Source organism: Pristis pectinata, chromosome 7 (assembly GCF_009764475.1).
Source record: "Pristis pectinata isolate sPriPec2 chromosome 7, sPriPec2.1.pri, whole genome shotgun sequence".
NCBI classification, from domain to species: domain Eukaryota; kingdom Metazoa; phylum Chordata; class Chondrichthyes; order Rhinopristiformes; family Pristidae; genus Pristis; species Pristis pectinata.
In genome coordinates, this window is record NC_067411.1 from 71,605,769 (window position 1) to 71,724,073 (window position 118,305).

At 40.6% G+C, this 118,305-nt stretch overlaps 1 protein-coding gene and 2 long non-coding RNA genes across 5 annotated transcripts; 2 read left to right on the forward strand and 1 right to left on the reverse strand.

The window, feature by feature from the left end:
- Positions 1 to 3,432: 3,432 nt before the first annotated feature.
- Positions 3,433 to 47,653, forward strand: hsd17b3 (hydroxysteroid (17-beta) dehydrogenase 3). 3 transcript variants are annotated; one of them, XM_052019177.1, is made up of 12 exons: positions 3,433 to 3,788; positions 6,882 to 6,928; positions 7,779 to 7,854; positions 10,028 to 10,135; positions 11,665 to 11,732; positions 14,844 to 14,888; positions 16,590 to 16,624; positions 18,901 to 18,982; positions 20,519 to 20,584; positions 36,593 to 36,739; positions 36,880 to 36,990; positions 44,631 to 46,727. In XM_052019177.1, the coding sequence occupies exons 1-11, from the start codon at positions 3,647 to 3,649 to the stop codon at positions 36,979 to 36,981; spliced, it is 918 nt and encodes a 305-aa protein (XP_051875137.1). In that variant the 5' UTR covers positions 3,433 to 3,646; the 3' UTR covers positions 36,982 to 36,990; positions 44,631 to 46,727. The 3 variants fall into 3 exon arrangements, with proteins under 3 accessions (XP_051875137.1, XP_051875138.1, XP_051875139.1); XM_052019178.1 differs by lacking the exon at positions 44,631 to 46,727 and adding an exon at positions 43,730 to 44,088; XM_052019179.1 differs by lacking the exons at positions 36,593 to 36,739; positions 36,880 to 36,990 and having other exon boundaries at positions 44,631 to 47,653.
- On the reverse strand, positions 7,275 to 56,239 carry LOC127572228 (uncharacterized). Its single transcript, XR_007956607.1, has 3 exons — positions 56,110 to 56,239; positions 50,688 to 50,833; positions 7,275 to 7,296 (listed from the first exon to the last, which is right to left on the reverse strand). It is a non-coding gene; the product is annotated as an uncharacterized LOC127572228 (long non-coding RNA).
- A 29,957-nt stretch (positions 56,240 to 86,196) lies between these two features.
- LOC127572229 (uncharacterized) lies at positions 86,197 to 105,212 on the forward strand. Its single transcript, XR_007956608.1, has 3 exons — positions 86,197 to 86,269; positions 93,163 to 93,211; positions 105,133 to 105,212. It is a non-coding gene; the product is annotated as an uncharacterized LOC127572229 (long non-coding RNA).
- The last annotated feature ends 13,093 nt before the right edge of the window (positions 105,213 to 118,305 follow it).

A 118,305-nucleotide genomic window follows, 5' to 3' on the forward strand; every position in this document is an offset into this window, starting at 1 on the left:
TCATTTTGAAAGCTCTTTATCAATTACCTTCTGAAATTCCATATCAAAAGTAACCATTGATATTTTCTTGTAGACTATTTTAGTCACTGATTCAAAAAATTTAAGCCAAACTTACTTTTCACAAAATCATGCTGATATTTTTCAGCCAGCTGAAAATCTTCAGGATGTTCAGTCCTTTATTTCACCCATAGTTTTCAACTCCAGTGATTTCCAAATAACAAATATTATCCTGGTCCACAATTCTCTGGTTCCTTTTCTCAAATTTCTTAAAAATTGTGTTTTGACCTGAGCAATTTTCCAATCTAATGGAATGATTCCCAAACCAAGAGATATTTATAAAATTATAGTTCTACAGTGTTCTTACAATAGACCTTGGTCTGTTCTACAAAGATAGTGAGTGGCACAATGCCATTAATTATATACTACCTCTATATGGGGAGATTATGCACTAGGAACTACGTTGTTAGTGAAAGTCCCTATATTCTTTCTGAGGCGATTCAGATATTGATGCCTCAGTGCCCTGTGAATAGAATGAAGACAGCATGCCTGCTGCCAGCCTACTGGTCAATGAAATGTACAATGTACTGGGTAGAGTCACCTACAATGGGAATATTGAAGGAGTTGAGCCTTCTGGTTGCATCTAATGCCTGGGGACTACTGGCAGTGGCAACCTGCCCAATGGGTAACCCGCCATATGCTCTCTCCATTGTCTCCACTTGTTCAAGAGGGGATAATATGTATTCACCACTCGTATAAGAAAGACCTCCCTTAGGTGGCAAAGTGTAGCAAAGCATGATATATAGTAAATAACAAAAACAGGTTGATGGATACTGCTGCTATAACTGGTGCAGCCAAAGGGGTTCAGTTGTTGGCCATATTTGGTTCTGGTGGGATCAGTTGGTATATTTCAGTATTAATGAACTAACTGAATCATAGATGCATAGCACAGAGTTGTGCAATAGAAACTTCCTCAATGTGACACAAAACAATGCTTGGAAGAAATTGGTGGAACCACTGGTAGCAATGGTGTTAGTAAAGGGTGGTGAGAAGATGGTTTGGTGAGAAGATGGTGTGGTTAGTGGGGAGGTGGTGTGGTCTGGTGAGGAGATGGTGTGGTCCGGTGGGGAGGTGGTGTGGTGAGGAGGTGGTGTGGTCTGGTGAGCAGGTGATGTGGTCTGGTGGGGAGGTGGTGTGGTGGGGAGGTGGGGTGGTCTGGTGGGGAGGTGGTGTGGTCTGTTGGGGAGGTGGTGTGATGAGGAGGTGGGGTGGGGAGGTGGTGTGGTTTGGTGGGGAGGTGGTGTGGTGAGGAGGTGGTGTGGCCTGGTGGGGAGGTGGTGTGGTCTGGTGGGGAGGTGGTGTGGTCTGGTGGGGAGGTGGTGTGGTCTGGTGAGGAGGTGGTGTGGTCTGGTGGGGGGGTGGTGTGGTCTGGTGGGGGGGTGGTGTGGTCTGGTGGGGAGGTGGTCTGGTGGGGAGGTGGTGTGGTGTGGAGGTGGTGTGGTCTGGTGAGGAGGTGGTGTGGTCTGGTGAAGAGGTGGTGTGGTCTGATGAGGAGGTGGTGTGGTCTGGTGGGGAGGTGTTGTGGTCTGGTGGGGAGGTGTTGTGGTCTGGTGGGGAGGTGGTGTGGTCTGGTGGGGAGGTGGTGTGGTCTGGTGAAGAGGTGGTGTGGTCTGGTGAGGAGGTGGTGTGGTCTGGTGAGGAGGTGGTGTGGTGAGGAGGTGGTGTGGTCTTGAGAATGTGTATAAGGTATAATGAAAGGTTAGGAGAGTAAAAGATTGTGAGCCATGAAAAGAGAATTTAAGGGTACATCACTGTAATAGACTGTTTGAAATAGCTGTGCTTCACTTTGTAATGCCTTGCTTCAGAGATTTTGCTTGCTTCAGCTAGTTTTCTTCAGCCTTGAGATATGATTATACAGTACAATCAGTTGTCTCAGCAAGTCTGCAGACTTGACTCTGGCAACACTAAACTCACCCTGACCCCATCATGAAAAACCTTATGTATACAAAGATAATTGGTTGAACAAGACGGTCTGGAAAGATTAAGGAACTATAGCTTTTGTAGAAATAGTAACTTTTTTAAGTAAATTCCTTTGTAACCAATCACGATGTAGAAAATAAGTGCCATGCTGCCTGACTAATGCATGATCATTCCTTGTATGGTAATTGTTTGCACCTCTGAAAAAGTATAAGAATGTATATAGATCAATGTATATCAGAGACCACATGGTCCAGGATGTAGGTGCTTGCCTTGGTGCTCTCTCCTCGGATCAAGTAATAAAGAGATTGAACGAGAACAGTGGCCTTTTGAGTCTTCTCTCTGACCGAATTCGACAGCCTGGTGGGGTGGTCTGGTGGGGAGGTGGGGTGGTGTGGTGGGGAGGTGGTGTGGTGGGGAGGTGGTGAGGTGAGGAGGTAGTGTGGTCTGGTGAGGAGCAGGGGTGGTCTGGTGGGGAAGTGGTGTGTTGAGGAGGTGGTGTGGCCTAGTGGGTAGGTGGTGTGGTGTGGAGGTGGGGTGGTCTGGTGGGGAGATGGTGTGATCTGGTGGGGAGGTGGTGTGGCGAGGAGGTAGTGTGGTCTGGTCAGGAGGTGTGTGGTCTGATGGGGAGGTAGTCTTGTGGGGAGGTGGTGTGGTGAGGAGGTGGTGTGGTCTGGTGGGGAGGTGGTGTGGTGGGGAGGTGGTGTGGTCTGATGGGGAGGTGGTGTGGTGAGGAGGTGGGGTGGTCTGGTGGGGAGGTGGTGTGGTCTGTTGGGGAGGTGGTGTGATGAGGAGGTGGGGTGGGGAGGTGGTGTGGTTTGGTGGGGAGGTGGTGTGGTCTGGTGGGGAGGTGGTGTGGTGAGGAGGTGGTGTGTTCTGGTGAGGAGGTGGTGTGGCCTGGTGGGGAGGTGGTGTGGTCTGGTGAGGAGTTGGTGTGGTTAGGAGGTGGTGTGGTCTGGTGAGGAGTTGGTGTGGTGAGGAGATGGTCTGGTGAGGAGGTGGTGTGGTCTGGTGAGGAGTTGGTGTGGTGAGGAGATGGTGTGGTCTGGTGTGGAGGTGGTGTGGTGTGGAGGTGGTGTGGTCTGGTGGGGAGGTGGTCTGGTGAGGAAGTGGTGTGGCCTGGTGGGGAGGTGGTCTGGTCTAGAGGGGAGGTTGTTTGGTCTGGTGAGGAGCTCAGTGGGTGTAAGAGAAGAAAGAAATAACCTGCTCTACCTGTTTTCTCTCCTCCTGAGCTGCCAAGTTCCTCCGGCATCCACCCCACCCCCCGGCACCCCGTCACCCTGCTTCCTTCCTCTCCTCCCATCACCCATTGGGTGCCCTTCCCCTACTATTCCCACCTCCCTACCCACCTGCCATATTTGGTTTGATGCTCCACCTTCTGCAGCCCCTGGTCACCTCTACCTGTCACTTCCTGCCTCTGTCTCTATTTCCATAGCCCCTCCTCCATCTGCCTATCACTCCTCCTCAGCTGCATCCACCTATCCAACCCTTCCTTCCACCTTCTTATACTCCATCCGAAACATCCGCTGTCTATTTCTCTTCACATGCTGTCTAGTTCCTCCCGCAGTTCGTTTTAATTAGCGCACAATAAGTTATCTGAGAAATTTCAACTGGGCTTGAACTCGTTTCATAATTGGTTGTGTGCCGCTGTTTTGTTATTGTTACTGGAAGGATGGAAGAGCTCTTGGTTGTGATCGGCATTTGGGTTATTTTAATATTTTTTCTGAGAGTAACGAAATGCCTTCGGTATTTTCTACTCACCCGGTGGTTTGGAGTACCGAACTCTTTCTTCACTTCCAAGGGGGAATGGGCAGGTAAGATCAGTGGAATTCTTTTCAGCAAATGTTTGTACTTGTTTTGTTGACGCATAGCTTTGCTGGATGGTTTACAACGTTTCTGAAATTTCTGTACTCCGTCAGCTGAGTTGTGTGAACTTTTGTAGTATTAGGAACTTCACCGGTTGCAGTTTGGACCAGGGTGGATTACAGCTGACATTGTCAGCAATCGTGTTTCTTGGCGGCACTGAATTTTAGGACAATATGGTCCCAAAATAGTGCATTCTTCTTCAGGGTGTAATGTGGAACTGTCCACAGCGGTGGGATTGGGATTGATAGCGTACTTGGGTTATTATACTACAGTAGACGTGGTAGAACACTTTTGTGGAGCTGGGAGCCACACAGTTCGAGATGAATAGCAAAAGGTGCCAGAGGGGAAACGTTCTGCAAATTGTTCAATAGACTGTTATCTCCGCGCACCGCATTGTTTTAGCTGGCTTGTTGATTCTGAAAACGTTTCCGTGTCGCGATGTTAGGTTACGTCCGTTTTAGGTTTCAGGTGCGTAGCTGGGATCACTGGTCTGCTAGGTGCCTCTCTACTTTCGTAGAGTGACTCCAGCCTTATCAAAGGGATTTCTTTACACATGGCACTCTCACCTGGGTCTGAGGTTGCGGATTGAAGTACTGTTGTAGAGCATTGCGCCGATAATCCAGGCAATGCAGGACAGAAACGGCAGGACGCTGAAGTATTCCTTCTCTGGTGACTGTGAAAGATCCCATGACACCCTGAACAAGAGCGTAACCGGATTAGTCTGCTGACCAATATTTATCCCTTAGCGCTTTGAAACACAAATGACCATTATTTTATTCTTGTTAATGGAAGCCGCTTGTATACAAATTGATTACTGCACTACACTTCAAAATAGAAGAATTTAGCTTGCTTTAAATTGCATTTGGATATCTGAGATTGAAATGTGCCGTACAAAAGAAAACCAAGCATAAAACTATTTCCAACTGGAGTTTAACCACCTTCCTGTGACGTTCAATGGAATGACCATCACCAAATCCACCACCATTAACATCCACTTTCTTGACTGACAGGGCAACAGGTGTGTGGGATACTGAATAGGAAATATATAATGATCCATCATTACCACTCCATCAAAATCTTAAACTCCCTGCCAGAAAGCAGTAGGGAAATACAATGACTGCAGAACTTCTTACCAACTGCTAAGGAGCGGCAATAAAACGCGGATTTTTATAAATGACTTGGATGTGGAAGGGTGGGTTAGTAAGTTTGCTGATGATACAAAGGTTGGTGGTGGTGTGGATAGTGTAGAAGGTTGCTGTGGATTACAACAGGGTATTGATAGAATGCAGAGCTGGACTGAGAAGTGGCAGATGGAGTTCAGCCCAGAAAAGTGTGAAGTGATACACTTCGGGAGATTGAATTTGAAGGCAGAATACAAGGTTAATGGCAGGACTCTTAGCAGTGTGGAGGAACAGAGGGATCTTGGGGCCACGTCCATAGATCCCTCAAGGTTGCCGTGCAGGTCGATAGGGTTGTTAAAAAGGCATATGGTGTGTTGGCCTTCATTAGTCGGGGTATTGAGTTCAAGAGCCGTGATGTAATGTTGCAGCTCTTTTGAACTCTGGTTAGACCACACTTGGAGTATTGTGTTCAGTTCTGGTCACCTCATTATAGGAAGGATGTGGAAGCTTTAGAGAGGGTGCAGAGGAGATTTACCAGGATGCTGCCTGGATTGGAGAGCATGTCTTATGAGGATAGGTTGAGTGAGCTAGGGCTTTTCTCTTCGGAGAGAAGGAGGATGAGAGGTGACTTGATAGAGGTGTACAAGTTGATAAGGGGCATAGATCGAGTGGACAGTCAGAGACTTTTTCCCAGGCGACAATGGCTAAAACAAGGGGACATAATTTTAAGATGATTGGAGGAAGATATAAGGGGGGATGTCAGGGGTAAGTTTTTTTACACAGAGAGTGGTGGGTGCGTGAAACGCACTGCCAACAGAGGTTGTGGGGGCAGATACATTAGGGACATTTAAGAGACTCTTAGCTAAACACATGAATGATAGAGAAATGGAGGGTTATGTGAGAGGCAGGGTTAGATAGAGCTTAGAACAGGATAAACTGTTGGCACAACATTGTCGGTCGAAGGGCCTGTACTGTATTGTAATGTTCTAAGTTGTCAATAATAAGCAAATCCCATGAAAACTATTTTACCTGACTTAACTCATTTATAAAAATATGCATTAACACATGCATAATCTATGCGTGACTTTATAACTAGATTTTGTACAATGCCAACACTTTTCTCACTATATAACAAGTTACAGAAATAATAAGTATAAACAATTCCAGTTCTGCTTGTTGACTCTGAAACCTCAGCATGGCAATGCAGCTTCAGAGAGATCAGCAGAAGTCCTCAAGAACTACCAGACTCCTAGAAAAACACATCACATTACATAACAAAACCAGCACACATTACAAATCTGTACATATTTCTGGTTACCTCAGGTTCCTGGGCCATTGAAAGCTGTGCTGCAGTGCTATTTTTTATTTCGTGCTGAATGCTCCACTTAGAGAAGTAAAAGATATGTACACCGTGTGTGACTAAATTGGGCAGAAAGGATCACATAAACCCCCAAAATCGACAGAGCAGAGCCAGGATACTAAGAAACTGTAAACACAGGGGCATTTCTATGTGGAAGAAAATTTCTATTGGGAGAATCCTTTAGTGAAAGGCTCCATCATAATTTTTTACAAAGTTCTTCAGCACCTAAATAATCAAAGCACTGAAAAAAACAAGCAGAAAATAAGGCAAAGCCATGTTTTACAAAGAAACTTCCAACCTCTTTAAATTAACTTCCTTCTGATCACACTGTCTCCAAATGCCTACTTTAGATAGGACTCCACAATATGCACACATGAATGTTAAGAATTAATGAAAGTCTCAGGTGAATGGTTCTTTTCTACATTAGTTCTGTCACTGTTGTTGTTTCCAAATTGTCAGTGATCAGTCAGTTTATTTGCTTTTTAGCACAAAAGTAGTTTCACAAAAGTGGTATTTAAGTTGACATACTGTACATGCCTTTTAATTATACTTGTTTTCAGTTGTCACTGGTTCAACAGATGGTATTGGAAAAGCATATGCATGTGAGGTAAGATGTTGCCATAAGATATTACATCTTCATTATGCACAAATTATAAGACTAATTCTTTATATTGTAAATTATATTGTAAATGTTTGTATTTTTCTTCTGATTCTGATTGCTCTCTAATTATAGTTGTGTGCAAAGATACTTCATTTTGAAAAAGAAAGTAAGTGCTCGGACTCAGGTCGGTTTAGGCCAGGTCTTCATAAGTAGATGCACCAAGGTTCAGTAGATTCTATTTTTCATAAGCAGTCCCTCGAGATCGAGGATGATTTGCTTTCAGAATCTGTACTATGAGCGATGGTCCAGTTCAATCTGGATAAACCACGTGAAATGTAACGGCTGATCAGGGCGATAATGGATTAGCTGGAAATCTGAAATAAAAACAGAAAATACAGCTTGATTATATCAGCCATTAAATTTGGAGGCGCTCATGTTGGACAGCTTTTTGTAGAGGGCTCCATTTATCTTCATTCCAGCCTGTTCCTTCAGTCTTGGCTAGTGATTCAAAAGGCCAGAGAAGCTGTTTAATGCTCTCCAGGAGCTTTCTGAATTGTTATTCCACAATTATTATGCTCCATTCTAATTTACTTGGAATTAGAATTCTATAAAATTTCCCTTGCATGCATTTTCCTCTTTCATCAGCAAGATGCTCCTAGGCCAATGAAAGTCTTGACCCTGTGAATAATTATTTCAGTGGAGATTTACTTCTGAATCCCAGCAGCATTGCTCTTTCAGACAGAATTTACATCACTTTTTATAAACCTATAACTGATAATTGTTAACAGAACTTTACTCATTTCTTTACAATACCTACAATACTGTGGAATGATTTTTTTTGTTCTCTCTGGAACAGTTGGCCAAGCGTGGTTTAAACATTGTACTCATAAGCAGGTCTAAGGAAAAGCTACAAAAGGTTGCAGATGAAATTGGTAAGATGTCTAATTTCTGTTTTTCAAATAAGTGTCAACGTTGGAAATTCCTTTGGCTTTTCTCTGTAACTTTGACAAATGAGTGACATACTCTGGTTAAACCATGTGAAAAGTTATGGCTGATTGGGACAATAATGAATTAATTGAAATTCAAAAACTGCAGATATTGGAAATCTGAAATAAAAACAGAAAAAGCAGGTAACACTCAGCAGGTCAGGTATCGTCTGTGGAAGGAGAAGTAGAGTTAACGTCCAAATTGAAGGCCCCTTTGTCCTTACATATTTAAAATAGTGAATTATTTTAAAGTACTTTAAAAACTATATTGTCTAGAATTCTGTGATTTATTTGGAGAGCGTTGAAATCTTTCACCTGTTAGTAGAAACATAATTTGAGGTCTTTTTGCTCCACTTTACTGATTCATGAGCAACTATGTTTGGGTTGCTCTCGATGAGCAGTGGACATAGCAAAAACAGCAGTGCCTGCAGGTGTTGGTATGGGCTCTCATAATGTTCTCAGTGTGCTTCTGGTATAGAACACGCCCTTCAGTGGGAAATTCACTCATCTGGAGTTGGGAAGTTGGATGAACAATTTGGTATGAATCTTGTTTGAAATGCCTGAAAGGAGAGGTTGACATCAGGAATAAAAAAGGCAACAGGTAGAACATTTGTCAAACTCACAGCAGGACCCACTTTATATTTGAATGTCTCTTGGGTAGAAAACCAATCATCAACTACTATGAAAGTGTTTCTCAAACCTTATCCAGCTTTCAACCACTTTAATATTCTCTGGAAATGGGTGCCTTTTGATTTGGAACTCCCACTGTTGGCAAGCTGGAATAGAAGCAGGCAGACCGAAATTGGGCTTAACATCAATTTGCATACATATACATTTATTGTTATATGCACAAGTACACATATGCACAGGTGCAATGAAAAACTTACTTGCAGCAGCATCACAGGCATGTAACATCAGATGCGCAACATTCATAAGAAAAACATAAATCCAACATAAATTCTACACAATTTTTACAAGAAGGAACACAATTAAAACAAAAAACTCTCCCGTCCCTCTGTCCCCTCCACATTCAATCTAAGCTTCCTTCCAGCCACTGACTAACCCTCAAATAATTTCTAGCATCATCCCAGACCCATCTTTGCCTTTTCAATTGCTTATGATGCTATATTTCTTTCTCATCCTGCCCTTACGTACAAACAGACATATCTTGTCTCCTATCTAGTATGGTCCAGTATTTGGAACAAAAAAAAATCACTGACGATATTGTTCCAGACTTCTGGCATTGCCACATCTTTGGGATGACACAGTGGATGATCCACACCATATTTTGGTCAGGCAAAAAAAACAGGAGATAATTGATCCACAGATCTTGAACTGGAGCACACCTGATGGAAGGGTACAAAATCTGGCAATGGAGCAGCTTCGACAGTGTTGCATATCACCAAGAAAGGAGAGGATGGAGTATAGACACAATAAATATGATCTAACATACACCTGAGGACTGACAAAAATTGATTTCAGCTTCAAATCTGTTCTGTAGCACAACCTGCACCCAACAATGGAATTTATAGCCTAACATCTTTTTATTCAGAAATCGCATCAAAGGAAATGTTTACCAATAGGAAGGTGTCTTGTAGCTGAGATGGGAGTTACCTTCATTGGAGATGATGGGAATTAATTGATTGTAATGATATAGAACAGAAGGAAGTATTTTTCTGAAAGTTAGCCAACAAGCTGGTTAGGTGGGTCTAATAGCATATTATATAAGAGAATATTTTGTTTTAGTGAAGGAAGCATTATCACAGGTGCACTTTAGTTGTGAGTCCATATGATGAACTGAATTTCCAAATTTGTAGATATATACCTGACACCAATTATACAATGAAAGCCATCAGACAGTGATGTCCATCACAAGCTTGCTCCCCTACCAGTATGAAGTATTTGAAAACAGACATTTATCACTGAGGCGCTGCTTGTCTGCCAACAGCTAACTTAAAATGTTAACAAATACCACTATGAATAATCCTGACAATGTAAAAGCAATCACACTGATGGAATTAAGTGATATGATAATGTCATGTTTAATAAAATTTGGTTGAGTTGAGAATGGTTTTTACCAGTACTTTCTTTCAATGATTTTTTAAAATCTTTTTGACAGAGCAAGACACAGGAAGAAATGTAAAAATAATTCAGGCAGACTTTACTAACACGGACATTTATCAACACATTGAGGAAAATTTGAGAGGCCTTGAAATTGGGATCCTGGGTAAGTTAAATCCATTTATTCTTTGACAGGATGATTCATTAGGTAACCCCTTTTTTTAGGATTGTGGGTGCTGATTCTGGTGTATAGTAGTACAAAATTGGCTTCATATTGTAAATTCATGTATGTTACTAGAATTGCAGTTATAGTTAAGAAGAGAGACTTGAGAAGTTTATACTTTTTTTTGAATGGAGGTAAGACGGTAAGAGTGACATGAGGAAGGTCATGAAAAATAAGAGATTAATGGTGAAATTTCTTCTTGTGTTCAGTGGTAGCACAGAAATTTAAGAGGACTACAATAAAGGTCAAATGGAAGTTGAGGTAAAATTTTTAGTGGGTGACAAGATAGCATAACCTTCTGACATCCATTTGCTGGGTTTATCAATGGTGAAGACCCTGGTGAGGATGAGCATTGCTGTGGCCATAGCAACTTTCATTTTCAGTAAAACCCAACACAATAAAATATGAGATTATGACTTGCTGGCATTGAAGCTGACTGATCTATCAGCCCAAAGGATGCTGTTAACCACCACAGCATCACACTAATTGATTGCCAATAATTGATGAGTTCTGCATAAACATTGCCTATTTCTGTCAGAGCTGGAGGATTTTGTGGGGACAGTGTTGATGTGTTTTTCCAGTGCCTTGTTATGCCTGCTGTAGGTAGTCCAAGTCTCAGAAGCATATAGAAGGACAGAGATCACTGCTGCCTTGTAGACCATGAACTTTGCTCCAGGTCTGAGGCCTTGACCTTAAAACCTTTTCCTCAATCAGCCAAAGACTGTGCTGGCACATTAATGGCAATAGTTAATTTCATCACTGATGCCTGCCTTTGCTGTGAGGTACATACTGCAGCTTAACTATTGATGTTCGAGTGATCTTGATTCTAGAGTGTCAGCACTGCAGGTTGAACAGTTTACCATGAGGTTTGAAGATTAGGAAATTTTATTCAAGTGAGGTGCATGCTGTGAAAGATTAAGAAAAGTGATGTGGCAATGATTCAGCTTTGTTTGACATGGGTCCACTGCGATTGACTCTATTGTAGACTGGTTGGTTAGTATCATGGCTTGCACAAAGTTTCTGTCCAAACTGAATTTGAATTTGTAAAGTACACAAAAATTTTTCAATTAGACTAGAGGGCTCAGGTTTAAGGTGAGAGGGGAGAAATTTAAAGGAGATCTGAGGGGTAAGTTTTCCACATAGAGGGTGGAGCTGCCAGTGGGAAGTAGTGGAGGCAGATACTATTACAACATTTAAAAGGCAGTTGGACAGGTACTTGGATAGGAAAGGTGTAGAGGGCTACAGATCTAATGTGGGAAAATGGCATAAATAGGCAGAGTGGTCGGCATAGACATGCTGGGCTGTAAGGGCCTGTTTTTCTGCTGTATGTTTCTATGATGATTCTATGATTAATTTAGGGAGGGTTCTGGTCATTATTTTGAAGTTGAATGGATCTCTAGATGTGTATACAAAATTGCGTTATCTGTATTCTGTTTATTTTAAAAGAAAATATTACTACTTTTTTCTTGCAGTAAATAATGTTGGAAAAATCCAAAATGAATACCCATGTCGATTTCTTGAAATGAGTGACATAGATAAGGTACATTACTATTTTATTCAATATACAGAGTATGACTGTTCATATTTTAGAGCAGAGTTTCTCTATTTCATACATTCATAATCACTGAATATGCCAATATATTATAGGTCAAATAGCAAAGGTAATTTGTGATCATCAAGTCAAGCTGCTTTGCTCAATTTGTGGAAAATGTTCCCACCAAAAAGTTTTTATAAAAGCCCTGAGGCTTGGGGAGGCTCCCTTTTTAATTTAATTTACCAAATTGGGCTTATTGATGGTTGACTTCTCTGAAAGGGACTCTTGGTTTTGAGTCATTATGGGTCAGCATATTTTAGAGTTCTAAGTACCTCACAGCTCCAGCACTCTTTATTTGATCTTGACCTCCAGTGCTATTGTGTAGAGTTTGCATTTTCCGCCTGTGATCCTGTGGGTTCCTACCAGATACTCCAGTTTCCTCGCACATCCCAAAACATGCTGCTTAATAGGTTAATTGGCTGCTATAAATTACCCCTAGTGTAGGTGGGTGGTAAGAAAATTAGGTGGGAAGTTGATGGGTATGTGTAGGAGAATAGGTTATATGGAAATAAAAGGGTGAATGGGATTGCTCTGAAAGCTGCCATAGATTTGATGGGCCAAATGGCCTCCTTCTATATCACTAGGAAATGCAATATGTGAGATTCCAAGCATGGATGTTGAAAGCCTGAAGTCTGACTGAGCTTGACAGTTGTCTCTGCTGAGTCTGACAGCAGAGCAAGTTGGGCTGAAGAGGGAGTGGAATCCATTATATCTGGTCCCCTACTTTACACCACACTCCCCATTCATTTAACCATTCAGGTATTCACTTGATTTATCTAATTTTATTTTAATAGAGTCATTTAGAATAGAAGAAGGTCCTTCGCCCCACTGACTCTACACAGGCCATTAAACACCCATTTATGTTAATCCTATGCTAATCCTATTTAGTTTTCCTGTATTCCCTTTATCTCCTTCCAGATTCTACCACTCACCTGCCCGCTAGGGGCAATTTACAGTAGCCAGTTGACCTATCAACTAGCACCTCTTTGGGATGTGGGAGGAAACTGGATCACCCGGAGAAAAACCATGGGATCACAGGGAAAACATGCAAACTCCACACAGACAGCACGCTAGGTCAGGATTAAACTGGGTCACTGGAACTGTGAAATAGCAGCTCTACCAGCTGCGCGATTGTGTCACCTAAGTTATTTGTTAGTGGTTTAAAATGATTTTAAGTTTTTAAAGATTTTTAAACTTCTTGAATCAGCTTCAAAGGCCTTTGAGTGTTCAGGGGCTCAGCATACAAGACTTGTTCACCACCTGGAGCCCAGCCATTCCATCACATGCTGGTGGGAACAGAGTCAGCTATTTCAGCCTCTGCGTCTAGAAAAACTAATGCAGGTTAATGGGGTTTGTGGGCAGCGAGGTTGGGCAGTGGGCTGGATGCAGGGAGGCTGCTTCATCTTCTAATATCTTACAAAACAGAAATTAAGTTAGTTAATCTGAAAATCAATTCCCAAAATATTTCTCTTCTAGGCAAAACATTATAAATTATTTGCCAAGCTTTGCCTTGACAACCTCATTGAACATTCTTCTCCCAGAAATACTCGTGAAGGCTTTATAGGTAAAAATACTGTAGTCTACAGGCCAGAAGGTTAGCAGATCAATCTCTAATATACTCATTGAGCTGATTTTAAACCCCAACGCAATACGGGGATACTAATAGTGGCCCCAAACCGTGGAGATTAAAAGTCACACCACACTGTATTGGTCGACCTTTGCAACAAACTGCACTTGGGTCTGTTTCTGGCAAGAACAGGAATGGGATTGAATGTGGTATCCTACATTGTAAAACTACCTTTTAATATTTTGGTTTGAATTTTTCCTTTTCAGGAGGGTTAAGGCAGGACTTCTTTATGCTTCCCATTCCCATGATCCATTTCCACACAATCCATTTTTGAGGGTTGGCCTCCTACTTTTGCGTGGTTGCCCACCTAGGCATACTCTCCCACCTTAATGTCCAGAATCCCAGTAAGGGTCCTGTGGTAATGCTGCGGTGAGGTGCCTGCAGAAGTGCCTGGAAATTCAAACTGCTATGAAAGGGTATTGAAGCATCCAGAAAACCCTTCCAGCAGTTTTGCTTTAAAAAAAAAGATTCTTGCTGAACTTACATCCATCCAGAAATTGCTAAGCGCTTGTCAAGAGGGAGAGGTCGTCAAGCACACATTGTCTTCCTCCAATATTTGCTTGCAGCAGCTTGCCAGCAATTGCAATCTGCCACCTCTCCTTCAAATTTGCTGGTAGTTGAGATAAAAGGCACCCCAAAATCCCCCAACATTAATAGGAGACAGGACAGTTTGGGGCCTGGAGTGTTGGCAGAGGCAGACGTGGCGATGGATAGAGGAAAATTCCTGGCAGCATGCCAGGGGAAGAATCTGTTGGTCTTCCCTCGCTCTCTTTCATTTCCCTCGGCCCAATTTCACCCCTTGCTTTCAGGATGGCATAAAGTGAATGAACTTTGAGGGAATGGAAGGGCACTGATGCCAGTGGTACCATGACTCAACAGATCTGGACTTTAAGGAGATAAGAGGAAAAAAGTCCTTGTTCAACACAATTTTGAAGTGGAGTAAATGGACAATATTACTAAAGTATTAAGATTTACTTCAAGCGTAAAACCTTAGATGTAAATTGATTTCTTTTCATGCTACTATCTAAATTCTTATGTGTTTAATAACAGTATTTTTTTAAAAGAAATATTCTTTGATAAAACTCTGAATGCTCTATCAGAGTTTTTACAACCACAATCATTACATTGATAATTGCTAAATTGAATTGTGCCCACCACCTGCAGAACTGCTGATTTCCTGCTTGGTGGCAGAACTGTATAACCTCCCTGTCTCCATTCCTCTGCTCACAGGCCATTATATTAAATAGTGTAATTTTGCCATAGAGAAGACTCCTTTCAAACCAGCTTTATATTATTACTAATTTTATACAGTATAGTTTTATGAGAACCCAATATCAGTTTTGCTGTATGGATGATTAAAACTTGTTTCAGGAATTATAATATTGCCATGTTATAGCACTTGGTAATTTTCTTTTGTCTTTGTACATTAGACCATCAATGATATGATTTCAGTTAATGTGGTATCTATGGTCAAGGTATGTGGTCTTCCACTGACAATTTTGTTTTTTAATAACTGAAGTTTGTGACTCTAAGAACAGTTGAAGTAGTACCTGAGCAATAGCATCATACAGCATAGAAACAGGTCCTTTGGTCATACCAGCCATCAAGTACCTATCTATTCCATTTCCATTTCCTAGCACTTGGCTTGTAGCATATAATGGGATTTTAAGTGCTCATCAAAATACTTGTTAAATTTTGTAAGATTCTCAAATGATGCGTTCCAAATTTCAACCATCCTCTGGGTGAAAAGATTCTTCTTCAAATCCCCTCTATATCTCCTATTCCTCACCTTAAATCTGTGCCCCCTGGTTATGGGCAACCCTGCGAAGGGAAAAGGCTTCTATCTACCCAATCTATCTATGCCCCTCATAATTTTATGTAACTCTATCAGGCCTCCCTCCCCCCCCCCCACAAGCCTTCTTCCTTTCAGAGAAAACAAATATAGCCTATCCAGTCTCTCTTCATAGTTGTTGAAATGTTCCCTCCCAGGTAACATCCTGGTAAATCTCCTCTGCAATGTCTCCATAAGAATTACATCTTATCTATATTGAGGTGACCTGAAGTACTTCAGCTGTGGCCTAATGAATGATTTATATAGTTGTACCATAAACTCCCTGCTCTTATATTCTATGCCCTGGGTTGTTGCCTTTGGAGATTCTTAGGATCTGTTGCTTTTATCCCATCTGGGCACCTGGACCATGAGGACCTTTGCAATCACTGGAGACCATACCCAATAACATGGTAGCTCAGGTAATGGAATATCATGGTGGCATGTAGAACAGCCCATCATGGCACAACAGAGCTTCTTCACCACTATAAGCTCAAACATTCTCTCTTCTCCCCCCTCCCATCGGGCAGAAGATACAAAAGCCTTAAAGCACGTACCACAGGGTTCGAGAACAGCTTCTATCCTGCTGTTATAAGACAATTGAATGGTCCCCTTGCACCTTATTGTCATCCTGCACAGCATTTTCTCTGTAACTGTGACACTTCATTCTGCATTCTGTTATTGTTTTCCCTTGTACTATCTTGATGCACTGTTGTAATGAAATGGTATGCATGGATGGCATGTAAAACAAAGTTTTTCACTGTACCTTGGTGCATGTGACAATAATGATCCAATTTACCAATTTATATTCTAAATTCCTAGCCATCACATATAGTTTTGTAATGAGGTATATGTTATGTATTTAATCATGACATAGACGGAGGCCAACTGGCCTATCAAGTCTATGCTGGCTTTCAGAACAGACCAATCACTCCCATTTCCCCGTTTATTTCCCTGTAACTGGTTCTGTCACACTGGTCCACTAACTCCCTCCTGATTCTCCTATCAGTCACCTGCTGTAGGAGAAATTTGCAGCAGGTCTTTATGACATAGGAGGAAACCTGAGTCCTCCCGGGGAAAACACTCAAAATCACAGGGAAAAGACACATTCTACAGAACTGGCACTGGACATCAAAAATGAACCTAGCCTGCTGAAGCTGCGAGGTAGCAGCACTACCCTGCAGCACCACTGCACTATTCATATTAATATACATTAGACATAACTTAATATTACTAGGACATACTTTTGTAGCTCAGTGATTCTTCAGTGAACAAAGGAGAAAGTTGCACTCTTTAAATTGGAAGCATGAAGTGTAACAATGTAGTCATATTTTGCTGTAATTTGTAGATGACTCAACTTGTCCTGCCGAAGATGAAAGAAAGGTAAGACCAAGACCTTTAATCATAATCCGAGGGGTCTAATTAATCAATAGCCGAAGTCCTTTGAGTTTGATGGGGCCAAATAAAGTCTTCAAAACTCTTCCCATTCCCCAAGCTGTGTTCAATCATTCCACCCATGCTCACTAACCTAGTTTGGAACCTTGTTTCAGTTATTAAAATTCACTCCATTGCTTTTATATCAGTCCATGGCCTCATCCTTCCTGACCTCTCTAACCTCATTCAGCTCTGTAATGCTCCGAGATAATTGTGCTTCTCCACTTTTGCTCTCTTGTTAATCGCTCCACTCTTGGTCAGCTGCCAAAGCTGTAAACTCTGGAGCTGCATCCCAAAACCTCTCCATCTCTCCTTCCTTCTTTAAGACACTACTTGAAAGCTATCTCTTTGTCCAGACCTTTGGTCAAAAGTCTCCTTATGTTATTCAAATGAACTTTGTTGAAATTACTTGAAATGTTACACTTTTGTATAAATGTAAGTAGTCGTTGCTACCATCTCTGGCAGTGGGATAGAATATAACTAGGGTTGATGATGGCGGATTCTGGGATGTTGACTAGAAGATATAATTCCTTATGAATATTGCTGACGTTTGACTAATTGACGGGAGAACTGTCATTAATTTTGAACAATATTATAGAGAATTGGACGGCTGGATGTGCCTTTGCCCTGTGTCTGAATGGGTTGCCCAGTTCAATGTTGGGTTGTTTTATGCTTGATGTATTTTGTCATAGACTTGGATATAACTGACTGTCTTTCCAAACCATTTGAGGGAGAAGAGTCAAACACATCGCCATGGGTCTCTAGATTTAATGGCCAGAACTGCACCAGTATTTTCCCAAAGTAAAATACTGCAGATGCAGAAAATTTGATGTAAAAATGGAGAACAGGTTGGAACTACTGAGCAGGTCAGGCACCATCGGAGGAGTGAATCTTTAGCTTAAGAATATACATTGAGAAACAAATATAAAACATGATAAAAGTTTGTGGTCACCTTGGCTGGAGTTATGATAAGCTTTTCAAGGTTTGTCAAGTGTTTTGGTGGAGCAGCACAAAATCCAAGGAGATTATCTTGTGGCATGATTAATTCTATGCCTCAGTTCATAGTTTGCTGCCTTCTGCGCTGGAAAGTGAACCCTGCATGGTAGATAAGAAATTGTGACCCAGTTGTGTTGTGTATTAAATTATTGGCCGTACATACAGTTTTATGGGTAGGATCCTGCTCAATCTGCCAGCTCCAAATACATTTACACCCCTGTACCAGACCCGTGGTTGCACTTCTCTTTCATGGCTTCAATCTTGATGCCTCAGTTCCATCTGCCTAATGAAACTAAGCAAGTTACAAGCAGTGACCAAGCCTCAAAGCATTAATTTTTGAGTCAGTACAAATAAAAGAATCAACTTGCTATTCACACTCACAGGTATGAATTGCTTCTGATAAGATTTTGTTCAGTGAAGCGTACGGTAGCTGTAATTTATTTTTTTACAAATTTTCCTGATCTGATATTATTGACCTAATTTGTTAACAATTACACTTCCAGTGCTGCTGTGGCATGGTTACTCCTGCCTGGCTAGCATTTGGCCAATATGTGCTGATGGTGCTGCATAATTATTTGAAGGATGGAACTCTGGAAAAAATCAGAACATTTCCCTTGTTCCACTTGAAGTGAGATCGGTGGTGCAACAAGCTGATACAATCTTGTTCTTTACATTGAATGTTGAAGAGAAATTCTTTATAGTCATAACAACCCACTGATCAAAAGGGCAGATTGTTCTGGCATGTTGTATTGCTGTCGCTTTCCGGCATGTGTGTGACGATATCACGCCCTTCATTGGTTAATTGGTTCCCTGTTCTCCCATGTTTTCTTCTACTATCTCACGCCAGCAAAGTGGTCAACTCCAAAGAGTCAATGGGTGTAGACATCTCATTTAAAGATTATGCCTAATTTCTCTAATCTGCAACTATGTGCATACACATGGAAGTTAAAATGTCCCAGGGAGATGGGTTGGGGATATAGATTGGAAAAAAAATGGGGAATAGTTACAACTTTGCTTCCAAAGGGAGGCTTCAAGAAGGTTTTTAATGGGAGAAAAAGAAAAAGAAATGGAGTGAAGGGAAGCAGGTATTTCCCCTCGATGGATGTTTGAAAAAATCCTTACAGCAGATAACTCATCTAACCTAATCCTTTTTATCTTTGGAAAGACAGTGAAAGATTCCTGTTAAAGTGCATTTAACCATTTTACATATAGAAATATTATACTTTCAGACAAAAGGGTTTGATCCTGAACATTTCATCTGGAATTGCTAATTTCCCGTCTCCTCTCTGCTGTTTGTACTCATCTACTAAGGTGCGTTTATCACTTTAACAAATGTAACTCTACATTTCCTTTTTTATTCAAAAACGTAGGTTGTTTTGTGCATTCCTCTGTTTAGAACCAGGGGTGACAATTCACAAGAAAATATTGAACGTGTAATTAAGGCTGAGCTTTCTGTAAAGCTGCTCCTGCTCTGTCCTAGTAACTTTATCACCGATGTGGCAGGATAAACAAATGTTCTATTGCTCATTCAGTCAAGTTATGGCAGTGGAGCAAAAGCAGCTCTGAAGAACTTAATGGTTTAAGCCCTGATTTGTAATTTTTTTGGTTCAGAAATAGACAGAAAGAGTAAGTGAAACTGAATGCAAAATTGGTCATTTGTTCCTGGTTTTAAGACAAATTCTTGTCCATTCTTTCAGTTCCTTTTAATGACACATTTGAATAAATTAAGTGCTAATTACACTCCCATTCCCTGCCATCCCAGCCACACAGTTCCCTGAAAGAGATGAGAATTTGGTAAAGTCATTCTGCATAGCTCCACTCTGAGCCCACTGGGTGATCAAAAGCAGCCCAGGAACGTAGTTAGGACAGCACGGATCAACATTACCTCTAAGGATACTAAGTCATCTCTGCTCTAGACAGGAACCAGTTCAGGTCCCTCTGGAAGACATGCTGACACCAACTCTGGATTTCAAAATCTGGGATCAGCACTGGGACCTCAGTGAGTGGACATGGAGCATAGGAACCTGGGCCCCAGTGAGTTGGGAGTACAGGAAGTCAGGAACCAGAGCCCCGGTGAGTCAAAAGGGAGCATGGGAACTGGGGCTACAGTGAATTAGATTGAAACTTGGGAGCCGGAAACGTGAATTGGAAGGGAGTATGGCAAACATTACCTTGTGAGCCAGATGCTGAATCATCAGGATTTCTGAATGGTCACATAGCGGATTATCAGAGTTTTTAGTAGTTTATAATCAGAGCTGGCCAAGGGTTTCTCACATGGAATTTTTATAATCATACCAGGATCATTACTGAAAATCAGATGTAGTATTTATCTACTGTTAGTTGTCTCACCAACACACTGTGTGAGGATATAATCTACAAGTGCCTCACCCATTGTCTCCATTACATTTAATAAAGGGAAAGTTGAAGTCTCTCTTAATATGAACTGGGCCAAGCATAAAATGATATCGAGCAATTTTAATGAGGATTGTAGCCTTTAAGCAAGTTATTTTCTCATCTTACTCATCATTTTCAGCTCAGTGGATAGTGAATTGAAGATACTATGAATCAGGTGAAAGGAGCTTCAGAAGTGTTAATGCATACTCCAGAAAACAATCATTATCTTTGCAGTAATGTTAATTTTAAAAAAACATGGTGTTATCAGGCTTGTGTCTTTTTCAGTCTTGTGAATTTTAAGCCTGAAATGTATAGAGGTGTACATATTGCAAATTGTTTGAGTTTTTAAAAAAAATTATAAGTTGAGATCTTTAAAATAGTTTTTTTGTTCCAAGTATTCTGGACAATTTAAAGTGTATAAATCTCTATTATTTTTACTAAATTATTTGCCAGATCTTTATCGAAAGATTTTCTAGAGGCTGTCAAGCAGAGTATGGATCAAAGGGTATTACCATACAGGTAAGGATAGATTATCCCTTTGGGAATGTTTTTAAAAATGGAAAAACATCAAATCTGTTCAGTGTATTTCTGCTTAATTTTCATTACATGAATTCTTAGCATTTTAATTTTGCAGGATTATAAATTCATGGTGTACTTTTCTTTGAAGCAGTTTGCTAGATATAGTCAAAGTAGCATGGTTCAGTGAAAATGCATTAATATATCAACTATATATCTCAGATGATTTCACGTAATTCCTCATAAGTAGGTTAGAACACAAAGGCCTGGAAACTCTCTTAAGCAGCTGAATGTTTATGCGCACAATGACTTGTAATTTAACACGGAAAACAATCACAGTAGGTGCTTCATATTACCTCTAGGTGCTTCATATACATTGAATACTTACCTACAGGGGCAGACAGACATGCATAGTAGCATCCAATGTATTTGGATGTTACTTCTTTTGCATTCAGTTACATGTGTTAAGAAACAGACCTTTGCAATGAATGCGAGACTTGCGTCAGTGAAACTCAGAGGGAACTCTCCTGACCAGGTCCAAGGCCATGGTACAAGCGAGTTCCCTTTAGGTAATGGACTTACCCCTTGTTGTTGGTCTACCTTAGGGCCCCCATCACCAGAGCTCAGTCTTCTCATGACTCTGACCCCACACTTCCATTACCACCATTGATTGAAACCCAAATTGCCCCAGCCCCTTCCCCTCAAACCACCATCCTCATGCCTTGACTCAAGGAAATTTCTCAATACTCACATTTTATCTCTACAGCTGACTTCCTAATTTATCTCAGTTGTCCTTTCCTTGGGCCTCTCACCACTGCCATTCCTTGCTTCTCTGTGACCTATGACACCTTACCTGTGAACCACCTGAATTCTTCACTTGTTCTGGTTTGCAAAGTATGTGAAGGAAAGACCCTTGTGTGTGTTTTCTGTGCAGGGCCTGTTCCATTGCACACAAGGACTGTTCTCATTGCTAGTTTTATAGAACTTCCCGCGTGCAAAGGAACTTCCAGCCCAGAAGCATGTAAGAAAAACAAAAGGCTATTTGGCTCAAGAAGCTTCTTTTGTACTATCTGTCTTAATAGCTTTACTGCTAAATTATTCCACATTTCTATTATTTACTTCAGCAAAAATGTGATTTTTTTTTTCATTTTCCCAATTATTTAATTTACATTTCTATCTGGATGTATCACAGCCTGGTATGGCAACTGGTCTGCCCAAGACCACAAGAAATCGTAGAGAGTTGTGAATGCAGCCCAGTCATTCATCCCCGGTGACTCCGTTTACACTTCCCGCTGCCTCAGGAAAGCAGCCAACATAATCAAGGACCCCTCCCACCCCTGTCATTCTCTCTTCTCCCCCCTCCCATCAGGCAGAAGATGCAAAAGCTTGAGAACATGTACCACCAGGCTCAAGTACAGCTTCTATCCCGCTGATATAAGACTTGAATGGACCTCATATACGATAAAGATCAGCTCTTGATCTCTCAATCTTCCTCATCAAGTCCCTTACACCTTATTTCTCTATCTGCACTGTACCTTCTCTCTAACTCTAACAGTATATTCTACATTCTGGTTTTTTCCTTTTTGTACTACCACAATGTAGTTATGTATGGAATGATCTGTCTGGATGGCATGTAAACAAAAGCTTTTCACTGTACCTCAGTACATGTGACAATAATAAACCAATTAGCACTTGAACCTCACCCTTAAAAGAATTTGCCTGTGTTGATTTAAAACTTGAAATCTTTAAAGGAACCATTTCAGTTTCTTCATTTCAAAGGTAAAATGGCAAATTTTTCTAACCCTTTCTAAATTAAATTTTAAATTTTATTTACAGTTTGGTAACAGGCCCTTCCAGCCCAACGAGTCCATGCCGCCCATTTTTTTAAACCCAATTAACCTACCCGTACGTCTTTGGAATGTGGGAGGAAACCGGAGCACCCGGAGGAAACCCACGTGAACGCAGGAGAACGTACAAACTCCTTACAGACAGCGACGGGAATCGAACCCCGATCGCTGGTGCTGTAATAGCATCGCGCTATACCTTGATCCTGATACCCCATTCTTTTTCAGGCATTTTATGGTAATTCTATGAAACTTACAGCAAACATTTGGGGGCCATAAGGGAAATTCACTCTTTAATTTTGTCAGCTGTATTTTCAAATTATTTTTCATAGAGTCATAGAGTTATACAGCACAGAAGCAGGTCCTTTGGCCTAACTTGTCCATGCTAATCAGGTTGTCTACTTGGGCTAGTCCCATTTGCCTGCGTTTTGTCCATAATACTCCAAACCTTTCCTATCCATGTGCCTGTCTAAATGTCTTTTAAACATTGTAAATGTACCCACCTCTACCACCTCCTCTGGTAGTTTGTTCTATTTACCTACCATTCTCTGTATGAAAAGGTTGCCCCTTAGGCCTGTTCTATATCCTTCCCCTCTCACCTTAAATCTATGCCCTCTAGTTTTAGGCTCCCCTACCCTGGGATAACCATTCACCTTTTCTATGCCCCTCATGATTTTATAAACTTCTATAAGGTCACCTCTCAATCCCCTATGCTCCAGGGATAAAAGACCCAGGCTAGCTGAAGCCTTCCAGTTCTAGTAACATCCTAGTGAATCTTTTCTGCACCCTTTCCAGTATAATGACATCCTTCCTTTACCCAGGGTGAGCAGAACTGCACACAGTGCTCCAAGTGCCATCTCACCAATGTCTTGTACAGCTGTAACCTGAAGAAGGATCCTGACCTGAAATGTTGACTGCCTGCTTTTGTCCATGGATGCTGCCCGGCCTGCTGAGTTCCTCCAGCATCATAGTGGGCATGAACATTGAATTCTCCCACTTTAAGTAATCCCTACCCCATTTCCCCAAACCACCCCCTCCCCAACATGCTTCTTCTTTTCTTCCCTTTCCTAGCATCTCTCTCTTTTTTCTACCTCCCTTTTTCTTTCCCTTTCTCGCCTAACCTTTGACCCATCCTCCAGTGGATCTGCTCTCCCCTCCTCCCCCACACCTGCCTATCACTATCTCTTACCTGCATCTACCTATCATCACCCTGTGCCCACCCCCCTCCCCTCTTTTGTCCACCAATCACTGCTCTGTTTTTCCCTCCTATATATTGGGCTTCCCCTTTTCCTATCTTCAGTCCTGAAGAAGGGTCCTCACCCGAAACGTTGACTGTCTGCTTTTCTCCACGGATGCTGCCTGGCCTGCTGAGTTCCTCCAGCATCAGTGTTTTTCATTTTGTAAATCTGGACTTTGCAGCCAAGAAATTGATTGATGTATACTCATCTTAAAATAACCAGAATGTTTGGTGGCAAACTGATACACATTCTGCCCTACAGGTGCACTCCTCACTACGCTGGTAAATGTAGAGAATAGAATTCTGGCCCTGAAACAGATGTTGAGCCCTTTATAAGGTTTGCCTGCCTGACTGCATATCAAGACTTGCATGCACTCTAACCAATAATCCCTAAAGGGATTGAAGAAGATGGCTGGCAAAATGATGATTGTTGAAAATGCTTCCCTGAGCAGGATAATGGGCATAGAACATGTGCACTATGCTGTGACATGTTAGTAACACCAGTTATCAAATGCGGACAGTGTAAAGTCATACAGAAGAGAAACAGGCCCCTTGGCCCAACTGGTCCATGCCGACCAAGATTCCCATCTAAACTAGTCCCATTTGCCTGTGTTTGGCCCAAATCCCTCCTATCCATGTACATGCCCAATGTACCCCTTTGATGTAAATGCTTCTTACCTGCTTTCCTTCAAAGCTTTTTCTCTCGAACCCTTTTATATTGTATTTTTTACTAGCTTTACTGTTAAGTTATTTCTGTTATCCTCTTGAGCACAAAGGTCATTTCTCATTTTCACATTTTTAAGTTAACTGCTGTTTGAACCTCACCCTCAAAGAATTTGCGAGGTTTAAAATTTTAAATTAAAATTTAAAATTGAAGAAGTTTAAAATTTTGAAAGAAACTGTATCTTTTTTTTTCATTTTCAAAGATAAAATGCCTGATTTTTAATCCTTTTGTATAACCTGTTCCTTCCACCATGTCACTTTCAGCATTTTGTGGTTCTTGCGCTAAGGTTGCTGCAAACATTTGGGGATCTCATAGAATAGTAGAAAAACATGCTGCACAAGAATACACACCAAGTTAAAATATTGCTCTGTTTCTTTGACTATTCTCTTGGTGTGATTACAGTAACACCAGTTGAAAATGGTTATCAGATTTTTACGTAATGCAGTAATGTCAGAGGTGCCGGTGAAAGATTTTCCGCATTCCCTATTGCAAGTTGAATGCAACGTAGGTGTTGAGTTTTGCTTCATGATTGCACTATACTGAGCAGTGACAATCTTCGTCTATGATTAATAATATCATCATTTTATTTATTATACTGGCCCAGAGAAATTAAAGCTTAAACCAGAACAAAGTTAATAACTAAGTGTTTAATTCCTCATACTAACTGTATTAAGTGACCAGTCACAATACAGAGAGAAGTGGCTCACAGGGGAAACATCCATAAATAAAGAAAATGTCCTATTTGATTAACTTTCCAATCAGGCAAACTGCAATTCAAAATGTGAATTTCAACTCAGAAAACCAAAGTCAATTATTAATCAAAATCAGTAACAAAAATCTTCCTTTAAGGATCCAGGTGAGACAGGAAATAATACTAATCCACGCATTTTTACATGGGAAAATTCAGTGCAATAGTTTCTTTGATACCCCCAAGGAAGTGACCCTCTTCTATTTTGCTTCTATATGTTGTCCTTCAGCAACACAGCATGAGTTTCTACTTGTACACTGACAGCACAGCACCACCACCACCCTTGATGCTTCCATCATTTCTAAAATGTCAGACTACCTGTCTGACCTCCAGCAGTGGATGAGAAGAAACTCTTCCAACTGACTACTGGCAAGACCCAAACCAATTGCTTTTAGTCCCCAGTATAGACTCAATCCTTCTCCCAACAACCATCTGAAATCGCATCAAATTGTTCACAAACTAGGTGACATGTTTGACTCCAGATGAATTTCCAATCACATATCCATGCTATCATTTAGATTCCCAATTTCCAACCTTGTTTGAGTCTGCTGGTGCCTTCATACAGGCTTCAGTTGCCTCTGGAATTGCTTGTACCAATGCACTCTCACCTTGCTTCTCAACTTAAATTTGAGTCCATCCAGTAGTCTCCTGCTGATGTCCTAGAGTGCACTAGTCCCATTCACCCTTTGCCCCTTAGTTGACAACTACATATGTCTAACCAACAAATGATGGCTTGAAAATACATTACTGCATTTCACTTATTTCACAATTCTTCTCTGATATGATTACACATGGTGAGAGAACACATCTGCCCAACACATCTGGATACAATCCAGTAATGTGAGTGGAGGGTCTCAGTAAGTAAGACAAGTTTTAGCGGAGCCCGAGAAAACTCCCACGAAGGTCAAAACTTCTGCTTTCAGCCCTTGCTAGGAACACGGCTGAGAGAAGGATTAATTGAACTCACCAGTCAGCAGGATGTAATTAGTGCAGAGGTCTGGATCCAAAAGTATTTCCAGATGTTGTTATATCATATTTTTTAAAGGAATCCTCCCAAATTCAGGAGCATATTTGTAGCTGCTACAAAACAAATTTTTTGCCCTCCTGCCATAAAGTTGGTGCTGCACAGCATATTGATTGGTTTATATTCTGGCACTAGGTGTATATGTTAGGGCTCTGTGCGCCAGATGTGAGTTATTATTTGAATTCAAAGATATGTAGCTCCTAACTTTTGCTTCAAGGTTATGTACATAACAGCTGTGACTATAGCTCTAGACGCACTGTGGTTTAGTTGTAGTGGGAAAAATGGGTCCTGCCTTTCGTTGAGGCACACCCTTCATTTCTATCTACTCTCTATTCATGACATTGCACTGACAAGGAATGTTAGAATGCTGTTGCAAAACAGGATGATCCAGCTCATGTTAATGAGCTATTGCTCACCAGTAAAGGGAAATACAATGTCATATAGTCTTAGGTTGGGGATCTCTGTTTCTTTATTGATCAAAACTATGCAATGATGACAGCAATGATGTTATGGCATTTAATCTGGCTTGAGTTCAGTCTTGTGGCATTAAATACACCAAAGGGTAGCCAAAATTGGAGGCTGCATCTCAGTTTTACTGAAGGTGCACGCTGAGTAAAAATAATGGTGAGGAAAGGGTGGCATGGGAGCGTAGCAGTTAGCGCAATGCTACTACAGCGCCAGCGATCGGGGTTCGATTCCCGTCACTGTCTGTAAGGTGTTTGTACGTTCTCCTGTGACTGCGTGGGTTTCCTCCGGGTGCTCTGGTTTCCTCCCACATTGCAAAGACGTACGGGTAGGTTAATTTGGGTTTAAAATGGGCGGAGTGGACTTGTTGAGCTGGAAGGGCCTGTAACCACGCTGTAAGTAAAATTTAAAAATTAAAAAAAAATTTAAAAAGGCAAGAACAAATGAGCAAGAATGTTGCTGGTATATGGGCAAAGACCAAAACATAGAACTAATTGCCTGGAGGCCCTTTTCTTGGCTGACAGTTTGTAAAAGGAATTGGTTGTTATGAGCTTTGATACATGGAAACCCTTACTGGCAACATCCACCATTATTTTTGATAATTCAACAGTTTCCATCTTAAGCATCCCTTGGGTCTACAATAATGCGCAAGGTATGACATAGCTTTACCTTGGCTTGGATTGAGTTTACCTGTAGCTGATGTTTCTGTAAAAAGCCACTGTGTGCCTACACCCCGACGCTCAGTTTCTCTCAGAGTGACCTGCATGTGTGGACACACTGAGCTGGTGGTCAGAAGCTGGCACATCAGCTTTCCATCTCCACCTCTGGACTTGCTCTTGAGCTCAGCAGTAAAGCACTGATATACAAATGCAAAGTGCATTCAGTCACTATTTACAATGTCCAATTAACCTCCAACCTGCACGTTTTTGGGATGTGGAAGGAAACTGGAGCACCTGGAGAAAACCCACATGGTCATAGGGAGAACATACAAACTCCATACAGACAGCACTCAAGATCAGTATTGAACTTGGATCTTCTGGAGAAATCAAATTAGCAAGGGTAGCCTTGAGATTGAGTTCATAATGTATCTATGATAGTTTCTTAGACCAATACACTAAGGAACCAGTCAGAGAGCAGGCTGTGATACTTTGTTATTATATAAGGATACAGGTTAAATTAATAATCTTCTCATCCATAATCATCTAGGAATGAGTGATTATATTATGGTAAAACTTCCAAATATAGCTTGAGGGGAGAAAGTTCGGAGTGAAATTACTGTCCTTAACTTAAATAAGAGTAATTACAACAGTATGAAGGCAGATTTAGCCAAAGTGGACCAAGGAAATAGATTGTAGGGTAAAAAGACAGATGTTTAAGGAAACATTTCACAAATCTCAAGAAAGGTATATTCCAGTGAGAAAAAAAGGGTCTACACAAAGGATGTACCAGGGTGGTGATCTAAGGAAGGAATTGATGTATTGAATTGGAGGAAAAGACAATGTTGCAAAGATTAGTGGTAGGCAAGAGAATAGGAAACATCTAGAAACCAGCAAAGGACGAAAAATCATTACATGGAGGAGGAAGACAGAGCACGAGAGTAAACTAGCAAATAGTAAGAGTTTCTACAGGTATATAAAAAAGACAGTGATTAAAATAAACTTTGCTGCCTTAGAAAATGAGACTAGAGTGGAATTAATAACAGGACTAATTGGATCGATGTTCACAGTAGAAGACACTAAAAACATCCCAATACTTAACAGTTATAGAGAGGGGAGAATTTCATACAATCTCTATTACTAGAGAAAAGTAGCAGGTAAACTAATGTGGATAAAGGCCAGCGAGTCCCCTCAATCTGTTGGCCTGCATCCTAGGGTTTTAAAGGAAGTGGTTGCAGAGATAGTGAATATGTTGGCTGTAATCTGTCAAAATTTCCTAGATTCTGGAGGGTTCATGTGGGATTAAAAAAACTGCAAATGCAATACCACTGTTCAAAAAGACATCAGGAAGCTGTTAACTATTTGGCCTGTATCTATCATTGGGAAAATGCTGGAATCCATTGTTAAGAAGGTAATTAGAAAATCAGAAAGCAATCAAGCAGAGTAGGCACAGTTTTATGAAAGAGAAACAGAAAACAGAAAGTTGGCATAAATGGATCATTTTCAGATTGGCAATCAGTACCTAGTGAAATCCACAGCGGCTTGACTACTTACGGTCTGTACAGTGTACTACTACTTACTTGACTACTTACAGTCTTACAGTGACTTGAGTGAAGGGATTGAGTGTACTGCAGCCAAATTTACTGATGCTACAAAAATCTGATGTTTAAGAAGTTGTGAGGAGGAAACAAAGGGCCTGCCGAGGGATCTAAGTGAGAGGGCACTAGAGAATACAATGTGGGAAAATATGAGCATCTACATCGGAGGAAGGAGTGAGCTACAAGAAGTTGCTGCACAAAGGGATTTATGGTGTTCCTAGCGCATGAAACTCAAAGATTGACTTGTACGTACAAGTGATTAGGAAGACAAAGGGAATGTTAGCTTTTGTTGCAAGGGGTGTGGAGTTTAAAAATGGGAAATTCTGATGCAAATTTACCTGGTGCAGGTGAGACCACACCTGGAAGATTGAGTGCAGTTTTGATCTCCATAACTAAGTACCTGTGTTGGAGGGAGTGAAGGGGAAGTTCACTCAATTGATTCCTGGAATGAAAGGATTTCCCTAGGAAGAAAGATTGAGCAGGATGGACCTATATGCATTGTGGTTTAGAAGAATGTGACGGGATTGCATGTAAGTCTATCAAATTCTGAGGGGAATTGACAGGGTAGATACTGAAATAATGTTTCTCCCAATGGGGCTTTCTAGAACTAGCAGGCAGAATTTCAGAATAAGGAGTCGCCCATTTCAGAGAGAGATGAGGAAGAATTTCTTCTCTCCAGGTTGTGAATCTTTGGGAGTCTCTACCCCTGCAAAGCTATGGAGGCAAAATTATTGAATATGTTCAAGATGGAGATTGGCAGACACTTGAACTACAAGGGAGTCAAAGGGAAAGTTGTGTTGAGGCCAAGATTGGGTCAGTCGTGATCTGATTGATCTACTCCTGCTCCTCTTTCTCATGTGTGCAGATTCAATGAGGTATATTGCACAGGAATGTGTTGGGAGTTATTGCACAGGAATGTCTGGTGGTTTCCTGGTACTGGTTAAAGGAGAGGTCAAAGGAATAACTACATTAGCAAATCATTATTTGGACAATAAAAGCATAAAATCTTGTTTCATGTATATAAAATAATGAGGGATGTAGATAAAGTGGAGGGTCACAGTCTTTTTCCCAAGGTAAAGGGGTCTGAAACTAGAGGACATGGATTCAGGTGAGATTCAAAAGAGACCTGAGGGGCAACTTTTTCACACAGAAAGTAGTGGGTATATGGAACGAGCTGCCAGGGGAAGCTGGATAATTACAATGTTTAAAAGACACGAGTAGAAAAGGTTAAGAGGGTCATGGGCGAAATGTGGGCAAATGGGATTAGCTCAGATGGACGTCTTGGTCAGCATGGACAAGTTGAGCCAAAGGGCCTATTTTCATGCTGTGTAACCATATGACTCTGTTACATTTTGGAAATACTCAACTGATCAGGTAGTAACTTTGGAGAGAAAACACAGTTCACCTTAGAGTGTGGTGACCTTTCATCAGAACAGAGAAAAATTAGAGATAAAACAAAATTTGAAGTCCAGAAAAATGGAAAGGAGTCAAAGAGGAGTTTTGCCAGTTTGATGAAAGGTCATAAATTTGAAACATTCACCATGCATCTCTCTCCATTGGCACTGTCTTGCCTACTGTGTGCTTCCAGCATTTTCTGATTTATTTCCAATTTCCAGCATCTGAAATAGTTTACTTTTGATGATTTGTCGAGCAGTTACTTTGTCTTGAGGAAGATCATACTGGAGCCAACTGCACTGAGGAAAACCTAATCTACATGAAATCTAAAAATCCATGGCAGGTCCCTGCCAAAAATGCAAGAATGCTGAAAATACTTAGCCCCATGTAAAGCCTGGAGGGGCAGCAGTATTTCCCACTGTAAAATAGTGGCCCACATGAAACAGTGGGCCGGAGCTTGATAGAACTCACCTCTGCTAAAACCACACCACTCCCCCCACTCCCCACAACCCCCCACTTTCCCATTATGAGTTTAACTTCTATCCACCCTTCACTATCACCCCCTCTCCCAACGTCCCCAACTCCTGGTTCCCTTTGAGAATTTGCTACAACAATATAATTCCCCAGTGTTCAAGGGTCTTGTCAAGTAGGTTGCTTGAAGATACCAGTTAGATATCAGAAACCCAATATTAGGCACTGCTCAAGTCCATGCATTCAGTAGTAGGAATACCCTGTGCATCCATTTTTTGATGTGGACATACATTTACTCCTGTGCAATGAGACAGGTAAAATTAATGATCTTGTAGTTAGGGATCCTCTTGGAAAGAGTGATCACAGTCTGATTGAATTTCTCATATAAATGGAGGGTGAAATAGTTTGATATAAAACCAGTGTATTATGCCTAAACAAGGGAGACTACAATGGGATGAGGGAGGAGTTGGTTAGCGTAGACTGGAAACACAGGCTATGTGGTGGGACAGTTGAGAATCAGTGGAAGACTTTCAAAAAGATTTTTCAAAGTGCTCAACGGAAGTATATTCCAGTTAAAAGCAAGGACAGTAAGGGTGGGGAGAGCCAGCCCTGGATAACCAGCAAAATAAAGGAAGGCATCAAGCTAAAAGCTCATGCATACAAAGTCACCAAGAGTAGTGGGAAACTGGAAGATTGGGAAAACTTCAAAATGCAACAAAGAACCACTAAGCAAGCAATAAAGAAAAGGAAGATAGATCATGAAAGTAAACTAGCACAAAACATAAAAACAGATAGGAAAAGTTTTTATAATTATATAAAGCAGACAAGGGTAGCTAAAGGGAATGCAGGTCCCTCGGAAGATGAGAAGGGGGAATTAATATTGAGTAATGTGGAAATGGCCGAGGTTTTGAATGACTATTTTGTATCGGTCTTCATGGTGGAGGACACATCTAACATGCCAAAGAGAGATGTTATGGATGCGATGGGAGGTGAGGACCTCGATACAATCACTATCACTAAAGAGGTAGTGCTGAACAAACACTTGGACCTAAAGATAGATAAGTTTACTGGTCCTGATGGGATGCATCCCAGGGTACTGAAAGAAATGGCGGAAGTTATAGTAGAGGCCTTTGTTATGTTTGTTCTTCATCAAGAGACAAACTTTGCGTGGGTTTAACATCTGAACATTTTTTACTAACCAACAACAGACAGGCTTGCTTTCTCTCTCTTTTTACAGCTACTTCCTGTTCCCCCATGTGACCCCTTTCATTTGCCTACTGGGAACTGTAGTTCTTTATTATAACTACATAATAATACATAACACATCTTCCCCCTTTAAAGAATAACAAACACAATACTTTGTCCTTATAAACCTGCCAAGAAGCCTTGTCCACTCAGCAGCTTTCAATCAGCCTCTGAGGTGGTTTAATGGATTTTGGTCTGGTGCTGGTTTTCACAGATGTGTTGCTTTCATTTGCTGCATTACTATTGGTGTTTTCCTGGGAACTCTGGTCCACATGTTCATTTTCTCAATATGCTGGCCTCTTTGCTGTACTGACAGGGGACGGGTCACAGTCATGGGTTGGAGCTTGTGGTCGTAGATCCACGTGGCTCCTCCTCAGAGGTGACCCTCGCCCCGTCTGGATCTGGTATGAATGTGGATTTACTTCCTCTTGCACAACTCCTTGCATGGACTATGTGCCAGAATCATGATCTCGGATTCGCACTTGATCCCCAGGCTTCAGGACTGGTAGGCTTTTCGCTGTCTTGTCGTGATTCTGTTTCTGTTTTTCTTTCCCTTCCTGTTGCCGTAGGTTTTCTCTCAGCACCTCTCCTCGCCACTGCTCGTCCTTAAAATTGAATTTAGTCAGCCTTAACCTCTCATTGTAAGTCAGATGTCTTCTTTCAATGGCAGCAAAGGGAACATTCTCCTTCAGACTTTCCTTTTCATATTGAAGACTTTCTGCCTCTTCTAAAGTAACATCCAGATCACTCTTCAGTTCCATGCAAGATTGATCTAAGTCTTTCAAACTACTGCCAATTTCTGCTTTAACATCTGACCGAAGTATTCTTATGACTTCCTTTATCTCTTTCTGGTGTTGCTCCACCTGTTCTTGACTTCTCAGCTGTTGTTTAAGTTCAAAATATTTCTGTATGACATTCATCCGTTCCATGTGTGCTAGTTCTTGTTTAAGTTTAACTCTAAGTTGAAACGGAACTTTCCTGCATGCGTGGACAACAGGAGCCACCCCCTCATCTATGTGAATTTTGTGTACACCAGGTAAGCATCTGAGCCCCTCAAAGACTTCTGCATACTCTTCCATGAGTGTTGTGTGGTCATCTTTATTATGTGAAGCTACTATGAAAACTCTTTTCACTAGGTTGAGCTTTTCACATGCACTATATATTGGCTGTACTCTCTTTTCTACAATCAGTAGCTGTGATTTTAAGTGCTGCCCCTTGTGCTTAAAGATCACCATACAGCCCCCTTTTACTGGAACTTTTTCTCCAGTGTAGCCTGTCACTTTTAACTTCACAGGGTAAATCTGTGATTTATTGTGAGAGTCTTATAATCATCCATGGATAACAAATTCACCTGAGCTCCGGTGTCAAGCTTGAATGGAATTACTGTCTCATTCACAGTTACTGGAACAATCCATTCTGTTTTACCAGCAGCCACAAAGAATTCCTCCATTTGCTCATCAACTGTGTGCACCTTTCTCTTGTTAGCCCCAGCTTTGCAGCACCCTGCGAAGTGATGCTTTTTCCCACAGCTATTGCAGGACTTCCCATAAGCAGGACACATCTTTGGAATATGTCTACCTCCACATCTGCTGCATTTGCTGTTTGAGCCTTCCTCTTTGCTTTGCTGTTGCTTTCGGAAATGCCTTGTGTGCTGCTTCTCTGTTTTCACAGCATGCACTATTGTGTCTCTGCCCCGTGCAGCTCCTTAGCTTGTGCTTGTGTGGTTTCTGCCGACCTACACATATTCACCACCGTTTCCAGGGTCAAATCTTTTTCACGCAACAGTCTTTCTCTGAGTCCATTATCTGGAATTTCACAAACTATTCTGTCTTTAACTAGTGAGTTTCTCAAATCTCCAAATTCACAAGACTTACTCAGTGCGTGAAGCTCAGCTAAGTATTGGTCGAAGCTAACACCTTGTTTCTGGTCACAGGAAAAAAATTTATATCTCTCAAATGTGATGTTTTTACTTGGGATAAAATACTCCTCAAAATTTTTCATCGAAGTGCCCAACTCAAAAGCTGTCTCATCAATTTGAAAGCTGTTATAGGTGTCCAAAGCATCTTCGCCAATCACGTGCAGAAAAATAGACGCTTTCAATTTTTCATCGTTTCCTCCCACTCCACTAGCATCTAAATATATGTTGAATTGCTGTTTGAAGCGTTTCCAGTTATTGGTTAGATTGCCAGTAGGCTGCATAGGCGTGGGAGGACTTAGCTTATCCATAATGGGAGCTCTCGGCCTTTCACCTGAATCTCTCTTGGCAAATCCGGTGACTGCTAAACTTCAGGAGCAATGTGCTCCCTTGCCATGCTGGCCAGCTCTTTCACTGTCTTATTACTGCTTTTCTTTTATACTCACTGAGTCTCTTTCTCAATTGCACACAGTATTCATCTAATCTCCCTGTTCAGACCTCAATCCAATTTCTAACACCATGTTATGTTTGTTCTTCATCAAGAGACAAACTTCATGTGGGTTTAACATCTGAACATTTTTTATTAACCAACAACAGACAGGCTTACTTTGCCTCTCTTTTTACAGCTACTTCCTGTTCCCCCATGTGACCCCTTTCATTGCCTACTGGGAACTGTAGTTCTTTATTATAACTACATAATAACACAGCATTTGTGATAATTTCCCAAAATTCTCTGGATTCTGGTCAGGTCCCAGCGGATTGGAAGACAATGAACGTCACGCCACTGTTGCAAACAGGATGTAGGTAAAAGGGAGGTAACTATAGGCCATTTAGCCTAACATCTGTAGTCAGGAAAATGCTTGAAGCTATCATTAAGGAAGAAATAGCAAGACATCCGGATAGAAGTGATTCCATCAGGCAGATACAGTATGGATTCAGGAAGGGCAGGTCCTGTTTGACAAAATTACTGGAGTTTTTTGGGGATATAATGAGCACAGTGGATAGAGGGAACAGGTGGATGTTGTATACTTGGATTTCCAGAAGGTTTTCGATAATATGCCACATAAAAGACTTATCCATACGATAAGGATGCATGGAGTTGGGGTAATGTATTAGCATGGATAGAGGATTGGTTAACCAATAGAAGGCAGAGAGTTGGGATAAATGAGTGTTTCTCTGGTTGGCAATCAGTGGTGAGCGGGGTGCTGCAGGGGTCGGTGCTGGTCCCGCAACTGTTCACGATATACATTAACGATTTGGATGAGGGGACAGAGTGTAAAGTACCTAAATTTGTTGATGACACTAAATTGAGTGGAAAAGCAAATTGTGCAGAGGATGTGGAGAGTCTGCAGAAAGACATAGATAGGTTAAGTGAGTGGGCAAGGGTCTGGCAGATGGACTACAATGTTGGTAAGTGCGAAGTCGTCCACTTTGGAAGGAAAAAAAGATCAGATTATTATTTAAATGGTAAAACTTGCAGCATGCTGTTGTGCAGAGGGACTTGGGAGTGCTTGTGCATGAATCACAAAAGGTTGGTTTGCAGGTGCAACTGGTTATCAAGGCGGCAAATGGAATGTTGGCCTTCATTGCTGGAGGGATTGAATTTAAGAGCAGGGAGGTTATGCTGCAACTGTACAGGGTATGGTGAGGCTGCACCTGGAGTACTGCGTGCAGTTCTGGTCTCCTTACTTGATGAAAGATATACTGGCTTTGGAGGCAGTGCAGAGGAGGTTCACCAGGTTGATTCCGGAGATGAGGAGGTTAACCTATGAGGAGAGATTGAGTCACCTGGGACTATACTTGCTGGAATTCAGAAGAATGAGAGGGGATCTTATAGAAACATATAAAATTATGAAAGGGAGAGATAAGATCGAGGAAGGAAAGTTATTTCCATTGGTAGGTGAGACTAGAACTAGGGGACATGGCCTCAAGATTTGGGGGAGTGGATTTAGGATGGAGATGTTTTTCCCAGAGCGTAGTGAATCTGTGGAATTCTCTGCCCAAGGAAGTAGTAGAGGCTACCTCACTAAATACACTTAAGACACAGTTAGATAGATTTTTGCATAGTAGGGGAATTAAGGGATATGTTGAAAAGGCAGGTCGGTGGAACTGAGTTCACGGCCAGATCAACCATGATCTTATTGAATGATGGAGCAGGTTCAGAGGGCCAAATGGCCTACTCCTGCTCCTATTTCTTATGTTCTTATGTACTCAAAATTATTTTGAAGTCTCACTCTAATTTTGAGCCTCAAATCTTAAAGTCATAAAGAGAGATACAACACAGAAACAGGTCCTTTGGTTCACTGAGTCCACGCTGACTATCAAGTACTCATTTTAACAGCATCCTACTCTTGTTTTTTTTCTCTACACATCCGCATCTAAACTCCACCCCCCCACCCTCCACGAAATGCCCACAGATTCTAGCACTCATCTACACACTAGAGGCAATTTAAGTAGCCAATTAACCTACCAAAGAAGGAAACTGGAACACCTGGAGGAAACCAGCAATGTCACAGAGAGAACGTTCAAACTCCACATAGACAGCACTGAAGGTTAGGATTGAACCTGAGTCACTGGAGCTGTGAGGCAGCAGCTCTAATCACTTTTCCACTATTCTGACCCAATCTTGTCCACTGCTTTCTGGCAGTACTCTGAATATGGATGATCCTTTTCACTCTCTTTTTTTCAGTGTTTAATGCCCTATGCTGTGACTACTCACATGTCAAGATATATTTCTGGACCGACAGTAGAAAGTGCCGAAGGTTTTGTGACAAAATCGTTGGATTGTGCCTTGCTTGGGGATCGATGCAGTGGCTGTCTGAAGCATGAAATAGTGGTAATCATTTCTAATGAAAATTCATCTTGTTGTCAGATTTGTTGATGGAACATCAACTGTAATATTTCCAAGAGTGTGTAATAGTAACTTACACACTGTAAATCAGATCATCTATTAAACAGCTCATCATTCTTTTAAAGGCCTTTATTCACGGAATAGTTTCTCCATGGATTATCCAAAGTGGTGCAATTCAGGATAAAATTTTAGAGTTTACGAGGAAAACCACGGCGTTAGAGCAATAATACAGCTTGGTGAGCATCCTTCATCCATTCCATTGTGACCTATAGACCACATTGAAATTATTACAGATTATAGCTTTGCTGAACAATATTTGATAGATTTTATCTAATTAAAAATACTGACACATTTATTTTTTTCCTTAATTATACATGGGTTGTTATTATCATTGGTATGTTTATTGCTTTGCTTTAATTGCCCTTGAACTGAGTTACTTGGCTGGACATTTCTGTGAGAAGTTAACAACTAAACATGCATCTGTGCATCTGGCCTGACCAGGCAATGACAATAGGTTCCTTCTTTTGAGGTAGGCAAGTGAACATTTGGATTTTTATGACAATCCAATAATTTCATTAGCCCCATAACTGATACCAGCTTTGTATCCCAAATGTTGTTGATTCATTATCTAAATTTTAAATTCCCTGGCTCTTGTGATGAAACTTGTAGAACATAGAACGTAGGAACAGGCTCTTCAGCCCACAATGTCTGTGCCGAACACAATGCCAAATTAAACTGAATCTCTTCTGCCTGCACGTGATCCATATCCCTTCAGTCCCTGCATATTCATGTGTTTACTTAAAAGCCTCTTAAATGCCACTATTGTATCTACTTCCACCACTACCCCTGGCTGCCCATTCCAGGTACCTACCACTCTCTGTGTAAAAAAAACACTTGCCCTGCTCATCTACTTTAAAGTTTTTCCCTTTCACCTTAAATGCATGTCCTCAGTACTAAACATTTCTACCCTGGAACTTGAATTTTCATCAGAATTGTAAAGCCATAATAAATAACCTCAAGTCCATTTGCAGGAGTTGGAGTAGAGGAAAGATGCAATGTTCATGTAAGAACGTACAATGTGTTTGAACCATTTCAGCAATGGTAATTCTTCTGTGTTTGGTTTTGATGCATAGTGCAGACATAGTGTAGGTGATTTCAACTTAGAAGGACAAATCCAAAGATGTAACTTAGTGAAATTAGAGCTTGAACTAAGGGTGGCTGAGGTCTCACCATGGTTTCAGGTTAGTCAAGGGCTGTGCTTTGCTTTAATGGCATATCGCATGGTATACTGCTGGGCACTGAGAGGAGTTGGAGGGAGATCCTCTATCCTGTAACATGAAGAAAGCACAGTAATGTCAACAAACATGGCATGGCTGATGGTTGCCCAGGAGGTCGGCTGCAGGTGTCTAGATTCAAGGCAAGAAGGTCCTTAATTATCCAACTACGCCAGGAAGCAAATCAGGTTGTTACTTCCTGAGTTTTTCCTTCTGGTTTCTGGTGTCTATCATTCTGCTTCTGTCGATAGGTTCTGAATTGCTTTCATGTTACATGTTACCTTGTGTTCTGTGGATATGCTCTGTGTCTTGCTTCTCTGTATACAGGAAATTGTGCATTTTTATGGATGAATAAAGGTTCTACGGCTGAACAGCAGTTCATAAAGAGCCACTATGTATCTAACTGCCAGATTCAAAATAGAAATCAGCAACTTCAACTGAATTGTAACAGTACAACATGAAACCCTAAAAAGGAAAAGGCTGAATTTCCTCAGTGCCGCATTTTTGTACTTTGTGCAGAAAACTTGTTTCTTATGTGGAAACAGGATTTGCACTTCCACTGAAGCAAAATTCAGAGGAAATTCATTCCTGACATCTCAATCCTAGATAGTTAGTTTCTGCAACCATATCTCCAATTCTTGAATCAGTTGACATACAAATTGTATAGGAAATCAAAATAGATCTCAATGGTACCCTGACATCCGGAAATACTTAGTGAAAACACATTAAAAAAAAGTTCAAAAGAAATAGTGTAGTTCATCTTGGAAAGCATTCTTCTGATAAAAGGCTTATTCAGTGACATGGGCTTTGACCTCCCTGCCTATGAACATAATATTTTTATAATCACAATAGGCTTTGGTCCAAAGGCCTCTCTTTTAATGGCTGTCAGGACTCCATTAGTTAAATAAAGATATAGTAACTGTGTAATTTTAACAATGTATAGCATTGATGATGAGAATGTATAACTGCACTGAAACAATATGAATTACAGTGACTGTTCCTATGTCGTTAGTAGCATTACTTGCTGCAAAATCCAGTTCCATTGAGCTGAACTGTTTTTGTGAATTTTGAGCTCATCAAATCATGGACTATTATGGGAATGGAGACGCTAGCTCCCCAGTTTTAACTCAGAACATGATTGGGTGGTGAGACCTGAAGCCCAGGTGATTTTAATTCTCAGGCCTTATACACACACTGATAGTATGCTTCCTGCACAAAGCTGGCAGTTGGCTGATGGTGGTTATGGGTTGGGGTTGGGACTATTAGGCAGCAGAACATTACCTTTAGGAATCGGAGAAATAATTGTTAGCATTCTGACCATTATTGGCCCATGATTAGAGCAGTGTTATGGGCAGGCCATGTGCTCGGTGGGGTGAGCAGAAGGAACCAGGCCTAGGAAGGACAAACTTTGTTTGTGAAGACCCAGAAGATTCCTTCTGGCCACATGAAGGAAGTTAAGTAAAAGTCAACAAGGTGTAGGTCCTTGGCGACTTCTGGCCTCAACTAGATCAGAAAACCAAAAGGACATTCTTAGCCTAGTCCACTGTTAAAGTAAAGTGATCCTGATGGTTTAGCAGAGCTCCAACTGCAAATTAAAAGGATGTCACAAAGCAACAAGTCTACTTATACATTCAGAAATTGAATAACTGTAATCATAATACTTACAAAATTGGGAAAACTATGCAATGTATTTAAAGAAAAGTATTTAAAAGTGATTCCAGGTATTCAATCATTCACAATTTGGAAATACTATGAGTAGAAAAAAAATATTAAGGTCATTTTTCAGCCTAATAAGTTCATTTTCAGCATACTCTGAAGCAGTGTAGCCCCAGAACATGTTTTTCCAGTGACTTTATAACTTAAAGTTAATCTATGGTTATTCTACAATATAGCACTGTCTTCACATCAGCGTTTCCATTTTCTCTCTTTGAAATGATTGAGTGCTCCCTCTATTGGCCTTGGCTTATATTCCATTCATATGCAGAGGTAAGAGCTCTTGACTACAGTCCTTGAATTTTAACAGCCTACATTGACATCACATTGTTAAGGTAGGAAGAACACCCAAGGCGTGCTTCATTTGCATCACACATTAATCTTATTTAGGTTTTTTTTCAGTCAGATTGCTCATTCCTCATCAAACATTTCTGTCCATCTAATATTAAAAAGAGAAACAAATTTTACTTTAAAAATGAAAAGCAGCTAGACAGAAACCTTTTTTTTGCAAGATGGATCTAAATATAATTATCTCTAACATGTATGTAATTCAGATAGATGCAACTAAGCAGAAGTAATGCTGATAAATCAGTCAAAAGCCAAAAAATCTCACAGAAAAAGCAGGAATTAAATGACTGATTAAATTGCCAAATTCCTGTTTAGTCACCTAACATAGGTTTGGTGGTGCAATTTCTGCCAAATGATACAGTAAAGGCTAACCCATTAAAGTGGCTCAGAATGGAATAGGATTAATTACTGTTATTGCATAGAATAGAGGGCTATAGGATGGGGATGAGAAGTAAATGAAAAAAAGTCAAGGATTAAAGCAAAGCGGTAGAATGAGCTGACTGGAATAGACAGCTTGTTTTCAGAATCAATCAGAATCAGGTTTATTATCACTGACTTATATGACGTGAAATTTGTTGTTTTGCGGCAGCAGTACAGTGCAAAGACATAAAATATTATAAATTACAAAAATAAATAAACAGTGCAAAAAAAGGAATGACGAGTTAGTGCTCATGGGTTCATGGACTGTTCAGAAATCTGATGGTGGAGGGGAAGAAGCTGTTTCTGAACCATTGAGTGTGGGTCTTCAGGCTCCTGTACCTCCTCCCTGATGGTAGTAATGAGGAGAGGGCATGTCCGGGATGCTGAGGGTCCTTCATGATGGATGCCACCTTCTTGAGGCACCACCTCTTGAAGATGTCCTTGATGGCGGGGAGGGTTGTGCCTGTGATGGATCTGGCTGAGTCTACAACCCTCTGCGTCCTTTTGCGATCCTGTGCATTGGAGCCTCCATACCAGGCTGTGATGCAACCAGTCAGAATGCTCTCCACCATAGAAATTTGTAAGAGTCTTTGGTGACATACCGAATCTCCTCAAACTCCTAATGAAGTAGAGCTACTGGTGTGGCTTCTTTTTGATTGAATCAATGTGGTGGACCCAGGATAGATCCTCCAAGATGTTGACGCTCAGGAACTTGAAGCTGCTCACCCTTTCCACAGCTGATCCCTCAATGAGGACTGCTGTGTGTTCTCCCAACTTCCCCTTCCTGAAGTCCACAATCAATTCCTTGGACTTGCTGACGTTGAGTGCAAGGTTGGTGTTGTGACACCACTCAACCAACCGACCTATCTCACTCCTGTACGCCTCCTCATCACTGTCTGAGATTCTACTAACAACAGTGTTGTCATCGGCAAATTTATAGATGGCATTTGAGATGTGCTTAGCCACACAGTCATGAGTGTAGAGAGAGTAGAGCAGTGGACTAAGCACGCATCCTCGAGGTGCACCCGTGTTGATTTTCAGCAAGGAAGAGATGTTACTACCGATCCACACTGACTGATCTCCCGATAAGGAAGTCAAGGATCCAGTTGCAGAGGGAGGTACACGGCCCAGGATTTGAAACTTGGTGATTAGTACTGAGGGGATGGTGGTGTTGAACACCAAACTGTAATCGATAAACAACAGCTTCATATATGTTTTGCGGTTGACTAGGTGCTCCAAAGCAGAGTGGAGAGCCAGTGAGAGTGCGTCTGCTGTAGACCTGTTGTGGTGGTAGGCAGGTAGTAGTGGGCCTGGTCCTTGCTCAGGCAGGAGTTAATTCTAGCCATAACCAACCTCTCAAAGCACTTCATCACAGTAGATGTGAGTGCTACTGGACGATAGTCCTTGAGGCAGCTCACCCTGCTCTTCTTGGGCACCAGTATCATTGCTGCCCTTTTGAAGCAGGTGGGAACCTCCATCTGCAGCAGTGAGAGTTGAATACTCCAGCCAGTTGTTCAGCACAGGTTTTCAGTACCCTGTCAGGTACACCTTCAGGGCCTGACACCTTGCGAGGGTTCGCCCCCTTGAAGGATGTTCTGACATCAGCCTCCAAGACAGAGATCACAGGATCTTCAGATGCTGTGGGGATTTGCACAGGTGTAGTATTACTCTCTCTTTCAAAGCATGCATAAAAGGCATTGAACTCATCGGGGAGTGAAGCATCACTGCCATTTATGCTGTTAGGTTTAGCCTTATAGGAAGTAACGGCATGCAAACCCTGCCACAGCTGTCATGCATCTGATTGTGTCTCTAACTTCACTCGGAATTGCCTTTTTGCTCTCATGATGGCCTTCTTTATAGGATTCAGTATTGTCGGTCTTGAATGTCACAGATCTAGCTCTGAGTAGACTGCGAATCTCCTGGTTCATCCAGGGGTCCTGGTTTGGGAAAACTTGGTATGTTCTCGAAGGGACACACTCATCCATGCAGGTCTTGATAAAGTCAGTGACAGCCATGGCATATTCATTCAGATCTGAAGATGAATCCCTGAACATAGTCCAGTCCATCAATTCAAAGCAGTCCCGTAGATGCTCCTCCGCCTCCCTTGACCATACCTTCATGTTGACTAACTCATTAAATCTGATCTTCTCTGCACAGATGCTGCCTGACCTGCTGGGTATCTCCTGCGTTTTCTGTTTTGTTTTATATTTAAAGCACCTGCAGTTTTGCTTTTCAAATTTGTATTGTGAAGTTGACTAATATGCATAAATACATAGATCATCCTCAGTACATGCAAAAACAAATGTTTGAGAGAGAGCAATATGTTAGTGGAGCAAGCAGCCCAGGCAGCCACACATACATTGTGCTTGGAATAGGATGAGCCGAAGAGAATTCTCTTTCATCCTGAAATATTCCAGGTAAGCTCAGAATTTTGGTTTTAAATTAAATAGCAAGAATAGGACTCTGGCGCATAGATTCAAACTAGTAAAAGGCAATTTTAGGACTGAAATCTGGATTCTTAAGAATACAAAGAATAATTAATGTACAGAAGAGGTGAAAAGGTGAAACTTTAAAAGGCAGAAAAACTGCAAATCTTTTCAGAAACAGCAGTAGAGTGGGAGTTTAGATCTCTCTGGATTGGATGTAGGCCTTTCTTCATCGGTAATTATATATTGATATAATGAACGGAGAGGAAGCAAAATGAAAGCAAAAGGCAAACTCACTTTACACGTACTATAATTTCTGTGTCAAACAAATGGTGTTCATCATTATTTAAACACCACAGCAAGCATGTACAGGATAGGTGTGCAAGTAAATACAATTATTCAAAACTTGCCATCTGAATTGTGTTGTTCTGCTGAGCTTTGCAAAAATAGTATTTCACAAGCTGTGCTGCCTTTGACATCCATTTGGCATCCGCTATAGATATTGAGGTGCAGTAGTTAAGTACCCATTTAAAGATATGATAATTATCAATGACAATGAATTAACCTCTCTGGTACTGAAAATGATATAAAATATAAAATGAAATCTTATTCTTTCTGGTTCCGAATTGTTTCAAATCATTTCAAAATGTTAAATTTTAAGTGTACCTTTTAAAATAAATTTGTCATGCTGGCTCTATTTTCTCCACCTTAATTTAATCCTTCTTTCGTTCCATTTTCTTTATGTATTTGACTTGACCTAGAATTCACCCACTCTAATATTCTTGCCTTTTTAGAACTTCCTTCAATTGTTTTCAGAAGATTTAAGGGATAAAGGATTATTCTACTGATTGCCCATTCATGGACGTTCCAGTCACCGTATTTCCCTCATTATGTTGCAATCAGCTCATACTTTCACCCTTAGTGGATGAAGTGTATGGACTTGATGGGTGCAAAAACCATGACCAACCAATGGCAGCCACCTTCAAACATTCTAGTGAAGTAAAATTTGGTTCATTTTATTTAGCTGCAACCTTTCAGGTTCATTTGCTGAGCCATTTGCTATTTCTGTTTTATTAACTGAGTGGCTTGTATTGACTGGGGGATATACTGTTTATATGAGATGTTCAAATCCACTTGAGTAGATTTCTATACTTTTAAGACAAATGTGTTAATATTTGAATGAATAATTAAAGGCTTGATTTTCCTTTTGCTCAGAAAGGTATTAACTGTTTCATGCATAATTTATAATATCTAAATCCATACCAGGAGTAATTGATATAGTGCGCCCCTCTTTTCTAGCTAATTTGCCATGGGTATAGATTGTGAAGTCTGTTGTGTAAATCAATAACATTGTGTGATGTTTTTTCTCTTGAATTGCATTTATCCTGAACACGGCTGATAGAAACTAAATCAAGTTTATTGTTTATTTGAATTGTCAGAACACTTAGTTCAATTCTTGTGGTGTGAGATAATTTGAGATATTTTATCTTGTGCAGGGATCTGGCAACCAAACATTATTAGTTAAAAAAGAAACTTACTATGTGTCTAGAGATCAAAATCACTAACAAATCCACTTAGGAACAGCGTAATTCAAAACTATTCATGTTTGTTACTCTGTTAAGTTATTAATAAAATGTAAGTCAATTTCAATGAGCTTCTCACTTTATGTTTAAATTCTTTCTTTGATCTTGCTAGATGCTACTGCACTAAATGTATGGTTGACTAAGAGCACAATGTGAATTGTATTTGAGAACAACGCTTCCAATTTCCAGATCTTCATTCAAAATGTCGCCCTTAAAAAAAATTCAGTTCCTGATTGTAACTTCGATGACTTTACTTGCACCACCTTACAGTCAGAAAGAATGAAGCATTACAGTGTCGATCTTTTCTCCTTAAGTACTTACTTATACTGAATTGCAAAATGTTCACATGACTTGTTTTCGTGGTAAATAATAATCACAGGAACTATACTAACCTACATATTGCAATATTTCTGTATAACTAAATGAAAATGTACCAAGAGTCAAGACTGTTTTCTGACTAGCATGTGAAGCTAATTTTAATGTATGATGTCCAACTGTTTACAAAATGCTGATCTTACTAGGCATTTCTCTGACTTCTTGTTGGTGATTTAAAAACTACAGATAACAAGACTTCAATTCCCCAAGTAAGGAGCAAAGCCAAATCTCTCTATAGTGGTTTTGTGAAATACATTGCCTGGAACATGAGCTAAAACTAATAGGGTTGTTGTCGTGGGGTACTTCAACCTCCCTAATATAAACTGGGACCTCCTTAGTGTAAGCGGTTTAGACAGGGCAGAATTTGTTAGGTGCATCCAGGAGGGTTTCTTAAATCAATATGTAGATAGTCCAACAAGAGGAGGGGCCGTACTGGACCTGGTGTTGGGTAACGAGCCTGGCCAGGTGACCAACCTTTCAGTGGGAGAACAGTTAGGGAACAGTGACCACAACTCCTTAAGTTTTAAGATAACTATAGATAAGGATAAGTATGGACCTTGCAGGAGAGTATTAAATTGGAGCAGGACAAATTATGAGAGCATTAGGCAGGAACTAGGGAGAGTTAACTGGGAACAGCTGCTTTTGGGCAAGTCCACACCTGGCATGTGGAGGGTGTTTAAAGACCAACTGCACAGAGTACAGGACAGGTACGTTCCAGTAAGAAGGAAGGACAAGGATGGCAGGGTAAGAGAACCTTGGATGTCGAGAGAGGTGGTGAATTTAGTCAAGAAGAAAAAGGAAAAGTATGTAAAGCTTAGGAAGCTAGGATCAAACCGAGCACTTGAGGATTATAAAGAAGCCAGAAGGGAACTCAAGAAGGGAATTAGGAAAGCCAGAAGGGGCCATGAAAAGTCCTTGGCAAGTAGGATTAAAGAGAATCTGAAGGCATCCTATACATACATCAAGAGCAAGAGGATAACTAGGGAGAGGGTAGGACTCAAGGATAAAGGAGGGAACATGTGCTTGGAAGCAGAGGATGTGGGTGAGGTCTTAATGAGTACTTTGCATCAGTATTTACCAAGCAGAAGGATGTGGAGGATTGGGAGATCAGTGTGGAGTGTGCTAATATGCTAGGGCACTTCGAGATAAAGAAGGAGGTAGTGTTGGTCTCTTAAAGAACATTAAGGTGGATAATTCCCCAGGGCCTGATGGGATATACCCCAGGTTATTGAGAGAGGCAAGAGATGAGATTGCTAGGGCCTTGACCAAGATCTTCATGTCCTCTCTAGCCACAGGTGAGGTCCCGGAGGACTGGCGAGTAGCTAATGTTGTTCCATTATTCAAGAAGGGAAACAGCATTTTTTTTCTTGCTTTTGAAGATTAATCCCGAAGCATTTTATGTTGTAGATGCATTGAAATTGCTGCATAATGGAAGACCATAGTCCCATCTATCTTGGTTCTACCATCCTGATAATTCATTGATGACTAACTATTGTAGTCAATGTAGAACAGATCCAGGAATTACATTAGGGGGACAACAGTAGTGAAGAGCCTCAGAGATCAAATTTATAATTTTCCTGCCATACATGCTCATGCATCACTTGAAATTTTAGCCAGGCAAAGTGTGGTAGTTGGTTGAGAGTGAAGTTTGTGTGTGTGTGTTTGTGAGTTACGTGTACATTGTTTCATGAAACCTTGGTTAACCACTAACCAATTAATAGATCTCTTAAAGAGCAGTGGTGATGTTATTACAGATTACTCTCAGTCTGAATTCAGCCTTAAAGACATGGTCATTATCTCCAAGAGCGGAGCCACTGAAGAGGAGCTTTGTTTTTTCAAAAGTTGGACTGGATGCCATTGTGCAAACCCTAGCAATTCCTACAAGGCACAGATACTGCATAGCAGTGTTCCTTAACAAAGAATGCAAATACCTCCCACCATTAAAACTTTGGTCTGCGGTGAAAAAAGCTGCCGGGGCAAGCTATCTGCATTGGTCTTTTGCCATATCTTTAATTTGCGTACTTCAAACATTTAACTGCCACATCACACTGCTGAGACAGACTTTCTTGTGCTAAATAACCATGCTGCAGATTATAAGTCTGACTTAAAGACCCTTGAGAAAGGACCCAAATATATGGTTATGTCAATTGGAAAGATGGTTTAAAATGTCCATTAACAGTTATGTTTTTCTTAGTTTTACCTGATGATTCGCATTCATATTAGTTCTACATAAATCCACATCTTGCTTTGGAACAAGAGAGATTCTGCAGACGAGAAGAGTTATAATAAACGGCAAAGGAATACTAAGTGACAAGAGTTGTGAAAAGAAATACAAGGAAAAGGTTGTGAGGGGTGTTGAACAGCAGTGATAGCCTTTCAACTTAGAGGAATGGAGTTGACGACATAATATTGCTCTGTTTCTACTGAGAAATTTTAGTCCAGTTTTTTTTTCTGTTTGTTTTTTTTTCAATTTTTTTTCTTTAGCTTAGTTTGGTTTGATATACTGTTTATAACTTTTCTTATTGTTTTGGGGATTTTTTTTTCTTTCTTTTATATTTTATAATAAATCTTTTTCTTTCCTTTCTATTATATTATATTCTTTCACTAAGAGATCGTTGGATCTACAGATTTTTTTATATACTTTATTGTTTTTTATGATTATCTGTGCCATGATTGTTCTCCCGATCTCTTTGTATTACATCTACAAACATTGATGTTATATATTAATCTGTATTAATTTGAAAACTAATAAAAAGATTGAAAAAGAAAGAACAGCATTGAATATATTAAGAAAATTAGGATGGCTAACAGTAATGTGGACCCATAAATGAAGGATGCAGATGGTACTGCAACAAACAATGAGGATAAAGTATCAGAGACAAAATGGAAACTAAAAATAACTCAGAGGAGGAACTTACCAGATTCAATATGAGTGAAAAAAAGGAGAAACAAGAAAGAGTTATTTCTGGGACCTACTGCTTTCCATTCAAAGGTATTAACAAGTAGATGAGGTGACTGTTGATGTGTTTAAATCATGATTTTCTCAAACATTCTCCTTTCACGAATTGGATTAGAAGACTCCCAACATCACTCCATCACTGAAGACTACCCAAGCTACCCATGACGTTACATAAAACTGTATCGACATCATGGTCTTGGTGAAAATCTGGCCAATAGGGAAGATGTTTCTGCCTTAATGAATGAATCCTCTCAACTTGGGCACGTTTTCCACCCCTTGTCCCATCCAGACCATTAGGGTAGCAGCGTAGTTCTCAGCAATAAATCGCACCATGGTCTGCCCCTCTACACCTCTGGCACCTTCTCCTTCTTCAAACATCTCACCTTGTTCCACACCTACTGCCTAAGAACATTAGAAGCAGGAATAGGCCATTCAGTCCCTTGTGCCTTGCTCTACTATTCAATAAGATCATGGCTAATATTTAACGAGCACTAATCATATCCCTTTATTCCCTTAATATCTAAAAATCTGTTGATCGCTGCCTTGAATATATTCAGCTCTGAGTTACCACAGCCCTCTTGAGTAGAGAATTCTAAAGATTCACTACCCTGGGTAAAGTGATTCTTGTCATTTTGCTAAATGATTGACCTCTTATCTGGATACTCTGACCACTGGTTCTGGAAACACCAGCTTGGGGAAACATTAATTCCATATCTACCCTGTCAAACTGTAGAAGAATTTTGTTCTTTTCTTAAGTAAAATCCTCATCATTTAATAGGCACCGGTTCAAATTTCGAATGTTGCTCTCCATCCTGGCTCTCAACATGCAATCCCCTTTAATTTCTCTCCTGTCTCTCATGCCCTCTCCAAACTCACGTTCATGAGATCCTCATCTGTTCCCTCGCCCATATTTCTTGTAAGTTGCTGACCCCCAATTTCACTTCCCAAGCCTCGTATTTGAAACTGTTAATGGCTCACTCATCGCAGATACTGTCATATGTTCCTTTAAACCTCACCCCTCAAAAAGACGCAGCACCCTTCTCCTTGCAAACTTCCCCTCCATCTCCAATCTCTGTTACCTCTCCAAAGAAAAATCTATCAATGTTTTGAATTGTTCAATTGCCCAAACTGCAAGTATATTTTAGGAAAAAAATATTTGGACAGAAATGATCTGATTCAGGATATCCAGCATATATATGTAAAACGTAGGTAATATTCAATGTGCATTGTTTTTTGAGGAGGTAGTTATTTGGGATTTTCTATTGATATCTTTTTTATGGACTTCCAGAAGGCATTTGACCATAAGAAAAGCCGTTAAAAAAAATTGGTGAAAACCTATTAGATTGGATATAGAATTAGGTGATAGGAATTTGAGAATAAGGTTAAAGGACCTGTACGATAGTCACAGTATGACTGGTGCTGTCCCCCTTGGGATCTATTCAAGTTCTCATGACATTTTTAAAAGATGATGATGAAGGAATAAAGAGCCAGATATCTAAGTTCACTGATGACACATTAGGTTGTATATTAAGTAGCATGGATGTGAATGGAGATTTGTAAAGGGATTTTAATTGATCCGGTGACTAGACAAGATTGTGACACATCGCATTTATTGTGGGATTGTGTGAGGGTATCCAAGAAAGACACCTCAGAGTATTTTCTAAGTGGTGGGAGCCCAGCAACAATAAACAGCAAAAACTGAGAGATTTAGGGGGTTAAAATACAAAAATTGCTCTGTGGGTAGGTGTATGAGAAATTGCAAAAGACCAATGTGCTGACACTCATTATCTCAATAGGACTCTAATACAAGCTGAAACAGGTTATGTTACTGTTATGTAAAGCTCTGATTAACCTGTATCTGGAGGACGTCACTTTCCACATCACTAGAAATTTAAATGTTATTAATGTTTGACTGCTTCTCATCAAGAAGAAGATTAACCAGAATAATACTAGTGCTGAAAGGATTGAAATAATGATATATAAATTTTGCCTGATATCCCTTGGGCATAGAAGATAAGTTGACAAAAAGAATTGGTAATATGTAGAGGGAGAAACTACTTCCTCTGGCAGAAAGTCCATAAAAAAGTGTATGATATTCGAGCAGATCATTCAGGAGGGATGTAAGGAAGCACTGCTTCACACAAAACCTTGTGACAATGTGGAACTTCTGTCTATATAAAGATGTTGAAGCAAGGTCAATTGAAAGTTTCAGAAATGTGGTTCATTTATGTTAGGCAAGTGTACCAAGGATTACGGAGTGAAGGTGGCTAGGTGGAGGTAAGATTAGTCACAATCTAATTACATGGTGGAATAGATAGAGTGGCAGATTCTGAGTAAATCCATCTTGTGTTTCAGTGCTCTGAGAGCATGATGTTTGGCACAGCCAGGAGGGCATTAAGTGCGTCCTATATTCAAAGAATAATTGTCATTTGATCACCTGGTTCATCATCCCTTCATAGGAATCACTGGTCTGTTCATCACAACATTTAATGGCATCTTGAAATCTTCACAGCTTTTGCCCCTCTAGCCTATTGATGTTTTGTCCAGTTACCTATTTGGTCAATGCCAGGTCACCTTCAGTAATGACTTTACTTCCGAAACCAATCCATCAATGCTTGAAGCTGCTGATGATATATTATAGTTCTTGTCCCTTCCTTATTTACATCCTGCCCCTCAGTGCTCCGGGCTTCACTCCTCACTCCACCCTTTCAGAGCAGTTGTGTTATCAGCCTGTCAGTTCAGTAAATAAATCTAGCTCAGTCCCTTTCTGACCACATAGAATCAAGTTTCCTTCGGAACATAACAACTCAGTGCCCTGAAAGGTTTGCACAATACCTCTGATGTCCAGCAGATGGCAATGTTCTTCTGTTAACAGGAATAAAAAGTGACTCCATCTTCTGGTTCCACTGTTGGGGACAATCCCTCCCTCTTCTTCCCAAGCACAATCTCTGTTTTATCTTGAATAAACATTCACTTTCTACCTGAATATAGAAGAAATTTCTCTGTAATATTCTCAAACACTAGTATGTCTTTTTAAAAAAATCCTTAAAATGACCTTTATAATCATGATGAACTAAGCAGGAAAGCAACTAGATGAATATATCAATGCAGCATTGCTCTGGGACCTTAAAATAAATTACAAATATGGCCAACTTTTAGTTTATCATTGTGTTTTAATAGTCAGCAGAGCGTCTCACATGCATAGACACCCATAGTGAAGGGTGAGAAACAATAACTACAGAGAAGTCCATCATTAAGGACCCTCACCATTCAAGACAAGCCCTCTTCTCATTACTACCATCGGGGAGGAGGTACAGGAGCCTGAAGACCCACACTCAACGATTCAGAAACAGCTTCTTCCCCTCCACCATCAGATTTTTGAACTGTCTATGCACCCATGAGCACTACCTCGTTATTCCTTTCCTTTGTATTATTTCTTTATTTCTGTAACTTTTTTTTAAATTTAATATTTAAAATTTTATTTACAGTGTGGTAACAGGCCCTTCTGGCCCAACGAGTCCACGCTGCCCATTTTAAACCCCAAATTAACCTACCCATACGTCTTTAGAATGTGGGAGGAAACCGGAGCACCCGGAGGAAATCCACGCAGACACGGGAAAATGTACAAACTCCTTACAGACAGTGACGGGAATCGAACCCCGATCGCTGGTGCTGTAATAGCGTTGTGCTAACTGCTACGCTACCGTATAGTATAGTAATCTTATGTCTTTGCACTGTACTGCTACCGCAAAACAACAAATTTCACATCATATAAGTCAGTGATAATAAATCTGATTCTGAAATGTGCAAAGTAAAATGAAAATGAGTTTGATCTGAATTTCACACATTAGAACTGAGCTTGGGGAGCTTGGTAATGCAAATCAGAAAGGTGGCCTTATGCTGCCCACGATTTTTCAACTGGACAATTGGCAGGAAAATTGGACGCTGAGTTCATCCTGAATATGGATCAGTGCAGCTGAAAGGCAAGGCTTATGCTGACAGGTCCAATTTGTAAAATCCACCCCCCTACCCTCCTGTAAGTGTCACAAGATGAAAGGGCTTTTTTGGTTATGAAATTGCTTCTACTTCATTATCTGAGTTATAGGACTGGTGTCTTCCACTTTTGCCTTTCCTAAATCCCATCATTGCTAAAAATATCCCTGAAACCAGTTATCCTGCTGCGACTATCAGTAGACCATATTGCCCTGAAAGTGACCAATTCTGAACCTTGCTGAGACCAGGATGTTGCCTGGAATGGAGGGCTGTAGTTACAAGGAGAGGTTGGATAGGCTGGGTTTATTCTCGATGAAACATAAGAGGCTGAGGGGTGACCTTATAGAGGGTTATAAAATTAGGAGGGGCATAGATAGGGTAGATATTCAGAGCCTTCTTTTCCCCAGGTCAGGAGAGTCTAGAACTAGAGGGCACAGATTTAGGGTGAGAGGGGAGAAATTTAAAGACGATCTGCGGGGTAAGTTTTTCACACAGAGAACATGGAACATAGAAAAGTACAGCACTGGTATAGGCCTGTTGGCCCATAAGGCCCGTGTCAAACATAAAGCCAAATTAAACTAATCCCATCTGCCTGCACATGGTCTATACCCCTCCCTTCCCTGCCTGTTCATGTGCCTGTCTAAATGCATCTTAAACACTGCTATCATATCTGCTTCCACCACCTCCCCTGGCAGTGCATTCCAGGCTCCTACCTGTCTTTGTGTAAAGAACTTGCCTTGTAAAGCTCCTTTAAATTTCCCCCCTCTCACTCTAAAGCTATACTCCCGAGTAGTCTTATGAAGATAGGCTGAGTAAGCTAGGGCTTTTCTCTTTGGAGAGAAGGAGGATGAGAGGGGACTTGATAGAGGTGTACAAGATGATAAGAGGCATATATCGAGTGGACAGTCAGAGACTTTTTCCCAGGGTGATAATGGCTAACACAAGGGGACATAATAAGGTATAAGGCAGATGTCAGAGGTAAGTTTTTTACACAGAGAGTGGTGGGTGCATGGAACGCACTGCCTGCAGAAGTTGTGGGGGAAGATACATCAGGGACATTTAAGAGATTCTTAGATAGACACATGAATGGTAGAAAAATAGGGGGCTATGTGGGAGGGAAGGGTTATATAGAACTTAGGGCAGGATAAAATGTCGGCACAACATTGTGGGCCGAAGGGCCTGTACTGTGCTGTAGCGTTCTATGTTCTATGTTCTAGTTGACATTTCCACCCTGGGAAAAAGGCTCTGACTATAAACCCTGTCTATGCCTCTCATAATTTCAAATACTTCATAATTTTGTCCCTCAGCCTTTAACTCTCTAGATTTAACAATCCACATTTATCCAAGAGGGTGGTGGTTATTTGGAACGAGCTGAAGGGGGAGGTGGTGGAGGCAGATATGATTACATCATTTAAAAGGCTTTTGGTCAAGTACTTGGATAGGAAAGGCATTTTGGGATACAGGCCTAATGCAGGCAAATGGGATTAGTGTAGATAGGCATTATGGTCGGCAGGGACGAGGTGGGCAGAAAGGACCCCTTTCTGTGCTGAACGATTCTATGGTTCTAATAACCTAGGCACTGGTCTCCGATGCCTGCCAGGCAAATCAACAGCTTACCTGCATCCTTCATCACATGGCTCCCACTTCCCCACACCACACCAACAGCACCACCTCCACATTCCCAGTTACCAACCCACCCTCCAACCACACAATCGCCCCTGGCCACAAACCACGATCTGATAAACAACCACCCCCTCTGCCCCTCCCCCTCCCCCCACCCTGCCCTGACCACCCAAGTCCCAACATTCCTAACATCCCTCCTCCTCCAATGTTTCCACCCCACCATCCAAACATTGCTGTTCTCCAGCTTTCCCTTCTCACGCCCACCCTGGGTATGGCTCTGGATAATATTTGTTTGCAATGCCCCCCTTCAGTTCAATTTCCTGCTGAAATTCACTCTTTATAATTGTGAGGTAGATAACCAAGGGAAATATGTATGTGTGGATATGTATTTCTTCCAGGGGATGAGAAAAGGGATGAAAATTGGAGAAGCAAATAAAAGGGGAAAATATCAAAGGAACACAGTCGCAAGGGGAAAATGTCATACTTTTCATCTGGCTTCCTCTGCAAATATTGCTGTAAGGTACTTTAGAAGTGTGAGCAGTAATGATTCCCACCTTCCTCATGGTCCTGGACTACATCCATGAATTACATTCAGGCAACACAGGGTTGGAAACTGGAATAACTGTGGTGAGGACTATTGCCATTTCAAAGCAGACTTGCTCAAAGGTGCCCTGTACCTCTGTTGTTTTGCGGTGCGCGTGGAATGTGAAGAGAGCTGCTCAGTGTAGTGAGCTGGCAGGCAGAGGTAATGCTGGCCGGTTTGTTATTCAGATGAATGAATGGGGAGAGGACACACAGCACAAGATGGGCATTACACAGCAGGACACAACAAAAATAAATAAACAGGTGGGCTCATATGAGGTATGAAGAATTGCGGGGGAGGTATTTTTTCAGTGGGCCTGGTTGCAAATACCCAGTTTATGTCCTTTTCAATTCTGATTGCATTTTTTGTTTGAAAATTAATACTGTAATTGAAAATATTTTATTTGCACAGTTTGCTGTACTGCGTTAACTTTTAACATATCTGCCAGGGTATGAAACTTCATGAGCTAAACAATAGGAAATGCTCCAGCCATATGCAGAATCAGTATATAAATAAGGAACCAATTTAGCTAAATAAAACAAATCCTAGTGGCCCCTGGACCCCTCTTTCAATTACCATCACAAACCAGCAAATCCACATTATTAATGTGATTGCCAAAAGCGAAAAAAATAACTACAACAATTAAGTTCTCTGTTCCTCTGATTCTACTCTACACCTCCAGCTCCCCCCCATCTTCATTTTACAGGGCAGCTTGTGAGGGGTCAGTTTCCCTCTTTGCCCTAAGCAGTATCAGTATCAGCTCCCACTGAAAGGGTTATATATTCCAACACGAAGTTCAGGATATGTTTTTGAAAGTTTGTCAGGTAACTTTCTGGCTGAATATCCTGTGCTAGATATCGATGAGCGACATTATTATCAGCAGGAGTCTGCTAGTGTGAATAAGGCTCTGTAGCCAAGGTTATTAAAGAAGGATGTATGTTGACAGAGCCTGGAGCTTGTCTAGAATAGAATTTCACATAAAACAAATTGTGATTCTGAGACTGGTACCACACTACAGTTGGACGGCATTCAGTTATTCCACTCACAGCAAGTTTTCACAGTGATCTCAGAAAGTGTTTGAAGGTAAATATGCATGCCCACCCAACTATAAGTTACTAAATCAACTAACGTTGTGCTTCACCTGTCTGCTGTTAAAAAAGAACTGCTGAAAAGCTGGCTTCTCTGGCAACCGTTGCCATTGCCACCACAAGCATTTCGTGAGGGTTATTCTCGGAAAGCAATGTGTTTTTTGTGGAAAGAGTCATGTCACGATTCTAGGGGGTTCTAATCTAACGGGTCCAAGGTGGGGTAAGGCTGTGCTTTCAACATGGGTGGTCTTGGTTTCTCAACTTTATAGACTAAAGATGCCCAGAATTTTATCTGAGGTTAACAAAGTTCAAGTGTGGGCCACCCATGCTCTTGTGTATCTGTTAGTATTTAGGGAACTTGTTAGTTATATTTGAAGCAGTTTCTAGCATGTAAAAAGGGGACAGATTCTCAACCTTCTCATGACCTCAATTCAGAAATGCACTTTCTCGCCATTCTCCATAGATTTTTCTTAAACCACCCCCAACCTCTCCTGTGATCCCATTTCCCCATTGTGTTTGACTTTGGTTGCCTGTCTGTTGAAGTAAGTAAAAAATGTAGAATCATTTCAAAATAATATTTTTTAAAAATATGCAATACATTGCTAGAATTTCTTTGTACATCAGAATAGCGGTAAAAAGACTGAATTTCTGAGTAGCCACTATATCTACAATATAAGAAACAGATTTTGGATGACAAGACATGGATCCAGTAAAAGCATTTACAAGGCATCAAGCACTACAAAGTGAAGCTGCAACTAATGGTCATTTGATCCTTAGTCAGAATGCTACTCACAATTTAATGATCAAGAGCTGGTGTTAGTAACACAAAAAAAAAAGAACTATAATTTGATTTATTTTCTAAAAAATACATGAAGTGGGGGGGGGGGGTTTGAAAATTTGTTTTTGTTATTTTCAATGTTTATCCAATGCCACCCAAACTATATGCATTAAACACATGAATGGCACTTACTTTCATCCACTGAATGTGCCATATGAGCAGGCTGCTCTTAGACTAAGGCAGGCTCGTCACAACCTCAGCATCATGTTCCGTCATGGGCTGTTCCCGACCCCACATTTTTGCATTGTTTTTTGACTTATCATCACCTTGTCATAACAACATAGAGACACAGAATCAAAGAGTTGTACAGCAGTGAAACCGGCCCTTAAGCCTACCATGTCCATGCCAACTTTTTTGCCCATCTACACTAATCCCATTTGCCCACAATAGGGCTGTATCCTTCAATACCTTGCCTATCTAAGTGTCTGGCTAGATGCCGCTTAATCATAGTAATTGTTTCTGATTCCACCACCTTCTCTGGCAGCATATTCCAGATATCGACCACTCTGTGTGTGTGTAAAAAAACTTTTCCTTCAGATGCCCTTTAAAACTGTTTCCTCTCACCTTAAACCTGCGCCCTTTTATTCATACCATTACTATGGGAAAAAGTTTTGGACTATCTACTCCATCTATGCCTTCCATAAACTTATATACTTGGCCTGTATTCGATGGAGTTCAGAAGGATGAGGGCGGGGGGGATGGGGTGGGGGGGGGGGTGTGAAATCTCATTGAAACCTACTGAATACTGAAAGGCCTGGATAGAGTGGATGTGGAGAGGATGTTTCCATTAGTAGGAGAGGCCAGGATCTGAGGGCATAGCCTCAGAATAAGGGAACATCCCTTTAAAACTGAGATGAAGAGGAATTTCTTCAGCCAGTGGGCAGTGAATCTGTGGAATTCGTTGCCACAGAGGGCTGTGGAGGTCAAATCATTAGGTGTGTTTAAGGCAGAGATTGATAGGTTCTTGATTGGTGGGGGGGGGGGGGTTAAGGATTATGGGGAGAAGGCGGGAAATTGGGGTTGAAAAAGAAAATCAGCCACGATTGAATGGTGGAGCACACTCAATGGGCCGAATGGCCTAATTCTGCTCCTACATCTTATCTTGTATCTTACTTCTATCAGGTCATCCCTCTACCACCTTTGCTCCTTGGTAAACAAGCCCAGCCTATCAAATCTCTCCCCCATAAACTAAGGTCCTCTAATCCAGGCAACATCTTGGTGAATCGCTGTTGCTATTCATATTTCCTGAGTTGATGACCCCTAAATTTCCACTGCTGCCTTCTTATATTCAATAAATTCCAGTTAATTGGAAAACCTCTACACCAAGTCCTCCCCACCCCCCTCTCAAAACCCTGAACTTCAATGGTCGGCATCGACTGTTAGTCCCTCATGGCTTGAAATTTAAACTTCATGTCCTAGTCTCCATGCCTTGGTTTGGTGGTGCTGAAGTTACAGCTGTTGCTTTACAGCTCCAGTGACCTGGGTTCAATCCTGACCTCTGCTGTTATCTGTGTAGAGTTAGCACATTCTCCCTGTGACCATATGCGCTTCCCCTATACACTTGGGTTTCCTCCCACATCCCAAAGCCATGCTGTTGTGAGATTAATTGGCTACTGTAAATTACCCCTAGTTTAGGTGGCTGGTGGGAGAATCAGGGCATGTTAATGGACATGTAAAAGAGAATAGATTACAGGGAATCAAGTGGGGAATGGGATTGATGGGATTGCTTTGAGAACCAGCATAGAGTCGGTGGGCCAAATGGCTTCCTTCTATGTCATAAGGAAATGCGGATATGCACCTTGACCTTCCTTGCTTCTACAACCTCATCTAGTTATACAATTTTGCCTTAAACATTGTCCTTCTGTTTCTAGGCTAATTATGCATTCTTACCTTCCCCACTTTGCTTCATTATTGGGAGTTCTAATATCTAGCCACTCAGCTCAGAGTATCTGGAATTTCCTCCCGAAAGCTATTCAACTGCTAGCCTACCTTCTCCTCTAAGGCCCAAGCATTTACTTGTTTTCCCACCTTGTCCACCTCCATTCTGTTCATGCTATTGGAAAGCACTTTGGTATGTCGTCTGCGTTACAAATACAAGTCTTGTTCTGCAAATTGATAAAGCTTCATCGATGGTTGGTTGACACATTTAAAACAGCAGTTGTGGACATATTCAGTTATGTTTCAGAGGCAGCATTTCCTGAATCATTCTGAAATTCATTCAAGGTCCAGTTATTAAATGTGGTAAATACATATTCATTGTTCCAGATTGATTAACTAAAACAAACCTTTTCTCATTATTCAAGGAATTTTCCTTGTGAACCTTTGTTTTACCATTTCTATTGCAAGTATATCCTTCCTGAAATGTACAACTGTATGTAATATTCCAGATGGCATCTCACTGAATCTGACTCATTGTATGTAGCAAGACTTCCTTACTCTTCTACTCCACCTCCTTGCAATAAGATATCTTTATTAGTCACACGTAGATCAAAACACACAGTGAAATACATCTTTTGCGTGGAGTGTTCTGGGGGCAGCCCGCAAGTAAAGGCCAAGATTCCAATCTCTTCCAAACTAACTTCTGTGTTTCTTGCACTGAGTCATCCAGATCTCTTTGTACACCAATGTTCAAGAGTTTGACACCATTTAAATAATACTCTCCCTTTCTATTCTTCCTTTTAAATTGGATAATCTTGTGGCAACTTTCATTTTCTTTAATACTGGACTTAATAACAAACGAACCCAAAAATACCTGAACATTTTTCAGTCATAGCTTCCTACTTACCTGCAACTGTAGTCCAGCCAGTAGAAATCTAACTGACGGGAAATGGTTTCCTGAAAAGGATCTCAGACTTCAAGTGCCACCAGGATTCAGGTCTGGCCTGAATCCTGACTGATACTGCTATTTTAATGTCAGCGCCTGCACAAAATCATTTTGTGCTGACAGGATAGTGGCCTTATGACGGTGATCAAAGGGAACAGAACAAAGTTAGACTAGGTCTTCCAGAAACAGATTGCACTCCGCATGGGAGATCGGTCACAGTACTGAAAAGTGCATCTTGCAGTTTGAGTGGGATATCAATGGGAAAAAGAAAAGGAACTAATGGAGTTAAAAGTAGCAAAATGTTCATCATTTTGAAGTGGCAAAATGACGAACATGAAGTAGCAAAAACTCCATCATTTTGTTAATATCATTATTAAGAGAAATTAGATTATTGCCTGGAAATGGACTCACCATCAAACATATTATGGTCAGTTATAGAAGAGCCAAATGCAAAGTAAAGGTTCAACTTCTCTGACTCAAAAATGAGTTTCAACCCAAACTTAGAGGAACTACAATATTCTTAACCCCAGTAAAAAACAAACTGCTGGAGGAATTCAGCAGGTCAGGGAGCACCTGTGGAGGGAAATGGACAGTCAACGTTTTGGGTCAAGACCCTTCATCTGGAGGAGAGGAAGCCAGTATAAAGAGATGAGGGGAAGGGGTGAAGCAAGAGCTGGCAAGCGATAGGTGGATCCAGGTGAGGAAGGGTGATAGGCAGATGGCAGAGGGGAGACAGTGACAGAGGCCGGGAGGTGATAGGTGGAGGCAACAAAGGGCTGCAGATGATTCTAGCATCTGAGTCTCTTGTGTCTCCTGTATCTACAATATTCTTTCTACTTCTGGTAAGGTACCCAGGTCAACTTGAATTAGGGGCGGTTTTGTGCCGTGCACCAATTCCCATTGTGTCAACCCAAACGCTTATTGCAAAGAACCCTTCCAACCGATAAACAGATGAAGCTTTTATTTGGGCCTGGAGTTGGAACAGAAGTGAAAGGCCACATGTATCCCACTGCACTCTCCAGTAACAAATATTCAAATGTAGCTATCCCACTACAGGATGGGCTAGTTATTGAATTAAGGGGATGATATGCACAGAACACGTTACTCTAAATTAGTGCAATATCTGAAGAAATGTTCGCAGAAAGATTAAGGGAAGAAACAAAGACATTTTTTTTGTTTACATATTGAAGAGAAGCTGGTTGCCAGGCCTTGGGAGTTTTCGTGGATTAAAGAATGATCCACACTGTGCAGTCCTGGAGATGCAATGGTGGGGGTTGAAGTTGTGAGGTCACTTTAGCCGCAGATCAAGCAGATGTCACCCCCCACCCCCTATACCACCCAGTAGAATGACTTTCAGATGCCTCTGAGCAGCTCTGAATAGTAACAGCCTGAAGCAGCACAGAGTTGGGAGGTGGAGTGGGGGTAGGGCTGGTGTCTTGCGGTGATGGGAAGATTGCTGTTTCATACTGGCACAGTGACTGGATTGACTTGGGAGAACCCGCCTGCTCTCTGAAGTAAATATGTATCTGCTGCACAATACATTGCAAGTCAACACCATCAGTGTGAATGCCGGTGCACACAGATTGTTTCTTGGAATCTGAAACAGACAGGATCGCTTCTGCAGACTTTGCCCCTCCTTGTTAACACTGTGAGGAGGTGGAGGAGTTGGGTGATAGGGTGGGGGGAGGCAGGCTTTAAAATAAAACCTTGCAATGCTCTCTCATGCCTTTTAATTCCCACAATTTTCATTGCAGAACAAGCCAAAAATTTCTGGTATCTCTTCTCCGGCTTAATGAAAAATCCAACAGTCAAGGGGGTTTCCTTGGTGTTCAAGAAGCAGAAAGTCTTCAGTGCTGCTGACAACGATATCGTCTCACAAGAGGATTTTCTCCTCTGACAGACAGGGCTGGTGATCTGCTGGGATTTTCACCTACCAATTACTTTCTGCAATAATTTATTGGAACACAGAGTGTAGTCCACACAGCCCTCGAGCCTGGCTATATAATGGCTCGGAATTAGAATTAGTTTATTATTGTCACATGTACTGAGATACAGTGAAAAGCTTTTGTTTGCAGCCTTTCAGATAGATCATTCCAGATATAAGTACACCAAGGTAGTAAAAAGGAAAACAGAATGTAGTGTGGAACATTGTTAGTAATTCTTGCAGTTCATAGAACTGAGATTTAAAAGAGTAGAACAATTATAATAAATGTACTGAATGGATCTGCTGAAAGCAGCCTACAGAGTTGCCACGCTCTGGTGTCATCTTGATAACATCTGATGCTAATGCTAATGTTGATGCTATTAGCTGATTGGTATCTTAATTCCGTCAACCCACCTTGGCTCCATAATCCTCAATACTCTATCAAAAACCTCCGATCCAACCTGCTACCACAACTTCAGTGAAATTATAATTTTAGTCAGCACCGACTGCCAGTTATCATCAGTGTGCTTCCCCTCGTGACCAATGTGCAATGTATGAAAACCAAATGCTCCTCAGGGATGCCTACATTATTTTCATTCAGGCTGGAGCAGTAGGCTTCTGCTCCACAATAACACTTTGATCCTTGTCTTCTGCTGTCGAGCTGATGCACATTGAAAATCAAACAACTGCAGCAGCTGCAAGTCTGAAATAAAAACAAAAAATGTTGGAAACACTCAGCTGAAGTTCTGACAAAGGGACTTCAGGCTGAAGCGTAAACTGGTCTTCTCTCCACAGATGCTGCTTGTCCTGATGAATGTTTCCAGCGTTTTCAGTTGATGCACAATGTGGAGAGACTATACAGGATGGGATGTACAGCACAGGAAATGGCCCTTCGGCCCACCATGTCTGTGCTGACCAGGATGCCGATTAACTAATCCCATCTGCCTGCTCATGATCTCTATCCCTCTATTCCCTGCCTGTTCATGTGTCTGTCTAAATGCCTCTTGAATGTCGCTATTGCATTTGCTTCTACCACTTCCTCTGGCAGACCATTTCAGGCACCTACACACTGTGTGTAGAAAAACTTGCCTTGCACATCTCCTGTAAGCTTTCCCCCTCTCAATTTAAGTCTTTGCCTTCTAGTATTTGACATTTCTACCTTGGGAAAAAAAAAAATCTGACTAAGCACCCTATCTCTGCCTCTTATAATTTTATATATTTCTGTCAGGTCACTCCTCAATCTCTGATGCTTCAGAGAAAACAATTCAACTTTGGCCAACTTCTCCTTAGAGTGAATACACTCCAATCCAGGCAATATCCTGGTGAACCTCTTCTGCGCCCTCTCCAGAGCATCCACATAGTGTGGTGCACTCAGTACTCCAAATCCAGCCTAATCAAAGTTTCGTACAGCTGCAACATGGTTTGCCAACCTTTTATACTCAATGCCCCAACCAATGAAGGCAAGCATGCTGTACACATTCTTTGCCACCCTATCCACGTGTTGCCATTTTCAGGGAGCTATGGACTTGCACCTCAAGATCCCTCTGTACATCCTAAGGGTCCTGACATTTACTGTATAGTTTCCTCTTGCATTTGACCTCCCAAAACACATCTGCATTAAACTCCAACTGCCATTTCTCCACCCAAATTTCCAACTGATCTATATCCTGCTGTATCCTTTGATAACCACAATTCCATCAGTTTGTGGACAGTCAGATTTGGGGAAAGTGTTACACAGTCCCTCCTGGTTGATGAATTCAAAAGCTTTAAAAAGGTTGAAAAAGGCCATGTTGTCGTACTACTTGCATTTGTCTTGGAGTTGTCATGCAGTGAAAGTCATGCCCTCAGTGCCCCCAGATAGACAGAATCCACAGTGTAATTCAGGGGGCTGCTGTACAGAGGAAGCTGCTGAGGAGGATCCTGGCAATGACTTTCCCTCTGGCAGGCAGCAGGGATACTCCTCTGTAGTTACCGCAGAGTTCAAAGGACAATTAGGTACGGACAATAAATGCTGGCTTTGCTGATGATGCCCATGCCCTTGTGAACAAATAAACACAATTCAAATTTCCTGTGTAAAGTTGCCTGTGGCATTGAAAAGGCCTCAAAACATTCCTGCAGACTTTTGCAGATTTCACAAAGGCAACAGCTGTTGAAAAGGATAGAGCACACGTGTCACTGGAGTGCACCATAAACCACCCTGTGGTGGGCTGTCTCCGTGTTACTGGAGTACACTGTAAACCTTCTCATCATGGACTGTCTCCTGGTTACTGGAGTACAGGAAGTCCCTGACTTACGAACGCCCGTACTTACAAACCGACCTTCGTGGTCGGTTCGTAAGTGGGCCCAGCCCCCGATCCTACCACAGCGGCGGTACACCTTCTTTGGCCCAACCCCAGGCCAAGTGCGCATATGTGGCTGGGGAACCCCGGGCCAAGTGCGTATGTGCGGCTGGGGCCATGTGCGGTTGCGATCCCCGGCCCAAGTGCACATGCGCGGCTGCGATCCCCAGCCCAAGTGCGCATGCGTGGACACTGTTCTGAGTTACATACAAAATCAGGTTACAAACAGTCTCAGAAACAGAACTCGCTCGTAACCTGGGGACTTACTGTACACTGTAAACCTTCCCATCATGGACTGTCTTCTTGTTACTGGAGTACACTGTAAAGCTTCCCATTATGGACGTCTCCCGGTTACTGGAGTACACTGTAAAGCTTCCCATCATGGATGTCTCCCGGTTATTAGAGTACACTGGAAACCTTCCCATCATGGACGTCTCCCGGTTACTGGAGTACACTGTAAAGCTTCCCATCATGGACTGTCTCCGTATTACTGGAGTAAACTGTAAACCTTCCCATCACAGGCTGTCTCCTGGTTACTGGAGTACACTATAAACCTTCTCATCATCGGCTGTCTCCCAGTTTGTAACAGGTGGAGGGGATGAAAAGTTCACTTTCGCTTATTCTGTGCTCTTTCACTGTTTTTGATCATTAATAGTAGCTGGAGTAAAATGAACTGGCACAAATAAATGAGAGACAGGAACACCTACATAGCAGGAGCAGAGCTGACCCAGTGAGTCCCAGAACCTCTATAGCCATCTGTTCAACACCTTCCACCAGTAGAGGCTGCTGTTATGCTACTAGATAGGTAAACCTTTTCCGACCCTACTTGGGCTGCACTTCTGTGCATATAAATACAGGTTTAGTTTAAGATCCAGCACAGTTGATGCAATGATTGTAATCTCATTAAGCATTTACCTTTATCTCTTGTCAAAAGCAAGTCGGCCAATTTGTCTGAAGAGGTTTAGAAAATAAAACACACATAGCTCTCTCTTCTACGTATAACTTAATTTTAACATTGTCAAATGAAATCATAAATGTACAGCGTGAAAGAAGCATCAAGACTATCTTCATATGAGGATTTATTGAAGTAGTTTAAGCCATCTGAAAAATATACGAAAGAAAGAAGTGGGATCGATCGATTGATCTAACTATCTATCTATCTATCTATCTATCTATCTATCTATCTATCTATCTATCTATCTATCTATCTATCTATCTATCTATCTATCTATCTATCTATCTATCTATCTATCTATCTATCTATCTATCTATCTGTCTATAACTTACAGTAATGTTTATGTCTTGCACTGCACTGCTGCCACAAAACAACAAATTTCATGACATATGTCAGTGATAATAAACCTGATTCTGATTCTGACCTGGGGCACAATTATGGGAAATTTGGAAGAGAAGGAAGTTATCCTGCTCATTCTGGGATCAGCTCCATATTAAACACATCTGCAGGATCTTCCAGATCCAATACACATGGCTGCTTGACTCTGCACCTGTCCTATGGCTGTGATCTACACTCTAGTTGGTTTTTCAGGGTCAGGCTAATTTGAATATTTTGATAGAATTCCATGGAAGTCTCACATTCCACCTTGGTAGTCTCCAACCTGATGGCATGAACATCTATCTCTCTAACTTCTGGTAACCACTCTCCTCTGTCCCCTTTTTTGCCTTATCCCACAGGCCCCCATAACCCCCATCGTTTTCCCCTCTCTCACCCTCTCGATCTGCCCATCACCCACACATTCCTCCCACCGGTTCCCCTCCTCACCTCCTTCCCTTTATTCCATGGTTCACTGTCCTCTCCCATCGGATTCCACCTTCTTCAGCCATTTGTTACTTCCATCTATCACCTCCCAGCTTCTCACTTCATTCCCACTCTCCCCCCCTCCCCCACTTGCCTATCACCTCCCCCACACACCCCCTCAACTGGATCCACCTATCGCCTGCCAGTTCTTGCTCCACCCCTTCCCCTTACCGTTTTATACTGGCTATCTCCCCTCTTTCTTTCCAGTCCTGATGAAGGGTCCTTACCCGAAACTTCAACTGTCCACTTCCCTCCACAGATGCTGCCTGACCCACTGACTTCCTCTAGCTCCTTTGTGTGTCGCTCCAAATTTTCAGCATCTGCAGCCTCTTGTGTCTCCATGGGACAGCTGTCCCTTACAGAGATCCTACCTTGTTGGGGAAGGGAGAGAGAAGTGCCTTCATCAGAAGTAAAAAGGCTGCCAATGTGTGGCAAGACCATTGGACACCAAAATTGGCTAAAAATGTGGTTTTAGTTGAGTAAAAACAGTTTTTGTGGCAGGAGAGCTAACAACCAAAGGACAAAATATGAAGAAAATTGGGATAATAACCAGAAATGAGGTAGGGAGAATTTATTTTAAGCAGCACATTGTTATGAGTTTATTACATGAAGCAGATTCAATTGAAACTTATAAAAGGGAATCAAAGGGGAATTGGATAAATACTTGAAAAGAAGATAACTCGCAGGGGAAGGGAGAAGAACTAATTGGGTTACACTTTCAAAGTGCACCCCAGGCTTGATGGGCCAAATGGTCTCCTTCTGTATTTTTTGTGGAATAATATTAATCCTTCACATATAGACAGGAGAAGGTCTGTAGCAAGAGTTGTGGGGTGGTGGGGCCAAGGTGTGTTAAAGACCAAGTATAGAGAACATGGCCCCAATGTGCTGTTGTTGCTTTACGTTGGTGGGTTTTGTTTCATCTGGGATGGGACAATTAATAAAGACTCTTAAGTTGGGCACCATTGTGGAGTTGAGAATCTGATTTAAAATTTATCATTGCTTCTCAAGATTCCCGGTGAATTGCAGATGGGAGCTGCTGGTCCTACGGGTGCGTCCCTTCCCCAGATCTCCTTGCAGGTCAGGAAGAAATGTTCCTCACCATCTCCAGCTCCCCATTCCAAAGATTTGCAGGTCGGTAAGTGAATTAGCCACTGTAAATTGCCCCTAGTGTATAGGTGAGTGATAGAAGTTGGGGGAAATTGATGAGAATATGGGGAAATCAAAGTGGGATTAGTGTACAATTAGTGTAAAAGTGGGTGGTTGATGGTTTGTGTGGACCTGATTTCCATTCTGTATGCGTGGACCTGTTTCCATTCTGTATGTCTCTATGACTCTATGAAATACTCAAAAAGGCAAATCAATTCTCTTTAGTACTCCCTTCCCCAGCAAGTTTCAAGTCTCAGTAAATCACACGAGCTCCAAACTCATATGAATTCTTTCAGCCTTATAAAAGTATCTCAGCCAGGAACTCCAAGAAGTTGCCCAGCTCTGACACTTCTTATCAGAAGACTCAATGTTCCCCAGAACTTTGCACAATCTGAAGAAAGGAGCCAAGGCCCAGCAGATTTAGCTATCCACCAGCCAAATCCCCCTCAGGGTTCGACCCCTGCGAAACCCATTGCTCCTCTTTCTGTCCTCAGTATTTCAGGGCCACTATTTACCAAGTCAGAAATGGGGTGATCTCTGTATTTGCAGAAAGGATAGTAAATGGAGAGATTGGAATCTAAATGTTTTGATAAAGTTGGAAAAATGACAAAGGATCATCATTTGAAGTTTGTCATGCACAAAATTAAGGAATTAAAGAATTGTTACATCTCAGGAGGTGGTTATTCTGTCCACCAAATCTATGCTAGATCCTGGGTGGGGCATCCTATCAGTCCCATTCTCCTCCTTTCCCATAACTCCACAGATTATTTTCCCCTGAGCTACCCATTTCCCTTTGGAAAACATTGATTGAATTGAATGGGGGTATGGTATGGGAAAGCTGTGAGAACCAGTATAGTTGGCTGAAAAGCATCCTTCTATGTCATAAGGGAATATGAAATATATAAGAAATATGAAATGAGGCTCTGCTTCTACCATGCCCACAGCCAGGGAGTTCTGCTTTCAATGTTCAAGGTTCCTCTGCAGTAGTTTGCCTTCAGAGCCAGAACCTGTGCAGGTACAGTGGTATGTAAGCACATAAGAACATTAGAAACAAGGGCAGGCATGGGCCAGTTGGCCCATCAAACCTGTTCTGCCATATCCCTTGTAGTTGAAATATCTGCCATTCCCCGCCTTGAATATATTCAATGACTTTGCCACTACAGCTCTCTGGAGGAGAGAATTCCAAAGATTTGCAAACATCTGAGAGAAGAACTTCTTCTATATCTCCAACTTAAATGGGCAATCGCGTATCCTGAGATTATGTCCCTGAATTCTGGATATCTCCACTAAGGAGAACGCCTCTCAGCATCCACCTTGTCAATTTCCCACTGCATCTTACGTTTCAATAAGATCACCTCTCAGTCTACTAAACTCTTCCATACTTGGATAACTGCTGCTGAAGAACATATACTTACGCCTTGTGAAGAAAGAAGTAAGGCAGACCAGAGGAAGTTGATAAGAATTATCTTTCTGCTGAGTATTTAATATTGGTGGAAGCTTCACAGAACAGTGTAATTTTACTAACAAGTGTCTCCACAGTGGCTATTCCACTATTGCTTTAACAAACAAAGGCATGCAAGTTTTCCACCGATGACCACACATTTCAATGGCAGTTCTATAATTTACTGTGTCTGCTTCAATAGGATTCCTAGTGAGAAAGGACCGACAGTGGATTAATAGCAGTTTTCAAGTTCTTTGAAATCCAGTTTATTTGTCCACTTCATAGCTATCTGACATGTTGGGGTTCCAGACAACACACTAGAAGCAGCACAGCTGAAATTAATCAGAATCAGAATCAGATTTATTATCACTGACTTAAATGATGTAAAATTTGTTTTGCAGCAGCAGTACAGTGCAACATTATTCACCGGCAACTTGTCTCAGACAGCCCAGTATACTTGACTTCACTAGAGTGTGAAAAGGCCTGCCATTGACTACTTGAGGTTTTGCCCAAAACTAGTCTCATGCCTGACCTGCTTGTCCTAATTTGGGGCTTGCATTCTGGCTGCAATCTCTCCTGTCACTGCTGGGAAATATAAGTCACTGACTTCACCTTCACCATGCCTGCCATCTGTCCTGGAGAAGCCGATACTTTGTTCACACCCTGGAGGCATGAACTGCTCTCTGTAGAAGGCCTGGAATCTGCAGACTGCGCAATAACCGGACCAGTGGAAAGGTCAAGGCTAACAACATTTTCAATACATTAAGATCATATTAAAGGCTTAACTTCAACCATGTTACCTTTAAGAAGGAATTGGCAATGCAAGGGATGAAATGGATTCTGTAACTGTGACAAGAAGACATTGTGCTGTGTGAGTTGGGTGTGAGGATGGTGAGCCTGTTTGGCATTTTGGAGCTTCCTCCCTAGAGGATAGCAGTGGATTTTGCCTGTCAGGAGATGGCAGTGTGGCTCAGCTATGTGTACCATATCTACAGGACTGAAATGGGAAGGAGGGAAGCAGGACTGTGGCAGGATAAGATTACAAGTGGTACCATTTACTAGGGCAAAGGGCCAAGTTTAAGAAATATTGTCTATCAACCATCTCTAGATGAAAATATCTGCTCATTGGAAGCCCTCAAACGTGTGCTTTACTTGCATCCCTTCCCCTACAAGCACGCATTTAATGTGCAATCTACAGTTGATCACCTTGCCACAGTTATAACTTCCAAGAAATTCATACACCAGCTCATTCACAGTGACATGACAGAGTCACATAATTACTGATACCCAAGTTGTTTGTATCGTGATTATTTGGCTGTCACTCTGCATATTCTTTTAGTTACTGTTCTGCTTTCTGAAGAAGAAAGCATCAAATTCAATATGTAGGCATGGGCCGATAAGTGGCAAATAACATTATTAAAATGTCAGACAACAGTCACCTTGAAGAAGAAAAAATCTAAACTTGTTATTCAAGGGCTTTACCATCAATAAGTCTCAACTATCAGTATTCTAGGGGTCAACATGGACTGGAAACTAAACTGTAACAGCTGCTTAAATACAGGGGCTACAAGGGCAGGTCAGAGATTGGGTATCCTGCAGCAAGACTCTCCTCTGACATCCCAAAATTTACATCAGGAGTGAGATTGATAAGTGCAGTTCCAACAATACTCAGGAAGGTCAACACTACCTAGGACAAAGCAGTTCACTAGATTGATACCCATTCCAGCACCACATTCGTTACCTTCACCGTTGACACACAATGACTGTTTTGTGTGCCATCTCCAAAATGCACTGCATTGACTCGCCTAGGCTACTCCAACACCACCTAACAAATCCATGACCTCTACCGCCAAGAAGAATGAAGGTATTAGGTGCATGGGAAACTGCAAGACTCCCCAAAATGAAAACCATCCTGCCTTGGATCCCTATCAACGTTCCTTCATCGTCATTGGTCTTAAATCCTGGAGCTCCTTATTGAACAGCACAGTGAGAGTGCCTTCACCAGATGGACTGTGGCAGTTCACAGAAGGCAGCTCACCACCATCTTCTCAAGGGCAATTGGGATGGGTAATAAATGCAGGCCTGCCAGTGATGCCAACATGCTGATATATGTAATAAATTTAAAAAAATTAAAGCTACTATATCTCAGCTGGAGAACACTAACATACCAAAGGCCCCTTACTCCTATGGAGGAGGTTATTTTGACAACTTCACTATTTCATACCTCTGGGGGAGTGGAGAAGACTGAAGCAAAAGGTTTTAGCTAGGCATAGGATGTAACCAAAATACTGCAGATAGTAGAAAGCTGAGATAAAAACAGAAAATGCTGGAAATATTCAGAAGCATGTGTGAAGAGAGAAATAAGTTAAAGGTTCAGGTTGGTGATCTTTGATTCAGAAGTGGAAAACGTTGGAGACAAGTTTTCAGCAGGTGCAGGGGTAGGAAAAGAGAGAGGAAAGAACTAAAAGGAAATTAATGACGGGGCAGGGAAGATTCAAGGACAAAGTGGGGCTGATGGTACAAAGCAAAGGAAATGGTAATGGGACAAGCAAAGAAACAAACTTTGCCTCTGGAGAAGGTATAAATGGAAGCCATTACCAACACTGGCTGTTGGAGAAATAGGAATGGTACTTATGATCTTTTCAGAACATAAGAGATAAAATCAGGAATAGGCCATTCAGCCCCTCATGCCTGTTCTCCAATTCCTGGTGAATCTCCTTTGCATTCTCTCCAATGCATTCACATCCTTCCTGGATGATACGCAGCATTCCACCTAACCACTGTTTTATATAGTTGTACTGTAACCTCTCACCCTTGTATTTTATGGTCCAGTTAATGAAGGCAAGTATCTCATATGACTTCTTAACTGCCTTATCTTCTGCTACCTTCAGAAATCCTTGAACTTGTATATCAAGGCTCCTCTGTTCCTTAGTATTCCTTAGGGTCCAACCGTTCATTGTGTATACCCTGGCCTGATTAGTCCTCCCAAAATTCAAAACCTCACACTTATCAGGATTAAATTCCATCTGCCATTGCTATGCCTATTTTACTAATGGATCAACATCAGTCAGTGGCCTAAAAGTACCTTCCTCACTATCAATAACACCACCAATTTTTGTCATCTGCAGACTTACAGATTGTACTTCCTACATTCACATCTAAATCGTGAATATATACCACAAGCAGCAAGATCCCTCCAGTGCATCACAGGATTCCAATCACAAAAACAACCCTCCACCATTCCTCTGCTTCTTATTACCAAGTCGATCTTGACCTCTTTACACCCATTCCGTATGAATAGACTGGTGACATTTTAAAGAATTCATTGCACACTCACTCTACACCATCCCTGCTCTCATTTACCCAAAACCTAATCTGTGTTAACATTACTTCTTATTTAGTGATACTTCTGCAGATACTTTTTCAGAAATCTATTCCTGAGTTTTAAAGCACTTTTTCAACCCTGGTCCCAAGTTAGAACATAGAATAGCACAGCAAAGGAACAGGCCCTTCAGCCCACAGTATTGTGCCGAACTAATTAAAGTATTGGTATTGGTTTATTATTGTCACTTGTATTGAGGTACAGTGAAAAGCTTGTCTTACAAACCGATCGTACAGGGCAATTCATTACACAGTGCAGTTACTAATTAAGCGAGTCCCTTCTGCCTACTCAATGTCCATATCCCTCCATTCTCTGCACATTCATGTGCTTATCTAAAAGCCTCTTGAACACCTATCATATTTGCCTCCACCACCACCCCTGCCAGTGCATTTCAGACACCCACCACTCTGTACAGAAAACTTGCCTCACACATCTCCTTTGAACTTACCCCCTTGAACCTTAAATGCATGCCCTCTAGTATTTGACATTTTGACCCTGGGAAATGGCTCTGAGATGGCTCAGAGCACCAACCAATATTCTACTGAATGACCCAAGATTGTGCTGGGAAATGCAGTTGGATTAGAAACTGGATACTTGGTAAGTTCTGAACCCAATGAAATGCACACCCTTAGGTGCATTTATCAGGCAGGCTCCCTATCGTCAAAAAACCTGCCAATGCTTCTTCTGTAGATTTACAAATGAAGAAACAAGCACCTGGCAAGCTCAGTATGAATTCATACTCCAGCCTGAATTGCCATTATTAACAGACATGGGCAAAAAGAGGAAATAAGGAAGAAAATTGCAATGGCCTGGCCATGTTTCTTAAAGTAATGAGTGACGATCATTTACTTAAGTCCATAAAAGTTTCTGTACTAACCTTCCTTTCAAAGTCCTCTTTTATGTAAATGAACATTAAAAATGAACCATCATTTAGAAAGTCAGATCTTTGGACGGTAATTAAACACCAGCCATCAAATCCAGTCTTGCGTAATATCCACACTTCCATTCCTGCGAGTGAGAGCTTTACCTGTCCTGGGTTCTGGCAGGAAATATTTCTGAGAGGAGGTGGGGTATTTCCCCCATAACTGCAGTTGAGTTTTTGGTGGTTTGGTCAAGATAAAATATTGGAAAAACTCGGATGAAAGGCTCCATGTCTACCTGACAAAGAGGTTAACATGAATGTTGTGAGTTAAGTCATGAGAAAGAGGAAATATTGCAAAAAATGAATCAAAGGAGATTAGTTTACCAAAGAACATACACTGATATTTCAGTGTGAATTCCTTTGAAGTGAATATTTATCAAAAGCGATTAAAACAGTATGGACATTCAGTGAACAGGAACTGACTGTGGTAAAACAGGCATTTGTGACTTCTTTCTAGCTGATGTGTGAATGTATATTGGCATTTCCTTGCTGCAAGTCACCTATGAAACATGTCTGAGGCTATGTGGGTGGGCGGCAGTAAAGACACTGTCTCATCCTATTCAGGATGTGCCCTCTGCTGCTGCACTTGTTTCAGGGCTGGATGTTTGTTATTTAAATAAATAAACTGGTTACTGTCTGAGGCTGGTCATGAATGGCCATGCTTTGAAAGCCCAGTGAGAGCCAATGCTGCCCACCCACTAAGTCTAACCTTCAGCTAATCATTGAGCAAATGTTCTCAGAATACTCCGGACTGCCATCTGCACTCACTTTTCTAATTAGAAATCCCTTCCTGACAGCAGCATTATAGCCATGAACTAAAATAGGAAGGATTGCCAATCCTTGCACTTCCTCTGCTTTTCCCATCTTGCTGATTCCTGAGCAATTAGCAAAGCCTACTACGTTTCCTGGATTCAACATGTGTTAAAAAAAATGGTTGCAATTTTCTGGAAATTATAGAAATAAACAAGCAATGGAAAAATGTTTGGCATCTCTTAAAAGCTCCCCATAAACTCCTTTCCTCTACTTTCAACTCTTTATAGAAAGTGTAGTTACCTCTGCTTACTTTGTTGCAGGAATCATATTTTTAAAAGGCTGACATTTATCTTCCCTACTTTGAAAAGGCAGAAATTTGTCTTATGGAAGGTTTGCATTTGCAAAAAATAACTTACAAATACGTTCCATTGTGTTTGAAAGGCGAGTAATGATGTGAAATTACTTTCTACATGTTTATAATGATAGTTTCTTACAAACTTACTCAATGTATTGTTTTTGATATATCTATTATCACAAACTGCATTGTGTGTAACAGATGAATATGGTAATATTTGTCACAAAGACTGGTGACTTGTATTCCTGAAACCGATTTTAAACTGTTTGAAATGCAGTAAATAACCAAGTGATTAGTCAATAAGAAATTGTCATGAACAGAAGCTCAAAATGATTGCCTTGCCATGATTGCCTTTTATCTAATCCTATCCATTTTCAGTCATTCAGATCCCTGATACAAACACACAAACAGATTTTCTACTCTTTGACTTTTTTTTATCCCGGATGTCAGAATAATAAATTAACTCTCTTAATATTCAGCTACGGAAAGGTTAGTTGCTTCCAATTAAATTATTGCCACATTAAGTCAGCTTGAAACAAGGTTGCAAAAATATTGTCAGTAATTTAGAACTCTGTAAATGTTTTTTTTATTTCCATGTCCACCTAACTATCTCACAAGATATTTCTGTCTCTTATCAATTTCAGCATTGTAAGCTCACAGGTCGGTTACATCGGTTTTGGCTTCATGACTGTACGCAGTGCAACCCAACTTTGATGTGAATGAACAAAGTTGAACTGTGTTCAGATTGGCTGCAATATCCATTAGACCTAATTAGCATTTTACGATTCATTTTTAATTAATTTACTAGAAATCATCTAACATCAGCTCTATATTGACCTTGTATTTCAGTGCTGGCTGATGTTCTCTGGATTGAGAACAATTTCCAGTTTGTAATTTGCTTCAAGCCAGCAACATTGTTGAATAAAATGCTTCATTTCCTAAGCCCTTTATGCAACAACGATGCTATGATACTAATTAAGCACACCTCTTCTCAGCAAGAACTCATTCTCTGCCCAGTTTTTTTGGGTTACATCCAGGTGAATGGAGATTCTCGCCCCTTCTAAGTGGCTGTGCTCAACATAGCGTTTCTTCCTTTAAAAAAATCATGTGGACTTACTGTGTTATGTGATGGGGCTCTCTACTACTTTAACAGTGGCCTACCTGTAGTCTATGGGTAAATACTGTTTCTTTTACATTCATTCTTTAGGCAGAATCTCTTGGTTCTTCCTGCTTGTGATCCAGCTTTTATTTCAGTCTGGTATTACTTCTGCACTCTAACCAGCATTTCCTCAATTCATGTCATGGTTCACACTCTCAGATGTAGCAGCTCAATAGTATTTCAGTAGCTTGCTGTGGAGGGAAGAAGAGGAGGCCCTCTAGGGCTAGTGGGTGCTGAGTGGGTGCAGGAGTGGCAGTCATCCCCCTGCGACCCACAAGGAAAGTCTGCCCTGCACACCATCCTCCTTTCCCCAAAACATCTCACATCTTCCTCTCATTCCTGCAACTAGTTATTGTATTGGGGGATAGTCTCTGCCGCACTTATGTTGACCTGCCTCTTTCCATTCATTGTGTCAAGCAAATAGGTGAAACTGGCAGTTAAGTTAGCCCAGGGTGCAAAATGATGACACCCAGGTAAGTATTATTCTTAAACCATGTTGTTGACCATATAAAACACAGTTAAAATCCTCCACCCTCACTGCATGTCTGTTGTGTGTTATTGCATTTATTCCACAGATTAGGCAAATTTAAGTCTGTGATCCAGTCTATAAACATTATGTATGCACTGAAGAAGCAAGGAAATTAATGGTGTGTCAAAATAAATCTTACATTATCCTATAGGATTTTATGTGGAATTGAATTGTTCTACTCAACAGTCAATTATAACAATGGAAATTTGTACACGCAACTTTGAATTGTAGCACTTGTGTCATGCTATAGGTTAAATTCACCCTTTTCACTCACACCATTCAGAATTAAAGTGGAAAATCTCACACAACATGAAGCTCTTCCCTTCAGTGCAACAGATAAACAAGTTAGAGAGTGAGAGAAAAGGAAATGTAAAATATTATTTGGAGAAAAATGATCAAATGAATAAGACTCCTAACATAATCATTTCTATTCAGCTGATTTTGTAAAAATATTTTCCCCCTTTCCATTAAACTGATCCTTGCTATTTCTTTTGAATGATACATTAAACAGGCCAGAGCAGAGACTGAAAATAAATCAAGATCTAGGAGTCATGGGTCCACCTGCATCACAGGACATAATCTGCACACAGAAGTAAGATGGAAAATACTGGAAATACTGTCAGGCAGCATCTGTGGAGAGACAAAGAAAGTTAACATTTTAGGTCAATGACCAACTCTTTCCCCAGATGCTACCTTACCTGCTGAATATTTCTAGCATTTTCTGTTTTTATTTCCAATTTCCAGCATCGGCAGCTATCTGCTTTTCGAAAATCTGTACCCATATCTGAGCAAAATTACTAAACAATAATTATGGCAAGAGAACTATTTAAATGAACATTGGTTAACACTCATTTTAATGACACCTGCTCATTTATTCTATTTTAAAATAGTTTCTTCCAAAGTAATACTGTACAATGTACATGATCAGTTATTCAAAGGTAGCTGCACACATTGCTTTTAGAGTTAGAATAGATTCCTTGTGGATTTATCGGGTTTATGTGTACTCATTATTGATATCGTCATTTCAGCCAATTGAACTCCTGAATCTGTTCTATCATAATTATTATTGGAATCTCAAGTCTTTCCGTCAGAAACAAATATGTATTTAATATTTTGAGGTCTTGTTTGTGTTACTCCTTATATTTTAGATTATTATATCTTTCATCTCTGAACTTTCAATAACTTTCACACCATTTCTAACTTTTGATTTGTTAACTTGGGTCCTTATACAAGGTTCACACACATTCCTTTCTTGCAACCTGGCTCTGAACAACAGGTCCAAAGCTGAGGCCACAGTCCCTCCAGATGACTCTGCCAAAGCAGACAGAGTTACTGAGGTGGGCACCTGTGGTATCATGGGTGCATTACAATCACCTAGCTGTATGCTGCTGTAAGTTGGATGTTTGGCTACCACCTGGGAGGGGTACTTAGTCTTCCTAAAGCTGGCTAAACCTAAGATTTTATTGCTGGAAGGAGACCTTATCTGGGGAACTAATATTAAAAGTAAATAATAGGATCAGACTTAACATTTTTAGATCAACATTGCAGCTCTGTGTTAAATCACTCCTCCAATAGGATTCATGCCTTTTTGGAGGCTGGCATGCCTCCTTCTGTATCCAAACAATTCCTCAGTCCAATTGATTGGGCTGGGGTAGTGAGAACCCATGGTTTGGAGCGTGCCTGCTCTGGTTATCTTTCACCCTTGACCTTCTTTGGGGTGGAAGGAGGAAACTGCCTTCAAAATCAAGTTGTTTGCATGCTCCAGACACAACCAACCACCACATGATTTTTATGAAGTATGAATTACACCATAAAATTATTAACTAAACATGATCCTAATGTTATACTCTGCATAGCATGTTTTGAAACTGGACCTGTGCTTCCATGCATGTAATGGACATAGACACTTCTGTGTGTCTATGTCCTGGGCACACAGAAGTGACTTCAATCATAATGCAATACAGATTTGTTGCTATTGCTGTCATATTGAATCATGCAGACAAACTAATCTGCACACAAACAGTGAGGACCATGTACAGGAAAGCCAGGGCTAAGAGAAAGAAGCAAGGATGCACCATTACCTGGATCGTTCCTTGGGATTCTGTAACAGCAGTTGATGATGAGGTAAGGATGGGCCAGATTTCTTTCAGCTATTCAGGTGAAGTTTTCTACATATCTGATGCTCCAAACCTCTCTCCTGGGGCCACCTCTGCCAGCATGGTGTCCAATTCATCCTCAGTGATATAAGATTAAGATATTAGTCACATGTACATCAAAACACACAGTGAAATGCATCTTTTGCGCAGTGTTCTGGAGGCAGCCCGCAAGTGTCGCCACACTTCCATTGCCAACATGGCATGCCCACAACTTCCTAACCCGTACATCTTTGGAATGTGGGAGGAAACCAGAGCATCCGGAGGAAACCCACGCAGACATGGGGAGAACTTACAAACTCCTTACAGACAGTGGTCAGAATTGAACCCGGGTCTCTGGCGCTGTAATAGTGTCACGCTAACCGCTACACTACTTTGCCTGCCCCATCCCATTATGATGAGCCCCAACACATTGTGCGCTATTCATACACAAACAGCATGACATACCATCATGGCAGGGAGCGAAGATAATGCAGAAAGTATGCTGGGGAGTGAACTGAATGCGGGGAAGGGAGAGGATTGGTGGGGAAGGTCGGGGGGGGGTTAGGGATGGGGAGAGGATACAAGGGGAGACAAATGGACCCGGGAAATGATGGGAGAACAGAGCTTCTGGGGAGGTAGTGGGTGTGCAGCTAGGGTGATGATGGTGTTATGGGGTGATTGGCAGAAGTTGAAGGATGCTGGTCAGGAATGCCCAGCCTGATTATTGCTTCCTCTATTCACTACATGTCAGTTGTTCCTGTCAATAAAATATATATTGCTTTTACCCGACACATGCTGAGAATACTGAAAACAAGTAGCAATTACACAGCAAAGATTGGTATGAGAATTAGTCCGTTATTGAGGATGAAATCATTTATTTTATTTAAAGATTTTAACTATCTACAACATTCAACTAAGAATAGTATAGTAAATGATTAACCTTTGATTTTTAAATTTATTAAGAAAATACAGGACAAAATGAAGTTAATGCTCTAACAATATCCTTTGCAGTCCAGACAGCACAACAGGTTTTGACTTGTTGAAAAACTCTATGATGTTGGAGAAACTCAGCAGGCCAGGCAGTATCCGTGGAGAAAAGCAGGCGGTCAATGTTTCGGGTCAGGACCCTTCTTCAGGACTGAAGATAGGATAGGGGAAGCCCAATATATATTCCTCCAGCATCATAGTGTTTTTCATCTAGATTCCAGCATCTGCAGTCCTTTGTCTCTCTAGGTTTTGACGTGTGCAGAGGCTCATGATATCTTTCTGAAAACATTTTAAAGATATTGTTGACTCAATGTCTCCCACTAAACTGGACAGTCACTTGCTTTCCCATCCTGGCCTGCTACTGTGGCTTTCTTGCATCATTGGTGACCTTTATCAGAAAAACAAATTTCAGTCCTAAAGATGTTTCCATGGAGACTAGCTGGGAGTTTTCTGGAACTTCTTAATTCCAGATTGGTTGGAGGGATTTGTTCCCCAGATAAGAGTTTTCTCCAACAAAGCAGTTAAAGTGCAAATGGGGAAGAAGAGGAACAGTATTTTTATGTATCATTGAGTAAATAATATAGACTGCCCCATTACATCTGTCATTACGAAATGAAAGCTATTTATCACCTCATCTTACACTGCAAGTTACTCATCCGCAAATTATTTCAATTTTATGTGATTATTAAAGAAACACCGATCAACTGAAATATATGAGAATGAAGTAATTCCACAACTGTTTACCACTCTCCTGTGTTGTGCAGAGATCTAAGATTTTACATATTCACCACCAGACGTCTTTTGTCATCCTGATTAAAGTACTGAGGAGCACACTTTGCTGCATATTGTCATTGACATACAGTGAGTGAATAGATTAAAATGTAGACACAAGAGACTGCAGATGCTGTAGTCTGGAGTAAAAAAACAAACTGCTGGAGAAACTCAGCAGGTCAGGCATATCTGTGGAGGCAGACGGACGGTCAACATTTCAGTTCCAGATCCTGCATCAGGACTGAGAGGGTAGAGGGGAGATAGCCAGTATGAAAAGATGGGGGGGGGGGTGAGGCAGAGGCTGGCAGGTGATAGGTGGAACCAGGTGAGAGGGGGATGATGGGGGTCATTTTGTGGACCACCTGTACTCTCTCAGCAATGGCCATCTTGCACTCCCGGTTGAATGTCATTCCTGCACCGACCCGTCTGCCCTTGGCCTCCTCCACTGCCAGGGTGAGGCCAAATGCAATCCAGAAGAATAACATCTCATATTCTGCCTGGGTAGTTTAGAACCAAATGGTATAAACATTGAATGTTCCAATTTCAGGTAATCCTCACCGCCTGTGTCCTTTTCTCTCTCTTTCTGATATGCACAGGTTCTCTCACCCCTCTTTTTCCAACCACTCCCCAACCCACCCGCTCCCCCGCCCCAACTAGTGTTGTTCCTCTCCCCCACCTGGTTCCATCTGCCCATCATCTCTCCCTTATCGGGTTCCACTTAGCACCTTCGTTACATCAGATTCCAGCATCTGCAGCTTCCTTTGTCTCCACATCACCTTCCAACCTCTGTCTCTTACCTCCACCCACCCCACCCCCCTACCTGGCTCTGTCTGCCCCCCTTTGCTCCCTCTCCTTTGATCTCTCTCCTTATCCATTTCTACTTATCCCTGACCAGCCACTGTCTCCCAACTCCATCCCTCCCCAGCCTGGGTCCATCTGCCCATCATTCCCTCCTCACTAGGTTCCACCTATCGCCTGCCAGCCCCTGCTTCACAACCGCCCCCCCCCCCCAACCACCCTCATCTCTTCATACTGGCTATCTCCCCTCTACACTCTCAGTGCTGATGCAAGATCTTGACACAAAACATTGACCATCCCTCTACCTCCACAGATGCTGCCTGACCCGCTGAGTTCCTCCAGTTGATTAAAATGTATTTTGATTTCATGCGATTATGGAAATCATGGTGGCTTAAATCCTGTTTGTGGGAGTATATGTGTGTGGTGGCTCAGAAATCTGGATCAGATGCTCAAACAGAGGTCGAATGGAATGCAAATTGAAAATTAGAGTGGTTCTGTCAGACTTCTGCTCTGTGTGAATTTCTTTAGAAATTGCAATGTAGGGGTGGGAATTCTGTTCAGTGACTAACAAAGGCTCCACCACTGCACCAGGAAGAGTTAATTGATCCCAGAAGGAATTGAGTTCCTCTGCAAATAGCAATATGCCCCCCTCAGAGAACTTATAAAAATTAACAGGTTTCTCTTTCGCCCTAATTATTCTCTTTACTCACTGCTGTAGTGAGAGGCACCTTTCCGATTCTCCTGGGTACTATCAAACCAGGTACCTTCAACATCCCCATTGGTGTATGGACCAACCATCCTGGGTATTCAATTACCCACTCTCTGCAATTACGGCAGGATCTTTATTCCAATCATTGGGTAGCTGGGAGTCTCTACCTCCACACTTTCATCATCAGTGGACTCTCTGATTACAGATAAAGTGAACTTGCTTTTGAAAAAAGAATAATATTGTGCAATGGTGAACATGTGATTGAACTGGCATATTTCTGTACAATGAACAAAAAAATTGTGGGGAATTAAATGAATCTCAGAATAAAAAGAATTTAATTGAAAATTAAAATCAAATGTTCTTTGCATTGGCTGATTGAAGTTTTGGTTTTTACAATGAAAATTAAAGAAGCCTTTGGAAGGAAAACTGGCACTGGAATTGGAAGCCTGATTTTAAAAAAATCATCTGTTAACATCTGCACACTGCTGCTGCCAATGATTTGTCATATGCTTTTAAAAATAAGTTGTATGAAATGTTCTTTAGTCAGTCATCTCTTTGAACAGCTCACCTCTCTCAGTTCTTTGTCTTGAGACCTCATATGAACTGCTAGGAGTACTTAGTCCCTCCCTTGCCTCTCCTGCACTTTTCCTTGATCGCCTCTTTTACCCTTTGCCTGGGAAAGTAAGAAAACAAGTTAGTTTTAAGTTACAGTGAAGGTTAGAGGTGTGGGAGGGATGGCAAGACAAAGGGAATACATCTGATCGGGTGAAGCCAGGGTTCCCCAGTTGATTCCAATGTTTATCGAGCTGTCTTGATAATTGATTAATATAGGAAGTTAGAGAGAGGGAGAAAACAGGCATGTTAAAGCTGTGAAATGCAGGTCAAAGCTGTTATTGGAGCCTAAGGGAGAATTTCGGAAATACTCAACTGATCAGGCAACGTCTGTGGAGAGAGAAAAGATAAGTTAATATTACAAATGGATAACCCACAGCAGAATTGTCTAATTATGATACAAACAAGAAAAGCAAGTTATCTGAAATAGTTCAATACAATGACGATTCCTGAGGGCTGCAACATGCCCAGATGGACGATGAGGATGCTGTTTCTCAAGCTTAAATTGGAACTCATTGAACAGTGCAGGAGGCCACAGACAGGCTGGTTGGAGTGGGATAGAGTGACAGGCAACTGGAAGCTCAGAGTGGTCCCTGTGGAACTTAACAAAGCTGTGCTATCAAATGGTCTGCATGCTTTGCTGCCCTCTAAAACACCCCATGAAACTTACTTCAAAGAAGAGCATGTGAGTTATCCCAGTGCCCTATCTAATATTTATCCCTCAATCAACATCACAAATTAATTGTCATTATCATCTGCACACAAATTGTTGGATGCACTTCCTATACTACACCAATGACTACAGATCCAAAGTACTCTCTTAGCTGTGAACTGCTTCGGATTGTTATGAAATATGCTGCTTAAATGCAGCTGATACATTGTCATCTGTTCTTCAGATTCCTTGAAAATTCAGACCCTCGAGGGGCAGGGAAGCTTTGCATTAAAGAGGCTGTTTTTCCTAAAAGGAAACATAATACATTTTATTTCAGATTGCCTTTGCCCACACACAAAAAAAACTTGGTAGACTCTAGCTTTTCATTCCTTTTCTCAGCTGTATTGACTCTGGCACATCTTCAACTCCATTGTTAAAATACATCCCACACTGTATAAGTTTCACCGTGAAATGGAATCAAACAAACCCAGACTGGGGTTCAGAATAATACATGCACTCCTTGAGGAACTGCAAACAAATAAACACAATGAAGGGTATTGTAAAATCATTTCTCATTTGGCAGGATTAGACACAATAATCACCGGAAAGGAACTGAACTCAAGTGGTAAAATGCATCGTTACCTAGTGGGTTAGAACTTAGTCAATTCATATAAGTGTATATTAAGTTAACTCATGGGGTCCTCTACCAATTTTGACTGCAGTCACAGGGAGATATATTTTAACAGGAATGACATACATGTTGCAAATCCTAGGATTTGTGTGTATGATTGAGCATAGAATGCATGGTACCAACCCAAAGTCACACAAACAGGATCATGTCTTAGTGATCAGAAACTGTGGCAGAAGATCTTAAAGTGAACTCTTGAGTGATTGGGCTGCTTTGTGGCAGATTTACCCTTGTCTGGGAGGGAAGTAATAGGCATGATGCCTCATATCTCCAACAACCAATGGGGCATCATGTGAGCATCTAGGGCAGTGGTGCTCAGGCCACCCGATAAGAAGGAAGAACTTATTTTGACGGTGGAGGACTCTGGGATCATCTGAGAGGAATGAAATGAATGCAGCAGCCCAGGTTGGGGCAAGCCGTTTAAATAGCGTAGGAGGAGGCCTTTGCCTTCTGTTTGCGAACCAGATATCTGGATTATAGGGTAAGACAACATTTCTTTATTAGTCACACGTACATCGAAACACATAGTGAAATGCATCTTTTGCATAGAGTGTTCTAGGGGCAGCCCACAAGTGTTGCCATGCTTCTGGTGCCAACATGGCATGCCCACAACTTCCTAACCCATATGTCTTTTGAATGTGGGAGGAAACCAGAGCACCCGGAGGAAGCCCAAACAGACACGGGGAGAACTTACAAACTCCTTACAGGCAGTGGTAAGAATTGAACCCAGGTTGCTGGTGCTGTAATAGTGTTACACTAACCGCTACACTACCGTGCCTGCGTTACATCCCAATCAATGTCATTGCATGTGCTCATTTCAGCCAGCTTAAGAAAATCTTCAGGAGGTTCCTCTATAACTGCTGGAGGCAACAAAGCAAACCCCAAAAGATCATAGTAACTGGTATCATAGTGTTCATAGTGATCATACCTCTATCCCATCTATTAAGCTAACCTCACCCATTTGGAAATCTCTTCCAAACATGGAGTTCAACTCGCCTTTGATCATTTGTAATAGCATCCAAAAAGACAGCTTGTTCCAGAGGTTAACTTCTCTGTGAAGAGAAGAACTTCCCAGGAATGTGGCTCTTCCTCTAATGGCTTCTATAGTGAATCATGAAGTAGGTGAAGGGGTGGTGGGGATAGATGAAGGTCAGGTGGGAAATTCATGGGTCCTAGGGGAGAGGCAAGTTGATCAGGGTGTCAGCAGATGAGGATAGGAGGAACTCCGTGGGTGCATTCATGAGTCTAGTTTGATTGGAGGGTCTGCTGTGAGGTGGGCAGTATTCGGGGGTGGGTCAGTATATGGCTGAGGCATGGGATGAAGGATAAAAGGTAAGAGAGTCACCTTAGCGGGGGTCCAGTCAGGAGCTACATGTGAAAATTCCTGGACTACTTTTTCCCACATTGCTTCAGAAGGAGGTTTTCTGTGTGGCATCATTAACTTTTTAATGCATGTTTGATGCAGGAATCAGGCCAAACTCACAGGTGTAACTCACACCAAAAAGGATCCAGTCAAATTTCTGGAGTGACGCAAAACAACTTGGAAATGATTTCTTTTTTTAGTTCATGAAAGGTGTGGTTTCAGTCTCACAGAGTTGATGACCAAACACACAGTCAAAGGAAAGATTTTGAAATGAAGGTTTTAAAAAATTTGAACCAATTCGGATGGTGGTCATAAGTTCCCAAGGACAGCAGTGTCTCAGCTGAGCAAGCAACTATTGGTGATTGAGCAGGGGAATAGGGGACAAGAAACTACCAGAAATATCAGAATATGGGAATAACTAATAAACTACACATCTTGCTGTTTAATATCTTTTTTTCACATTTATATTATTTTACATATGATGAGCAAAATGACTTGACCTGAAATTTCAAAATTAAATCTACGTTTAACTCCAGTCAAAAATTTGCAACAACAACTGAACATTAAATGAAGTGACCTCTGTGGTTTCTCCAATCAAAAATGTGGTTCCAAGTCACCTAGAAGTATAACTTAAGTGAAGGCATCTTTCTGATGGAAAAGGAAAACAGAAGGTCTCATTTATTCTCCCATGTCTTGACCATATTTACATATTTATGAATAAATGGCCCAAATATTGAGGGGAAATGCTGCTAGTTTGTGCAGAACTGCTGGAATTTCCCCACATAAGTGTTGCAGGATTCAGGATTCCTGTGTAGGCAAGCATGACGGTGGAACTTCCAAATTTCCTGCTAACAGTTCATTGAAGAATCGATCAGCACAGTGTGTGAATGTGAGGTTGCAGCTGTTCCCAGCACTCATACTGGGGAATTCACCCCAAAAACTTGCACCTGGTTAGACCAGATGTGGTATTAGAGTACATTTTAATAAATTTATATATTTTTAATAGTTTGAATGTTTTTAATTGTTTTGAAATATTTTTATTTTTAAAAGGTATTCAATAATTGATTTTTAATTAGTTTGGGTTTTTTTATTGGTTCTCAATAACTTTGAATATCCAGAAATATTCATAGTGTTTCAACGCCTTTGACAGCACCTAAGCCAGAGACATGGCTTGGTTTAGCAACAAAAGCTTCTTCAGCTTCTTCGAAGGTGGAGTTTGTTCTGCACCACTCCCCAACACAATGTGATGGAATTTATGCAGATTTACATAAACTCTCGTCACTAAGGTTTGGAGTTACCTTGCCCTCTGGAAATCAGCATTTGGTAAGTGCAATCTTTTTCATAAATCCTGGCTCTTAATATCTCTTTCCAGTGTTTTATGTTGAATAACAATAACACTGTCATTATTCATTTCAATAGATAGGCTAAGAAATATGGGATATATCTTTGTTCATTTATTTTGGAAGAAAAGTAGACATGCATGTAAAATATAGCATTTTTGCTACAGTCAACAAATATGAGATAAGATATCTTTATTAGTCACATGTATCTTATCTAAATATGCTGCAATTTTTTTCTATGAAACACAACTCCTGCCAACTCTTATTGACAGGTTAATCTTTTATCACCATGATATATCTTAAAATAATTAATTCAAGCTTTTGGAGACACAAGAGACTGCAGATGTTGGAATCTGGAGCAAAACACTGATGCAGGAACTCAGTGGGTCAGGCAGCATCTGTGAGGGAAATGTCGACTATCCTTCTTCTTCCACAGATGCAGCCTGACCCGCTGAGTTACTCCAGCAATTTGTTTTTTGGTTCAGGCATTTAAGATATTTCCAAGCTGTACAAATGGAGAAATCTAGGAGGCATAATTTCAGAATCAAGGGTGGCCTATTAAAGACTCAAATAGCAGGGGCTGTGAAATTTTTTAGAATTCTCTTTTCTATGTTTTTATATTTCCTTACAAGATAGAACGTCATTCAGCCCATTGAGTCTATGCCAACCCACAGAGCAATCTCATTCCCCCATTCCCAATTTTCCCTGTACCCTATTTTCCCCACATTTCCATCAACTCTGGAACTGACCTACAAATCAGGGCTATTTAGTTATAACTAACCTACCAACCCACACATCTTTGAAGCTGGAGCACTCGAGGAAACCCACATGGTCACAGAGAACCTGTGCAAACTGTGCACAGAGAGCATGGGATGTCAGGATCAAACCCGGGTTGCTGGAGCTGTGCCATGTGCTGCCCATGAGAGTCATGGACGCTGAATCATTAAGTATATTTAAGACTGAGAAAAACAGATTTTTGACAATAGCAGAGGAATCAAATATAATGGGGAACATGCTGGAAAGTGAGTAAATGCTAATGATCTTATCAGTCATGATCTTAATGAATGACGGAATAGGTCTAAGAAGAGGTACGATGCACCCCTGCTCCCATATCTTATGATATTATGTAGTCACTGTCATAATCATACATTGCGATTTAAATAAAGATAAATGACATTGCATGATTCTACAGTTCATGGTTCCCCAGGGCGAGAATAGTCATCGAAGATTAGTATTTGAAACACATAGGTCTGTCTGTCAAAAAATGGGCTTCTAATTGGCTATTGCTCCTTTTGCTTCTACCCAAGATGAATAAGAACACTATTCTATTTCTATAACATTTTATTTTAAGAAATGAATAATTATTTGAAAGAACCCACTTTACATGCTTAGTGTGTTCAGGCCTGCAGAGTGTCTTTCACTAGGACTGACATTTCCACTCTGCTTATCTTTCAAATGTAAATGATGTATTTACTCTTAAAAATATATCCAACCCCTTCTGTTGAAATCAGTTTGTAAGATGTGTCAGATTTTCAATTATAAATAGCCTATCAGCTTCCTGATGCAGATACCGTTGCACATTCTGCAAAATTCTGAAGGCCTCCTGACAAATGAAATGGAGGCAGAAAATTTTGTAGGAAACAGCAGGTCAGTGGAAAGACTAAAGATGTTAATATTAGAAACTGTCTCCTCAATAGCTCAGATCTTGAGCATTTTACCACTAAAATGCGGTAAATACAGTCTAAATTTTGATGATATCAGTAAGTACTGTATGCTTTCAACCTAAGTTGGAAAAAATTATGTTTTTTAATTCTTTATATTTTTTGTTTTATACTGAATATGTTGGTATAAAACAGTACACTGAAATATATTGCAGTCTGCTGTGATGACTGCTGAATATGCTTTTCCATTCTATTTATTTTTAATTTTCATTTTTATATCTATAATGCCAATTATTCAATATATCCAGGATTTGAGCTGAAAGTGATGTTAGACTCTGCAATATCACTTTTGTTCAATGTTATCAAATTCTCATTGCAGAAGATTGGATTCTGCCTTCTTTTTTTGTCCTAAACTTTGTGAGGTTCAGATTTAAGCTCTGTGTCATTTCCCAATTCTTGACACAATTGACAGCAGCTTTGGATCATCCTAATGATGAAAGATAAAACACTTCATTTCAAACATGTGGCATTACTGATTCACAACTTGTGAACATTACAGCCTAATCCACCATATTACTCATGTCATTTCATACTAATAATTTCCTATCCAACACTGATAAACTGTTGGCTGGACAATAAACAAACAAATGTCTTATTTCCAGACATATGAAGAATTATAGCATAGAGGCACTGAGCACAACATTTTAGGCTTTTCCCTTCCTCTGCTAAAAATCAGCAATTGAATTAATGCTGTATTTCTGCCTTCACAAATTGAATAAATAATTTGGGCATCAATTTTATTAATGGAAAGAAAAATCAGGTGGGTTCTATACGAAGGAAGATGAACACAAGAGGTGATTCTGTTATTAATCACTTGGTTCAACAGTGGTCCACTTTTCTTACTTATATTGACTGCTTGCTCCATTCTTTTCTTGTTGAATTCTTGCTGGAATAAACTTCTATGGGGCTGGTCATCATCTGATACTTCCCTCAGGTACCATTGTCCATGTGTGAGTTTTACAATGTGTGTTAAAAGTCTGTTCAGTTGTTGAGGTGTTACAGTTGAATCAGATCCCAAAGAGCACACATGAGTTCTCTCAGGAGCAAACCACTGCATAGCAATCACGAACAATGACTGATTTCCACCCCACCCCCTCAAAAAACAGACCTCCCTTTCAAGCCAACAGGAAGATCTATGGTGTGAGCCTGCAGAGTTGTTCAGTGACCTCTTTGACAGAGGTTGGGATCACAGCCAACCTTTATTTTGCCTTTACCTGACCTTGACACTTACATTTTCCAATGGAAAAGGAAGGTTGGTGATCAAGGATGTTATACCCTGATTCTCACTGTCAAGTGATGTCTTCTCACATGAGGAATGCTTCCCAGAGATAAGTAAAAGAAGATGTCTTTTATCAATAAAAATAAACCCAAGGCATCAAGGAGAGGGAGGCCAACTGAAAACTGAGCTGAACAAATGTTTTTGAAATGAAAGATGACTTTTGTTCATCTTTAATTTGGCCAAACCAAAAATAAGCAATTTATTTGGCATTGTATCTGCCACTCTATGAAGTTATTAAAAAAATGTTGTCTTCAGTTCTAAAGTATGGCTTGTGGCAGGAGTGTTTAAAGGACATAACCTTAGCCACTGTTTTCATTTTATATTTCTATTGTTGAAACCATTTATGAAGTGTTACATGATTCACAACAGCTGACAAAAATTCACTGTCTATTGACCAGTATGGTGTTAACATAAATATCAATTAGCATCTTTCACTTTCAGCCATTTGCTTTTTATTTGTTTTTTTTTGTTCAGCATAATTTAAACCTGGTAATATCGTATTACCTGTTAAAGTATAACAGAGACCCTAGTTTGATATTGGGTGATATTTGACTGAAGAATAACAGCTGTGAGACTGTTCACTATGCCAGGAGTGACTCATTGTTAAAGGCAGTCAGTTTATTATCATCCTTTATTTAATTAGGAAAACTATAATTTGTTGTGGAATGGCACTCCAGTCGAGGTTAAGTGTTACCACTGATCCAGCTAAGAATTGGATAATGTGGGTTTTGTATGTTCCAGAAATTTTCATAACTAATCCAGACATCAAGGGGCATATTTTCTGTCTTTACTGAGGCTCAATATTAAGAGAAAAATCTAACAGTAAGGATTATATGCTCATAACAGAGTTCACCTCATTTTAACCCTATTAGTTTTAATGGAAGAAAAATCATTAGTTCTGTTCTGTTTTGTGCAGAACTTCCTGGGCCTTTGTTCAACTGGGCAGATTACTGGAAAATTCCAAGTACCTTGCCCACATCTTTCTTATTATTGTTGTCAATACTGAAAAAATGTGCACTAAAATTTTCCAGTAAGGTACTGGCAAAAGCCCCAGTAACTCTCCATCCCACCAAAAAATCCTAACTGAGAACAGTTTTTTCCTTTCCTTCTTGTCTGGCAGAGTAACCCAGCTCTGGATCCCTCTCCTTTCTATCCCTTGGCCAAAAGTTGGCTTTCCCACAGTAGCATTAATAGGTTTGGGGAATCTCTTATTAAATTGCCCAGAATATGATGAGAATGGAGAAGGAACAAAGCAAGCAGTGGGATTATGTATCTTTGATGACAGCAAGGCATTAGTGCTTGAAGCAATTAAGATTTTCAGTGAAGTTTCATCACTAACAAGGCACATCTTAGAGCTCTGTGATAGAGTCATAGAGTCATACAGCACAGAAACAAGCCCTTCAGCCAACCATGTCCATGCCAACTATCAGGCACTCATCTATACTAATCCCATTTACCAGTACTTGGTTCATGGTCTTCTAGGCCTTGGTGATTCATGTGCTCATCTTAAATGTTGTGAGGGTAACCTGCCTCCACCTCAGGCAATGCATTTCAGATTCTAATCACCCTTGATGAAATGAAAATTCCTCCTCAGATCCCTCTAAACCTTTACCCTATGGTTTTAGACACCTTTGATATGGTGATCTTACTGTGCTCAGCTCCATCCTCATCTATTCTAGACTTTGAAATAGATATTCCCACAAACCAATTAGGTGCTGATTTCACCTAAATTACTACAGACCATTTTCTTGCCCCTGCAATAGGAGGGAGAGCAAGTCAGCCTGGGGCTACTGTTCCAAACCTTCCTTTGTCTGGAACGAAACAGCGCTGATGGAGAGAATGGGTCATCATTTCACCTTCTTAAATAAACTGAGTGTCTGACCATAAGATTCGAGGAAGTGAAAAAGTTCCTTCAATGAGTTAAAAAACAAATGTTAAACTGCTGCTTCCTGCATGAGATCTGATGAAGGAACAAAACACCTCTGGCATACCTGAGCTCTGTGGGATTTATTATCACTAACTTTCTTTGCTTTCTTTTACATCTGCACAACTATGACTTGGTTCTATATAACGATCCTCATGAAAGATTGCAATCTCGTTTCTGGTTATTTCAAGCTTAGAGGCAACCGCCATTGAGTAACCTTACCCTGGGCTCTGCAGAGAACCATTATAGCAATTGATGCATTAAGAGAATGTGGTAATAAACTCAGCTATAAACTCAGTGGCTACAGCTGCCTCTGGGGAAATTGTCTACAGAACTAATATTAAAAGTGGACCAATTATAGCTATTTCCTCTTGGAGAATAATGCATTTCCCATTACAAAGGTTCTCAGTGAAATACTAATGTATTTTTTTCCTTCGCTATGCTTCTGTACTTTTATTTCCCTTGTTCCATCATCACCCCCAACATGCAGACATCTAGAAGACAGTTAAAATGGGACTGGTTATGCAACTTAAGCTACAGACCAAACAGAGTGAAATCAGATCAAAACAAATAAAGTTAGAAATCATTGTTGCTGTCAGAAATGATTAATGCTTCTATTTCAAAGTGAATTAAGTGCCAAAGTAAGGTTTCATTTATATAGTGTCTATCATAACCTCAGGAGACTCTGAAGCACCTTCCAGCAAATTAATTACTTTTGAAGTCTAGTTACGTTTATGTGCAGGCAACAGAGTGACCAATTTGTTCACAGCAAGTTCCCACAAAGACCAGTGTGATAAAGACCAGATAATTGCATTTTGCCTTAGCCTAGGGAAGCTTTTTTGTCAGTCAGGATTTTGCGCTCAAGCCTCTGGAGCAAGGATTCGATCCACAGCCTTTTAACACTGAGCCACATCTAACACCGTGTGTACGAATGATTTCCCAAGCATCACGATACACTAACCACCCACCCAGAACCATGTAGTCTCCAGAGGGAGACAAAAGTCAAAGCTGAAAGCCTAGTTGAACTAAGGAGGAAACAAATCTGGAAAATTTCTCTAACATCCTTAAGGCTCTTCCAGATTCCTGATTTGTATTACAAGGCACCTACCCAGAAGATGCTCTCTACTGCAGCCAGAAACAGGTTGGACTCTTTTCTTGAGAGAGTGCAGTGTATCAGCATTCAGTCTGCTTTACAGGTCTCTCTGCTGTTGGAAAAGAAATGATGTTCAGTGGGTGTACTTTGACAGCTACTTAAGGGCATTATTATGCATCTAAAAAACTTGCTTTCACTATTTGAGTCAGCAGAAATAGCAATTTTCAATCTGTTCATGAGGAGCAGGCATGGTACTGTAGCGGTAAGGGTAACGCTATTACAGTGCCAGCGACCTGGGTTCAATTCCGGTCACTGTCTGTAAGGAGTTTGTACGTTTTCCCTGTGTCTGCGCATGGGTTTCCTCCGGGCACTCCAGTTTCCTCCCACATTCCAAAGATGTACAGGTTAGGAAGTTGTGGGCATCCTTATGTTGGCGCCGGAAGCTTGGTGACACTTGCGGGCTGCCCCCAGAACACTCTACACAACAGATGCATTTCACTGTGTGTTTGATGTACATGTGACTAAGAAAGATATCTTATCTTAGATGTAGGGATTATTAGCAAGGTCAGCATTTATTATCCTTCACGGATTGTCTGAATGGAGGAGGTAACATCATCAGTTGGTCTGGAGTTACACGCAGGCCAGACTGGGTAAAGTTGGCAGATTTCTTCCCTGACAGACATTAATGAACCAGATGTTTTTTTATAACAATCCAGTTGTATCACGGTTACCATTCATGATACAATCTATTTAAATACAAAGTTATTTAATCATGTGAACTTACGTACCTCAGGTGCCATGTGGAATTCAAAATTATGTCCTGGATCAATGGTCCATGCCTTTGGATGCTAGTACAGTAACATGACCACCACCGTACCCTATTTGTAAACTATTTAATTGTACAAAACTAAAGACCTGTGGCAGTCTGTTTCAGGTTTTATTTCTGAAAATCTTCCCTCTCCAATTAACTTCTGTGGTACTACCTTCATAATGTACTACCTTTGGTGACTGTACTTTACTTCTCTACGGCTTTCACTTAACTACAGTACAGACAATTTTACTGTTTCCCAGGTTAGCCTTGAAAGTTAGACCAGGCAGGCTTCTTTAATATAGGGAGTGTCACAGCAACACCTCACCCTAACATTGCTTTATGTTAAAATGTTATATTACACCCAAAAACTTGGATGGTAATAAGCAATTTTTCATTTTCTGCTGTGGTCTGTGTTTTGCTTCAGAAGCCTGAACGTAAGCAGTTAACTGAATGATAACACTTTGGTATTCTGATTGGGAACAATTTAGGATTTTCCAGTTGCCCAGGGGCCAGAAACATTAATGGTTGATGAAAACAGAAGAGCACAGAAATTAAAAAGGGTTGTATGACCCATTCAACCCACTTCTTCCAAACCTCTATGTATTCTTTGTATTGCTGAGGACAATGCCTAATTTAACCAGCTCCTAACAGCACCTAATAACCACAGTAAATGATCCAAGAAGATAACACTTTTATACTTATAGCTACATGAATTTGGGATGGATGCAGCTGTGGCAGACATCATAAATGATGTGCTGATGGTTTGCTCTTCACCTCAAGGTGACATTCTTAATATTGTTACCAAAGACACAATAATCCCCCAATTTTTTTTCTCTCATCTTGGACCTGAATCATAGATGTGCCAATGATAACTTCTCTCTTTTGATAAAGGTTACACAAAGGCTCCATATCTGGTCGATGTGATCTGATCCTGTGGTAGCTGATATGCATTGACCAACTCACATTAAAGGAAATCATGCAGAATGCCATTTCTTTTCAATAATAGTGTCTCTTAGTTATCTCTTAGAAATAAGATAAGATTTCTTTATTAGTCACATGTACATTGAAACAAACAGTGAAATGTATCTTTTGCGTAGAATGTCCGGGGGGCAGCCCGCAAGTGTTGCCATGCTTCCGGCGCCAACGTAGCATGCCCATAGCTCCTAACCCATACGTCTTTGGAATGTGGGAGGAAACCGGAACACCCGGAGGAAACCTACACAGACACGGGGAGAATGTACAAACTCCTTACAGACAGTGGCCGGAATTGAACCCGGGTCACTGGTGCTGTAATAGCATTACGCTAACCACTAAAGTCAAATGGAGAGAACATCATCACATAATCAAAAGTACAGCAGTAAGTATTAGCTACAGTACAGATAATGAACTATATTTGCTAATGTATTCTACTCATTTGACGATTACTAATTTACCCTTCAAATGCGTGCTTTGCTTTCTATAGCTGTCACCTCCTGCAGGTTCAGTGACTCCATTCAATTCAATGGTGAGAAACAGCTGTGAAGGAGAAAAGTATCTGCTCATTTACATTTTTAATGAACTGAGTTAACATGGATGTTTTTAGCTGCTCGAAGGAGGTTTCCATGGGGTTTTAAATGTCTTAATGTATTGCCTTTAGAAAATAATAATTTATAATAATTTTTGACAGTATTCTTAATATTTAATTGATTTTGAATGTTTATAACATTCCACAGGTTGGAGCTGGCTTCATGGACCAAGTTGCCATTGGAAGATCTGCTCCAGGTAAGCATTGCCGCAGCAGGTAATTCTCGGCCATATATTCTTGCAGAGAGTGGTGAACCTCTGGAACTCTTCAGCCCTGAGGCTGGATCATTGGGGGTATTTAAAATGGAAGCAGATACAGTTTTGAACGATCATGGATTTGAGGCCAATGTGGAACTGACACAGAAGAGGAGGTGAGACCTGAGGCAGATCAGCCATGATCATATTGAATGGCAGGCAGGCTTGAGGGGCCATGTGACCTACTCCTGCTCCTCTGTTCTTATGTTTATCCATACAATGGGAGCGGCTGATGGCAACCCATTGTAAAAGTCACATTTAACTTTGCAGCACAATTAGCAGAAGATACTACACAGATGAAGCATTTTGAGAAGAGTAATGGAAGACTCCTTCAGTGCTCTTTCCTAGTGACTGGTTCAGGAATCTTATGTGTGAACCTTACATTAGGACTTGATTTATGGCAGACAACTGTAAAGAAAGATTTTTCATACATCAAAAGCAGAAACAGACTTCTGTCAAACAAGTCATTTTCTGTAATTTTGCCATTCAAGCTAAAAATATAGAAGTGGTATACATCCTCAAAATTACACACTTCCTGCTTTTTGGATTTGGAAATTTACCACATTCACATTTTAGATTAAAAGCCAGTATTCCTAGAATCACAGAGAATTTGTTCAAATAGGATGGTGATGCTTTATGGCCAACCACTAAATTGTGTGCATCACGTGACATAGAAGTTCATTCTCATTTATAAACATAACAGACACAATTTGGAATGGCTCACATTATACCATGCTGCTGAAATTTACCTGGATTCAAATCATCAGAACTGAATTTCAGAAAAAGAGTACAATTCACATATACTACTACACTGCACATATAGCACATGCAGCTGAGAATGAATAAAGTCTGTGATTTAGGAACAGTTCCTCTATATTTACTGAGTTTTCAAGAGTTTATGTTTACATATATTTCTTGAAACCACTCTGCATTTTGATTACAGGTAGCTCATGAAAATGCAATTGATGCATTCAGACTTACTGTTTGTGTGTGTTACGTGTGGTATGTGATTTTGGGTGAGTGCATGTATCATTTTGCTGACGGCAGTTAGGAGAACATGCTGAGTTGTGGGGGAGGCAGAAGGGTCATGAGCTCCCCTGCCCCACTAATCATTAAGCACATTTAGGATGTGTGTATATGAGTATGACATGTGGGTTTTACATTCCTTCCAAAAGCAGTCAAATTTAAATTCTTAACATTCGCCTCCATATCCCCTGCCATTTCAACTTCATTAGCCGTAGCCTCCCCGCTAATCCAAGTACACAGTCCACCCTGTGTGTCAGATCACTTCCAAAACATTTGCAGCTCAGTCATTTTTGTTCACGTTTATATTTGAATGAGCAGTAGGTAAAGATGGAGAAACTTTCTATTATTAAAGTTAGAGCAGAGTGCAGTTATTCTTTCATTCTGTGGTGTAATGTCTCAAGTTATGATACCTGGGCTCTCATTGGCCCAAGTGAGAGAACCTGTTCACCAACCGAGGCTGTCTGAAGTCTACGAGCATGGAAACAGGACATTCAGCACACCTTATCCACACCGACCAATGGGCATCCTTTTGTATTAATCCTATCTTCCAACACTTGGCCCATAACCTTCAATGCATAGGCAATTCATGTGCTCATCTAGACACTTCTTAAATGCTGTCAGCAGCTCTGCTTCTACCACACTCTCAGGCAGTGCATTCCAACTGCTCACCACTCTCTGGGTGAAAAAGGTCCCCCTCAGGTCCCCTCTAAATCTCTTACTCCTCACCCTAAAACTAGTTTAATCTACCTCTGATATGGGGAAAATTTTCCTGAAGTCTATTTTACTTGTGCTGCTGAATGCCAGATACTGATTTTGTAACCAATCATCCAAAGCTCAACTCTTAAAAGAATCAAAAAATACCAAAAGAAATATAACACCACTGAAGCGTTTTCTGAAAAGATCATCTGCAGATATGCTGCAGGATGAGTCAATACAGCAGAAATAATGGTTCATCTGAAGCATTTTTGATAATTCAGTGATTAGGACAGCAAAATGAATAAACATTTCCGTGGCTACTTAATGAATAAACATCTGAGCCAATTAAATGACAGTGATGACATTTTATAAAATTGTGACTACGTATTACCTTGATCATTGCAGTATCTACAATTGTTGACTATGTATTGGCTTAATAAGAATCGTCTCCCACTGTCCTGCTCATGATTTTTAAGTGGACCTAGTTCATTCTGACAAATTGCAGAAAAGTGAAGCATATTTGCCACCAACAACCCAAAGTAGACGTATAATGGAGCATTCTGAAAGGAAACAAGTCAAAGGCCAGAGTGGCTGAGAGCAACAAATTATATGAGGAAGGATAAGGGGTACGATGATAATAATCATGAAGAAATATTTAGGACAATAATATTTAACAAGTTTGTAAAAAAAGCAAGTGTGAGCTACTGAATGTTTTGTTGAAAAGATCTGTATAAAAGCTGTCGGTGACTCCTTGATGGAGATCACCGGTCCTGCTGGAAAAAAATAACTCAAGAAGATTGCTGATCATAAGAACTTTAAATTACGACAAACCACGTTTTTAAGAGATATACCCACCTCTCTACAAGGCACTTAATGATCACAAGACACTTGTGGGTGAAGAATGACCTTTGGTCTAACTCATCATCCACCTATAACACACGGCCATCTCTGGAAATCAGGAGCTGAAAATCTGTTTTAATTCCAGCTCACTCCTAGGGTGGTTCTGCTCTGTGGCCTTGTTTGAGGTGAAAATTATGCTGCTCCAAAGGATGATATGGATGTCAAATGGCATAAGGCTGAGAATTTTTTCTTCTTGGGGCTCAGTGATAAAAGAAGCATTTTGGCCACTGCAAGAGGACAATTGATGATTACTCAGGGGCACGGGCTGAGTTATGACCTGGAACCCCAAATATTTTGTAAATTGGTGACTAAAAGGAGTTATAGTGCAATACATTTCAGGGAACTTACTGACTGTAAGTTATTGACTTACCTACTGGCACAGGACTATTTAAATGAATGCATCCTTGACCCAGGAAAGTTCCATTGGAGCAATGGAAGAATTAAAGACCTGGAGAGTTTTCTTCCATATTCTTAAACTGTTGATGATTCATCTGCTTTTGCCTTGGATATTTTCAAAGTATGACAGATTCAACTTAGGATCTTAAAAGAAGTGGCTAGTGAGATAGTTGATGCATTAGATTTAATTTACCAAAATTCCCTAGATCTGGGGAACTGGAAAATAGCAAATGTAATTCCTTTATTCAAAAAGGGAGAGAGACAGAAGGCAGGAAAATAAAGACCAGAGGGCTTAACACCAGGGAAAATGTTAGAAGCTATTAGTAAAGACGTAATAGGAAGACACTTGGAAAAATGCAAAATCATCCAGTAAGTTCAACACGGGAAAGGGAAATGATCAATTTATTGCAGTTCTTTGAAGAAGTAACAGGTACTGTGGATAATGGGCAACCAATGAACCAATAATTTCCAGCAGGCATTTGATAAGGTGCAGCTACTGGAGAAAATAAAAGCTCATTGTGTAGGAGACAACATGGACTGAAGATTGACTGACTAATAGGAAACACAGTGTAGGTATAATTGGGTCTTTTCTGGTTTACGAGTGCTAGCCCTCAACTTTTTACAAATTACATAAATGACATGAATGAAGGCACTGAAGGTATTGTTGCTAAATTTGCTAATGACACAAAGATAGGGAAAGTAAGTTGTGAAGAGGACAAATGGCGGCTACAAAGGGATATGGATGGGTTAAGTGAGTGGGCAAGATTCTGCAAAATGGAGTATAATGTGGGAAAACATGAAATTGTCAATTTTTGGCAGGAAAATAAAAAAAAAGAAGCATATTAACTAAAGGTGAGAGATTGCAGAGCTCTGAGATGCAGAGGGGTCTGGGTGTCCTAGCAAAAGTCTAACAATATAACAGGCACAATGTGTAATTAAGAAAGCTGATAGAATGCTATTACTTATTGTTGGGGGAGTTGAATACAAATGTAAGGACATTATGCTTCAGTTATATACTTCACCTCTGCAGGATACTGTTACAGTAAACTGTTCAGAAATTTTTGATACCTTGAATGGGCAGATTGAAAGGTTTGAACAAGTAGGCTTGCATTATTGGGGATTAGAGGAAAGAAGGGATTTGATTGAAACACAAAAAATGTGACAAGTTGGATATGGAGAGCATGTTTCCTCTTCTGGGAGAATCTAGAACTAGGAGTCACTATTTAAAATAAAGGGCCACCCATTTAAGACAGAAAGGGGTAGAGCGATCTGTTTCTGTTGTTAATTTGTATATCCGAACCTTTGTAAAAAAAGGGTCTGATATTGTGCACAACCTCCTGGCCTCTTATTGATTTATTTCTCGCATTTTCTTAAATCTGTAGAGACCAGTTTTCACCTAAAGGTGAAAAAAAAATTGAAATCTGGCGGCACTGCTTCTGCATTTGCCTGTATCTTAAGTGCAATTTACTGAAATGATTCACAACCACAGATTCAACTACGTGCATAATTATTCATTAGTTTGGGCTCACAGTCAGATAAGCCTAAGAAGGCATCACTGGTCGGAAAGGCAAATTTGAAAAGATGGGGCCAATTAATAGTGGGCAGCACAAGGAAAGGATAAAAACATTTGGAAAACATCTGGAAAGCATTAAGAGTATCTGAACCCATCAACAGCCTTGTCAAGGCCAAAGGGCACAGCACTGAGCAGTGGCAGATGAAGGGAGAGCAATTTTGAGATACTGGCTTAAGTCTCTAGACAAATGATAGTGCAGCAAAGCAGGCAGCCTCTTTAATAGCTGCTGTCGATAAAACAGTGCTGCACATGATGCACCTGGGAGGGTGTCAGTCCACAACACTCCAAGTGATCAACAGAGCCACATGCCTGCAAGAAGTTGAGAACTTGTGTTCCGTTGCAGCTGACTGTTTCTGTCACTGCGTGTGTGAAAACTATACTGTGTGCTGTCCACAGATGCCCCTTAAGGCCATGGGACAACCCAGTATCTGCTCTTCAACAGATTCAGAGCCAGAGAGCACTACCTTCCATGGTCCTTCAAAGACAACTTTGTCTTTACATGAAATTCTTGTCACCTTGGGAAGTCAAATTCTGGTAGGATATATAGAGTAAATGGGCAGGGACCATGGGTGCATTGATATAAAGAGGGACCTTGGGGTACAAATCCATGGCTTGTTGAAAGTGGTGACACAGGTGGATAGGATAGTGAAGAAGGCATATGGTATGCTTGCTTTCATAGGCCGAGGCATTGAGGAGTTGGGACATCATCTTTTGTAGCTGTACAAAACATTTGCAGTATTGTGCACAGTTCTGGTCATTACACTACAGGAAGGACATGGGAGCAATAGAGAGACTACAAAAGAGATTCACCAGGATGTCGCCTGGAATGAAGGAACATGGTTATAAGAGAGATTGGATAGGCTGGTTTATTCTTAGTGGAATGTAGGAGGCTGAGAGGTAACTTTTTAGAGGTTTATAAAATTATTAGGGGCATAGATAGGGTAGATAGTCAGACACTAGTTGGGCTGAAGGACCTGTTTCCATGCTGTATAAATCTATAACCCTTAGGCTCTTTCCCAGACCAGAGGACTTTGGAAGTAGAAGGCACAAGTATAAAGTGAGATGAGAGAAATGTAAACGAGATCTGAGGAGTATGTTTTTCCACACAGAGGGTAGTGAATATCTGGAAGGAGCAGCCAGAGAAGGTGGTAGAGGCAGATAAAATTACGACGTTTAAAATGCATTCGGATGGGTACTTGGATAGGAAAGGGGCCTAATGCAGGCAAATAGGATTAGTGCAGATAGGCATCAGGGTCAGCGTGGACAAGGTGGGATGAAAGGCCCATTTCTATTATTCTACCTTTACATGCCCTATTTCATGTAGTGCCACGTAAAGCACATGTTACGATCGGGATGCTTATGAAGAAACTCCAGTATAATGGCTAGTCTCATCTTACATCATCTGCTTTGATTCTATCAGTGGTTTGCTGGTATAACCTTCTTTGCAAAGGGAAGCCTACATCAATAAAAATGTCTTATAAAGCTGGAGCACTCAGGCGACCCCATAAGAACCTTGGCCAGTGCAGCACCTTCCACAGCCCCTCCTTTTCTGAACATGTCTGTTCAGAGGCTGCCTCTTGACAAATACTTCAGTAACAACTCCACACCAAGCCCCTCTTCCCCCACCCCCCATGCCTCTTTTTGTCCTTTTATGTTTTTTGTCCATTTATGGCTTGGCAGGCTTTCACTGATGACTTTTTTTTGAAATAGCAATTTATTATGCAACTTACACTTTGATTAGCAGATCCACAAGAGGCATTAATTAAATTGAGTCAAGTTCTATCCTCAAACCCATATTTGAACCTTCAACATCACAGTGCATTCATGTTGTTTTCTGATAAGAACTGCAAGTTCCACAATGTTAAAACTGAATAGATTAGTTACCTACTGACCACCCACTAAGCTCCTCTTTATTTTTAAGAGCTTGAAAAGTGAAATATTCAAATCTAAGCCCATTGAAATTTCTAAGGATTCTTTCTGCAAAGCTATTAGTTCCCCTGTGGACAAATAAAAGAATTATGATTCCAATCACGAATTCTAAGTTAAGAGGAGAGGAAAAAATACAGGGCTTTAAAGCCAAGCAACCACAGAGATGTCAACTGCCCAATGCATCAACAGGAGGAAAATGACTAATCACAGTCATAAGTTTATTGCAATCAAACTGGCAATAACATTTTGGTTGGGAAATAATTCAGAAATATATTGCCCAATGTGCAATTGTAAATGCTGCACTCTGCCATGGGAATTTTGGAAGTACCTCAACAGAGATTTTGTACAGTGATGATATGGGAGGAAATTCCTGGCAGTAATGATAACCAAAAGCGATAACAACATGATATGAAAACAAAAATAAAAATTCCAACAGGAAAAATATTCATCCAAAAAAGAGCAAGATAAAAAGGTAAATGCTTTTAATTACCTTTACAAATTTTGATTTCATGCAGTTAAATATTGCCACACTCTTGCTGCCTACTGCCAGTGCTCAAATAATCTGCGAATTCATTCACTGAACCTTCTGAACAAATATGAAATATTGATATTAAATGCAGCAATTATGTGAAGTCATGAAAGCCTAGCAAATTTAATATTCTATCAGTGTGATGTGAAAATAGTTAAACTACCTAAACAACTCCACCATCATAAAGCATTAGAATGAGACTAATTATATTAACAATTAATTTAGACAACAATTAACTTAGCTACAGAGGAAGTGCAGTGCAGGTAGACAATAAGGTGCAAGGTTATAACAAGATAGATGAGATGGCTCTTGACCTCACAATCTACATTGTTATGACCTTGCACCTTATTGTCTACCTGCACTGCACTTCCTCTGTAGCTGTGACACTTTACTCTATATTCTGTTATTGTTTTTACCCTGTACTACCTCAATGCACTGTGTAATGGATTGATCTGTACAAACGGTATGCAAGACAAGTTTTTCACTGTACCTCAATACAAGTGACAATAATAAACCAATACCAATTTATGAGCTATTTTACGCAGAGTTTTCCCATTGTCTAGAGGAATTTTCAAAGCAAACAAGCAAATTACTGTAAAGAGTTTAAACAATTGATTTGCCAAAGGGGATCTCAGGGCGATCTGGAATAGGATGAAAGGAAATGACTAGAGTGATCAAGGTAATTCCTTCACTTACAATAGTTTCTGTAGGGCAAATGCTCTCACTTCTCTTCCTTGCCCCTGTTAATGGCACAACTAAGATCAGCAATATACAGGAGAAATTTTTCAGTGGTTCCATCGGGTGGAAATTGGGAAATAGAGTCCTGGAAATCTTACTGCATTACTTGTGTCTCATGAATTTAGTTGAGTGTTTTTAAGAGGTGACCAAGAGAATTGATGAGGGTAGGGCAGTAGACATTGTCTACATGGACTTCAGCAAGGCTTTCGACAAGGCCCCGCATGGTTGGCTGGTCCAGAGGTTAGATCACATGGAATCTAGGGTGAGCTAGCCAGTTGGATACAAAATTGGCTTGGTGGAAGGAGTCAGAGAGTGATAGTGGAGAGATGGTGTGCCACAGGGATCAGTGATAGGTCTCCTTTTGTTTATCATCTATATTAATGACTTGGATGAGAATATAGGCAGCATGATCGATAAGCTTGAGGATGACACCAAAATCGGTGGTTTGGTGGACAGTGAAGAAGGTTTCTAAGGTACAACAGGATCTTGATCAACTGGGAAAGTGGGCAAATGAATGGCAGGTGGAATTTAACTCAGACAAGTGCGAAGTGATGCATTTTGGTCAGGTAAGCCAGGGTGGGACTTGCAAAGCAAATAACACGGACATAACATGGTGGTCACCCATTTGCAGATCAATGTCCTTTACCAGATTGTAGGCCCTGGCTGTTGCCCAGTTTTATCTGGTGTTGTAGCCAATGAGGATCAAAAAGATAAGCTTTAAGTTACTTTTGAAGGGCAGGAAGAGCATGAGTGTTTCTCCATGTTACTTCCATACGTTTCTTCTAACTCTGTGACCAGCATCCCTATCACACTGGACCTATCTGTTCACCAGGTGGGCTCCTGATGATTTGCCGGCATCAGGCTGTACTGTGCCTGTTGCTCACAGTAATAAGCCCAGCCTCAAACTGTTCATGGCCTTAAGCCATTGCTATAAAGTAATCCCCACAGTGAAGAAAGAGTATTTGTCTATTCTCAGGATCCTCTCTAACTCTGCTTCTTGGTTAACACCAGCAGATATTTGTGAGTGTAATAGGAAGGGATCTTTTCCCCTCTATTAGACTTCCCTGGCATTAATGATTACTTTAATTTAGCTTTCAAAACTGACAAAAGAAATCCAAATCCTAGGGAAGAATGAATGTCTGCTGAGACTGAAATTTATTTTCAGTTCCCCAGTTCAGTATCTCACACACCAGAGTGCTGCTGTTTTCAGGCCACACTCTGAATAACTATTCAGTTAAAAAACATACAGCCAAGATAATCAAACTCAACATTTAGAGTTAATACAGTGCCCAGCAAAATCTAAGGAACGTTGTGTGTAAAAACGACTGAACTTGGATAAGTACAGCGGCTGTTCCAAAAAGTACAATTTATAAGTCTTAAAACAGTCTGTTTTTTTAATGCTGGCTCAGAATCAATGTCAATTTGAGATTTGTTGCTTTATTTGGATTAGCCATTTTGTGATTTTTTTCAGTCCTGCATTAATGTTCTTGTGGAAAGATAAAGCAGACCCCAGGGGGTGAGCAGTGGAGTATGGCTGAGATAAGCTTTATTTCCAGGTGTTTAGTTTCTTTATCATACCCAGACTAAAGGCTCCAGTTTCCAGGCTTCATTCACTGTAACCTTGACTAGTGCAGTTTCACTGGCAGCTGTTTAGACATTTCTGCTGAAAGCACATGTAAACTATGTTCACAATAATGGATAGCTAACAGAGTAAACTCAAGACAGCAACACGGGCGAGAGTGCCTTATGATGTAATGACCTGGGCAATGAAGCTTGAAAATTTTATTCATAACTTCTAATTTTGTTACAGCTTGGAGTCTCTCACACCTATTTATTACTCTCGATACTATTTTACAGAATAAACTATACAGGGTGTTGGCACAAGAACACCTTAGCCTTTGCAGCTCATACTCTTGTTTCATTGTTTAATATTCTACAGATACATAATCACTTTCACACTCTGCAGTTAGTGTAAGAGTCTGAAAATATGTTTTGGAATGGAATAATTACTGCTTCAGCCAGAGTATTAATGCAGTAATGCAGAGTAAAATTCAGTCAGAATATTACTAGCTTTAATTTCATGCTTTAATTCTTTTCTGATTCATGGCAAATACTTGATAAACATGTTGCTGTATATTCCCAATGTGGCATTTTACTGCCAAGCTCATAGACACAGGAAGGATCATGGAACAGTAACAGAGTAAGTTAGCTCATTATTTCTCCACCTGTAGGATCTAGGTTTGAACCTGATGCAGGATGATGGTTTGAGAAGGGAATGGACTGTGGCACATAGTTGGAGTGGAATTTTGTTTTAAATCTAGCATTAATTGTATTTTGTTTGGTAGTGGTTGTTTCTAACACCAATTGTGTGAAATGCAAACATTCTTCACTTTAATGGGCTAAAAATAAAATCAAACTCTTTGAAAATCAACCTATTCTCCTGTTTCAAAATTGTTAGAGCTAATTGACTGCCACATAAAGGGACTGGGAATGAAACAGGGCATAAGTGAAAATACAGAAGGGCTGATTGCCTGATCAGATACTCCACTTCATTTGAATCATGTGGCCTCTGTACTCAGCTTAGTTCCATTTAAACAAATACATCCAACACTCTTTTTAAGTGCTGCTCAGTGCTCAGAGAACCCAATGGGGACTTCGGCATCTGTCGGCTAATTGAGAGCATTCACCAGTTTCTCCATCATATTCAGTCTTGGTTATTTTTCAATTTTGACTTGATCCTACCTCATAGAATGACAGGTCTAGTTCAGAGATTTTACAGTAGTGCATCAATATTGGGAGATGAATATTGGCTTGCAATATTGCCTCTTACTATTGCTAAGGTTATGTGCACTCAAAACCGTTAGGCCCCGACCTTGAGTTTGGCTGCGGTGTTTTATCAGTGCAATTAATTAGCAGTGTGAGAAGCTCTGCAAATTTATTTGGTCCTTTTGGTTGTGCAGGTACCAATAGGCACAATTTTAAAACCTTATGACCAGCAGATGGTCTTGTCTAATTTTTAAAATAATTCACAGTTATTTAAAATTGGCTTTCACACAGGTGACAGAATAGACTGTGAGACTGGATCAAAACTTTTACTCTTAGTGATAAATTGGGCTTGACTGAAAATTAGTTTAAGCTACAGGGTTAAAGGCATAAAATTCAATCATGCTTTTTATACACTGTGGAACTGAATTGTAACAGTAATCTATAGCTAAACCCAATTGGGATATTGTGACGTAGATTGTGCATAATGTAACTTTTGATTGTGCAGTTCCAAGTGCATAAGATACTGTACACTTGGATGAAGAAGGCAGAGCACACAAAGGTGACAATAATCATGGTACAAAGTACAGTTGTTGCCTTCCCTGTGAAATTGAATCATGTATATAGAACACTACAGCACAGTACAGGCCCTTCGGCCCACAATGTTGTGCCGACAAATATGATTAATATACGATTAACAGACGAATAACAGAAAATATGAGGCATACCTAGGAAATAATGAGTACTGTTAAAACATTTGTGTAGTTCATTTAAGTTCTGTCAATCCAGGAGAAGCCAGCCAATAGCCAAAAAAGATTGTGAAATCCACAGAAGACGGAGTCAACAGCTCCCTGAACTGTGTGTCAGCTCTGAATCAGCATAGCTTTGCAAGTAAAGAATGAAAAATTGGATAAGGTACTGCCCCTTTGGAACTATACCCCTGCAAAATCCAATGCATTAAGAATAGCAGGAGATGGTAGTAAGTGGGAAAGATCATGCATGTATGTGTACATGCTTGTCTACATGTGCACCAACATGTGTAAGTGAATCAGTCTGCCTGGATGTGTGTACACGCATGTACACAATTTGGTACACATGTCCACGTATGTGTGTTTATCCACTGAGTGTGAATATGCACACGTGTGTATGTGTCTGCACGCTATGTATGTTGGGGCTTGAAAACAGCAAGACAAATAAAGAGTTAATTTTTTAAAGCTCCTTTGCAAATATCTAGAGGTATGGAGCATATGATAGATTTGCACTTATGGAAAATGTAAACAGTATTATAATGATATTTCCATATTTCTATTACAGCTTTTTTTAGTCATACTATTGAAGCAATGTTTGAAGTGATATGGAAACTAAAACGCAAGACGACATAACACTCCTTTTGGAAGCAATATTAATGCCAAAAAATGTGAGGTGTGGCTTCTTTCAACAGTCTTTGATATTCTGTGAAAGCAAAATTCCACAGCTCACTAGGGAGCAAAGCAATTCATAATCGACTGTTAAAAATACTTTTACTTAATGTTTATTGAAATTAGAACTTGTCATAACAACAGAGATGATGTTAACAAGATATCAAATAAATGGTCATGTTTGTGTGTTACGAACAATAAAAAATAAGTGTGTTAATAGTATTTACATTCTGCATGCACTTAGCTGACTTGTGTCTTGTTCCATTTCAATCCATGGAAAAGGATTGCTATGAGTCAGGTAATTTGATATAAGTACTCCTTTAAAAATCTTATTAAAAGGGGAGGCCTTTATAATTCATAAATGGCTTCATATACAAGCTGGTGTTTGCTGTGAGAATTGTAATTTTTTTGATAGGCTGCCTATTGATTTAATGCTTTTTAAGAAGAAGTAAACCTATTTGTATTTTCCATCTATTTCTTACAATTTTTCCCTTCTGCTTTGCCTATTTTCAAACCATGATGTAAATTTATTCTGCTCTTTCCTTTCACCCATTTCCTCCCTTTCTCCTTTCCTGAAAGTGCAGTTTAACACAGAGATACAGTTCCACAAGGAATGGATGGCCTTCAGTACCTTGCATTGATGACCACTTTTCATGTAGGAGCTTAAATGCTACATGTCAGGCTGGCACATTATTCAGTGGTGGGGGTTACTGTTCCCCTCCTTGGCCTATATAAAGAAGATAATGATAATGTTCACCTCCCTATCTGTGATTTACTAATTTGGAGAGGGGATATTGAACATGAGGCTTTCCTGGTCCAGATCATTCAGCTCTCCACTGTCTGAGCAAATTTGTTCACCATGGGAGCTTAACTCATCACTGGAATCATTCTCACTATCCCTTCCCAGATTTGTAACATAGATTGCATCTGTCAAGAGACAGAATGGACATCATCTTCAATGTGAGACAAATCTGAGAAAAAATTAGTGAACTGTACGTGTTCTTCCTCAACCTTACAAAAGCCTATAACTCTATCAACAGAAAGCAATTATGGAGGATCCTTCTCCAACTTGGCTGTCCCTGAAAATTCATCACCATTCACCATCTGGCTCCATGATAACTTCCAAACCATGATCCTTATGAATGGGTCAACCACAGACCAATCCCAGGTGTCATGTTTCAGAAGCCGCCAAATCCACCACTGTAATTCTTAATGTGCCAGCAAAGCCAGAAGATTGTTGGCAGCCCAAACCCTCAAAGCCAGCACCAAGTTTGTGGTCGACCGAACAGCAGTAATCCCTGTGCTCTCGTAAATAATAGATGCATGAACTACCTGTAGCAGGCAAGTCAAAGCACTTACAAGGTAGCACCAACATTGCCTCCACAAAATCCTCCAACTGCACTGGCAGGAAAGATGAACCAATGTCAGTATCTTCTCCAGCCCAATATCCCCAACACTGACAGTCTGATCACACTCAAATCGCTTCAATGAGTGGGACATGTCCTCCACATGTTGGAAGCACTCTACTCCGAACTCTGTCATGATTTCCATGAGGACAGAGAAAACACTTCAACAACATCCTCTAAACAGCTTTGAAAAATTGCAATATCCTCACTGAGATAAGGGAATTCCTGGCCCAAGGTGGCTTAAAGTTGTGATAAAGGATTTGTGAAGGCACTGAGCATTTAGAGTTTCTCTGCTGGGAGCATGTGCAGGCCAAGATAAACAGCAAAATGAATGTCCAACAATCCACCCACCTGCCCTGTCAATCTTTACCTGTTCTTCCTGTGGCAGAAACTGCATAGGTCTCTTTAGCCACATCAACCTCCCACCCACCCCAGAAGTGGAGTGGATGCAAGTCACTGTTGACCCTTAGGGACTGCTGAAGAAAAAGGATACTGACTCACACTATGAGGGGTGTATTTCTATGTATGTTGTTTTGAAACAAAACACTTCTCTAGTTCACCAGAATTCACAGGGGAAATAATTGACTCTTTTGTCTGAATGTTGCATATCAAAGCAATTAAAGGCTTGGAGTGATAGTCTCCATGAAATTCAGCTGCAATGCACCTCAGGCCACAGGAACATGAAATCTTTCCTTTGAAAGTGAGAAGAAAGTCAGTTATTACAAATCTAAAGTTGTTCTTGACCTGACTTCCCAATCCCTCTTCCAACTACAGGTCACTCTGCTTTAAGCTTGAGGCATTGTAGAAGCTGCAGACTACTTCTGTGAAGATCAAAGAGACTGCCAGTGGCATGAATGTTCTACTTTATATACCTCTGGCCTCTTGTTGTATAAGGCATATCAAATGTTTGTTTTCATTTAATTAAAGGACTAAGCAGAGTTTAATTGAATGCCTCATACTGGTATTCACTCTCCACTGGATCTGGTAAAAATGACTGGACTGCGTGAAGACATGCAGCATTAAAGTACGTCATGACATCGAATGACCTAAGAAAGGATTAAGATCTCATTATTTATTTATTTATGTGGATTCCGGATTTCCATTCTGAACCCAGGCACTAGCATTTGAAGTCGGTGCTTACTGAAGGCTCTCAGTAATATGTGCCAGAGCTGAGTGCAGATTAATTAGGTTTCCAGCTCTTGTACTTCTGCCTAGGTCTGCCACAGAATGAAGTTTCCTTCCAGTTGTTCAAAGATTCCTTTGGCCCTCGACTTTCTTTCAATTTCCTGAAAGGCTATAGCCAATATTAATTGGCAGTAGTTAAAGAACAGTGGCTAGAAGCAGAAGTGGTCAGGCCCGTTTGGCAAACTGTGGGAAAGGGGAGATGAGTGTCCCCAAATCCCCCTCTTCCCAAAGAGAGGGGGAAGGGTTTTGCTTTTTATGTAGTTTTGATCAATGCTAATTCCAGTTGAGTAGGGGGATTATGGAGAATGAGAGATAACTAAGGCCTGGAATTTGAAAAAGCACATTGTACAAAACCGGACGCAAGGACAGGGGAAAGCCATCACTTCATTAGCAGGTGCCTTCTTTGCCTTTTTAAGAAGGAGTCATATGTCCAGTAAAATCCTCTAATGAGCAATTTTACTCTGCACAATAAAACACAATCTCCTATACATTCTTTTAAATTTTAATTAACCTTCATTGTTGATTGATTTAAAACATGTTGCAGAGGGTTACATGATTCAATAGTTACAGGTATTTACCCACCTCTAAACCTTTCTCTTTGGTGTACATTGACATATGATGGGGTGCTATTCTCTTAATAGTGAAATGCTCCCCAGTTTTTAATTAAGTGAATGATCGTCATGTGTGAACCTAGGTATTATCAGTTGCCACACTATTGAACTGCAAGAAACATCGCATTTGAGCCTAATTCTCAATAATGAAAACAGAAAATGCTGGAAATACTCAGTGGTCAGATAGCACAAAGACAGAGGGAGAGAGAGAGAGAGAGAGAGCAAGAGAGAGAGTTACCATTTCAGGTCAATGACCTTCCTTAAGAAGTTCTGATGAAAGGCCATTGACCTGAAACATTGATACGTTCTTCAAAACATCCAAGGGCTGAGCTAGTTGGAAACAATTCTAGACATGACCTAAAATTTAGTCTATGATGTAATGGGAGCAATATGATGCGAGTTTGTGGGGGAAGTTACATGAGGTTAAAAGCTCAATGGCTGTAAATCCACCAAAACTATAGAATCACGCACCAGAATCAGGCTTGATTTACCTGTCAAGAGTTTCAGCTGTAGAGTCTGTAATGTCCAAATTCAGGAACTGTGATCTAGGATTTTTCTCCTCACCGAGATAACACTACAATCCATCTGAGATTTACTTCTTGTAAGTTAATGCTTTAAGATTATAAGGTGAATATAAATTGAACAGTTGGGTTGATGGGTGTAACTAAGTTGGAGGTAATGAATCCAGTGATCAGTACTGCTCGTCATCTATATGGATTTTTTGAACATGCGCAGAGTTAGGATAATATCAAATAATGCTGAGAACAGGTAAGCAGGAAGTTTAACAAATTGTAAGGAAGGCAGTAAAGCTGGAAACAGGTTGGTAAATGGGCAAACAGCAGAAAACCCAAGTTCATCTGGGGGTAGGTGTTATTTTTGAGAGAGAAAGAAGGTAGGTCCTCATAGAAAGATATTACCCTAATATTTACTTTGGGTAATAAAGGGAAAGGGGGAAGGAATTCAGGCTGGGAAGTCTGGAAACTGAGTATCACAGATGCCTTAATGAAATGAACCACAGGATGTCTTTTAAATTGTCTCAACAGGTTTCCTTTCCTGCCCCTCAACCCATGATGTAGCAGAATGGGTGGGATCGAGTTAAATGTCACAGGGTGATGGATGTTGGATATCATGAGGTAGAGGGGGTATCAGAGATGGTGGCACTAGGGGTAGAATTGTAGATCATAAGTAGGGGGATAGTTGGAGACCACAAGGTCTGGAGACTGTAGGGTATGTAGGGTAGTTGAAGATCATAAAGGGTGTTGAGGTCAAGAGTTCATGGGCAGGGTTCAGGTCTTGGGGCCTCTCTATTAGGTCTTACAAACAGACTTGCCTCCTGAGGACAGATTTGTTATCAAACTAAGCCTCAAGTAAAACAAGAAGTCAGTGGTTTCCTGCAGATTACATTATTTTAAATATCTTGCCTTCAATTCAGTCCCTCCGATCTAAACTTCACATATTTCCTGAAAAGCCTTAAAAAAAAGTCAACAACACTTGGGATAAGAGCCGTATAAGCATGTAGAATGCTAGAATAAAGAAATACCATAAGGTAAGCAACTGTTAAAACTTACCACCGCCACTGCCATCCCAAGGGCAATCAAAACTGGGCAACAAATGCAGATTCTGCAGTGAATCGCATATCTTGTAAGTTAATAAAAAGAAAATAATGATAAGATTGAAGAATATGAATATTTGCCTACAACTAAAATACTATGTATAGTTTGGGCACACCATTGCAGAACAAATGTTAAGACCAGAAAGACTCTACAGCTAATATTCCTCAGGATGATACTGGAAATGAGAAATTATGTTAATATGAAGAGTTTTGAGTTATTGGAATTATTTCCATTGAGCAAAGAGTTTAATGAAATAGGCAAATATTAATTGAGTGAACAGCACAATCCTATTGTCTGTGGTTTAGGAGTCACTGAGAAGGGCTCATCAATATAACAATTTCACCCAGAGAGAGGAATGAGGTTAGGTTCCTTGACATAACAATTTAAGTTATGGAGAGTGTTGAGCGAAAGACCACTGCAGCCACTAAGAAAAATTAAATATTTGAAGCCTTAGAACATCCAGAGCTGGAGGCAGAGAAGGCAGCAATGGAACTGGGTTGGTTTTGGATTAGTCTAACACTGACATGATAGGTTGAATGGCCTCCTTCTATATGGTAAGCACCTATCATCTGAAATAAAACAGATGCAACAGACACCAACCACCCAGCAATGCTACAAAGTTAACAAGCAGGATAAAATTTTGAGTGAGAAGTTTCAGTTGTCATATCGAAAAGAGCTGGTTGTTCCAAGGAGAACAAACTTGCAAATTGGCTATTATTAGTTTTCAAACTTGGGAAAGTAGACTAAACATATAATTGTTATTAACAAATTCTCAGCTTTTAAGAACAGGCTCCCAAGCTTCAGCTGTCATTATGTGTCTGAGCCATTAATGAGTGATTAATGATTTGGGCTAGAGGAACAAACACCTCACCACTGTTGGAAAACTTAACATCACATGTTAGAGTCAATTTCATGATATCATGCTCCCAGCAGGAGATGTACTTTTGAAGGGAGTATGGATTGGAGTTAGGGCTACAGAGATGTAGCCATAATGTCTGGTGAGCACACCCTGTGCGTATATTTCCCTGCTGGGTGCATTGGATCATGGAATTCCTCTGGTGTTTAGAAGTGAAAAGGCTTAACAACAAAAATGCAATGCCATTAGCAATAAGGGGGCATAGAATTCCATTCAAAACTCAAGCTTAAATGTTTTCTAATGTTGAGTTGGCAGTACTTTTATAGTGGTGCAATCTAACCACTAGATACTAATTGTGATATTAGGCATCACCCAGTTGTTGCAGTTGCAATTATTTATATAATTTCTGGAATTCCCTCTTTATACTTCCCTTTTCCCTTTTAATATTCCTCCCATTCTCCACCCCACCCCCCAAAACACACGTTTAAGATTGATGATTTAATGAAGATTTATGTTTCCATTTCCCATATTTATTCTATGCTCCAGCAGCATCATTTTTAGCTGACTGGACCACATGAAATGCTGGGGCAAATTGCCATCTTCTAGCTGCAATATTAATGTAGGTGGTTGTTGTTGCTTTTAAGATATTATATAGACACTTTTTCCACAGTTTGGAAGACAACAAAGAAGGCCTTATTCTTATGTGATGAACAGGAAGTGCTCCTGCTGACATGACAATAATACTTCCTGAAAAAAAGATTGTTATTCATCTTATTGTTTGTGAGATTTTGTATTATTAGTAAAGTGCATAGCTAGTACAATAATACTGGGTGAATTTCAAAGTAGCTCATTACATGTAATGAAATGCTTATTAGGTCAAATTTCATCACTGAAATTTTCTTGAAGAGCATTGGTCAATGCTTTCTTTTCAAGTATGACATTTAGTAGGATTTCTTAACTACTAAACCTATCACCATTATTATAGTACTATTAAAGAATGGGTTTTAACACCCTTGCAGTGCAATCTTAGCTTCAAGCGCCCATATTTTCTGGATCATAACTTAAATATCCAAGAGCATTAATTCACTCTGCACTCGCTCAGCTTGCCTACTTGAATGGAAATTAACTATTATTTTTAAATGGCCCACTCAGTGTTTATTGCCTCTGGGCTGTTGTGTTGTGGCTAACTATACTTTGCTTCTTTGGGAGTTTTGTTTTACCTACTTATCCATGGCAGAATGCTATCACATTGAAAGGGTTGGTTGTCTAAATAACAAAAGAAAGATGTTTTTCTCTTTCAGATGCCGACTAACTTGATGCTTGGTTCCCAATACTTCTTGTTTCCAGTTCAGATTTTTGATCTTCAAAGACTTTCTTTCTTCAGCATTCCATATAATCTCAACATGGGTGGGAAATCCTTGTTCTTTTGGGCTCCGCTCATCACATTATTTTCTGCCCTCTTGTTAGAAGCAACAGGGAACATAGAATATTTTTGCTCACATATGAATGTGGGCATTTGCCAAATGATTGGAATATGGATTTCTACCTATTTCCAATAACATTAGCTGATTAATGCAACTCTTGAGCCAACTGAAATGCGGTCCTTCAAATTTTGGTCTAAAATTTGTTGAATGAGGATATCTAAGGTTTGATAGATTTTTATCCTTATCAATTATTTTGCCATGTATTATTGACAACAAGATTTTGAGGAATGGGACCAGCTACCTATCTCCCAGAGGGCTGAAGATACTTATTTGTTGAACATATTCAAGACTGAGATTGATTGATTTTTGGAGATGAGGGAATAAAGGGAGGGAATAAATTTGGAGATAAAGGGAAAGGGTAGAAAAATGTTGGTGTACAAATTCATCCATGATCTTAGTTAATGAACTGCATCTGCCTCTATTTCATATATTCCTATAAACCAATGAAATCAGGGATTAAAACATAAACAGAAAGGAAGATGAAATAGTGTCAAATCAGGTACAGACAGAATAGACAGAATGAATAAAAAATGTATTAGAAGGAAAAGAGGGAGATGTAAAGGAAAAATATTCTTAAAGAGGTTACTGTAGGAATAAGATCCTGGAGTTTAAGTTGTTTATCTTTCTGGGCTGGAGGGGTTGACAGGCATTGCAGGAATATAACTCTTATTGAAAACAGGACATATGCTGTTAAGTTCCAGCCCTAATATTTTCTGCAAGTTTAAAGGGCAACTAATGCGCAAATGTAGCAACTATGAAATTCACTAAGCGTGAAGAAGAGTTGACATTTTGGAAAGCAATTGATAAAGTGTCACAAATTGTCTGGCTGCATGTGGAAGTTCACAATTCTTGGGCTTAGTCTTTGTATGAGTTACACATTAACAAGAGCAAGTGTTGTTAAAGCCATCCACACTTTGGCAGCAAATTCTGGGCCAAGTACTTTCCCCTTGCAACATGGGTTCAATAATTCAACTCACAGTCAAGAGTAATATAATTTTTTTAAAATGATTTCACACTCCTCTTTAATGGGCTAGCTGGACTACAAGTTTCCTTCTTCTATTGAGGCAGGGTCCCTGATGGATGCATGATTCCTGATGGAAGCATTCTGCATTTTATCAGGAAGGCAGCAGAATTCCCATCTAGTCAAAATCCTTGTGGGAAGTTACAATGCCACAGTTGATTCTATTAACCCAAGCGGACAAACATCAAACTGGTGAATGTACAATGATCTCTTGATATACATTCGCCTAGAGCAGACAAGTTAATTGATTTTAATCCCTGTTAAAGAACATTATAGTGTTATGAATAAAGGAATTTGCTACTAATTTTGTAGGAGTTCACACAGTTAAAAAAATGTTAATTCCACTCTCAGTAATAATGGAAGATTGCATTTTTATCCTTCTTCCCTGGAATTGATGTGAAGTGACCTTTGCTGCAAATTGTGACAAGAAATTAAAGAGATTATCAAATGCCTGGAAACCCTAAGGTGCAAGATTCCCTCCAGGAAGCTGTCTCCAAAACATCAGTTCCAAAAGTGTGCAATATAAATTCAGCCCCAGCCAGAAATCAGCATGTATGAATTTATATGTTGGGAATAAAAATTAAAGTATCAAAACTATCTAATGCCAGTGACATCTGTAAACTCTGGGACTCTGTAAAACAGTTAAACAGTGTCTTATCTTTAGTGGTTTTGAAACACAACCCAAACAGATTAATTTACAGGCTGGACCAGTGCCAAACCCAAGTGAGGTCCATATAATGCTGCAGTGACTTCACACTGTGTGGGCAAAGCTGAAACACACAGACTCTTCACACACAGTTTACACGTGAGGTCTTTCATGCTATATCTCCACCCGCAGCATGGCAATCAATGTGTTTCAATAGCACTATTTAAAATGGTTAATTTTTTTTTATTAATTACCTAAAGTCAAGAAACCAAACTATACTCAAACAAAAATCATGAATAAAGGTGCAGTTTTCCTTAAGAGGACAATGACTTCATGCTGACATGTTTTTCTTTCTTATAGGGAAAGAGCAATGTGAGATCATGCATCATTACTTGGAATGATATCATCACTACAATTACTATTTCAATATGTCAACTATGTGGATTGTCCCAACAGTCAGTGCTAAAATATACCTGACGCACATTAAATAAAACTGCTTTTTCTTTTCTACAGTAGAATACATGCCTGGTATTGACCACCAGGATCATTAGAGTTCTTTTTATTTTAAGAAATTACTTTTTGTGGGAATAATTATTTTTGTCAAGCAAGGTGAGACAGTTGTGAGATTTGTATGTAACGACTCAAGAGTGCTTTTAATTATACAGATCTCTAAATGAGGAGGACGCCAGGCACCAACTCCCAAATCACTGTTATTTATATTTATGTCTGCTATTCTTAACTCCAGTTGCAGTGGCAGCTGCAATTTTGGATTACTTTAGCACTGAATTAGGAACTTCTCTTAAAGGGACTGAGGGAAATGTCTCAGTGAATGGAAAATTGCCATTATAGTAGGATAGGGTCTGCCAGCTTGGTAGATTTGCACTAAAGGACGTTGGAGTGTTCTGAAGCCAGGATTGTCACTATGAAAATGTATACTTTTCGCTTCCTTTTTGACGTGCATCAACCCATATCAGTAATTGCTTGATTGTGGCATTGCATGCCTGAAATACTTACGTTGCTTAACATTCGTGTGCCAAGATTGGTAGAAAGTAAAGAAGGATTCAGCTGCTGTTGCTACTTTCCATGTGGCTAAATGTGAGCGTGGCAGTGCATATTCCAACTCACCATCCTACAGGCTGTCCATCTGCAAAGACAGATGTGATTAACATTTCAATTAACCTGGAAATGTGTGAAGTTAGTTGGAACTGAGATACTCCACAGCAGTGCTCAATAAATTTACATATTTAAAAATAAATAATCTATGGAAACTACTGACAAACCATAGCAGATTCATTAGTATGCTGTCAAAGAAAATACAAACATCTTTTTGAATAGTTTTGTGGCCTCATCTGAATTGTTTGCCTGTCATTTGACTTTCACATCCATCTCATTGTTTATTTATAGCATTGTCTATTTTTGTTTTAGATTTCCAGCATCTGCTATTTCTTTTTATAAACAAATATGACTTGATTTTTATTAACTATTGCTGTTTTAACTTCCAAGTCATTTCTTGTGGTTTTCAATTTCTCTTTACCACTTCTTACTGTGAGTATGATTCTAGATATGCCAACATTGCTCATGTGTGATTTATTTGGTTGCTCCATACTCAGTTTTTCACACAATGCTGCTTGGGAGGGATATTAAATGAAAGAAGATACAAAGACTGCAACTGATGAACTTCTGTCAATCTCTTTTGTGTGCAGTCTCCAGAGATTAGCTCCAAGCAAAGAAAATTAAATGCATACACACTGAGCAAAGAATAACTACTGATTTTTATGAACTTGATTAGAGTCTTACATTAAAAGAAATATATTAAGGGAAAAGACTTGACCCTGAAACCCTATAGTGTAATATTCATCAGAATCACCACACAAAATTGAAATATAATGTTTGCTACATTGATACCAACAGTTGTATTAGAATTTCGTTGGTTCAAAGAATAATGAGTTCTCTGGAGCAAATATGTGAAACCCCAATACTTAAGAAGCTCGACACCATGCAAGACATAGCAGCTCACTTGATAGGCACCCCATCCACAACCATTCACTCACTCCACCATCGACACGCAGTAGCAGCAGTTTGTACCGTCTACAGGATGCACTGCAGCAACTCATCAAGGCTCCTTAAACAGCACCTTCCAAACCCATGACCTCTACCCACTAGCAGGACAAGGGCAGCAAAAGCACCATCACCTGGAAGTTGCCCAAGCCACACACCATCCTGACTTGGAAGTACGTTGCTATTCCTTCACCATCGCCAAGTCAAATTCCTGGAACTCCCTCGTCAACAGCATTGTGGGTATATTCACAACTCATGGACTGCGGTGGTTCAAGAAGGCAGCTCACTACCACCTTCTCAAGGGCAATTAGGGATGGGCAATTAGATGCTGGCTCAGCCTGCGAAGCCCATATCTCTTGAATGAGTATATATAAAAAAAAGCCTACTGATGTTCTGGTTATCCTCTTCCTGATTATCTAGCACATTCATGGACTCTTTTCTCCTTTTAAAAATGCTTGCAAATAAATCAGAAATCTTGCAATGAGACACAGTGAATAGGTTGCACACAAATATTATGAGCAATATTGTTTTTAAGAGTTTCCAACGGGGTTTAGTATATCATAGTACAGTTCCACTTTTTATCTTGGAGATGTATTAGTTCCAGTGATCACTTCTTTCTCTCTATGACAGAGTTCACAGCCTACATGACCTGGGAAGCTCCACTGCATAAATCAATGGCTATATTGCCTGTGATGGAAATCAGTCCAGTTGCTGTTCCACCTAATCCACTAACAGTCAAGACCAGTTTTGATGAATTTTGTTTGATAATATTCTTGTGATGTGTTGTGGGCCATTTTGCTGCACAACAAAAACACATTGTTATGCTGTTGCAGTTATTAAGACACCCGATGAGGAATCATGCTAGGTTACAAAAATTTGGATCAGCCCCTTATAAAGAGGTTGTGTCTTGAAGGTAGACTGTCTCCTTCATGGTTGGACACATGCTAGGAGATCCCATCACATGACCTTCAACTACTGACAATATTTTTCTAAATAATAAAATTGGCGCTCTCACCATCGTGGCCTGGGTTCGATTCCCGGTCAGAGAACGTGACTTTAGGCAGGCATGGTAGTGTAGCGGTTAGCGTGACTCTATTACAGCACAGGCAACCTAGGTTCAATTCTGGTTCCTGTCTCTAAGGAGTTTGTACGTTCTCCGTGAGTTTCCTCCAGGTGCTCCAGTTTCCTCCCACATTTCAAAGACGTAAGGGTTAGGCATGCTATGTTGGCGCCGGAAGTGCAGCTGCCCCCAGAACACTCTACGCAAAAGATGCATTTCACTGTGTATTTCGATGTACGTGTGACTAATAAAGATATCTTATCTCATCTTAAAAGTGTTCATTGCAGGATGGCACAGTGGCACAGCAGGTAGTGCAGCTGCCCCACAGCTCTGGTGACTGAGGTTTGATTCTGACCTCCAGTTGCATTGTGTGTAGTTTGCAATGCTTTCCCTGTGACTGTGTGTGTTTTCTCCACATGCTCAGTTTAACTCCCACATCCCAAAGAAGTGCTGGTTGTTAGCTGCATTAGCTACTATAAATTGCCCCAAGGAGAATTGGGGCAAAGTTGATGGCATGTGTTCGAGAACAAGTTACAAGCGGGGGAATGGGATTACTCTGACAGCTGGCAGACACTCGATGGGCTGAAAGGTCTCTTTCTATATTATGGGGAAATATCAGTATGAATAAATGAAAGAAAATATGCATTTTTCATTTCGATGGCCCTGCTCTAGTCATTGAGATGGATCTTCCTCTGCTTCAAATGTTCTACTAACGATGCTACAATTATTCTCTTTGCCATTCCTCAAGGCAAACCATTCTGAGCTCTACCAAATCTCCGTGCATGTAACTTTCTCCAAACTTCTCACCACATGCATTCAGTGATCATTTATAAATCAATGACCCTTCTTCACTGATTCCTTGTCTTCTAGTGAAGATGTAAAATCCTTGTTAAGGTGCACATGCCACTTGCCCACTGTCACACTGCAGCTATTGTTCATGTGTGAGCCTTAGCAGTAGTGGTGATTGGCTATTCTGTCTGAAGAAGAGCACAGCCCTCACCCGAGGTACTTTTGACCAATCCTTCATGGGTACCAAAAGGTCTTGGTTCCTTTACTTTCCTCCTCATCCAGAATTAATCCTCATTTTCATCAGCTGAGTCAACACAAATAGGAATTCACAACAAACACC

What these genes read in the sequence shown, in the direction of transcription:
- hsd17b3 (XM_052019177.1), top strand. Translation starts at nt 3,647, where the DNA reads ATGGAAGAGCTCTTGGTTGTGATCGGCATTTGGGTTATTTTAATATTT. An exon ending in TTCCAAGGGGGAATGGGCAG is followed by an intron (nt 3,789 to 6,881) that starts GTAAGATCAGTG and finishes ACTTGTTTTCAG; the next exon opens with TTGTCACTGGTTCAACAGAT. An exon ending in GTCTGAAGCATGAAATAGTG is followed by an intron (nt 36,740 to 36,879) that starts GTAATCATTTCT and finishes ATTCTTTTAAAG; the next exon opens with GCCTTTATTCACGGAATAGT.